At 35.8% G+C, this 114,126-nt stretch overlaps 3 protein-coding genes across 5 annotated transcripts in view; 1 reads left to right on the forward strand and 2 right to left on the reverse strand.

The window, feature by feature from the left end:
- The window catches only part of LOC113510404 (longitudinals lacking protein), a 19,959-nt gene extending 14,872 nt beyond the window's left edge, over positions 1–5,087 (reverse strand). Inside the window, exons 1-3 of one of the 2 annotated variants that reach the window (XM_031912753.2) lie at positions 4,854–5,087; positions 4,134–4,340; positions 3,237–3,494 (exon numbers count right to left, since the gene is read on the reverse strand). In XM_031912753.2, coding sequence (XP_031768613.1) covers positions 3,237–3,494; positions 4,134–4,307 — 432 coding nt within the window. In that variant the 5' untranslated portion in view covers positions 4,308–4,340; positions 4,854–5,087. Of the gene's footprint in view, positions 1–3,236; positions 3,495–4,133; positions 4,341–4,482; positions 4,758–4,853 lie in introns of those variants that run through there. The other variant, XM_031912752.2, reaches the window with a different exon arrangement.
- Positions 5,088–13,288: 8,201 nt separating this feature from the next.
- LOC113520197 (uncharacterized) lies at positions 13,289–31,949 on the forward strand. Of its 2 annotated transcripts, none has more exons than XM_052894066.1 (11): positions 13,289–13,442; positions 14,197–14,295; positions 17,990–18,076; positions 18,914–19,063; positions 20,494–20,605; positions 21,027–21,175; positions 21,604–21,781; positions 22,361–22,537; positions 23,415–23,517; positions 29,007–29,103; positions 29,868–31,949. In XM_052894066.1, the coding sequence occupies exons 2-11, from the start codon at positions 14,200–14,202 to the stop codon at positions 30,129–30,131; spliced, it is 1,413 nt and encodes a 470-aa protein (XP_052750026.1). In that variant the 5' UTR covers positions 13,289–13,442; positions 14,197–14,199; the 3' UTR covers positions 30,132–31,949. The 2 variants fall into 2 exon arrangements, with proteins under 2 accessions (XP_052750026.1, XP_052750027.1); XM_052894067.1 differs by lacking the exon at positions 13,289–13,442 and adding an exon at positions 13,481–14,088.
- Positions 31,950–32,160: 211 nt separating this feature from the next.
- LOC116413446 (frizzled-2) lies at positions 32,161–81,109 on the reverse strand. Its single transcript, XM_031912696.2, has 3 exons — positions 80,714–81,109; positions 35,407–35,618; positions 32,161–35,123 (listed from the first exon to the last, which is right to left on the reverse strand). The coding sequence occupies exons 2-3, from the start codon at positions 35,596–35,598 to the stop codon at positions 33,666–33,668; spliced, it is 1,650 nt and encodes a 549-aa protein (XP_031768556.2). The 5' UTR covers positions 35,599–35,618; positions 80,714–81,109; the 3' UTR covers positions 32,161–33,665.
- Positions 81,110–114,126: the final 33,017 nt, after the last annotated feature.

The following is a 114,126-nucleotide window of genomic DNA, read 5'->3' on the forward strand; positions in this document are numbered from 1 at the left end:
ATCACTATGACTGATTTCCTCTTATTAATTGTTTAACCAGTTGGTTATGTATTCAATTTTTTTTTTCTTTTTGAGTATTTAATTGAATTAGTGCTAATTGGTGGTTTGTATTCACACAATTAAACTTAAAAATGTAAAATAATAATAAAATTATTTAAAAGAGCATCACGCAAGTTTCTTGCTCGTTCTTCTTGTGATGAGACAGCTTTCCGAACGAGCGGTAAATTAAAAAAAAATGTAATGACTTTTCAAAAGTGCTTCAATGTAAGTTTATTTGAATAAATGATTTCTATTCTTATTCTATTCTATTCATTTTAAATTTTAGATTTGCTATCAGTTCCTTGTAAGTCACTGTAGTAGTGCAAAGCTTTTTATCTATGTTTATCAATCTTTAAAATAAATTGTGTAACACTGTACTCTGAATATAACAATGAAAAACTACAGTACTAGGAATTTTATCAAATGACAATTTAAAGAGACAACTAGTGTAGCAGAACATGCGCATATTGTCAGCCATTACAACTTTAATTTTTTTTAGTATTTCTAAATGATTATAAATAAAAAATATTAATGATTTGTACATAAATCAATAAACTTTAGTCATTATATTTTGTCTATCTTTAAGTAAGTAAGCTTTATGGTCTTAAGGCAGAGAGAACTGAGTGCCAAAGAGTTTCTACTCATCTTATACATAATCTCTCATAAAGTTCTTATACAAAAGTTTGAAAGTGGTTTTAGTTTAGGTCTTCTCCCAGTACCTATATCCAAGCACTTTCACTTTGCATTACTATCATATTTCAAAATATCAAGGACAGTTTTATAAAAATATGACTGTAATTTGAATGTTATCATTGAGAAATAAAATTGTTTATGTTTGAATATTAACAGACAAAGGAATTATATGTTTCGGGATATAAATCTTCTTAAGCAGAAAGCAATCTAGTTTTTTGTTTTCAATGGCTGGTAATAAAATGGTAACCAAGCGCTAATGGTATATGCTTGGCGGGGCAACAGTGAGGGGTGATAGGCGATAATGAAAAAGTAGGTCAGTTAGCTCATCGTGATGAATACACCTGGAAGTCGGCATGGTAGTTTTTACCACGTGGTCGGGGGACCACGTGGACAATTTGACAGGGTATATTACTAGCAATAGACTTAATAGTTCACATTACTAACACCTCCCTTCTCTTTAAGGCAACCTAGTTAGTTAAGCCATCAATATTATACCACAACTATAATTCAGATATATATATATATATATATATACTAGTATATTTATATATATTGTAGGCATGATCGTACTATTATAAACGCGACTGAATGGCTTTGAATAGAATTTGGTACATGGGTAGGTTACATTGTATCTTTATACGAAGTTAAAATATAGGATAGGTAATACACTAATCGGACGCGGGTAAAGCCGTGGGAAATAACTAGTACATAGTATAAATGTGAAAGAAAGAGGGAGTATGTGGGTGCTTTAACTACACAATTAATAATCGTGAATTATATATGGTGGGATGGAAGACTGTTTTTAATTCCAGTTAATCAGCATATCCCGACCACGTGGACGAAGGCGCGGGAAAAACTTAGATCGACATGACAATATAGAGGATTTATTATTACTGAAGTTATATAGTTTACAAGCAATAAATTACAATATAAATTCATGCCAAGTGGGGCTCTCATCTCTTTTACACCCGAATCAGAGAACAGCTGGTAGAATAGGATGCCAAACTACAGTTAACTATCCTCCAATCCGCTTACACACGGAGGTGACGTCGCCATAGAGAAATGTGACGTATTCAAGGTCAAATTTATTGGCATCAATTTAGTGTGTCAAGTTGCAATCTTAATTATGTTTTAAGCTTTGTTTATTAAAGTATTAGGTACATAGTTAAAGTTAGTGATAGTACCATGATATTAACTTTTTGCTTGCCTATGAATTGTGTATTTTTTTTATATTTGTAAATAACTACTAGACAGTTCATAGCACAAAAGGCAGATTTAATGCCAAATAGCATATCCTTCAAATCAACCTCAAGAAAAAACAGAATTTTGTATAAGATATCAAGTTTATCTGAATTCATCTTAGTAATTTTTTTTACAGGGTACAGAGGAATAACACCTGAGTCCTTAAGAATGGTAACGCATGGGGGGTATCAAGGGCGAAACAGTATACTCTGTTATGTCCATGGTACTGCTCATGTCTATAGGTAACGGTTACCACTTTCCATCAGGTGGGCCGTCAGCTTGTTTGCCATTCTAAGTAGCATAAAAAAACTCTTAGTAAATTATTAGTTAAGAGGGTTTAATATTGCAGAATTGATGTATATTAAATAATTTCAGATATTTGTCAGTGATACTTAATTTAAAAGGGCCTTTTAGGGAACTAAATCAATAAACTATACAATATGATTCCTAATAAATAATTAATAAAATTTTGAGATTTCATAGTAAAACATGTTGAAAATTTTAAAAGCAAAATATAAAATGACTGGCAAATTATGTAAATGTCATAAAAATTATGTACTACATATACTATGTTTAGTATTTCAGAGCAATAGAAAGCATTCATAATTTTATATTAGTATTCTAGGATATTATTTATAATTTTTTTTAATAATTTTTGTAAATTTACAAATATATTGTACATAATTCAGTATGAAAACTCTTTAAAGACAAAAACATCATGTATCATCCTCTCTGGATTATAAAATAGGATTTACTACTCTGTTTCAGTTATAGATATGAAAAAGATGATATGATGTATAAAATATCACAAGACTTAAAAAGTTAAAATAGTGATGCACTCTCTAGCTCTCACAGCTAAATTATGCATTACTTATTAACTTTGAAAACAAATGTCAATGATATATAATGTTTTTAAATATGGTAAAATTTCTTTACAAATTCTGTAAAAAGATAATGTATAAATAAAGGTGAAGTTAAAATTTGCTTTATTTTTTTTCTGTTTACTGTAAAATCCTTTTGATTTCTTCTTATAACTAAGATATTCAACACGATTTAATATTGTTATGAATAAATTGAATTGAATATTTTTCTCTTAAATCTGGACAATATTTCAATAAAGTTACTGTTGCATGAGAGTATGAATGTTGAAATGTTTTGGATATTTACAATATAGTATAATTTTATTTAAATCTGTTTAGTTTTTTAAGCATGACTGAGTAAAAAATATATATTAACATCAGTAGGATACAGTAATATCTTACTTGTGGAGGTGGTGATGGAACGCGAGGCGGGTGTGCAACCACGGCCTGGGCCGGACGCGACGGTGGCCTCGACGGCTTATTGTCTGACAGTCCCTTGATCTGCAGTGACTCGGCGGCCTTAAGCAACGCTGCCAACTGGTCTTGGGATATGTTCACTTCTCCTCTATACATATAGTCCATCATAGCTCTTAGTTCTGCATATTTTACGTCTTTTAATATGATTATTGGATGTTTATCATACTGCTGTGATAATACACTCTGAAACAATAACATTGTCTCCTTTCAAGTCATTTTGTTCACTTTTATTACTTGTTTATACATTATTATGGTGTGTACAATGTATACATTTCTTTATTAGTCAATGTTTACATAATAACAAGGCTATAGAAACAAGAATGTTTTGATCATTAGTATTTTTATTTTTGTATATTGGAATGTGTGGCAAATTTATAATATTATAATAATTATAGTGAAATAAAATGTGTTGTAATATGTAAAAACTATTTTAGCTATGGAACATTATTATACATTATATTACTACTCCATAAATATACAGTTGAATACCTATTTAAGAAACAATTTATTTTATCTAATTATAGGTCATCAATAACCTATAACATTGTTCTAAATGAAAAATAATGAGTTATTATTAAAATATTAACAGTAATTTAAGTTATTTATAATGTGTAAATAAGTATTATATGAAAGCAGCACAGACAACTTTCAGTTGCCAACTCATCTATGCATCAGTTTATACTAATTGCTAACGCATGAAAGCTAAAATGAAACAAATGGAATGTTTATTAGAGCAAAACTGTGCTGCCTTGCAACTAACTTAAACACGATAGCAATTGACCTACATATTTCGAACTGTGCGCGTACACACAAAGTACCAACCTCAAAGTAAGGACTGCACGCGGACAGGACCACTTTGTGGGCCTTGAGTGTCTGTCCCTCGGCTGCCAGGGTGCAGTCTACATGTATACCCTTCTCGAGTAGTGTGTCGAACACCGACACGAGTGTCGACTGGTGGTTGTTCCACCTCAGGCAGAACTGTTGATCATCATCCATGATGCCGACTTGCCACTCGCCGCGCCCTCGGCCCTACGGCACCAAAGCACGAGATTAACACTAAGTCGAACAAGGCTTCAACATCACGCAGTAACTAGGCCATAATGACAACTTTACAACAGTCACACAAATAACACACAGCACGATTGTCACCGGAGCGAGCAAATTATCTCACCGAATCACTTCATATGATGAGATCACGGCCCAACTTAACTAATTTAACTTCAGAGACCACATACGAGTCGTCGTAAGCGACGCGGCACAAAGAAAATGGCCGCTTTTCCAGCGCGACAAAAAATAAAATGGCGACGAAAATTCTAAGTTTTACTATTTTCTGAACAAACTTTTCATGACACTTGTGGCTCATTCAAGTTCATCGGGCGTTTTCGATGCGCTGAAGTACGGAAAAGTTTAAAGTCAACAATGAACTTGTTAGAAACTTTACTTCGAAAGTTCACGAGTGGAAATTTTCAAGATGAAAACTCGTAGCAATAAGTGCTTAGTTCCTATCACGTTCACAATGCTACACACATCCCAAACACTTACCTTGACTATTTCATCAACTATTCAAACAAATTATAACACTATTATACGCAGATTGGAAATAATGTAATAGGGCCACATTAATTTAACACATTTGCACACCCGCCAGCTTTCTTGATTGAAAACACTAAACTACTTTGCTCGTTCTATGCTGCAAGTTTAGAGAAAGGCACCTCTACACAAAAATCCAAACGAAGTACAAGTTGGAAGCGACGCGAGTGACCCAAAATAAGCTCTATTAATGTTGCCATTAATAAATATTATAGAGCTTAAAAAAACTATTTACGGTTATTGTTTATGCAAATAGGTAGGCTAATATTGTATTTGTTGATATATATACTATATGCTCGAGTTTATATATTCAATATTAACTTTGTTAACGAAGTAATATCATTAAAATAGTCGATTCTATGAAACAAACGTGACTATTTTCAGTGCCATCTGTTGTCATGGTAGTGAGTTACTAGACATATTTAGACCTGTTTAGCCTTAGCTCGCTGCGTAAGATCGCGCGCTTTATTTAACATGAAATAAATCAACAATGGAAGCAAACTGAGAAAATGCTTATTTTTCCCTCTTTGAAATACCCATTTTTAAATTTTACAGTACTTAAATTATTATTTATAATATTTGTAGTAGGTATATATCAAGAACAAATTACGAATAGAACAATCATACCATAGTATAATTGTTCTATTCATAATTTGTTGAATGCAACAATTTTTTAAAAACTAAAGAATAATATATACTTATCAAAGTAATTTAATAAAGAATTTATATCAAATTAAGAATAGTGTCTATTTCTTTCTTTCTATGAGAAACTGAAAATTTTACTTCAATGTAAAGTAGACAAATCGACTTACCTACTCGGTTTCAAATCTAGTGAAAGTTAAGTTTCGGTTTTGACATTCGTGTCAATATTAAGTTTGCCTTTCACTATTTCAGAATTTGGCTGAACTTTTAAAATAATCAAGAATAATCTAAAAATGAAATAGTAAATATTTTTGGAAATGCAATGAAGTCGTGCTTTTTTATATTCATAATCCTCGTACAATTCGTTAATGTCTCACTTCCGTAATTCGCACTTTGAATGTGTCTTTATACGAGTAGGTAACTTCTTTAGAGACTTCTATACTTACTTTATAATGCAGATGTAGTATGTATATTTTTTTTATACAAAATACGTTTTCAATTTTAATAATAAATTATGAAATAATTTAACAAGGTTATGGTGTTATGGGAAATAACCTAATTTATTCTTGCTAATTTTTCATGGGGTTGCTAGCTCCTAGCTATCGTTTCAATAATTTATTTATTTATTTATTAAATACAAGAAATTTACAACAGCGAGTACATTGGACCCCGCTTATAACAAAGATGTTTTCATGAAATGCTTGTAAGTAATGCAAAACATTTAATTTAACGCTTTTATATATAAAAGCCTTAAATTAAATGTGTCGTGTGATCCCGGTTTAGAAGTAGCCACCCCTTTCTTTCACGTGGGTGTCGTAAAAGACGATTAAGGGAATTTGATGTCGAGTGATGGGCAGCAGCGTTTCTTTTAAAACATCTCCAAGGCCTAACTGCGTTTGCCAACCCGCCTGCCAATCGTGCCAACTACTGGCAAAACTCCCTTTACGGGAAGGTTTATGTGCACCAGTGGACAGTTAATAGGTTAAGAATGACAGTTATAATGCTTTTACAGATATACAGATCATAATTTATACTATTTCAAAATTATAATTTAACTAACTTTTATGCGTGACATCGTTCGCGTGACCGGGATATGTTTACTCATCGGGATAAAAAGTAACCTATAATATCCTTGTCCATCCCAAATAGTATGTGTATCATAAGTTTCATAGTGATTGACACTATAAAGGCCGACAGCATATCAGCAATTTCTCTATTTCGGTTACTCATAGATGGCAGTAGTCTATTTACTATGAAATGAGCCACATGTTCGTAGCCCGTGTGTTATAAAAAAAAAAAAAGTAATAAACTAACAAATTAGCTTTTAAATATATAATATAAAATTGTTTTTTAAAATTATTGGTACTTTGATGAAATATATCAAACTTTTCGCTTGTTTTATTGAACGATTGACACATATGTGAATAGGAATTGTTATTATGTATTTTTTTTTAATGAGTCCTTTCCCCCCTGTTATTATGTAGTTGTTGTATTGATTAATATAGTTTTGATTAAGTAAGAAGGTAAAGGAAGTGATTGTAAGAAATAACGGAAAAGAGTTGCACAGCATAGAACGGAAATTAGGTAGTTACTTATTACTACACTATTTTAAGAGCTTTTTAAATTTGCATAACCTTTTTTCTTTCTCTTCTACCCAAACGTTGTCTGGAACAAATTGCTTTAGCGATAAGACCGTCTTTTGTACTTAAGTGTAATATATATTTATCTTTGTATTATTCTTTAAGTGATGCAATAAAGAGTAAATAATTAAATAAATAATCTGAAATTGATATTTTATTAACCGACAATCTGAAGAATATATGAGTACCGAATAAAACGTACGTTTTTTTTTTTTACGAAATTGTTAACCAAACTTGTTGAGTGATTTTCATCAGCAGGGGGCCATTGTACATAAATAAATATGTATGTAGATGGCTATAAGGGCGGATGAAGACTTAAAAGACATGGATGGACTGTGTGGCAGATGATATGGCTATAATAGGAGTTAATGCGGAAATCACTGCGAATAGAAAAGGATGGAAGAGAAAAAAGAGCGCGCACTAGCATACAAATTTACCTGAAGTAAATTTACGGTACGTAACAGTGCGAAATGGTCTTTCCCGTGACGTGTTTGCTACGTATTATAACCTCGATTTCTTAAAAAAAAAAGGTGACAAGGCATTTAGTGCGCCGAGATAGTGCAGCTAATCGTTGAGAGTAAACCATTCTTGTTTCGATTGACGGTATTATACGACTATGTTGTCTCTGGTTTCGTTTAAGGATGGTGCGATCACATGTGGTACAATAAAAAAAAATTACGTCGACTCCAAATAAATATTTGGGATAAGGGTTGGAAGGTGATGGAGACTTTGTACATGAGTCATTGTTCTATTTCACTTGTGTTTCTGCCGTGAAGTAGTTGTATTTTTTTTAACGGATGAAAACGGAACGGTAACCCTGCCTACGCTAACGGTATACGCTGGAGGGGCACCAGTTAGAGATGATAGGTGAGGATAAAAGCAGATCAGTTAGCCCATTGTGGCCAATTTCAGAAGAATTAACTACGATAGTTTTCAGGGAGAACCGCGTGGAAATCGACCTGAAACTATTATTAACAATTCCATTCCCTCACTACTTCCATACATACCTCACTTGTACTTTCGTGGCTGTTTTGGTTTGAAGGATTGGACAGGGCAGTGAATTACAAGACACGGAGATATAACATTATAGTCGTTAGGGATTACAACGCCTGCATACCGTGGGTATCACAGTTTATTCTGTAATATCCAAGTTGCTTTCATATCTGTAGGCTACGGATATCTTGGATATCTTTTTATCCATCAGTCGGGCCGTGAGCTGTCTTGCCGTTTCATATTGCATAAAAGTCTTTTTCAATCGGAAAGCTTTCCTTTTGTATTGACATATTTGATGTTTTCAAATTGAAGAGAAATTTTTTGTTAAATCATACACTAGAGGAAAAAATTAAGGGATCAATAAAAATGCTAAATTTTTTGAGGTTTTTCAAGTAGCTGTATTTTCCTTAAAAATGGTCGTATTGGAATTTAAAAAAAAGGATTTTAAAGCTCAAAGTACATATTTAAATACATACAAATAAATACATATTTAAGTAAAGATACAAAATTTTTTTCAAATTTTTTTCGGTTCTTTTTTGGTTCGTAGACCAAAAAAATGTTTCCAACTTAATCACTATATGTATCGGAAAGCTTGTTTATTAAGCTTTAATTTGCTTTTTTGCAAAGTTCGATACGACCACTTCTTGCTGAGATATCGAACTTTGAATAGAAAAAGATCTTTTTGTTTTTAACTATTAATATCTCAGCAATTGCTGATGACACAAGGAAATTAAGGCGAGTTTTGAAATCTTGAATAAATTTCCGACAAACAAATATCAGCTATGGTTATTGAATTTTTTTTTAATTATTTACATTAATTTGAAAAATCAAGAAGGGCTTTTGGTAGCTTTTGGGATAATCAGGCGCTAAGATGGAAATATCGAGAAAATCAGTAATGTTGAGGTTGCCTTTTACAGTTCAATATGCCCAGAAAAACTCCACAAAGTTTCGATTTAATCCATCGAGACGTTTTTTTGTTTTATTCGATCGAATTTTTGAAAAGAATTAAGGATCACGATTTTGACTTTAAATGATCATAATCTTTAACAAAATGCAAACAAATGTTTATTAATTTTTAAAACCTTATTCCTCATTACTAGCAATCGCTTTTCCCCCTTTAATTGTTATGTCCATGGTACTGCTCATGTATATAGGCGACGGTTACCACTTTCCATCAGGTGGGCCGTCAGCTTGTTTGCCATTCTAAGTTGTATAAAAAAAAGCTAGTTTTTACTCGCGACTTCGTCTGCGTCCATGTCACGCATATGTTTATTGACCGAGTTAAAAAGTAGCCTATATTCTTCTCGGTCTCATAAAAGTATGTGTTAACCAAATTTCATAGTGATTGGTTAAGTCATTAAGGCGATTAGACAAACAAACAAATTCACTTTCACATTTATAATATTAGTAAGGATAGCAGATGTGTGGCGAGTGTGTTATAACCTCAAAATACAGTGAAAGTATTCGTATAAGAAAAATATACATAATTTTAGAACAATTCACTCAGACACCGCGCCGGTCGTATTGTGATTGATTCAGTAGATATGAAACTCGATTTTTTTTACTGTGTGTGTATCTAAGGCGAAGTTATTTTATAGTTATAGAAATTTTAGATCTTAGATATAGCATCGAGTCTCAAAGACGGGTCAACTTCTTGTCAGCTAATTGTCAAATTAGCTGACTTTTTGTAAATGAGCTTGACGTTTTTTTATCAGTGTTCTATATACTTACGCACGTAATGTATCTTAACGTATCTATATTTAACTATTTAATACACAAAATTAGTATGTACGCATTAAAAAGATACAAAAATTATAAAACAAAATAAATGTAGAAGTTATAAACACTTGTAACTATTTATCACGCAAAATTGTTTAAAAAAATTGACCCGTTTTTCTCGAAGCATTTGTATGGAGACACTCTATCTATGTAACCTAAGTTTTAGACATTAGTGAGCTGTGTGTTCGTAGGAAGCGGTCGTGGGCGTTAAAATAATTTCTCAAAAACACACAAATGGCACACAGACCAACTGTTTGGAGTTATCGTTTTTTTGACGGCCCACCTGATGAAAAATGGTAACCGTCGCCTATAGACATGAACAGTGCCAATTTCGCCCATGATACCTCCAATGCGTTGCCATTCCTGAGGACTCAGGTGTTATTCCTCTGTATCCAGTAAATTCACGCCATATCTCACCCTTCAAATCGAAACACAGCCATGCAAACACAACTGCTTCACGGTTGAAACACGAATGGGACAGAGGTACCCAAGCAATAGACTTTTGTACAAAGTCTCCCTTTGGTAAATATGTTATTGATGACAATTCTCATAGCTCATCCAAGTCTAAAGGTTCCAGTTGGTACGTGGTTCCTCCTACAGAGCAAGTGCGGGAGAAAGGAATTTTTTTAGTTTATTTTTTATTACTTTACAAAATTACTTATTATTAAATTAAATTATAATATGTGAATTATAATTTATGAATAGTTGGGGGTAAAGGGATTGTTAGCAATGGAGTTTGCCAGCTCCATTGCTAGCAATATGCCCTATTAGGTTGACCTCCACGTGGTTCCCCCTGGAAACCATCGTGAACAATTCTTGTTGAATTCGTCACGAGGGGCTTACTGACCTGCTTCATCCTCACCTATCATTCTTCACTGGTGCCTCGCCGGTTTATACCGATAGCGCGGGTGGGGTTACCATTCCATTATCCATTAAAAAAAATAGTCATCTTTTATGAATCTACCGCCTAATTCGGAATGCAATTTTAGCCCAGAAGAACGGGTAAGAAACATAGCTGTTACTTTTTTTAAAATAAAAGTTAAGTTTACAACAGATGAAAAAAATATGAATAGATAAAATGACTATCACAATCTATGTATTTACAAAAAAAAAAAATAGAAAATAAAAAGCTACAAAATTACAATCAGTAATAGTATTCTTGAACAGACCAGTCTCTTTTTTGTTATTAATGGGATCGGGGGAAAGGGATTGTTAGCGATGGGGTCTAACAGCCCCATTGCTAGCAATGTTATTTATCAGGTCGACCTCCACGTGGTTCCCCGTGGAAACTATTGTGTTTACTTCTCGTGTAATTCTTCACGATAGGCTAATTGTGACGTAAACCAATGAGAGTTTTTTTTTTTTGCTGGGTGAAAATGGTATTGTAACCCCGCCTGCGCTAACGGGATACGCTGGCGGAGCACCAGTGAAGGGTGATAGATGAGAATGAAAACGGGCCAGTTAGCCCATCACGATGAATTCATCAGGAATTAACCATGATAGTTTCCAGGGAGAACCGCGAGGAGGTGGACCTGGTTGGGTATATTGCTAGCAATGGGATTCTCAGTCTCTATTACTGACAATCCCTTTCCCCCGAGAGAATTTTATTATTGCAACTTATATAATCACCTCTTTATGGTTAGGGGAGAAATATTGTTTCGCTCTTTTTTTGTACTTCGACCTATTTCTTATTCTTATTTATATAATATAAATGTTTACAGTCTTTGGTATGACAGAATGATAACGTTGCTTTGGTCTCTTTTGAGTATTGACTTCGCCTTTAAGGTAACTGCGGAATTCGCTTATAGGTACTGGTAATGTCGAAACAAATGACCGAATGTCTTTGGTATGGCTTCTGTTTTGGAAATGTTAAAAAACACTAAACGTTTTTAATGGTTAATATATGATAGTTTTCAAATCTGTCGCCAATGTACCTTTATTTTCGATTTCAGATACGTTCTGGTCGAGGCTTTATTCCAAAACTAACGAGCGATATTAGCTCGAGCTGGAATATATGAACAATTTACTGACATAGTTTTGTATGTCAGAGCATTGCAGAACACTGGTGTTAATTTCCATATTCTTGCAGTAACTAGAGAGTGGACCTTTTATATTTAAAGCTAGCGATCCAATTACATATTCCGCTAGAATTCCGTTTGATACATGTTCGATAAAAAAACTTTAATGACAGACCCAAATTCTGGTGAGGAATATAAATATAATTATTGGTATGTTCATCGGTTTCGAAATACATGTGATTCCATGTGCTAGAAGTTACCAATTTTGTGGCAGAGGAAGATATGTATGACTTCACCTGAGTAGTTTGGTCGATGGCCTAAACTTATAGGGATGCAAAGTATACTTAATCCTAAAGAGTTTCAAACAATTTAAGAAGTTTTGAAAAAAATAAAATGGTACATTAGTTCGAGCATGTGGAAAGAAGGTCGGATAAAATAAGAAGAAATAGATATAGGTATTGTGGATAAGTGGGAGAATGCAGGTACCGGTGCCGACGTAGACTGACCTATCACGATTAGGTACTTTGTGTAGTAGCGAAAGTGGAAGAATCAGAAACTTTGGTAGCCAATTCTTTCTGTCTATCTAGTTAGGGAACTGGCGTAAAGATTGATATATAATTATACAACGTGATGCAACTGCTTGGTTTGAGGATTAAATTTAAAATAGTTAATTAATCCGCTAATTTGATTTGATCCATTGGGTGTGATTTCGAAATTAAAAGAAAGACAAGTAACAATTACTCTTGTGATAAAAAACAACAAAGCGGATGCCTGTTCTCCAACAAGAACGTCGCTTCGTTATAAAAATCAATAGCATTAGTAAGTCCGTACAAACGAATTATACGAATCTCGTTGTGTGCGTCGCCAGCCTCTCGGTGTGCGGGAAACAAAAAAAAACCACCAGCGAAATTCTTGTAATAAAAATCAATCGGAGCGGAGAGAGAAGGCGCCGCGCGGGGCGCCGACTGGTCGGGCGCCGGGGGAGGCCACCCCCTGGCCCTCTGCCTCCACGCTCTGCATATCTACACGCGCTATATTGCATCTACCCTCCCTATAGTGCTTACGGTTCAGTTTTTTAAGCATACCTTTCCTAAACATTCGAACTTCTTAAAGTTAGATGGTTCTATGTCCGTAATTGTAGTTCACGCTTCGAATTTGTTTCGAGTCGTGATGAAACTGCAGCCTGGCAGCGGGCGGTACGAGCGAGCGGCGCGCGGCCGGTTCCCGGCAAAAAGGCGTTTGTTTTTATTTCTTCGGCGCGGAAAAAAATCAGCACGCGCCCGCCCTGCACCTCCTAAACATGCGCCACGCAGCGACGCAGACTCGGCCGGGTGTGTGCCGAATTCACTTTCATTTGCGACATCTCATCGTTTCCCGAAGGTCACGGTGCAGTGGCGGGCGTCGTGCCGGGTCCGCGGTGCATGTGTGGCGGGCGCGAGTGCTTGCGGCGGCCTCCGCTGACCGACTAGGTGAGTGAGTGAATTTCGCGCCCTCGTCTTCGTCGATTTCGTTTCCCTCGCGTTTATCGGCTCCCGTTTTACACCGTCCTTCGCCGTGTTCGGGAAGACGTTGAAAGTGAATGTGTTCGTAAGTGGCGATGCACGTCGGGTCACGCGGACCTGCGCCCGCTGCATGGACACCGCGCTCGGTTATCCGCGCAACTTTACATTCACCGATATCCGCAGGTGATAGCGCACCGTTATACACTCTACTGACCTTTTCTTAAAGTCGTTTATACTAGACGCACACGTCCGCTAGCGATAAAGTTTTGAATAGACACGCGGGAAGTTTAGAGCCGTGCGAACTTTCGATGCGAACTTTACAGACGAGTTGTAGTGTTGTGGTGGGTGTGCGCGAAAATAAAAAGAACTAAAAGGCCCCGGGGACGGTCTGGTGTGCCCACTGCCCAGCGAACGGCTGAGGGAAAGAGAGGGCATCAGTTTTGCACTCCTCGTTTGTGCACCATTCGAGAAAAAATTCAATAAAGCCCGCTTCCTTTTGTCTAATTGCCTATGTAAACCTACTTATAAGTACGATTGTTCGATTTCGCAACATTCAACGGAAACATGGAGCATTACGTTTTCGTTTCGCTTCGTAGAGAGCTTCGCATTTTAAGTATATAAATATACATTTTTGTTATTCACAAAATGTTGTGGACTTATTCAAAATGTAACCGTTGGTAGTGAAGTTATTGTATATAACTAAGTTAGTAGAAGTTTCCAGGAGATGCCTGGCAACGGATTGGCGCAAGTGAAATGCGAACCACTTTCGGATGAGGACGATAGCAATCCGAACTTCGCCAACAACTATTTCACTAATCAGGTGGGTAGATAATTATTCATTTTTAATCAAGACCTCGTTTTGAACAGCTAATGTTACTTCCTATCATTAGCCGATTTACCTACTTTATAAAGTTATGGTTTGAATTTGAACTTAATTTCCGAAAATTTAATACTTATTTATTTGTTAGTTAATAAATCACTCGAATTTATGTATATTTTTCTTTATTTATTTTATTCACACATACACACAACAAACTTTACACTTAAATAATATTATTAATTAAATACAATCTCCCTTTATGAAAATAATATAAATTACACTTCGATTTATATTTCGATTGAGTATTTCTTTTTTTTTTTTTGTAAAAAATACATGAAAATAAATTTTGAAAACTAATATTGAAATGAATACTTTGTTTAAATACTTTGTACTTTGTAAATTAATATCTGAAATACTAGATAGGATATTTTCAACTTGCCAGCTAATAGGTACTCATGTTTTCCGTGATATAAGGTGAGCTCGGGTGAGACGCGGCGCGGGTACGAATCCTGCCGGACGGTGCGGTGCTATCATGAGTCTGTGTGCTATATTATTTAGTCTCGATGACGTCATTTTTTGCAATTGAGATCCAAGTTACGTTTCTCGATTGAAGCAATTAGGGTTCCGTACTAAAAAGATATAAAGAAACTCTTATGGTGCGACTTTGTCCGTCTGTCTATCCGTCTGACGCAGCGTTTTATTAATAAATAATGCTGTCCAAATTTTGAATAGTTTTACGTATTGGGAAATGGTTGAAAAAATATTTTATTTTCTTTTGCTAGGGATTATAAAACGGTAATTTTCATACAAAATTTCAAAATTGACCTACTAGTCCAAACTTAGTTATGCGGTCTAGTTTTTAACCACAATTTTAGGCCAAAATAAGAAATTGCGAATTGTAGTATCAATAATAATAATGATTAAGTATCTAATTTGTATGAGAAACGTAATACAGGCCATTTTACGTCATATTATATACATATATTTATATGCGAAAACTTCGGCGAGTGATTCACAGCTGACCGGTTTTTTTTAATGGGCAATGATGGAATGGTAACCCCGCCTGCGCTAACGGTATACGCTGGCGAGGCACCAGTGGGAGATGATAGGTGAGGATAAAAAGATAAATCAGTTAGCCATAGTGATGAATTTCTTTGGAATTAACTAAGATGGTTTCCAGCGGTGAGCGCGAGGAGGTCGTCCTGACAGGGTATATTGCTAGCAATGGGTTTAGTAGTTACTAGTAATTATTAGTTAATTAGTAGTTTTTTTTATTTAAGAGTTTCCTCTTGTCGGTGCAACTAATTCATGCATCTTCTTTCAGCCAGCTCTATCCCAGGCCATATCCTTGATCTCCCTATACGACATGACACCTAGTGTTTCTTTTATCTGTCCCATGTAGTTATTCCTCGGTCTTCCTCTTCCTCTTTTGCCCTCTATCTTTCCTTCTACAATGCTCTTAAAAAAATCGTCAAGTCGTATACGACTCGTTTGACGAGAGGCAAAATGCTGGGCCACCTTATAAGGTGGCCCAGCATTTTGCCTCTTCTATTCTCTATTATTTTAATCAATGTTCTCTTCTCGTTTACTTTTTTCAGGACTTCCTCGTTCGTTAGTTTTTCTGTCCAGCTTATCCTTTTCATTCTCCTCCATGTCCACATTTCGAATGCCTCAAGCATCTTTCTTTCCTTCTGCGTCATTGTCCATGTTTCACACCCATATAATGCTATGCTCCAAATATAAGTTTTTATAAATTTCTTACGGATTATTTTGGATATTTTTGATGTTTGTAAATATATGTTTTTTCTTGTCATAGGCCGGTTTTGCGACCGTTATTCTAGTTTTAATATCCAATGTGCACCTAGCGTCTTCTGTGATTATACTTCCTAAGTACTTAAAGTTCCTAACCTAGAAAAGAGTATATTCCTTTTTAAAAGGCCGGCAGCACACCTGCAATGCCGCTGGTGTTGTGGGTGATCATGGGCGGCGGTAGTCCCTTACCATCAGGTGAGCCGCATGCTCGTTTGCCCCCTGTGTTGTAAAAAAAAAAAAAACATATTTGGATATTTACGCATTACTAATAATCCCTTCCCCCTCAGAAAGGGATTGTTAGCAGGGATAGATAACTAGCAATATACCCTGTCAAGTCAACTTTCACATAGTCCTTTCTGGAAACCATCTTGGCTAATTCCAAACAGATACATAAGAAACCATTGAATTCCAGGTATATTTATCACTATGGGCTAACTGCCTTGCCTTTTCATTCTCACCTATCATCCCTTACTGGTGCCCTGTCAGCGTTTACCGTTAGCGTAGACGGGGTTATAATTCCGTTATCGTCCATAAAAAAAAACAATCGCTTCCTCAGTTATGTCCATGGTACTGCTCATATCTATAGGCGACGGTTACCACTTTCCATCAGGTGGGCAGTCAGCTTGTTTGCCATTCTAAGTTGTATAAAAAAAAAGATATAATTTAGAAAGGGAATTTATGATGTGTGTTTTGAGCCATACATGTGCCTTTGAAAGTTGGTTGTGTAGTTATGTAGTATACATATAGGCGTATATATGAGCTATAGCCAATTATGTCATCGTGTCCTCCTTACTAATGCCATAAATGTGAAAGTCAGTTTGTTTGTTTGTTACCTTATAGCGCCTTAACGACTTAATCAATCTTTATAAAATTTGATATAGATAGATAATCACTTTGAGCCATTTATGACACACGTAAATTAACATTTGAATTCATACAATTAAATTAATTATTTTTTTTTTAAATATAAAACGAAAGATACAATACAAAAATATGTTTCCGCCGTGTGTGTCGCAGTGACCCAACTCCACCAGAGGGAGACTTTGTACAAAAGTCGATTGCTTGGGTACCTCTGTCCCATTCGTGTTTCAACCGTGAAGCAGTTGTGTTTGCATGGCTGTGTTTCGGTTTGACGGGTAGGATATGGCGTGAATTTACTGGGTACAGAGTTAGTTTACCTGAGTCCTCAGGAATAGCAACGCATGGGAGGTATCATGGGCGAAACAGTATACTCTGTTATGTCCATGGTACTGCTCATGTCTATAGGCGACGGTTACCACTTTCCATCAGGTGGGCCATCAGCTTGTTTGCCATTCTAAGTTGTATAATAAAAAACATATCCTGTTTACCTGAGTGGAGTCGCGGGTAAATACTAGTATTAGTATAATAAAGCGTAAGAGTAAACGCACTAAACTCTGGGATTACAATTTTTTTACATTTTGTAGCTCACTAGCGACCCGCCCCGGCTTCGTACAGGTGTATTATATATGTGATGATAGGTGAGGATGAAAGCAGATCAGTCAGTTCCTCATGACGAATTCCACTAGAATTAACCACAATGGTTTCCAGGGGGATCCGCGTGGAGGTCGACCTGATAGGGTGTATTGCTAGCAATGGGGTAGTTAGACCCCATTACTAACAGTCACTTACCCCCCAAACCGCTCGGTAAGGATAAGTGGATATCAATTTCCATTCACATCTACCAGTGGAGATAGATGGAATAGAATTCCACACTTACCATCCAGTGGCGAAACATTGGTAGGAACAAGTGAAACTGGCCAATTTAGCACATATTTGTTTACTATTCTTATGTTGGTATTCACTAGATATCATTTCCTGTCTGTAATCATTGACTTATAGATATTTAATATTTTATTTCTAGCTCCCCTCCTTAGGACATCACATAAAATCGGAGCATGACAGTCACAGCGAAGAAAACGTACCGTCACAAATTTTACAACATTTACAGGTAACATTTGTTGTCGTTGTTTCCAAATCGATTTGAAGGCAGGCAAAGGTAATTAGAACATACAGCCAATTATCCGATGTTATTATTCAGAATTTTTATGTAAACTTTAGTCCCTTTTTGTATGTACTTACAACATTACTTATTTCCCAGTGATATTTTTAAACAATTATTGTCGTATTACGATAAGTACACAGTGGTGTTACGAATAGTGATTTTGTTTAATAATATTATTAATAAAGTTAAATTTTTTTCCATCTATAATCAAATTTTTTTTTTTTTATTATTATTATTTTAAGGGCTTTTACCTTCTTCAGGTATATCAGCCTTATCGTACCCTGAACTGATTTCTCAAACAAAACTTTATCTATTTTCCCTAGACAGAAAATGTATTCTGTCTCAGATAAGTTAGAATATGATCCGTCTTTGTATACAATTTCTTTCAAATCTGCCGGTCTAACTTGAAATGAAATTCCGAATTTTCGGACTCAATATTGTGTTTTTTTTTCATACTGAAATCAGCTCAGTAAATGCAGCTTAACATTTCATTTGTTACAAAACCTACCATAAAAGTGCAAATGTATGATATTTTAACATTTTTAATATTTTCAAACATTCGGCTTCGAAATTTCGGAAAGCAGTTCATGGTAGATCCTCTGTTCAGTAGTTTTTGCGTAAAAAATTAACAAACATCTTCAATTTTCGCATTTATATAAGTAACATAGTATAGTAAGTATATAGCATATATATATATATAAGTAACATAGTATAGTATTAGTAAGAATTGTTTTGTGGAACACATTACCCATGCGTGTATGAGGTGCGTCGTGCTGTGCGTAGAGGCAGCCGGCACTGGAGGAGCTGGTGCCGCCGGCGCCGGCGGGCCCGGCCGCCACGCCCGTGTGCGTCAAGCAGGAGCCCGCCGAGCCGCCGCCCGCCCTCGCGCTCACCCTCGAGACGCTCGAGCCGGCCCCGCACGCCGCCGCCACCGTAAGCCGCCCGCCCACGCACGTATCCTCATAGTCCTACAATACTGACGGATCTGACAAATATTACATATAAAGGTCCGTCGGTATTCTACCACTATGACGATATCATCATCATTTCAGCCATTATCCGTCCACTGCTGGACATAAGCCTCCCCCATAGACTGCCATAAGGAACAGCCCTGAGCCACCTGCATCCACTGACTTCCTGCAATGTATTTGAGGTCGTAAGGTACAATATCTCTGGTTGGGGGGAAAGTAAAGTAAATGTAATGGGGTCGAATTTCCCCATTACTAACAATACACCCTATCAGGTCGACCTCCACGCGGTTTTCCATCTAACTATCGTGGTTAATTCTAGTGGAATTCGTCGCGATGGGCTAACGGACCTGCTTTCATCGTCACCTATCACCTCTCACTGGTGGGACATGTGTATACCGATAGCGCAGGCGGGGTTACTATTCCACTATCATCCATTCAAAAATATATCTCTGGTTTAAGTATTGGTAAGGTAAAATATTATACCAGTAACGCACTTACTGACACAACATAATCTTATGGTGTTTATTTGCTGTAAGCAATGAATTCTACTTTTTATCACTCAAATCTTTAACTGCACCCTCTGACGAGTTCAAAAAAAATACTAGTAACATTTATTTCACAACGCTGTTTAGATTCCTTCTTGTTCAATTGCTACCAATCTTCTTATTTAGTGTTTTTTTTTATGGGTGAAAATGGTATGGTAACCCCGCCTGCGCTAATGGGATACGCTGGCGGAGCACCAGTGAAGGGTGATAGCTGAGAATGAAAACAGGCCCATCTGATGGAAAGTGGTAACCGTCGCCTATAGACATGAGCAGTATCATGGACATAACAGAGTACACTATTTCGCCCATGATACCCCCCATGCGTTGCCATTTTTGAGGACTCAGGTGTTATTCCTCTGTACTGTGTAAATTCACGCCATATCCCACCCTTCAAACCGAAACATAGCCATGCAAACACAACTGCTTCACGGTTGAAACACGAATGAATAATGGGTACGGAATGTTTCACAGTAAAGATCATTTGAGACGAAGAATATTTATATAATATAAGCAGATGATTTTTTTTAATAATATTCGATAATCTATCATGTGATCTAAATACCGTAACAATCACTATATAGTACAAAACAAAGTCGCTGTCTCTGTCTGTCCGTCCCTATGTATGTTTAAATCTTTAATACTACGCAACGGATTTTGAAGCGGTTTTTTTAATAGATAGAGTGATTCAAGAGGAATGTTTATATGTATAATACATGCATAATATAGTAAAGGAACACTGATAATTTTAAAGGTTTCTAATGTGATGTGATGTAATATGCACCCGTGCGAAGCCGGGGCGGATCGCTAGTATGTATAAAAAAAATACAGGGTCAGTGTCTGTTGGTAGGGCTCGACACTGCTGGACCGGCATATGACGATCCTCAGTTCAAACGAAGTGCCTGACTCAGCAGACTTCATGCCGTTGATGTCTGTCAAAGACGAACCACTCTCGGAAGGAGGTGAGAACCGATAAAAGCTTGATAGTAATCTTCTAATTAAAATGAAGCGTATTTAAAAATATTTTTAAAGACAAATTTTTCTTATACCACTGAGGTGGCAAACAAGCATACGGCCCACCTGATGGTAAGTGGTTACCGTAGCCCATGAACGCCTGCAATATCAGAGGCATTACGCGCGGGTTCCGGCCCTATTTCCAATGTGAGTTATCTTGACTATAACAATGTTACCATATAAATTGAAATTATATGCAAAATTTGGTCAAAATATGTTAAGAGGACCTTATTCAGCTTTTAAGAATTGACTTAAATGAGCTAACAAAGATTGAAATTAAATAAAAGCTTATAAAATAATGTCCTTAGTGAACACACAGAAATTTAGAAAAAAAAAAAAAACAACTACATACTTCATATTCAATGGCAGAGCAACAACATTTAAGTGGCGAGGATACCAGTGACTCGTGCAGCACCCAGCCCGAGCCGTCGACCCGGAGCAGCCCCAAGAGTTGGACCCAACGGGACATGGACAACGCGCTCGAAGCGCTTCGGAAACACAACATGAGTCTCACCAAGGTACGTAGTACTTATATAAAACTGATGACCCGTCTTTGTCCGTAACATTAATTGAATTAATTTTTAGGTCCATCACAGTATAAGTAATAGCACTAAGTGTCCTCAAATAAGGTCTCAAGAATGGCATCGTATTTTTTTTACAACACATGGTGCAAACGAACATGCGATTCATCTGATGGTAAGTGACTATCACCGCCTCACAACACCACCGGCATTGCAGGTGTGCTGCTAGCCTTTTAAAAAGGAGCTTGCTCTTTCCTTGAAGGTTATGATGTTGTATCGGTTCGGAAATACTGCTGCTGGGAGTTAATGCCAAAGAGTGGTTGTGCGTGGAAGAAAGTGCCTTGAAAAAGCACAGTGGAAGAGCGCCACTTGTCCAGATTTATTTGTTGTTTCATTCATTCATAAGGTTGTCGTCCGATTCGCAGGCGTCAGCGACGTACGGTATACCGTCGACCACACTGTGGCAGCGCGCGCACCGCCTCGGCATTGACACGCCGAAGAAAGAGGGAGCTTCCAAGTCGTGGAGCGAGGCCGACCTGCGCGGCGCACTGCACGCACTCAGGGCCGGCGCTATATCTGCCAATAAAGCGAGCAAGGCTTACGGTACGTCCGTGATCTTCCAACCTCTGTGGAACCCGAGTAGTTTCAGTCCATTCGAGGACGTGGACGGTCAGTGGCTGGTCGATTTCCGTGTGTCCTCCATCGTGGTTATTTCATGGTGATAGGCTAATTGGCTTGACTTCATCCTCATTTATCATCATTTACTAGTAACCTGTCATCATCTAATAAAAAAAAACCTTTCCACCTGAGTGGGTTTTTCAATAAAAATATTTTGATTTAGTACTGATGAGGGGGTATGTCGGTGTTTCCTAACGCGAGGCCCACGCCCCACAGGGGGGCAACTTTATAGTTAAGGGGGGGAGGGCAATTAAAAAATGGACTCGAAGCGATTTTAACGTTCTTGCTCCGGTTTATTTAAATGCAATGCTACGAGTAGATATCCGTGCCAAATTTAACAAAAAAAGTAATATAAAAAAATGTTATAAATATTTATTAGGTATAATTTTGTTCAAGTAAACTTTGTTGGGAAAAATTATGTATGGGGGCATATAAATTTTAGAAATATTCAAGTGGGGCATGGCACAAAAAAGGTTGGGATACACTGGTGTATGCGGTCGACAGGTATTCCAAGCAGCACACTGTACAAGATAGCGCGGCGCGAGGGCATCCGGTTGGCGGCGCCGTTCAACGCGGCGCCGACGGCGTGGCGCCGCGCCGACCTGGAACGCGCGCTCGCCTCCATCCGCTGCGGCGCCAGCTCCGTGCAGCGCGCCGCCTCGCAATTCGGCATCCCAACCGGTAACTACCTCACCACCTCGTTAGGGAGGGTGGAAGGGGGGGGGTCATGTCATCATCATCATCAACATATAAGCCTTTAACTGTGCACTGTTGACATAAGCCTCCCGTTTGGGGGGTTTTGACAGTAGTTGCCATGCTTGGCAGGCGGATTGGAAACCGCAGTTAGGCGTTAAAGGTGTTTTAAGAGGGACGCTGCTTCCCATCCTTCGCCTTCTCTTAGATGCTTCTTACGACACTCACTATCTAACGGTAGTCTTCATACTGTACTCGATAATTTTACTGCTAAACCAAAACAGTCTTTCCCCAATAATTCTCAAGTTCTTCAATGAAATAAAACATATTTTTCAGTACAGTTCAGTGAAATTAATATTAGCCATTCCTTTCAAATTGAGACGAGTTGGCTGCCTCCTCTCCCTCCTGGAAAGCGTAGTGGTTGATTCCTAGTAAATCTACAATGTTTTTTTATACAACTTAGAATGGCAAACAAACTGACGGCCCACCTGATGGAAAATGGTAATCGTCACCTATAGACATGAGCAGTACTATGGACATAACAGAGTATACTGTTTCGCCCATGATACCCCCCATACGTTGCCATTCCTGAGGACTGAGGTGTTATTCCTCCGTACCCAGTAAATTCACGCCCTTCAAACCAAAACACAGCCATGCAAACACAACTGCTTCACGGTTGAAACACGAATGGAACAAAGGTACCCAAGCAATCGACTTTTGTACAAAGTCTCCCTCTGATGTGCTAACTTATGGATGACTTCCTGACCTATCATCTGGCGCCCTACCATTCTACCGTTCGCCATTTTAGATTGCAACACAGATGCACGTGTTTCATCACTAAACACTCCTGAATTATTAATTTCAGGCACGTTGTACGGCAGGTGTAAGCGAGAAGGCATCGAGTTGTCCCGCTCTAACCCCACGCCGTGGTCCGAAGATGCCATGGGCGAAGCACTCGAAGCTGTTAGGTATGTAATTGTTTTTTTTTTTTTTTTTGTCAAAATTTCGACAGCATTAGTAATTACTCTTTAACTCATGTCAAACATTTATACTTATACAAATTTATTTACTAAATGTATTATTTTTTTAAATCTTATGTATAGTAACAAGAGAAAAAATTACGATTTTTGACAACGTTATCTCACCACATTCCCACACATATAATTTTCTTATATTTGTAATATGCCAAAGATGCTTTTTTTAATTATACAATACTATCACACCTACTTGTACAACAATTAGTCCATTACCTTAAGGTTGTCTTGAGAAAGACAAGAAAAGATCGCTCTCAGCAATAAGACCGCCTCACTGTACTTATACAATTGTATCGTTGTATTTGTAAATCGCCTTGCTCATTCCCTATATTGTATAATGCAAATAAAGTATACACATTCATTCATTTATTCACATTCCTCACATAAATCTGTTTTAAAAAAAAGAGTTTCGTTAGCAGAGATGTATCGTCGAGTATTTTAATAGAAACGGTGATTTGGTGGTGTAGGTATTAGTAGACTTGGAATATTAGCTTCCCATTTACATTTTGTCCACCCAACCCCACAAGGGATCTGATGTTAACATAAAAAGGTAGCTAGAAAGTTTGATTACATTGTAAAAGATCGAGCTATTGAGCAGATGACAGTGACAGTAACAGTGAAATTTTTTATAAGGCTATTATGAATAAATATAATTTATTATTCGTTTTTAAATAGCGCTGTTAGGGGGGAAGGGATTGTTAGTAATGGAGACTGAGAATCCCATTGCTAGCAATATACCCAACCAGGTCGTCCTCCTCACGGTTCCCCCTGGAAACTATCATGGTTATTTCCTGATGAATTCATCATGATGGGCTAACTGGCCTGTTTTCATTCTCATCTATCACCCTTCACTGGTGCTCCGCCAGCGTATCCCGTTAGCGCAGGCGGGGTTACCACACCATTTTCACCCATCTCAAAAAAAAAAAAAAAAATAGCGCTGTTACAGACGGACAGACAAAGCCGCCCCATAAGTGTTCCTTTGTACCGTTTTGTTACGGAACCCCAATTACTTCAATCGGGGATGAAGGAATTGTCATTATTAAAAAAAAAATAAGTTAATAAAGAGTATATTCTATAATAAGATGTAAATCAGCAATCAAATGTAAATGGAAATGGTGCTTCTAAAACCTAAGTTGAAATGTTAAGCTCGCTAGAGCCAGTAAATAGTTAAATTAGTGTTTGTGTGTACTAACAAGTTTGAAGATAACTCGAACTTTCTATTCAAATTGATCTAATTTAAGTTGGATGACTCAAAGTGTTGCGCCGCTTACCGTGGTAACATTTTAGCCGGTTTTAATACAGATAGATAGACGTACGATTTGGATCATTTGTTTTATATAGAAGATCATTATACCATTGTATTATACCAGAGGGAGACTTTGTACAAAAGTCGATTGCTTGGGTACTTCTGTCCCATTTGTATTTCTACCGTGAAGCAGTTGTGTTTGCATGGCTGTGTTTCGGTTTGAAGGGTGGGATATGGCATGAATTTACAGAGTATAGAGGAATAACACCTGAGTCCTCAGGAATGGCAACGCATGGGGGGTATCGTGGGCGTAACAGTATACTCTGTTATGTCCATGGTACTGCTCATGTCTATAGGCAACGGTTACTACTTTCTATCTGATGGGCCGTCAGCTTGTTTGCCATTCTAAGTTGTATAAAAAAAAAAACCCTTCGTCACTTCTTACAATACTCATGTAACAGAAAGAAGTGATCCATTCTATGGCGGGACCATAGAGTAGCAATTATATAAAAAAATAAATATAGTATTAACTACATTCATTATAGACATAGACAATAAATCAGATAGGAGGAAATACAATTTTCAATTCATACGGGTGGGGGGGAGAAAGGGATTGTTAGTAATGGAGACAGAGAATCCCATTGCTAGCAATATACCCAACCAGGTCGTCCTCCTCGCGGTTCCCCCTGGAAACTATCATGGTTAATTCCTGATGAATTCATCATGATGGGCCAACTGGCCTGTTTTCATTCTCATCTATCAGCCTTCACTGGTGCTCCGTCAGCGTATCCCGTTACCGCAGGCGGGGTTACCATTTACATTTTCTCCTATCAAAAAAAAAAAAATCATACGAGTACAATTGAAAATTTTCTGTTAGTGTTATAAAATATAATATCCGTCTATTGATAGACTTATTAATTTAATAATTGCTGATTTGTCACATTGCTGACGGATATTGATCAAGTCCAAAGAGCACGAAGTCTCAAGTAACTACATAAAGTAATCTCTTAAAATAAATAAAGTATTTGCAATGTAATTATATATTATAAGTGCTTTATATTATTCTCAATTTCGTGTATAATATAGTATATGTCATATATGTGTAAGTATATTTGTTATTCATATATATTTAGAGTCATGTGGGGTAAACGTACGCATTTTTTAGTTAATTGCTTCCAGAATAAAAGATTTTGATAATTGAAAAGAAAAAAACTTTTATTTTAACGTTAAAAACATTTGAGAAGAAAAACAAAATGTAAAATTTCAATTCTAACAATAACTATTAGTTTTATTTAATAATTTAATGAACAAGGGAAACGCGGGTTTTTACCCGCATCGGCGGGAAAGTATCCGCACACCTTCGGTTAAGTGTACGCACGTAAACTTAATTTACTATTGCACAAAAATCACATGTGAATGTACCCTCTTCGTAACTTGTACAGGCGTCGTGCCATCAAGGTAACAGATATAACTTTATGGCTTTGTATCTCCTTAACGTCTACTGTGCTTATAGAGTTCAAAGAAGGTATATTTTGAGCTATAGCATCAGCAGATAGATTACACATATCAGTAACTGCAGATGGTGCAAATTCTGCTTCTGTAAATAAATCGTCTTCCACGCACAACCATTCTTTGGAATCAACTTCCAGCAGTAGTATTTCCGAACCGAAACGACAACATAATCTTCAAGAAAAGAGTATATTCCTTTTTAAAAGGCCGGCAGCATACCTGCAATGCCGCTGGTGTTGTGGATGATCATGGGCGACGGTACTCACTTACCACAGGGGGCAAACGAGCATGCGACTCGCATGCTCGTTTGCCCCCTGTGTTGTAAAAAAAAAAGGATATATTCCAGTCATCCTGAATGCACAAACTGCGTTACCTACAGTAGCAATTTTTTTAAACGCTCTGTCGAAAATAGAAGTTACTTGGTATTGATTAATAGATCTATCAGGATGCTGTGCCATCCATTTATCAGCTTCAAGTGCGTACTGATTTTTTAGAGGACTGTAAATGGTTCTATCCAAGGGTTGTATATTGTGACTACTGTGAGGTGGCAATGTAAGTACAACGATGTTATTCTATCTGCAATACAGAGTAGCTTGCAAGCTGATATGACTTGAATGATTGTCAATAATCAGTATTGGTGAAGTGCATTCCTTGAAGTGTACCAGCCACTGAAAATATAAGTCCGCGTTGGTGAATCCGGAATCAGATGTCATGCCAATGCTACCAGCCGGAGCTCCGTCCATAAGTTCACCCTTCATTCTTTTTCGAGGCAAAATAAATGCAGGCGGCACATAATTTTCAGTTGCATTAACACAACAAACTTCGGTTATAGTTTGACCACGTTCTCCGGAAACAATTTTGTCAACTAGAAGGCAAACAAATATGACTGGGTAAGTACGAGTATATGCATTTTAATTAATGCGGACACTTACCCCATCCCATTAAAGCAAATGAAAATAATAAAATTTCGAAGTATGACTTACCTTAGACAAAATAAATAGATTCACACAAAATATTGAATAACTTCTGTTCTCAGTCACTTTATTATACAATCAGACTAATAACATTGCTTCAGTAACTATGCAAATTAATTTTAAAGAAAAAAATAACAAATCCGTGCAAAAGCAATACTGCTGTGTAAGTTTCTACAGCATTGTGCAGCAAACCTGTAACGTAGTACTCTCGCTTGGTGGTCAAGTGCTAACTAAACGCGATAGGTCTCGACCTGGTGTCATCCATGGGGTTCGCAGAATGTTCACTGCGGACACTTTTTCGCCGCGTACGTTTACCCCACATGACTCTATTCGTTTCTATATGTGAATTTAGTATGTATGTATATCAATAATTACTAGTGCCGCATTCGAGTATTCTGACACTTGCCTATGGTTGACTGGGAGAGAATGCTTCTAGCATTAAGTCCGCCATGTACACATATTTGTACTAATGAATAAATAAATAAATATATATATATATATATAAAACTGTCAATTTATTAATTTATATCTATAGTCGCTATTCTCCTAATGTCTAATAGTGAACGCTATGCAGAGTATTAATTGGAGTACAAATTTGAATGCTGTGTTTTTTAATATTTATCTCATTATTGATTTATTTATTTATTTAGCTTCACCTACAATTGTTTCCACAAAATAATGTAAATATATACACAATAATGGAGCTTAGAACTAAGTGTAACAATGTTTTATAGGCAAACACAGCATATATTGATACGTGTATAACAATAAGTACAGAGAAATATATATATATATATATATATATATATATATATATATATATATATATATATATATATATATACATATAGCTTACAACTATTATTAAATACTTAACAACTAACAGCTAAAGCCACCATATCCATAAGCAGATCCAGCAGCACGACTCTTTATTATTGTATTACTTTGTATTCTGATCATCATATCGGCCTTCAACTGTGCATCGCTGAACATAAGCCTGGCCCTTGAGGGGGTTTTGCCAGTAGACGCCATGTTTAGCAGGCGGATTAGCAACAGCCGTTAGGCTTTGGAGATGTTTTACAAGTGACGCAGCTGCCCATCCCTCGCCCTCCTTTAGTCGGCTCTTACGACACCCACGAGAAAGGAAGGGGTGGCCCATTCTTACTTACTTATAGCTAATTATGTGTTAACTGGGGGGGGGGGGGGGGAAAGGGATTAGTTAGCAATGGAGTTTGACAGCCCCATTGCTAGCAATATGCCCTATTAGGTCGACCTACACGTGGTTCCCCCTGGAAACCATCGTGAACAATTCTTGTTGAATTCATCACGATGGGCTAACTGACCTGTTTCATCCTCACCTATCATTCTTCACTGGTGCTCCGTCGGTGTATACCGATAGCGCGGGTGGGGTTACCATTCCATAATCACCCATTAAAAAAAAATATGTTAACTACAGTATATTTTTCTTAATGGATGATAATGAAATGATAACCCGGCCTGCTGTAACGGTATGCGCTGGCGGAGCACCAGTGAAAGATTGCATTGTGATGAATTCATCTAGAATTCAGTACGATGGTTTCCAGAGGAGACTACGTAGAGGTCGACCTGGTTTAGCATATTGCTAGCAACGGGACTGGTAGCTCGCATTACTAATAATCCCTTCCCCCCTTACTACAGTATATTTGCGTGTGCAGGATAGGCCAGATGTCGATAAACCAGGCAGCCATACATTACAACCTGCCGTACTCATCGCTCTACGGACGCTTCAAGCGGTGCAAATACCAAACGCAGGTAATTGTCTTGATTTTTCATATCGCTTGATTTCACACTATTACACTTATTAAGACGCTTGTTAAGACATAGGTCGAGTATTCTAAGTTCATTATAACGGCAGTCGACAAAATTCTCTGTCTATTTCATCAGGGATTTTAGTCGTGAGCATATTTTTTACTGTAAATATATCAATAGGTTATCTTATAGTTTATATGTACGCTGTACAGTAATCGTGGCAAAGACCTATTTGAAATGATCAAAGTTTTAAATTTATAATATTAATATAAGTACAATACTTTTTACCGACATCAAAAAGGAGGTTCTCAGTTATTTGTGTTTTTTTATGTAAAAAAAACAGTTATAAACGATTTAGGAAATCCTTTTTTATCTAAAATGATTTGTCAGAGGGAGACTGTACAAAAGTCTTTTGCTTGGGCACCTCTGTCCGATTCGTGTATTTACTGTGAAGCAGTTGTGTTTGCATGGCTGTGTTTCAGTTTGAAGGGTGGGATATGGCAGTGAATTTACAGGGAACAGAGGAATAACACTTGGGTCCTCAGGAATGGCAACGCATGGGGGGTATCATGGGCGGAACAGTATACTCCGTTATGTCCATGGTACTGCTCATGTCTATAGGCGACGGTTACCACTTTCCATCAGGTGGGCCGTCAGCTTGTTTGTCATTCTAAGTTGCATATAAAAAAAATTAAACATTTTATATTATAGTATTTACTTTGTCTATGCTACTGTCTTATTAAGTTCCATATCCATCCATATTACAGGGTCTGCAGCCACTGCAGCAGCAGGAGATGCAGAAGAACATAGAGATGGAGCATTCTTTACCTCAAGAGTTATCATACTACCATCAGTTACCACATGGACATCAGCAACCATCTGAGGACCACACGCACATACCATACATACACAATATAAACATGAGCATGCACGAGCATCAAGATACGTCCGTTCATAATGCTCTGCTACCAGACCAGTACAGTCAAGCGATGTATTACGCGCACAGTTGCAACAGCATGGTCTCCAGTTGAGAGTACAACGCCTCGACCACAGAGGCTCCTTGACATTTCGCTTTTTAAATTATGGCTGTGCGGGTTATGTTCTTGGACACATTTTTTTTTGTATCTTAAAATGTAAGTTGGTTGTCAAAGACGAGGCTGTGTGGCTCTGTTTCTTTGCCTTTGTTGTAGTAAGTAAATGAAAAGCTAGTTTACAATATTTGAATCGGACAACTCAGGTGGATTATATATTTCAGGGTGGAGGTAGATCGAAAGAGCGAGTTTCCATGTAGGCTGTGTATCTATATTTAATAATTTATGTTACGTCGAAATTGATTTTAATGATTCTTTTTTTTAATTTAAAGGGTTTTCTCCAGAGCGTCGACCTTCATATAAATTTCTTATGACTGTAATCAGTCTTTTTTTGGAACAAAGTCTTATGTTTTAAATACGACGATGCCCGACTAGTTTCGTACTCAATAGGAGTCTTTATTCATGAGCGCGGTTCATTTTCGCATCGTCCAATTTAAAACGCGAGTAAAGCTAACGATTATTATTATTATTTGACAAAATCTTATGTTTAAGTGAGATGTGCTACGCTTTGTGTTATTTCTCGTTCTTTTCATTCAATTCCACTTTCAAAGTAATTTTAACAGCGTATTTGTAGAATATCTAACAAAATAATGATTGAAGCATTTAAGAAGTGATATACGGGTTTTTTTTTATGGGTGAAAATGGTATGGTAACCCCGCCCGTGCTAACGGAATACACTGGCGGAGCACCAGTGAAGGGTGATAGATGAGAATGAAAACAGGCCAGTTAGCCCATCATGATGAATTCATCAGGTATTAACCATGATAGTTTCCAGGGTTCTCCCTGAGAGAAGGTCGACCTGGTTGGGTATATTGCTAGCAACGGGATTCTCAGTCTCCATTACTAACAATCCCTTTCCCCCCTGATATACGGGTTATATTTTTCACGGGTTTTGTGTGTGCTAAAAATGCCTTGTACAATTATGGACATTGAACAAATACCTATGACTATTAATAGGTTAAATGTTTTACTTTTAAATAGGTAACTATCGTAATGTAACACAATAATAATAACATAGAATGTTTACTAGTATTTTCATTTTGTAGTATTCTCTCTATTCAATGTTCGAAAGCAATAAATGCATAGACAATCAAGATGAGTGATAGAGTTTGGTGGTTGTTATATTCCATTTTAATGGTTGGTGATTCATTTAGAATCTTGTGTCTATTAATTTGTCTGTTGAACCTCTTGAGTTACTGTAGTGAACTGCTAGAATTATTATATATAGGAGAAACTGCCATTACTGACGAAAATACGTAATTAAAGTAAGGTAGATAGTAGGTATTAAGTGTAAGATAATAGAAATAGAAAGTTATTCCTTCCGTGCCATAATTTATTGGGGCAATCGATGCGGCGCGCAGTTGACGCGGCGCCTCAACGAAGTTGCCACTCTTCGTGATTTTTTATTAGGTAGTAATAAATATTTTTATTATAGTAACATTCTGTCCAAACGACATACGTAATTGTAATGTGATAGTTTTTAGACACGTAAGGTAAATGTGTCGTAGAATTGATTTTAATTTTTCAAACATGAGTATTGTCAGTTGTTTAGCGCCATCTAACGGCAAATAGCTGAACTGTATTTTAAGTTTGGCAGCATCCGAGAGGTGGCGCTAATATAGCAATTTGAAAAAATATAAAGATGGCGCTGAATATACCAATATTTTTATATTTTCGAGTTACGTTGTATTCTTTTTTTATGTACATTACCAAGAGATAATGTTCAAATTAGCAATAACTAGTTTTTATAATACTATTAGCGCTTTTAGTCTTCTAAATAAACTTTATAGACTGAAACTGTTGTAATCACTGAAAACCCTTGCATAAACTGTACTCGGTAATTTGACACCCTACACTATTATTTCTTATCTTTTCGTTTCTCTTATAATTTCAAATGAGTCTGAATTGTGACTACATATTTATAATTTGTTTTTATCTATGTACGGCTAGGGGACATTTAAAAAAAATCTTAAAGTTTGTACATAAAAAAGTCGCTTTATTATTATATTTCTTATCTACAGCTAGATATAAAATAAATTACAGTTTCATGCTATTGGATGCGGTGTCCGCGGACACATTTACAATATCTTCTCGTTCATAAATTAAATATATGGTACAAAATTACATCATTACACATGGCGGTCTAGCTTTGACATTAAACTTTCTATTTGAGCGATTTTTGTTTTCAGTTCGAATCAGCATTTTTATTATCTTATTTAATGAGATTATTAAACCTCAATTGGTTGCTTACATTACGTTATATATTGTACGTTGAGATCCCTATATTATAATTATAGAAATAGTGTGTTCACATCTAAATGCAAACAAACACTGGTAGCGGACTTTTTACAAGTTGATAGATATTATAAGTTGTCTTCATAAGTGTGAAAATGAACACGTTACAATTAATATTTTTATATTTATGGTAACAGTACATACCAGTAAATCGTTAAGTTGAACCGCTTGTCTCTATAATGTGCGTAGAATGTGTTTAACAATAAATAATCAATTTAACATTTCACTGATATGCAAGTGCTTTGGTTCGAGTCATAAATTCATCTAGATTTATTCATTTCAAATGAACTTATGTGAAATGTAACGTTTTCCTACTTGGCAGTAGATGGCGGTTTATAATTCCATGCCACTATCACATGGTTTCATACTAGTCTACACGTCATGTAATAGGATGTCTGCCTATTGACATTTGGTACTAAATATAGATATTTACATTTTCTTTCACTTATAATATAATTTGTAAAGTGATGAGTCGCGATTATGTATAATTATATTACAAACTGTTCAAACTTTTCTATGGTAGAAAATATTTTCATCGAGATTTGTAAAAAGTTCAACAAATAAACCATCACGTTTTTACGACGGATAATGTACATAATGTTGAGTAAATGAAAATCGATGTACACAGAAATAGTTTTATAACGTTCACCGTTAGTAACGATGCATATCAGGAAATTACTTTATTTTTAATAATGAAAGATGTGATTATATTATGTGTATTCAAGCAACAATAAAAATAAAGTATTTTACTGGATATGCACGCTGTATAATCGGATATACACGAGAGCTACGTCTATACAATGTTAGAGTGTACGAGTATTGCCACGCTACACTAGTATACGGGGGCTCGGAACGAGCGGTCACGTCGGAGTCGCACGCGGGAACTCCTCACTTACAGACTATTACGTATATATTATGTGCACGTCGCGCTCGTGACACGCTAGGACTAGACAACGCGCGACCTCGCTACGTCACGACACGTCACGACTGTCCGACGGAGCGGTACACACATGGCACACACACGGGTTCGGACTACACCGGGCCGTAGTCCGACAACGGCTGGCCCGAGCGCGCCGACGGCGCCGAGGGCACGACGGGCGGCAGCGGCGGCGGCGCGGGCGGCGCGGGCGGCGCGAGCGGCGCGGCAGGCGCGGCGCCGGGCCCGCCCGCGCCGGGCCGTCACACGCCGCCCTTCACGAGCGCGCGGTGCCGGTGGCCGCGGCCGCCGCGCCACACGCGCCGCCACGAGTCGAGCGTCTTGCCGGACCAGATCCACACGCCGGACGTGATGCCGACGGCCAGCGCCATGAAGTATTTGAGCATGAGCGCCGAGTACAGCGGGCGAGCGGCCGAGCAGCCCGCGCCGCACGCCACGCGCCGTAGCCAGCGCTCGTGGCCGCCCGCCTCGTACGCCAGGCAGCCGATCACTACGCCCGCCGGCACCGCGTACAGCACGCTGAACACGCCGATACGAATCATCAGCTTTTCGAGTTTGTCGGCCTTCGAGCCGGCGCCGATGCCGCCCTGCCGCTTGATCACGGAGCGGATGCGGAAGAGCGACACGAAGCCGGCGAGTAGGAACGTCGCGCCGAGCGCGAAGTACACGATGAGCGGCGCGAGCACGTACCGCCGTAGGTTCTCCGGCGACGAGTTTCCGACGTAGCAGATGCCGGCTACCGGGTCGCCGTCGACCGCGCCCGCGAGCAGCACCGCCACCGTCTTCGCGGCCGGAATTAGCCACGCGGCGAGGTGGTAGTACTGCGCATGACCCGCGATCGCCTCGTTGCCCCACTTGAGACCGGCGGCGAGGAACCACGCGAACGAGAGCACCACCCACCATATAGAGGACGCCATGCCGAAGAAGTAGACGAGGATGAACACGAGCGTACATGCGCCGGGGCCGTTCGCGGAGACCTTGAGTGCGGGCCCGTCACAGGCGATCTCCTCGTGGCCGAGTGCGAGCCGCGCCAGGTAGCCGAGCGCGACCATGAAGTAGCACGCCGAGAGGTAGACTATCGGCCGCTCCGGGTACTTGAATCGCTGCGAGTCGATCAGAAACGTGGTGAGCGTCATGAGCGTGGAGGCGGCGCAGAGGCCGCTCCAGAGCGCGACCCACACGGCGGCGAAGTCCTTCTCCTCGCGCGTGAAGAAGGCGCCGCGGCACGGCAGTGCGCAGGCGGGCAGGCCGGCCGCGCTGCCGTTGGCCGGCGGCGCGCGCGCCACCAGCGGCGGCCGGCACGCGCACGTGCATGCGCCGCCGCCCGCCTCGCCCGTGCCGTCCGGCCCGGCAGCCGGGCCGCTTTCGCAGTTTTTTGGATCTTTGCACGCATTCTTGTGCGTCTTCCGGGGCGGCGGGCGTGGCGGCTCCGGCTCGGGCTCGCGGTCGTTGTCGTCCATGCACAGGTGGTCGGGGTCCCCAAAACGCGGCAGCCGCTCGCAGGCCATGCGCTCGGGCCACGGAAAGCCGTACTTCTGCATCAGCGGCGCGCAGCCGGCGCGGGCGCGCTCGCACACACTGCGGCACGCCGGCAGCGGCTTCGCGTAGTCCTCGATGCATATGGGTGTGTACACGGAGCACAGGAAAAATTTGAGGTCAGCGGAGCATTTTATTTCGACGAGGGGCCAGTATTGGTGCACCTGAAATACAAAAAAAATATGTTTTAAATATTAATTTATATTTTTACAATTTTTTTTATGTAACAAATAATCTAACAGGTAATTGGATATTCATTACCATGACAAAGAGGAACAAAATAACCATTTGAAACGAGATAATTAATTCTAAAACATTATGATGTCAGTTTTCTATTAATTTTTTAATCAATTAGAAAGGCAATTTCAGCTAAAAACAGGAATAGCTAAGAAATCTTGCGGCTATAAAATTTTCTTAAGCATAAAAAATGTACGACTGATATCTAACCTCAAGTCCGGCCTCCTCCTGCGTGTCATGGTCGAGGGCGTTAGGGAAAGAGGTGAGGTTGTAACCGATACCCCGGCACATGGGGATGACGATTTCCTCGCAGCGCGGCTGGTGCAGCGCGAGCGACGCGTGCGCCTGCGCCAGCATCAGCGTCGCCAGTGCGATCACGCCGCGCCATCTGCTCGTACTCATGTCGGCTACACTACAGGCATCTGCAAATAAACATGTAGAGTATATAAATAACATACTTACTTAAATTATATAATCTAGATTTAAATTCGATTCAGATATTTGGCTATTTTTGTGAGAGATTGCAGTAAAACTGCATAAGAATTTTCATAATATTTGACAAAAATATAGCCACATTTTTGTTACTTATTTTAATTTAATTACTATTGTAATTATAAATGAACTTCGTTTTAGTTAGAATTTTATATATCAAATTATAATAGCGTTTAAGGAATTTTATTTTGACATGTGGTGACATCTAGTGTGTAGTAGCCGTAATTTTTTTTTTCTAGTAGCAAATAGAAAACCTATAATAACAAGATGTAATAGTTATAATAGACACAGTATCTACTTGACGCTAGATTACCATCTATTGAACAGAAATGTAGTACGATAGAAGTAAGAAAAGCAAAGTATACTTTATTTAGTTATAGGTGCCATTTTATACTTTATTTAGTTATAGGTGACCATTTTATACTTTATTTTTCATGTACATATCGGTTTATTAAAAAAAAAAGTTATATTGAGAAATGTTATCTTAAGCAAAAAATAATCGAATTCAATTGTAGTAAAACCAGTTATTCTCATTTAAAAACTACCGATTTTGATAAAATACCTATGGGACCAATCTGTAAGTATATCCTTTCAGATTAAAAATGAATTTTAAAAATCGGTTTAAAACTGACGGAGTTATAAGTTAACAAAATCGTTCAGTTTTTGTGTAACACAGTAGGTAATCAAACAAAAAAAATGTTCTCGGAAAATCTTACTAATGATAATAAGAAAATTGATATAAAATGTTATATATATATATATATATATATATATATATATATATACATACACACACAAGGTGATCCCACATAGAAGCACCACTTATAAAATCAACAGAAGGGAACCTTAAAACTAAGGCAGTCTTGCGGTCAAATTGTACTTAAATTTGAATTTCCGCGTTGTTGACACAAATTTTAAATACACTACCGGGGGCTTATCGCGACGCGATTGCAGGTAAATAGTACCTACACATGCCTGATTTTTATTACTATTTATACAATATTTTTATTTTATAGAAAGAAAGAAATATTTTTAATCAAGTAAAATTAGATTTAAACATTTTTGGACAGTCATTTTTTCATTACCGCCCATTCGGAACGCAATTTCAGCCAAGAAAGTTAGGTTTTAGTTTTTTTTATTTTATATACAACTTACAATGGCAAACAAGCTGACGGTCCACTTGATGGAAAGTGGTAACCGGCGCCTATAGACATGAGCAGTACAACGGACATAACAGAGTATATTGTTTCGCCCATGATATCTCCCATGCGTTGCCATTCCTGAGGACTCGGATGTTATTCCTCTGTACCCAGTAAATTCACGCCATATCCCACCCTTCAAACCGAAACACAGCCATGCAAACACAACTGCTTCACGGTAGAAACACGAATGGGACAGAGGTACCCAAGCAATCGACGTTTGTACAAAGTCTCCCTCTGGTTGTTTTAAGAGGAACGCTGCTGCCCATCCCTCGCCCTTGCAGCATTGCAACTTTTTAGCATGTTCCCGACATGAAATCCCTACCGAAGATTTTGCAAGACTGTATCTAGTTAAAAAAAAAAAGGAATGAAAACTTTAAGTCTATAGTTAATTAAAAAAAAATATGAGGATAAAATTATGAATATTGCAAATGGTAGCAAAACACGGGTCCGCTAACAAAACACCTATAAGATTACGTATCTTTGGTTGCAATCTGAAATGCGATAATATTTATCGACGTCGTGCAATTTATCGCACAATTATTGTTAACAATTACATACACATATGCGAGGCTCGCTGCTGTTCGTGTTTTATTGCTACCGGCATGTCGATAAACAGACTGATATGCCGTGCGTAATATAGGGATACCCTATTTATTGTACTTTCTTTTATGAATCAATACGGCTGTTAAAATAAGATCAGTCTTATCGGTTACCCAATAGTGACTCCGCCCGAGCTATCGGTATACACTGGCAAGAAAGGGATTGTTAGGAATGTGGACCTCCAGTCCCATTACTAGTAATATACATCATCAGATCGACCTCCACGTGGTCCCCCTTTTTTTTAACGTCTGGAAAATGCTTTATACAGACCCATACCTTACCTCGTGGGAGGTGAATGGGTACTGTGGGAATGCCCCCGTTAGGCGGGGGTGTACCCACCAAAAACCAGACGATATACCCTCGGCGTGCCATATGTCGGAGACATGGGTTCGCTTTCGCACTACCACATTCACGTGGTCCACCTGGAAACCATCGTGCTGAATTTCAGGCGTGTTCATATCACAGGGGGCTAACTGACCTGTCTTTTCATCCTCACCTATCATCCCTCACTGGTGCCCCGCCAGCGTATACCGATAGCGCAGGCAGGGTTACCATTCCATTATCATCTATTAAAAAAAGTATTCGTCGATAGATCTGTCTGTCACCTCTCCAGGGGCGATGAGGTAAGAAATATTTGTGAAGAAATGCCAGTATTTTACAAGTGCCAAACAAAAAAAAAATACATCAAATTAATATGAAATTGTCAAGGGACTAAAGGTCCAAAAAATATAATAGGGACCAAAAAATATTTGATTCACAATTGACAGATCAATTGTTGGTTTCGGACCATTGTGACAGTGTAAATAAACGGTGATTTTTATATATTTAAAATTGAAACGGCGGTTAAAAACAAATGTGCCTAATTAAAAGCCAATAATAGTAGAAATAAAAACAAAGTTTTCGACTTTTCCGGCTCCGGTGCGGACAGAGCCGTCGGACACCGAGATAGATTTAGTTTCAGTTAAATGGTTTTATTTATTTTCAGCTGAACATGTGCCCGGTGAATATAGCACGGTGATTCTATAGTTTATATGTAATACAGACGCGACGCAGTTCACGAAATGCCCAACATGCTCTCGCTTCTGAGAATGTACCTTGATTTTTATGACTCATTCGGCCATTCTCTTGTGTTACTAACGAGTTTTCGATAGTTATTCGTAATTAAGTTTTTATTGTGAGTATAAAATGTTTCAGGAATTGTTTTGGGCGGCGACGTATTGATAAACACTTGTAGTTTAATATTTATTTTACAAGAAATAAATTTTAAGTATAATTTAATGGAAGTAAACGGAATGAAATGGAACTCCACTTTGTGCGATATTAATGACGAAGATAAGCGACAAAGAAGTCAGGTCATTTGGCCTATCGTGACAAATTCACTAGTAATTAAGTACAACAGCTTACAGGGGACAACGTAGAGGTTGACCTCATTGTAATAGGATTTTTTTTTTATATTTTTAATATATTTCTAGAAACGTCGACTAGCGTGCTAGAAATCCCCTTTCCAAAACAATCTATTTAGCCACATAAAATAACATTTATCTAATTTGGATGGTCCAATCCATCGTCATTATTATCATTATGCCATATATAATATAACAGAAACAATGAAACAAAGCCTCTGATCTTTTCGAGGTCGTTGCTTCATTCACCAGTGTTTTATGTGCCTATTTTCTTCATTACAAACCCTCTATGCGTCATCTAATCTGTGACCACCGCCACCCGCCGCCGTGCGTCGTGCGCCGTGCGCCGACGTCGCAGACTCCCTGTACGCTCGAACGATAGTTAATGCGCTTTTAACGACACGAGATATCGACACGTGTCTCTAACAGACATCCTACGGATTCGGTAACAGTTAAATTTAACGTTAGCCGCGATAGTTATGTGGTTAACTGCGTGCTCACACGCTTGATTACAGTGTAACCTGAAATGGTGTTTGGTGAATTAATTGGGCTTAGTACCATGCACCAATACACTAGAGATAAACATTGCGGTTTAAAAATAATGCGGCCGATTTTTATTGGCGCTATAAAACGTTTATTGTACTGTACACTATGTTAATATATTAAAATTATTGCTATAATTTTGACTTTCATGAGCTATAAATTAATGGGTATGAATCAAACAAGAATGTATGGTAGACTCGACTTCTGGTGCTGCTCGTGAACAGCGTGGTGTATGTAATATGCATGAATGGTTCAGGCGGGGCCAGTTCGCCTTATTTGTCCACTTTATTTTAATCGCCTCGTCGATGTAATCAATCCGCTTATTTATTCATAGTAAGTAGGTATTACTTGATTCATAAATAATATGGAAATCAGAATACATTGTAACAAGTTTTTATTTATTCGTGTATTGTATATCAGTGTTTTCCCCTTCTCGATTCTTTTTCTCTCTCTATCTTCGTGAGTGTCGTAAGAGGCGATTAAGGAACCTTAATTGTAGAAAGATAGGAAGCAGCGTCTATCTTAAAAATAGCCACTGTGTTTCGGTTTGAAGGGTGGGATATGGCAGTGAATTTACAGGGTACGGAGGAATAACATCTGAGTCCTCAGGAATGGCAACGCATGGGGGGTATCATGGGCGAAACAGTATACTCTGTTATGTTCATGGTACTGCTCATGTCTATAGGCGACGGTTATCACTTTCCATCAGGTGGGCCGTCAGCTTGTTTGCCATTCTAAGTTGTATAAAAAAAAATGTGTAAGCGCATTATGTTTAAACACAACAACATGTCAATCAATTAAATCTGTTTGTTTGTTCACAATATAAACATTTACAATGTACACTGTATGTGAACTAATAACGACCAATATAATGCGAATATATTTAAAACATAAAATAAACGCGCTACCGCCATCAAAATAAACACATGTATGTTTTTCTGTCAGTAAAATATATTTGCGTGAGATTTCTATTTGATTACTTTAATATTTACCATATGTAATTTTTTATTATGCGTGAAAATGGCATGGTTGCCCCGCCTGCGCTATCGGTATACACTAGCGGGGTACCAGTGAGCGGTGATAGGTGAGGATGAAAAGGCAGGTCAGTTAGCCCATTGTGACGAATTCAATGATAAATTGGTCACGATAGTTTCCAGGAGGAACCGCGTGGAGGTCGACCTGATAGGGTATATTGATAGCAATGGGGACTAAACTCCCCATTACTAAAAATCCCTTCCCCCATATGTAATATTGTTAAGTGTAATAAAATTGCCGTGTGGTCCCAGCATAGAATAGGCCACCCTTTCTTTTCTCGTGAGTGTCGTAAGAGGCGACTAAGAGAGGGCGCCGAACGGACTGCAGCGTCCCTCTTAAAACAGCTTTAAAGCCTAACTGCGGTTGCCAACCTGCCTGCCAAGCGTGTTATGCCAAGCCTGGCTTATGTTCAGCAGTGAACAGCTAAGGGCTGATGTGATGATGATATAAAGCAATAAAATTGGCTCCCAAGTTTCTGTTTGAGTCTTTAGTTCTGTTTGAATCGAAAGTTTTTAAGACGTTTGTATGTTTCATGCATAACCGCGTTGAAATAGTTGAAAAGTTTTGATGACTCAGACTTATCTGTCTTAATAGATTAATATTTTTATAATGATTCACGTAGACAAAATACTGTATTAACACTTAGTGTAATGATAAGCTTGGCTTTAAGGAGTCTTTAATATAACTAACAACGGTAAACAACTGGGAAATTGTTAGTAATGGACTACCAGTCCCATTGCTAGCAATACACCCTGTCAGGTCGATATCCACGTGGTCCCTCCTGGAAACCATCGTGCTGAATTCACCGGGAATTCATCACGACGGGCTAATTGACTTGTCGTTTCATCCTCACTTATCATGCCTCACTGGTGCCCCGCCAGCGTATGCCGTTAGCGCAGGCGGCATTATCATTCATAAAAAAAAAAACCGTTGCCTATTTACATGAAGAGCACCGTGGATATAACAGACTACATTGTGACGCTCACTGTACTTCGCATGTGTTGCCATTCTGAGGATTAGAGTGTCATGGCCTTTGTACCTTATAATTTCACTAATTTATTAAAATCCGTACCTAAGTACATTCTTCGAAATATAAGTCATAAAATGACAGTTGTAAAAGAGGTATCCGAAGCTGACGATTTTGAAGTCTCTCCTCTCATTTCGAAGTATTCAGTATCATTACGCGGATTTTCATTAAATATAATATGCATGCCATATATAGTATATTTTGATAATATTTTATCTTCTGTTTGATCTTAGATATCATTGTTATTGATCGTTGTTTTATACGCGAGATATATTCGAGTCGTTAAAATTGTTATTTTATGTTACACCCTAGTGTCCGGGACTCGACACCCATTGCCATTAGCATTGGCCGTATGAGATCGCATAACACATGCACAGTCGTGGGTTTTCTTGGTATTTCGTGAGGTGGGTACAATTAGGGTTGCCATCACAATGCGAGAAATATTAAATATGGAAGAATTTTGAGAAGAGAATTTCAATGTGTTTTATGCACATATATCTAATATATAAAATTCTCGTGTCGCGGTGTTTGTTACCAAACTCCTCCGAAACGGCTTTACCGATTTTTATGAAATTTTGTGTGCATATTGGGTAGCTCTGAGAATCGGCCAACATCTATTTTTTATACCCCTCTATGATAAGGGTGACCCACCCCTAAATATTTTTTTTATTTTCATTTTATTATGATTGAGCATTGAAAAATTCATACAAATTCAAATTTTCACGCTTTTACGATCAACTGCTGTTTTTTAATCGCGATTTTTATATGCCGCAATAGATATAGAGAATGTAATAATTGTAGTAGGATAATTTTTCATGTATAGTTCTCGAAGAAATGTATATGGTAAAACAACGTGTGCCGAGTCAGCTAGTAATAGTATATTAAAAAGTATGTTTAAATAAAAAAAAAATACTAATTTTAGTATGTAGATATGTAGTCAATTTAAATATTTGTATAAGTAGTTAATTGATTAAATTTGTATATAAATTTTTGTGTCAAATTACCAAAACTAAGATATACGGAAGTAGGCACTCTATATTTTTTTTTATAAATTTTCCTAGACATATAGACAGGTAGTCAGACGAATAATTAAGTGATATTTATTTTTTTTTAAACAAAAGGCAACAGAAGCTTCTGAACCTACACTAACTAATATGGGATCTGCAATGAGAACAAATATATTTTGAGAAATTAAGGGAAGACTACGGTGACAGCCCTAGGTACAGGCGCGGCCGCGTGGGCTCGACATGCACACAGCACACACAGCAATATTAGCAGGGGCTAGACTTTGTCACAGTTCTAAATAGCTTGATAGATTTATGAACCGTGAAAAAATATATTAAAAATAACTAGTTTGCATCTGAATTTACTGAAAACATACTTTATCTCGCGACTTAGTATTGAAAATAAATCAAGAAAAATGTTCCGTCTGTATACCAAACATACCAATGTGGAATGCATATATATATATATATATATATATATATATATATATATATATATATATATATATATATACTTATAATAAATCTGTAGAGAGGTCAATTCTGTACATGAAATATATTTCCAAAATAACTATCAAGGAGGTGATTAGTGATCGATACTGATGCCAAAAATGCAATCAGTAACATTTTTGTCTGTCTGTCTGTATGTTTGTTATAGAAACAAAAACTACTCGACGTATTTTAACGAAATTTGGTACAATTATTCTTCATACTCCTGGGCAGGTTATAGTATACTTTTCATCACGCTACGATCAATAGGAGCAGAGCAGTGAAGGGAAATGTTGGGGAAAACGGTAGAAGTTACTCCATTTTTAAGCTTCCGTCGCGTGTGCAGCCTTAATGGCCACTGTTTAAAATGTAAAAATGTCCACCCGTGCGAAGTCGGGACGGGCCGCTAGTTAAAAATAAAGTTTATTTCGTTCAGTGTTCCCTATTACTAATTAAATGGCCGCAATAAGGTTTGGCACCTGGTAACCCTAGAGTATGGCTAACTGAGAGCAAGCAATCCGAATGCATTATTGTATTATATTTTAACTCTAATTTAAGTTATTACTGCAGTGGCCAGCTACTTATAGGACGCGCCATAATGTTCCTTTGTTTTTTTTTTCAATAAACAGCTTTCTATTTGCAAGCCAGTTCGAAATTTAAATAAAACCTTTTATTAGTTACCTCCTTGGTAGCCATGTTTCGAAGTAAAACGTCATTCCATTTTTAAATTACAGGACAGATATGAGTTTACATAGTAATTTATTTGGCCGCAAAACACGACAGATATGGATTTTCATACAACTTTTGCCGGCCGCTGCCCGCATGTATCTGGCCAGTACGGCAATTTTGATTTATCTCTATATTTTCAAACTGTCAAAATAATGCTCACATTTCCAAGCATGTTTGAGAAAAAAAAATTATATACGCAGAAGTCAGTGGCGGGATTTTAGACTACAATTTGTTTTTAAATACCAAGTTACGAGTACGTTTGAATATGGGATTGTTTGAACGCAATAAAGACATTCATGGTTGTGCAACATTAGTAACTGGTCGAACGGCGCGACCTCCCATTAGACTTTATTATACGCGCATTTATTACGGTTCACTTGCAACAGTTGAGGTCGGGCTGCATTGGCCGCAAGCTGCAGGGCACACGTGGTATAGAAGTGTGCCTGCCCTATGACTTATCTTATTTGACAATGATATACCCTTTATTGCACTTGTAAATTACATTGTTAATGCATTTATAAATATTGTGAGAAAGGGTGGACTTATCTCTGACAGAGATCTCTTCCAATCAATGTTGATACGGCTGTGACATACGAAGTCTTATAATAAATGTAGACCAGATACTTGTGACCAGATGTAGTATACTTTAGCATTGTTGGCCGTGTGGTCCCGGCATAGAATAGGCCACCTGTGTGCAGCAGCGTAGGGACGCTGCTGTCGTAAAAGTCGTCTAAGGGAGGGCGAGGGATGTGCAGCAGCGTCCCTCTTAAAACATCTCGAAAGTCCTGACTGTGGTTGCCAATCCGTCTGCCAGGCGTGGCAACCCCTGGCAAAGCCCCCAAGTTAGAGTCTTATGTCCATCAGTGGATAGTTAAAGGCTGGTGTGATGATACTCTAATACAATTAAACGAAGAGAAACAACTTTTTGTACGAAATTTCTAGAACATTCGTCTACTAGGTCGTAATATATCACTGTTCGTTATAAAGGAGCCTAATTATAGTCGCAGATTAATATTTGTGACAGTAACTTAACCTGCAAGCGATAATGGTAGGATATTTATCTTTTACGTATCATAAAGCATTAGTTAGGAGGTTGACGGCCGATCGGCCGGAGGCTGGCGACTCGCCAACTGCTTAGGAAGCGTAATACACTGCCACAGTACAGCTCTGGCACGGAACTAACCGAGGCGGCCAATACAGCCGTCGAACATTGAATATTTGGTTTGTACAATAATAATAAAATCTTTTACTGAAAGAACATGATTAATCGATCAGTGGGAGAAAACAACGCGCCCCTCTACCATGGAGATCGTTACAGTAGGTACTAGTATGTCTTTGATTTTTTTTTATTACATTAGTTCCATTGTGGAACAGGCTAAGGTCGGAGACCATGCTGCCTAGTCTTCAATATGATACATTGTCTGGAATGTATGTCTTTGATTTTTTTTATTAATCGACGTTAGGTTTGTTGTTATAGTTTTAAAATTCGCCCAAAATTGACAGGCAAAGGGCTTGACCCATACAGCCTAATCATAAGGTATTAGTTTAGTTCTTCATAAATGGGGAGAAAATTATTGCATACGTATTTTATATTGATCTTCATAGGAGTTGAACTAGCACGCGTCAGAGTTCTTCATCGATACAACTCTTCTCATATGAAATAGACTCTATTTTAACTTACTCTTCATGTATAGGTTAATATATTTCTTTCATAAAATTTTATACACAGTATACAAAAGTTTTGTTATAAATAAATTGTAAATTCTAAATGACCATTTCTATATGTTCTTCATAGATAGATACGTTCAGTTTGAAATAAAGACTAATTTTAAAAATTGAACAGATCTAAGTTTTTTTTTATGTATTTAGACTAATGCATGCACTACTAATATAGATTCTTATGGTAAAATAAAGGTTTACAAGCGAAACTGTCGATAAAATTAATGTCTTGATACTAGTTTCCTGTGATTAAAGTCACAATGTAAATCAGACCTTATATTGCCTTTGGCCAGCCAATTTGGCATGACTACTTCTGGACACGGTCTCTCCCATCAGAGTCAGTTATTAGTCCGCTATTATTACGCTGACCTGACAGATGGTTATGCTTTTTATTGGAATCTTCTCTTGTACATTACTACTTTGTGTTTTGTTCTCCTAGTTTCTCCTAGTTTCCTTTATATCTCTTTTTATCTTAAACAAATAAAGATGTATTCCGTCATCGCAGGGAATAAATAGTTTATGTTATGAGATTTTTCCTTAGGCGTGACAGATATGTATGTATATATTTTTCCTTAATAAATTTATGGTTATGTAAAAGTCTATAAAAGTAGGTAACATGAATTTTTATAATTGTCGTAGATGTAGTACGTTTTACTGTCAATTTGAAAAGTACTTATCTACTTAGTGAGACTACATAATGTTAACGCCTCCTTCATAGTTCTATTCTCCCAGTACTTTATCCGGCGTTTTGCATTTCTCGGCTACATTGGTAGTGCGATTTTTAAAATGTTAATTTCTTTTTCTTTTATTTTTCTCAATCCATAATATTTATGGGATGAAAGAGGATGAAACAGTTGCTCCTAGAGGGACGAAGAATAGAAATCGGTCGAGATAGAAAAATTTTAACATGGAATGACTTAAATGATTCTTTTCCTTTGGCAGTATAGTCTCTGATCTTTGCCTGTTCATATGAGGAACAAATGTAAAGGTCGCTTTCCCGCCAAAAATTCGACAACATCAAATACTTTTTAAATGTGTCGCTGTCCACTAGGCGGAGACCATGCGGGCGTGTTACATTTGTACATGAGGTCAACGCAATTGGCGCCATTATTTTGACCTCTAACCTTATTAGTTGAACAGTTTCGGAGATTAGTGGTGTATAGGGTAGCAAGCTTGAATATAAATTACTAGACTTATCGCCTTGTCCTTGGTGGGGCGATCGACCCTTTAAACGTTAATGCTTACTCGTATTTTTTGAATTTGCATTAGTAAATCTTTTTCTTCAAGATTACAATCTACTTTTAACCACATGCTGATGTGCGATTGTGCTGACATTTGGCACACTTATGTAAGTATGTTATTTTTATTTAATTTTAGTAGTCTCGTTGTTATCTAGTACAGAGATCGAGTGTCATAAAGCCTCTAATCATTACATACATCTCTTACTTCCTTCTACCTACATCTGAATTTACTCATAAATCCTTACTGTAATGTTATAAATGTGAAAGTTTGTTTGTTTGTTACCTTTTAATGTCTTAACGGTTTGACCAATCACTACAGAACTGGGTACATATTTACTATATATATTGCATGAAGAAGGATATAAGCTACTTTTTATCCCGGTCACACGTATAGTCTTAAAGGCTCTTTTATATTTTTGGGTACAAGATCATAAAGAGAAGAAATACTAGTTATACTATGAATCATGATAAATTTGAGAATATTCGAATGCATGGAGGCACTAGCGGTGTGTTATATGATACAATTCTGTAATTGATGATTGCGCAAAACAGAAATAAGGTCAAACGTCACGGCGCACATTCGTTTGTTTTTAGGCGTTGGTAGTGTGACACAGCGAGCAGCCCAACGGCCCAGCATCCATATTGATTAAACAGAAAAATTTTATAGACTCATTAACCGATACAGTTCGAAGGATAAGCAAGCTGAAGTGGCAATGACCTGGTCATTTAGCTCGAAGAACCGACAATCGATGGGGAAGAAAGGTTATTGAGTGGTGACCCCGTACGGGCAAATGCAGTGTAGGACGACCCCCCTCCCCCATTGGAGTGGAGGGTTAGTAATCTAAATAGGCAAACATGTTGGTAATGTCAACTTACTTAAATATGGTATATACATACAACTGAAGTACAATTTAAATTTATAAAGACACGTCACCTGGTACTATTTGCCAATTGTGAACATATGTTGAGGAATATTTTTTAATCAAACTATAGTAGAGTAATTTTAACAAGATTGAAATTGATCCATTAATCCATTAATTAGAATCTTATTAAAATTAATAATCCATTAATTTTACTAATATTAAAATTTTATATTAATGATAAAAACTGTATTTCAAACATTTAATAGATAGACAGATACTCTTTATTGTTTCCTCCACAAGATTACAGTAGTAAACTTATTACAGATACAAACAATTACAAGAAAATATTACACTGAGAACAAAGGGCGGTCTTATCGCTAACAGCGATCTCTTCCAGGCAACCTTTGGATGGAGAAAAGTAATTATAAACCGTTTGAATGAAGGCACGAAACTCTGTTATTACAAAGAGAAATGAAAAAAGACGAAAAAAAAAAAATTAAATGACTAGAGAATCCTAAAAATAGTTTCCTTACCATAGCTGGATTTACGTACAAATATGTTATATCGCCTGGGTCGTTCTACCCTAACAGTTGCCAGCGACACCGCAGCAGGTCGCGGTGGCGGGGTCGCCCGGTCGGCGCGACCGTCGTAAAAGCACGTCGCACAAGACGCGGGCGTGCTTTACGAGTGATCGCTTCCTGTGACATTATCGCAGTGCAATCGTAATGCGATTATTTTACGATCTACCAGTACGCATATTAGCGTTTAGTTGGCTGTGGTTTTGTCTGGTCTTCACTATTTCCTTTATTGTTGAAATTTTTCATACTTGACATTTGGGTAGCGTCGTGTTAATATGGAAGTTTAAAATTTAATGAATGAGTATACTGTATTTGCATTATACAATATAGGAAATAGACAAGACAATTAATAAATGTAACGATACAGTTGTATAAGTACAGTGAGGCGGTCTTATTGCTGAGAGCGATCTTTTTGTTTTTTGACCTGTTATTTTTTTTTTATACAACTTAGAATGGCAAACACGCTGACGGCCCACCTGATTGAAAGTGGTAACCGTCGCCTATAGACATGAGCAGTACCATGAACATAAAAGAGTATATTGTTTCGCCCATGATACCCCCCATGCGTTGCCATTCCTGAGGACTGAGGAATATCCCACCCTTCAAACCGAAACACAACACAGCCATGCAAACACAACTTCTTCATGGTAGAAACACGAATGAAACTGAGGTACCCAAGCAAACGACTTTTGTACAAAGTCTCCCTCTGGATGTTGTTATGTCTCATTCTCAATAAGTAAATAAGTTAGTTTTTTTAAGTAAAGTAGTTAGTAGTTAGATTGGAAATATAGCATCATTTAGTCCCAAATTAAGCACAGGTTTGTACTATGAGCACTTTTTTATGGATGATATTGGAATGGTAACTCCGCCTGCGCTAATGGTATACGCTGGCGGGGCACCAGTGAGGGAAGATTGGTGAGGATGAAAGAAGGTCAATTAGCCCATCGTAATGAATACACCTGGAATTTAGAACGACGGTTTCCAGGGGAGACCACGTAGAGGTCGACCTGGCTAGCAATATAGGGTAGCAATGGGACTGGTAGTCTGTATTACTAACAATCCCTTCCGCTCTATTATGGTTTTTTAATAGGTGATAATTAAAAATGTTGACCTTGCCTGCGCTATAGGAGGCATCAGTGAAAGATGATAGTTGAGGATGAGCAGGCCAGTTGGCCCACCATGATGAACTCGACAAGAATTAACCATGATGGTTTCAGGGGGAACCACGTGGAGGTCGCCTGACAGAGTATATTGCTAGCAATGGGGATTAACGTCCCCATTAGTGTTAGTAATGGGGACAGTTGTGTTTCAAAAGCAATTCCCTATTTCTAAAATACACGGGTACGAAGTACAATAGCAGTTAAAAAGCTAGCAGTTAGATACAGTCAACCGACTTCAATTAAAGTAGATTTATTTATTTTTATTTATTTAACACTCTATTGCACCAACATAACAGGATTTGTTGAACAATTTTCAATACGTATAGTGTAGTACAAATGGCGGTGTTATTGCTAAGCAATCTCTTCCAGACAACCTTTGGGTAGAAAGAATTAAAGAATAAATAAGTAGGTTATTTTGTAGAACAAAATATTAATTTAAATATCTGTAGTGTAGTTATTACAAAATATCTGTAGATTTACAAGTATGTATACATAAAAAAAACACCTGTTTAAATGAGTGTAAAGTTTAGTAGAAATAATGATTGACAAGTGCGTTATTGAATATTGTTTGCTTGGCGCACGATAACGGTATGCAGGACAAACAACATTAGCCAGATTGCGGTTTGTATTGTTGAATATATAATATTAATTATCAAGTACGTAGGTGTGGTGCACACATACACACAGACTCCTGAGCATCCACACCCACCTTACACTACTATTTAAGCATGTTTGCAAATCATTTGTAGTTGAATAATTCATTATTTTAATGTGTAGGTATAAGTTGAATTAATTAAATGTGAATTTATCGTTCAATATTACATCAGTGTTGCCATGTTATTGTAATTAATTTGTTCTATATAGTTGCCTATTATTTGTGAGGTTGGCTTGAATATTACTATTATACAATTGACTTCAAAAACGAAAAACGTTTTCGACTGTGTTTTTATATACGTCATGCAATTTTTTATTTACATACGAGTATACTAGAGTTTTTACCAGAGGGAGACATTGTACAAAAGTCGTTTGCTTGGGCGCCTCTGTCTTATTCGTGTTTCTACCGTAAAGTAGTTGTGTTTGCATGGCTGTGTTTTGGTTTGAAGGATGGGATATGGTAGTGAATTTACAGGGTACAGAGGAATAACACCTGAGTCCTCAGGAATGGCAACGCATGGGGAGTATCATGGGCGAAACAGTATACTCTATGTCCATGGTAATGCTCATTTCTTTAGGCGACGGTTACCACTTTCCATCAGGTGGGCCGTCAGCTTGTTTGCCATTCTAAGTTGTATAAAAAAAAATTAACATTTCTTTTCTTTAGTAGGTTAAAACTTGAGGAAGACAATCAGAATTCATGACAAAAAATCACTTTGAACATCAACTAAATAAATACCTACCGTTATTTGCAATAGAGAGTTCAAAACTCACGAACGAAATAACCGTTTCTAGTCTGGTTCCATTCTAGACTGTCACACAATAGAGTCGAAAAGTTTCAGATTTGTATAGACGTAGTATGCTTACTGTACCGGAAAAATTTACCGGTTCAGCGCCACTTTAGAATGTCATCGTGTATTTATTTATTTACTGGATCTCCAACATGAAATGTAGCTTACGAACAATTTTTTTAACGGGTGAAAAAGAAATGGTAACCCCGCCTGCGCTAACGGTATACACTGGCGGAGCACTAGTGACGGATGGTAGGTGTGGACGAAGCAGGTCGATTGGCCCATCGTGATGAATTCAACAATAATAATCAATCACGATGGTATCCAGGGGGAACCTCATGGAAGTTTGATAAAGTATATTGTTAGCAATGGGGCTGTTGGATCCCATTATTAATAAACCTTTTCACTTCGACTTCACTTTCTGCTGATATCTTCATTTCGGATTCTATCACACAAAGAATACTTTTTTTATACAATATAGAATGACAAACAAGCTGACGGCCCACCTGATGGAAAGTGGTAACCGTCGCCTATAGACATGAGCAGTACCATGGACATAACAGAGTATACTGTTTCGCTCATGATACCTCCCCATGCGTTGCCATTCCTGAGGACTCAGGTGTTATTCCTCTGTACCCAGTAAATTCACGCCATATCCCACCTTCCAAACATAAACACAGCCATGTACGGATAATGTTGATATTTGATACAATTAAAAAAATAATTATCAAAATCAGCGAAGCATTGATGAAGATTGATTACGTGACAAAAAAAAATATAGACATATTGGGAATTCCTATTTTGGAAGTCGCTAAAGAAGTCGTATGGGATCCTTAATTTCATTTATTATTGATCCTTCCGTAATTAATGCTCCTCTCCACTCAGGGTTTGCTGGAAGACAACTCTCTTACAGAGTTAAGCTCGCCTGTTGTACATCTTTATTTTATATATATTATATGTTGTAATTTTTTGTGTACAATAAAGAATAAATAAATAAATAATTATAAATTGACGTATCATAAGAATCTGTAACAGATGTATATGAATAAAGATGATTGGTTGGTTGATTCTCGGATATAGGCTACTTTATATCCTGGTCACGCGGGACAAGTCGCGGGCAAAAGCTAATAAATACTTATATAACAGCTCATAGTTAACCTATAACTTTATCAGAGCACTAGACAGATGGTACATTGTGTAGTTTTTGTAATCCAACGAGAGCAGTTATTGTGGTCGTTATCTAACACTAGTGAGTCAGCCGGTTATTCTCGTAGCTAATTGCGTTCCCGATACGAGTACGTGATTAGTATCGCGTACGGGTCCGTTCGATCTCCGGGGGCCACCGTGTGTAGATGTACTAGCGAATAACACTGTGTGTATTTTTTTTTTGATAGGTGAAAATGGTATGGTAACCCCGCCTGCGCTAACGGGATACGCTGGCGGAGCATCAGTGAAGGGTATTGGCAGGGACAGTTGGAACATAGATCTTTCTATAATGCTTTCTAGAGTGCCAGGTAGTGCTAGCATTTTACTGATGGGTGAAAATGGAATGGTAACCTCGCCTGCGCTAACGGGATACGCTGGCGGAGTACCGAGTGGCGGAGTGAAGGGTGATAGATGAGAATGAGAACAGGCCAGTTAGCACATCATGATGAATTCATCAGAAATTAACCATGATAGTTTCCAGGGGGAACCGCGAGGAGGTCGACCTGGTTGGGTACATTGCTAGCAATGGGATTCTTAGTCTCCATCACTAACAATCCCTTTCCCCCCTCACTGTGTGTATTGATAATGCTTTGTATTTCCAATATTTTAACGAGAGATATGCTCTTGAAGAAGGACCGTATATTTTTACGAAATAATAAGATTAATTCATGTGGAATTCGTCACGATGGACCGTTTTGGTTATTAATTTGTGTTTGAAATTTTTACATTTATAATATTTGATAGTGCAAATTGCTAAGCTGTTTACTGTTTGATTCTAGATAAATCAATTCATTTATGAAACGACACTTCTTAAGTGGCTTTTAAAATAGTAATTCCCAATTCGTCCGTATATTTTTTTGTGTTACGCCATATCTTCATCAATGCTTTGCTGATTTTGATAATAATTTTTCTAATCGTATTCCACTGAATAACAACAATTTCCTTTAATGTGATTAAATTGTATCTTTGTATAAAAATCGTTTGCTTCGGCATCTTTGTGTTTCTATCGTGAAGCAGTTATGTTTGCATGGCTGTGTTTCGGTTTGAAGGGTGGGATATGGCAGTGAATTTACAGGGTCCAGAGGAATAACTTCCGATAACCTTCTACCCAAAGGTTGTCTGGAAGAGATTGCTTAGCAATAACACCGCCTTTTGTACTACACTATACGTATTGAAAATTGTTCAACAAATCCTGTTATGTTGGTGCAATAAAGTGTTAAATAAATAAATAAATAACACCTGAATCCTCAGGAATGGCAAATGGGGGGTATTATGGGCGAAATAGTATGCTCTGTTATGTCCATGGTAATGCTCATGTCTATAGGCGGTTACCACTTTCCATCAGATGGGCCGTCAGATTGTTTGTCATTTTAAGTTGCGACAAAAAAATCTTATCGCTGTGATTGCGATTTTTTGTCAAGAGTTCTAAACCTGAAATTTACGTGTACGAAGTTGCGGGCCAAGGCTAGTAATTTAAAATGAACCCAATGTATTTACAACTTTGTTACGCTCCTGCGATTATAGTAGTAAGGCAAACAAGCGCACCTTCAGGGAAAGTGTTGATATAATTTATAATGAAGGTGATCAAACATTCCGCGAAACTGCCTGGGCTGCCGGAATGGGCAAGGTGGGCAAAACATCGATTAATTTGCGCGAGTGCCTCTAACGCAATCAGCCCCGGCTTGTCGGATCAACATTTTCTTGTTCCCGACAATTTTCCGCTTGACAAATCAAACTTGTCGCGCCGCACGCCACGCTCTGCGGCGGATCGAAACATATTGGAGTTTAGTACTTTCAAAATTTTTATTTTCAGTCTATGTTTACAAATGTCCCGTAGTGTCATATCTCAGTATTTATTTATTTATTGACCACATTGCAAAAAATATGTCTGGTACAAAAGGTGGACTTAATACTATATAGCGTTCTCTTCTTGTCAACCTTTGGCAAAACAGAAATGTAATTATGGAATGAAAATAATATATCTCTTTCTTTTCATTTAAGAGTTTCCTCTTGTCGGTGCAACTAATTCATGCATTCTCTTCCAGCCAGCTCTATCTTATGTCATATCATTGACCTCCCTTTAATACCAAGTGTTTCCTTTATCTGTCCCATGTAGTTATTTTTAGTGTTCCCCTTCTTGTTTTGCCCTCTATTTTTCCTTTTACTATGATTTTTAAAAAATCGTCATGTCGTATAAGGTGGCCCAGCATTTTGGCTCTCCTATTCTGTATTAAAATAAATAAATATATGTACTTAATAGATAAGGGGATCTGAGATTGCATTATTCTAGAATAGAATGGCTTAGTATTGCCTCGACAGTCAATCTTTGATGATAAAATCAATTACAGATTTTTTCTTTTTTTATATAACAGTAGAAGGGCGGCCAACGGGGCTCATCTTGAATGGTCTCACGACCACGTTTAAACCTGAGTTTTTAAAAGTGCATACGAAGGAGCGGACTCACCAAAGTAACAGACATGTCTTCATGTATAGCTTTTGGAGTTAAACCTTTCAAATTCAGGTATTTTATCACTGCACGATGTTCAAATTTATCCATTTTCAAAAATAACTCTGACTTGACTTACGGTATCACGTGTAAACAAACAATGAGTTACTGTGAATAAACTAAACTGTGCATACTTGTTGCTAAATAATGGTACTACAAAATGAGGGTAGTTATAAAAAAAAACCAATAACTTTAACCATGTTAGGCTAAGAACTTTTCAAATGACCCTCGTATAAGAGGTAAGTGGTTATTTTTCTCCAATCATCATAATTTTAGGCGTTATCTGTCCACTGTTAAACATAGGCCTCCCACATAGACTGCCATAAGGAACGGTCTCGAGCCATTTGCGTCCATTGACTCTCTGCAATGCATTTGAGAACGTCGCTACATCTAGTGGGGTGTCGTCCTACACTGTGTTTGCCTGTACGGGGTCGCAAATTAAGAACTTTACTTCCCCATCGATTATCGGTTCTTCGAGTTATGGTGACTAGCTCATTGCCATTTCAGCTTAATTATCCTTCTTTTCAATATACATATTATGTTTCTTAATTTTTGAATTTTTTAATTATACAATATTATCATACGTACTTGTATAACAATTAGTTCATTACCCTAAGGTTACCTTAAAAAGATCGCTCTCAGCAATAAGACCGCCTCACTGTACTTATACAATTGTATCGTTGTGTTTGTAAATCGTCTTGCTTATTCCCTATATTGTATGATGCAAATAAAGTATACTCATTCATTCATTCATAAATATCAATTTATTGCTATAAGGTAATCTTTTTGTATTGATTTTTTCTTGTAATAAGTGGTTTTTTTTTCTAGTGACAAAGTTACAAAAAAGCGAATACCAACATGAGATTTTATTTTTAATTTAAAAAGTAAACCAAGAGCGTATATTATTTATTCATATAAGAACAATATAGCAGTTAATGCAAGTTTTCGACATATTATGGCTGCCATACAAAATATTCTCACAATTAAGATGAATCTAACAACATAACACCTTTTATAAAAAAATATGTAACCGATTAAGGTATACAGTTAACTTTAAACTAGAACATAGACTTTTATATGGACACAGATAAGTGAAAACAAAAACAATAAACAGTGAATTTACAGGGTGCAGAGGAATAACACCTGAGCCCTCAGGAATGGCAACGCGTGGAGGGTATCATGGGCGAAACAGTTATGTTCATGGTACTGCTCATGTCTAACTTATTTGCCATTCTAAGTTGTATATAAAAAAAAAAAAGACATGAAAGATTTGCTTTGACTTCCACGTGATAGATTTTGTCTAGTTTGAATTATATATATATATATATATATATATATATATATAAAATTTGCATCACTTACTACACAAAAATAACATTAGCTATTGATACATGTAATAAAAGAGTTCATAGCTAAATATATATATATATATATGTATAATAATACAACAGGCTAATTTTGTTTAAGGAAATAAAGTTATTTTTATTCTTAAATTTACATACATGCATCTAAAACACATTATTCTCCTTTTTCGGCATTCGATTAAAAGTTTTTTAGACTAAAGACATTTTTGCGTAACCTTCTAATAAGCTGAGATGATAAGAGACGTTACGCGTAAGCCGTTATCTTGCACCACACGGGTACTAGAATTTAGAATTAACAATTCACCCGGTTAGAGATGACCGGGCCGATAACCGGGTTAACTGGAGCGACGCGCCCCGCGCCCCTCACATACCCGGTTTGGAATCTCGTTAAATACTCATTATCATTTACCTAATATTCCTTATGTCTGTCTGTTTAACGATGATACTGATATTTAAGGCATGGATTATAATTTTTTTAATCATTTTTTAACTATTATTTTATCTACAATAATATTATAAAGAGGAATGATTTATATTTTTGTGTGTATGTATGTTTGTAATGAATAAACTCAAAAACTACTTTGCCGATTTCAAAAAATCTTTCACCATTAGAAAGCTACATTCACCCTGAGTAACAAAGGCTATATTTATTGCTACAAAAGATTAGGGATCCTTACTAAAACTTTAGTAACGTAACTCAAGGTGTAAAAAAAATGCTATAAAATATCTTTGGTCGCGTGCGCTGCGGAAATTATTGATGATATAACAAAAGTATGTTCTACAATATTGAAGAACATATCAATAACTACAAAAAACTTCTCGACACTATATGCCCAACTATTATCGTTATGTCACAATAATCACTTTTTAAAATGTTGTAAAAATGTTCATCCGTGCGAAGCCGGGACGGGCCGCTAGTTATCTAATATTAAAATAGATTTACTATAATCATACCTGAGCCGACATGTCAATCAATCAATCAATCAGTCATTTATTTACATAAACATAGGCACAGTTATAATTTTGATATTGTAAATTATGTATGTTGCTATGTTTTACAGTTGTTTTATATAATAAGATAATTACCCTATTTTACGCGGGAAAAGTAATGGGTTACTGCCACTGATATTAAAGTAATTAAATTGTGTTAAAAAAAACTACTTTAATTGTGGCTAAAGCAGTTATTTTGATTTAAAAACTAAATTGTTAAGTTGATTTTGATAAAATATCTATGGGCACAATCTGTATACACATCAATTCAGAAAAAAAAAGAATATTCCAAGTCGATTTAAAAATGACTGAATTATATAATCAATCACATTATTTATAATATTGGAGAATTATTGCTAAGCATTGTGTTTTGAAATTAGACTAGAAAAAAATGGGATATTAAATTACTCGATTACGAAGGTGCTTCTTCGACCGACGCAGTAGGTAGTTTTTTTTTAAGGGTGGCGTAGCACCACTGAGTGGTGACAGGCGAGGATGAAAAGGCAGGTCAGTTGACCCATCGTGACGAATTCAATGATAAATTAGTCACGATGGTTTCCAGGGCGAACCGGGTGGAGATCGACTTGATAGGGTATATTGGTAGTAATGGAGGCAAACCTACCCATTACTAGCAATCCCTTTCCCCCCCTGCAGTAGGTAGTTGCAGATATATATTATGATATATAGGCAGACAACAACGAAGACAAGATGCTCTTAGGTGCAGTCAGATGGAAAATTCATCGATTGGAAACTGAGAGTGTCAGTTTACGAGGCGAGGTGGCAAGCTTTCTTCATGAGGAAACGTAAACGCGATGGAAGGCGTTTCGCGTATTCATCAATTTTACATTACACTTGCGACCCGGCCTGGAATTGTACAGTTTTTTTTTTAAAAAGCTCATATTTCTCGGTGACAACGTAGCTTTCTATAGATGAAAGGTTTTTTTATTTACTTTTAAACGATTTAAAAAAAAAAAAAAGGACGTTCTATTTTCCATTCGTATATCTTTTTTTTAGTTTATTTGTTGCAAGCAAGAAATTAAATCTTTCCTTATTATAATACGAGTCTGATATTATGGAATGATGATGAAAGCAGTTGAAAGTGATGATGAGTCAGTTAACTCATAATGCCAAATTTCACACGAATTAACCATGATGGTTTAGGGGGAACCGTTTGGAGGTCGACCTGACAGGGTATATTGCTAGCAATGGGGCTGTAAGCTCCCCATTACTAACAATCCCTTTCCCCCTCAAAGAAAAGAAGGTTATAATAATTTCAAATGTAGCATTAATCTTTCTCTAAGATCGTAAAAAAAAACGTAGTTTATTTGAACGAACCGGGCGGACATGTGTTTAGAATGACAAATACAAATTGCTTTATATTGACAATTTTTTTAGGTTTTACGAAATAAATTTATCGTTCAATAAAGGGGTGCTCATAAACAAACGTGGACATATTGTGCTTTGTTTAAGTGGCGTGCGTTTGTCACCTGAAGGTAACCTTCCAAAAAATACTGAAGGTTTAATTTTTTTCTCTGCAAATTGTTACAATTCTCAGTCCCTTCCACAAAATAGGTAACGCTTGAAAACAATTCAAATAAAAATGTGCAAACTTCGTTAAATGTTATGACACGAATGTTTTGAATAACAATTTCTTTTGTCTCGGACGCTCATTATAAAAACAAACTCGGGAACGGCGGCAATTCGTCATATTATTATTAAGAGTGGAGATAATAAAAGTAAATTTTGAAAGGCACTCATAAATTTGGCCATAAAACTATTTGCAAAGCATTTGCGAATGTCAACCTTAACAAAATATGGACTATTTACAGTTTTATTTACTTGTTTTAATGGACAATGACAAGTTTACCTGACGTAGGTTCGAGGTTTGTTTTGTTTTATACTCGGTAAAGTTTTCATTGTAAAGTTTTTATAATTTATTGGACGTGCCATATATTTTTTTTAATGGGTGATAATGGAATAGTAACTCACGTCATCGGTATAAAACCAGCACCAGTGAAGGATGATAGGTGAAGATGAAGCAGGTCAGTTAGCCCACCGTGACGAACTCAACAAGAACTGTTCACGATGGTTTCCAGGGGGAACCACGCGGAGGTTGACCTACCAGGGCATATTGCTAACAATGGGGCTGTTAGACTCCATTACTAACAATCCCTTTCCCCGTGGACGTGTCATATTTCATAATTCTCTGTGAATTATGATGTTTTTTAATTAATTAAAACAACGTCGTGATCATCGATCGCTCGTAGAACAGGTTGGAGTCTAAGATTTTGAGCATGTATTTGTATCGTGGTAAAAACAATTTTATTTGTATGTAGTTAGGTACAGTTTCATTTGAAACGTGAACTACTTGTTTTATCTCTTCATTGTTTTATTTAAATGTATAACATTGTTATTCTCTTAACCTATTTTAAAAATAAGTACCGTGTTTATGACACAGTTTATGTCAAAGGTCGACTGATATCTATCAGCACTACGTCTGCCTTTTTCAACATATCAAGTCAATAAATTTAAATTAAAGTTAACCATTTCCACTCCAAGCCTTTTTTTTTATTCCACGAGCTCCACGCTAAAATTGCGTTTTTTAAGTTTGTAGGGGTTTTTTCGTATTTTGTAAATAAAGTAATTTTTTTTCTTATATGACAAATTTTATTTTAAGAGTAATTACAGAATACTATATTATAATTCTTAATTCTAATCTTTATAATCCCTTTTGGTATGGCACAAAATCAATGTCGAGTGACACTCGACATTGGAGTGGAAAGGGTTAAACATCAAAATTAGTTTAAAATTGTGTAATATACATGCAAAAATACAGGGCAGATTTACAATGCACTCCTTTCAGAAGTTGCTTAATAATATAATCAACTAGTCGCTTTAACAGCTTGCTGTTACTGAAAGTATAGGTACTGTTAATAAATAATTAACTATTTTTTTTTTTCATTTTTTCCTCTTGTCGGTGCAACTAATTCATCTTCTTGCATCTTCCTCCATCCTTGCCAGACATGACACCTATCTTTTATTGTTAATATATAATTAACTTTTTTTTTTTTTTCAGTGCCATATCTTCTTCCTATGATCTCCCTATACGACATGACACCTAGTGTTTCTTTTATCTATCCCATGTAGTTATTCTTATTATATTATATACTTCATTCTCAGCTAATTTGCCGGTTTTCTCAGACAACCCGTTCCAAAACCTTTGGAAAAAAGAAACCTGAGACAACCCCTTTTATTGCGTATGTGTATGCAAATATGCATACACACATATATATATATATATATATATATATATATATATATATATATATATATATATATATATATATATATATATATTACTAAAAGTTTATTATATTATATAATTTATTAACTATTTATTGTATACCTAGTACTGTAGTTTTTATCATTTTTCATCCTTACAGTTATACATAACAAGAATACGCATGTCGTGGCGACCTTTAATCGAGGCAGCATTTAAAACGTAACCATATTATTTTAAGTTGATACAAATGTACGATGTTTTATTGGTTGTAATTAAAGAAATAAATAATTGAGTTATCAAATAGGAAAATTGCACAACATTATTTGAACGCACCAGCCGCAAACTGACGTATCTGAATTAGTGAATCAGCAAACAGGGTTAACTTTTCTACAGCAGGAAGGCAATTAAGATAATATCCCAGTTAACAAGTTAACTGTAATAGTGGCTGTGTTAACATATTCTATGATACTAGGACGTGTCTAGGTGGACTGGTAGCGGCTATTAAGTAATATTATGTATTCATTATGCGTGGGATAAGTACCATACCATATATGAATACTTGTTCTAATAAGTTTTTTTTTTATACTGTTACAGTGTCGATTAGTTACTGCTCCGTGCAATGGTTCCAACTCCTTCCCCTCTCGACCTAATCTCACCCCTCCTCACCTCACAGTGAATTCAATATTAAAAATAATGCACTTTTTAAATAAATATATCGTGTTATTATTTACAATAGCGGATAAATTAGGGGGGGGTGGGGGAAAGATATTGTTAGTAATGGAGACTGAGAATCCTATTGCTTGCTATTATTATAATATACCCAACCAGGTCGATCTCCTCGCGGTTCTCCCTGGAAACTATCATGGTTAATTCCTGATGAATTCATCATGATGAGCTAACTGGCCTGTTTTCATTTTCATCTATCACCCTTCACTGGTGCTCCGCCAGCGTATCCCGTTAGCGCAGGCGGGGTTACCATACCATTTTCACCCCTCAAAAAAATAGCGGGTAAATAAAAACTTAACCGATTTAAAAAAAGAGGTTTTTAATTTGATTGTCTTTTTTATGTTTATTTACCTTATAACTTTTTCAGTTGTGGAACTATTTGGATTTTTTATCTGATAGGATATATTTACAGGTTGGTGCCATAGAAATTTTATCAAAATTGATTCAGTATTTTTTTTGTAAATAAATGGCTATTTTAAATAAATAAATAATATATACTTTTCTTCTTATTTTTTAATAAAAATAATTTAAGTAATTTATCTTGAAAGATATTAGGTATAGATTTGGAACGCGGACTATAAAATGCATTGCATAATCTTATAAATATTTATTTTAATAAATCAGTATTTATTTAATATATATTAACGGAGACAATACAGTGTGGTTACCATTTGTTTCCATTCTCTATTCGTAAGGGAGCGACTAGGGTGACACAGTACAATACATCAATGTAAAAGGAGGAAACTCGGACGCCTACCCTATACTTAGCAAGCCGATTGGGCTGTGTAGTAATAATAGGCTCATGTCGTCTATCCACGAACAGACCCGTGCCCAGTAGCGGATAATGATGACGAAAGCTCATCAAAATAAATGTTTAATATTCCAATTACTTATACAAACCATTGATTATAATAGTTTGGTTTAAAAATAACATTTTTGTTCTTCATTTGTGTTTGTGTTGGACTTCAAACGTGAACATACTGATGAATGAAAAGGTGATTGGTAGATTTAAAAATTTGTATTTAGAATTAACGACAGTGGAATCGTGTGTCTTTTGCAGTAAGATAGATGCAAAGGTGATTGGTAGATTTAAAAATTTGTATTTAGAATTAACGACAGTGGAATCGTGTGTCTTTTGCAGTAAGATAGATGCAAAGGTGATTGGTAGATTTAAAAATTTGTATTTAGAATTAACGACAGTGGAATCGTGTGTCTTTTGCAGTAAGATAGATGCAAAGGTGATTGGTAGATTTAAAAATTTGTATTTAGAATTAACGACAGTGGAATCGTGTGTCTTTTGCAGTAAGATAGATGCAAAGGTGATTGGTAGATTTAAAAATTTGTATTTAGAATTAACGACAGTGGAATCGTGTGTCTTTTGCAGTAAGATAGATGCAAAGGTGATTGGTAGATTTAAAAATTTGTATTTAGAATTAACGACAGTGGAATCGTGTGTCTTTTGCAGTAAGATAGATGCAAAGGTGATTGGTAGATTTAAAAATTTGTATTTAGAATTAACGACAGTGGAATCGTGTGTCTTTTGCAGTAAGATAGATAGATGAAAATATGATTGGTAGATTTAAAAATTTGTATTTAGAATTTACGATAGTGGATTCGTGGAACAACAATTAATGGCATCGTGGTGGCCCGGCTCGTTGGGCTCCCTACAATATGGTTGAGCATAAAGTCATATTCGTGAATGGGTGCTTCTAGTAGGAATTGCTCTGTTCAAGAACACTGAATGATTGTAGTCTATTTTTTTATCAATATGAAATTTGCGATTATTTTATCTATTTACTACTATTATTATTGTAAACTTAACTTTTATTTTAAAACGGCAACAGCTGAGTTTCTAGCCCGTTCTTCTCTGCTGACATTGTATTCTGAACTGAACGATAGATCGTAAAAAAAATGACTTTTTAAAAATTCTTACAATCTCATAGTTTACATAAATCAAAAATTATTATTGTTTTATTTATTTTATTATTTTAAAACGTAAGTAAACCCTGTCCATTACAAAAATAGCCAAAATTGGTTCACAATTGGCAACGTAAATAGACAACAATACACAAGAAAGAATCCAAACGAATCCCATAGCTATTATAAATGTGAAAGTTTGTGAGTATGGGTTGATGTTACTTTACTCTTTCACGCAAAAACTTCTAAATGGATTTGAGTGTAATTCGGTATACGAGTAGGTTATACCTTAGCATATAGGATATTTTCTTACATAGACAGAGCATCGAGTCCCGAAAACGGGCCAACTTTTTGTCAGCTAATTGTCAAATTAGCTGACTCGTTTTTTTATCAGTGTTCTATATACTTACGCACATATACATATGTATCTTGACGTATCTAATCATTTAATTATTTAATAAATAAAATTAATTGTATGCATTAAAAAGATCTAAAAATAATGAAACAAAATAAATATAGAAGTCATAAAGGACTCGTAACTATTAATCACGCAAAATTGTATGGAGACACTCCATCTATATAATCTAAGGACATTTTATGTACTGATTCACGCGGGCAATGCCACGGGATACAGCTAATTAATAATACAGCAACTAGTGCAACTGTTTAACGGCCAATTGGTTGCCACGGAGGCGTCAAAATTCGACCAAAAATAATTCGAATGACTCGGAATTCCGACGCGAGGCGACATCGTTAGAAATGTCACTCCCTCTTGTTTCAAAGCACGGGGTCTTTTTTATCGATCGCCAGCAGGTAAACGGGAGTGGATGATTTATTGTCGGCCCTGTTTGTTCGTATAATCGATCCCTAACCAAATATTGTGGCTACCCAAAAAGCGGCCTTGTAACGATGGCCTATGTGCCTTTTTCGATAATCGCCGACGACGCATCTCGGATTAATAGCTCGAAGCCGTGTGCAACGTAGAAATATTTGGACAATACAAGTGCTTTCGCTAAATTTCGATGCGAATTTATGGCTGCAAATAAAATTCCGTATTCATATTTATCGTTTGGTTCACGATGGTTTGATGTATTCGCTAGTAAGTTCGCAATATTGCGCTGTTTTCTTCACAAGTAATGATATTGATTAATTATTGTTGAGGATAATATTATGGACGAATTGGAATCGATATGAAATATATATGTAAACACTTTTATACTTTATCCGAGCAGTAAGTACTATATATTATTCTTATTTTCGTGTATATTTTAGTATGTATGTATATCAATAATTACTAGTGCCGCATTCGAGTATTCTGACACTTGCCTATGGTTGACTGGGAGAGAATGCTTCTAGCACTAAGTCCGCCATGTACACATATATGTACTGATGAATAAATTAATAAATAAATAAAATAAAGATATCAATAAATTGTGTATTGTCATATATATATTGTCAGTATCAGAATTAATGAATTGTGATAGTTTGTATATATATATATATACACATATATGTTTTACGAACCATGTAAATTATTCATGTTGATTATGTACTTTATTGCTTTTTTGGAAAAAAAAACCAGATGCAATCTTATTCAAATGCGATACTCAAGCAATGGTGTGCAGCTTTTTGCTGTCTGATAAAAAGTTACATATAAAACACTGATTTGGATAAAATTTTCCAAAAAAAAAAAAATACAATAGTATAATGAGAAAAACTTATAGTTATTATACAGTAAGACTGTAGATTGCCACAGTATGGATTCACCATAACAAATTATTATGAGATGACCGATACAAGACCGAGGCTGATAAAGGCTATATAATAATCAATAGGAATTTACCAAATACCAGTAGGCGAAAGAGCACTAAACGACCAGCTATTACACGTCTTATCACACTGATAACCGAGCACGGCGATAGTGATTTCTGCAGATTATACGAGGTTTTGTCAAAAACATATCTTGAAGTTGTAATAGGGCATCGTTACAAGGCATACCGTGTTACCATCAGATTTCGTGATAAACATATTTCGATAAGAAATCATTAAAAATATAAGAACACTCGAGGAGTTACATGTTTATCGTGTTTAGGTAAACGATGTTGTCAGGCGTAAAATGGCGTATCATATATTTGTATGTATTCTTTATGCAAAAATCTTACTAGAGGAAAGCTTGGAAGAAAGAAACGGCTTCATCTATGGCTTCTGGATAAGGTCTTTTACAGTATAGGAGAATATTATGCCTACACATCCCAAAAATAGTTCACATAATTATTGATAATATAAATCCTTAAGACTTGACATAAATTTGCTATTGTAATTTGTATTCAATTAATAATAATAATGTAATTGTTAATTTTATTTGACGATATTGAATATGTACTTACATTTATTGATTTGACTTGATAATTGTTTGAGCATTGTTTTTTTTCTTTTTTTTTTTATTATTTTATGATCATAATAATGTATTAGTATAAATTAAATTTGTATCCTTATTTAAGGAATAAATTAGATTTGCATGCCTACAATTTTAAGGCAATTAAACAGATGCCAAAAAGTTTTGTCACATGGCCCTTATAATGTCAAATGTCTGTTTAAAGCAAATAAATATTTCATTTTATTGGAATTTCGTTTTTTACAACTATAATTCTGGTTGATAACATGGTAATGTTTTATATGTACATTATAAGTACAAGTATGTATGATGAGTGTGGAAGAGAGTGTGGCATGACAATAATGTAAACATAAAACCGATGGCATTCAGTTCTCTTTGCTTATCTCACAAATTACCTGACGTGAAGTAGTAAAAAATAGATTTTGTATAAAAATACATTTGATTTATAATAACACGAATAGCATGCGTTGCCATTTCTGAGGACTGAAGTGTAATGTCTCTATACAGTTTATTTCAATAATATTTTACCTAGCAAATCTGGTTTTATATCAAACTCTTTCACCATCCAAGCTTCACGACTCTGGAATGTATTGCTTGGAGGTATCCGAGAATTTCCAAATAGATTCATGTTTAAAAGAAAGTCCATGCTCATTTTATGAATTCATTACAACAAATCTATTATATATATATATATATATATATATATATATATATATATATATATATATATATATATATATATATATATGAAGTATACATTATTAGTCGTGATTCACTGTTCATCCCACCTCGTCGAAGGTTTGACTGCTAGAGAATGCTACTACCATTAAGTCCGCCTTTCGTACCATATTTTAAGTGATTTAAATGAATAAATAAATATTTAATAAACATTATCTGATTCAACAAGTTATGGCCCTTGCTGTGATTTAATACCTCGAGTTCAATGTTCGTTTTTTTTTACTTAATTAGCATTTATACTTGTGGCGATTTACATTTTCTATCGCATATGTTTTGACATTTTAAATTTAAACATTTCATTTTTTATTGCACTCCAAATATGTAAATTATAAAAATGCAAATAGGTATGAAATAATTAATTATATAAATAAAACACATTATTTAGTTCTTGTATTAGTTGCCTATTAGCATTTAATATTTATAACTCTTATTTACATACACGATATAAAAAAAAATGTATCTGTATATAGGAGAGTAAACAAGTTATTTGCAAACGATAAAACCAGGCTGGCCTGTGTAAGTTGGATGTCGAGTATCCTTGTGTACTTACATGTTTAACTTATGTTACACTTAGTTTACGTAACTGGCCACGGCTCAGGCGACACATGATCGATCACAGCCTGTTTAATTACGAGGAGCCGTTATCGTGCCGATGATTTATTGATATTGCCCGATATCGTGCGATAAGGCTTGTCAACCGAACGGACAACGCACCACTTATGAAATTATTCGACAATACTGTGCTACGTATCAAAGGTCCAGCCAGCGAGGGCAGGGGTAAAGCAAAATATACATTGGCCTGACTAAACTAAAAAAGCTAGATGGGAGAATACGGGCTATTGGCAGGGACAGTTGGAACATAGATTTTTCTATAATGCTTTCCAGAGTGACAGGTAGTGCTAGCATTTTATTGATGGGTGAAAATGGTATGGTAACCCCGCCTGCGCTAACGATACAAATATATTCGCGTATACACGGTTATGCCGTGTAGGTCCCACCATAGAATGGACCACCCCTTCCCTTCCCGTGGGTATCGAAATAATCGACTAAGGAAGCTTATGGTGATGGGCAGCAGCGTCTCTTTTAAAACATCACCAAAAGCCTAACTGCGGTTGCCAACCCGCCTGCCAAGCGTGGCAACTACTGGCAAAACTCCCCTTATGGGGAAGGTTTATGTTCAGCAGTGGGCAGTTAAGGGCTGAAATAATAATAAATAATAAAATCAACTACAAAAACCGTCCCTAAGGGTATCTACTGACCTAAATTTCGCACTTTCAAACAACTCGGATCATCCAAAATGATGCCGAGAATTGAACCCGAGACATTAATACGCAAAGCAGCGTGTCTAGCCTACTGCTATATCAAATATTGATGTTTAAAATAATTTTTGTTATTATCACATGGATTAATTAGGATTAATTTATAATTACACACCGACGTACATCAATAACTGTCTAGATAATTCGGATTAAGAATACCTAAAGTCGTCATTGCATGCGCGAACGAGCGAATCTAAAACATAAAGCTATAGTCCATTCCAGTAAATCTTAATGAAAATGTTTTTTTTTTTTTATACAACTTAGAATGGCAAACAAGCTGACGGCCCACCTGATGGAAAGTGGTAACGGTCGCCTATAGACATGAGCAGTACCATGGACATAACAGAGTATACTGTTTCGCCCATGATACCCCCTATTCGTTGCCTTATAAGTTACTACAGTTTTTTAACTATCCCACGGAAACTCTTCAATTTTCCGTGATTAAAAGTATCTAAAATGTTGACCGGGGATATAAGGTACCAGCATGCAAAATTTTATTTAAATCGATCCAACAGGTTCGGAGATTAGCTCGTAAAAACAGACAGAGAAACAAATTTGAAAAAAATCTAGACGTGTACTATTTCACTTCTAACATTTCCCTCAGTTTTATACCATTTTTTTCCATGTACAGACATTCGACCTATATACGACGATACAGTTTTATTATATGTATAGATTAACAAGTTAAATATTAAACAATCATTGTTCTTGCATGAGTTGTGATCGCTTGGTGGAGTACTTGTATCTATTAATAAATGTTATCCTGTCTATATGTTTGTATCGTTGTTATGAATAGACCACTGTTCTTTACCATTTCCGTTCGAATTATATATCTACGCTTAAGAGATGCCTTATTACGTTTTCCTATTTTATTACATGCGAAACCTGCAATTTCTTTTACATTGACATCAATGGGAATTCAGAAATTCTTGTTAAATATGGTGTTTAGACTCTGTGGGAGTGATCGACAGAATCTTTGTCCTGCTCATATTCAAATTCAAATGTATTTATTTTCGGATAACAGAATCCGTTTTGCATGTAGATTTAAAATTATGTTCATATATACTTAATCTTATATATAAAATTCTCGTGTCGCGGTGTTTGTTACCAAACTCCTCCGAAACGGCTTCACCGATTTTTATGAAATTTTGTGTGCATATTGGGTAGGTTTGAGAATCGGCCAATATATATTTTTCATACCCCTCAATGATAAGGGTAACCCACCCCAAAATATTTTTTTTTTTATTTTTTTAACATTTTTTTTTAATTTTTATTTATTATAATTTAGCATTGATAAATACATACAACTTTAAATTTTCATCGTTTTACAATCAACCCCTGTATTTTAATCGCGATTTTTATATTTCGCAATAAGTGGTAAAACAACGTTTACGGGGTCAGCTAGTCTAATATATAAAATTCTCGAGTCACGGTGTTTGTTACCAAACTCCTCCGAAACGGCTTCACCGATTTTTATGAAATTTTGTGTGCATATTGGGTAGGTTTGAGAATCGGCCAACATCTATTTTTCATACCCCTCAAAGATAAGGGTGACCCTCCCCAATTTTTTTTTAATGGACTAAAAGAATAATTTCCAAATAATGTATATGGCAAAACAACGTTTGCTGGGTCAGCTAGTTATAACTATATATTATTATATATAAATGAGAAAGTGAGTTTGTTTATTTGTTATTTTATAGATAATAATAATAATAATAATAATCTTTATTTCAAACAGTAGATTACATAATTGATTAACAACGGTCCCCATATGGGTCGAGCCTGTATCTGGGGAACCTATTAACTAATATGGATAAATATAATTTTAATATAAATATACTCGTATATAATAATTTGTAATAGTTTGAGTGTGTAGTTGTGTGTGTGCGTGCGTGCGTGCGTGTGTGTGTGTGTTCGTGCGTGCGTGCGTGCGCGCGTGCGTGTGCGTGTGCGTGTACGTGTGCGTGTGTGTTGTGCGCTTGCATTTCAATAAATATTTTAGGAAACAGGTCTTATCAGATCCTCTGTATGCATATAAGTTAGAGATTGCAGCCAATTACGTATTTTTAATTTTGCTTCTTTCACTGAACATCGGATAATTTTACATTTTTTTAATATTATATTATAAACATAGGGAAACATGAATAGTGGTAAACGGGAAGCGAAGTAGGACTTCACACAGGTTTGGTGTACAGTAGGGTTTCTTTTTTCCATCAGCCTGGGATAATGCGGACTGTTAATTGTGGAGCGATGCATTACTAAGGACACCCTAAGGATGTAAAGTTGTCGCACACTCAGAACGTTGGATTCCTTATATAGAGCAGTCGTAGAGTATCTGAAGGATTTCTTTAACATCACCTTTAGCACTGATCGTTGGGCTCTCTCGAGTTCTATTAATGCTGTTACTCCCATGCCACCCCATATCAAAATACAGTAACATATTATTGATTCGCATAGCGTAAGATACACTAATCGGAGAGTGCGTTTATCAGCCGAGTCACGTAGGAGTCTCATTACATAAGTAGTTTTTCTAACTCGCTTTGCAGTGTTGATGATGTGAGATTATAAATTTTCATATTTTATTGTTCTTTGTCTTGTAATACTTTCACAAGTACAAAGATGACCAATGCATGTTACCTTGTGGATTTTTAAAAATTTTAACTGTTTTGGTTCCGAGGTACGAGATTTGTGAAAGCATAAAATTTTGGTTTTTTCAATATTTAACGTTAGAAGATTATTATTGAGCCAGCTACGTATGTTACTAACACCTATTTCAGCATTTTTTACTGTGGATTCCCAATTGTGATCACTAAAAATTACTGCTGTATCATCGGCATAACAAATGATATCTGCAGAAGGTAAGATTACATTGTGTATGTCATTCATATACAGAATAAAAAGCGTCGGACCAAGTACACTTCCCTGTGGAATGCCGAAATTGATGGATAGTTCTTCGCTCACAGATTCCCCAACTCTCAAATACTGACATCTATCGCTTAGGTAGCTATGAAACCATTCCAGAGCCATACCTCTAACACCGCAGCTTTCAAGTTTCTTCAAGAGAATAGGCACTGACACAGTATCAAAAGCCTTGGCGAGATCCAAAAATACCCCAACACATTTTTTTCCGTTATCAAGTTGCTTAGAAATAAGATCTGTAAGCAATTTAACTGCATCTTCTGTTGACTTACTACGTCTAAATCCAAATTGTCTTTCACTGATTATTTTATTAATTTCAAAAAAGTCCATTAACCTTTTATTTACAATTTTTTCAAGTATTTTAGAGTACATAGTCAACAACGATATAGGTCTGTAGTTTTCTGGACAATCTTTGGGACCGTTTTTGTGTATCGGAATTACCAGAGCTTTTTTCCATTGTCTTGGAAAAATTCCATTTGATAGACTGAGATTGATGATATGAGTCAGTGGAACCACTATTTCTTTTCTAATTGCCTTAAGTAAGGTGGGCCTTAACCCATCTGGACCAGGAGCACTGTCATTCTTAAGCTGACATATGTATTTATCTACTTCATGAACGTCTGTTGGTTGCATATAAAAAGAGTGATTAGCGAAATTATTTATTTTAATATTTTTCACCAACGTGTCTTGATTTGTATTGTTTTTCATAAGTGAGTCTTTTGCCAATTTCTTCCCAATATTCGAAAAATATTCATTGCAAAAATTTAAAGACTCTTCTACGGTGGTTTTAATTTTTGTTAATTCAGTTGGAATAGTTTTGTTTGGAAATTCGGCTATTGTTTTAATTGATTTCCAGAGTCTCTTAGCATCATTTTTATTATTTTCTAACAGTTTTCTATTGTAATCTTTTTTTAATTTGTGTAAAATTTCAGAAAGGTAGTTCCTATATCGCTTATAAATGTGTTGACGTACTAAATCCTGTGGGTGTCTTTTTAGGTCATTGTGAAGTTGATCACGATGCCTCATACATCTAATGAGTCCTTGTGTAATCCAAGGCTTTAGTATAAACTTCGATCTACCAATTTGTTTACGTTTAGTGTGTTTGTCTATCACTTTGGAAATATTTTTTAAGAATGTGGCAACGGCTTTATCTACATCTGTTTCATTGTTAACTGAAGACCAGTCAACATCACGCAATTCTTTTGAGATACCAGTGTAGTCAGTACTAAGCAAAAATCTATTAGGGTCCTTTGTACGATTAATAGTTGAGCAGAGACCTAACATTGCAAAATCATGGTCTGTAACATCAGTTCTGCAAACCAAACCGATAGCGATCAAGTTTCTAGACTTAATAAATATGTGGTCTAAACATGCATCGTTACGTGTTGATTTGGTAATAACTGGTATAAAATTTTGTTCAGTTAGTAAAGAAATGTAATCAGAATTACACTGATCAGACAGAATATTTATATTTATGTCTCCAGCCATTATTATTGTCGAAGTTTTCTTATAATTTTCAATTATATCACTCAGTGATGTAATAAAATTATCAATTATTCTGAAAGATGGAGAACGGTACAAACCAAGAACAACAATGGAGTTAGGCAATTCGATTGCAAGACACTCTGCTTCTGTAAACGATGGCTCTCGCACTGTGATACTCCAAGTGGTAAGTACGTAAGCTACAACGCCCCCATTCTTATTTAAATTATTTTTAGTTTTGTACGCAGTATAACCCTGAATTTGCCCCACTGGTTGATCTTCAGCAAGCCAACATTCGGTAAGTATAATAATGTCAAAAGTTATGTTTAGTCTAGCCAAAGCCACCAAGAATGAATCAAAATTATGATAAATACTACGAATATTAAAAGTTAACAATTTGAAGTTGTAAGCATTAGTCAATATATTACTACTATTTTCCAGTATTTCGCATTCGTGACATTTTATGCTAAATGTATCACAGATATCTGTTACTGTTTGTAATTTTGTTTCAGTCATTGTGAATGAGATAAGGGATAATTACATTTATTGAGTTTATTAAAATATTTATATATATGATATTATGCATTGCAAAGGAAAAAGATAAACTGTATTTTACAACTAAAATATAACGCCAAGTATATTTCTGTATATATTTAGTATTCATGAAGTGATTATGTAGGTGGATGTGTAAGTGTGAGATTGATGAAAAATTAATGATCTGTATTGTATACATAATAAGAATTAATGAATATTGTATAAAAACAAAAGACTCAATCAACAATGTAGGAGTCAATATAAATCGATATACAAGTTTTCCAAAAAATATTACCCTTACAAAATGGTAGCGAACACAACAACACACCATACCATTATTTTTGTTTCGATTCAGTGTATTGCACCTGCATTCCCGATGTTTCCATTCGCAGGTCGAGGTCTTCAAAACATCTGATATGGATAGCCGGCGCTCCGTTTGCTTTACGAATGAATATCGATCCATCACGTATCCAACAATATTGAAAGCCGCAGCACTGCGCGCGTGATCTGGCTTGGCGAAATAACTGACGATTACTATAAGTTAGGCGTTCATTGATATAAATTGTTTTCGGTGGTCCATCTACAATATTTTCAGTCGTAGTGTTTCGTCTAGCTTTTGCTGCTTTTAAAAGTTCCATACGTTTCCGTCGTCTCAACAGCTTTACAACAATAGGACGCGAAATTTTGTTTTTTGCTGCCGTTGAAGAAGCATCCAGGCGACGGTAACCAGCGCGGAATACGTGATCGAGGTCGGTGTCTGATATCTCAACACCAAACTTACGCATTGTGGTTATGGTGATATGCTGTAAATTTTCATTATCGTTTTCAGGAATTCCAACAATTTCAATATCGTTAATGATATTGTTTTGCTCTTGAACTGCAAGCTTTTGTTGCACTTCTGTAAGGGATGCTTTCAGGTGAGACATTTCTAAATCATTAGCTTCCAATTTTTTATTATATTCCGTTAGTTTTGATGTAATGTTCATAGACATTGCTGACAGTTCAGCCTTCAAATCTTTGACATCCTGATGAAGCTGCATAATGCTTAGATTTTGATCCTTTAAGTCAAGGACTTCTTTCCTTAGACAGCGTATTTCTTTTAAAAGAGTTGATATATTGCAGTCGCCTGCTGGACTAATATCGTTTTTAGTTTTTAAACGATTACCACGCGAAAAGGTAATATTTTCAGTAGTTGCACAAGCATTGTACGAGTTAGTAGTACTACAACGAACAGGAGTACTAGTATTATCTCCTTTAGGTATTGAGCAGACGCATGAAGGGCAGACCCATTTATTTTTAAACTCTTGGCTGAATCCAAGAAAATTTTCAGGTGTTAGATTTAAACATTGAAGATCATATAATTCTTTGCATGTGCAGCATTCCATATAATCTATTGTAAGTATATTTGAACCACAAGCGCCACATTTGATTGACATATTTGGTGTAAAAAATTACTTACGATGTATGCAGCTCGAATTTAAGTAATTCAATTACGTTATTTAGCAATTCAGGAACTGAGCATAGTTTGTTCATCCACAAAAAAGATAGATGGATGTCTGGATAATAATTTCTCCTGGAGGTGCAGAATGAGTTCCCTGCCTTTATGTGTAAATTTTCTCAGGTGATGACAAATGCCAATTTCTTTATAAAAAACTTAACAACAAGATCCGAATTCCGATCACAATGCAGTTGTACATTATAAGTTCGCGGGAAAAGGGTCTTAAGTGCCGTGCACAACGCGTCGCTTATGCGTTTCTATAAAACACTCCACAATTGTTTTAATGACGGTATTTTTACTTTATAGGTTCCAATTTTTCGTAGAAATATCTGTTTAAATGCACTTGTAAGTCAAAATAGATATCACATAACACAGTTTATAGAATACACTTATAATTTATCGAAAGCTTGAGGTGAATGTAGTTATTAGTTAATAATAAATGAATATTAAGACGCCGTAACTCGAACGTGATGTTTAATCGACCAACTTTCAACTTTCAAGTATCAATAGATAAGATAAATATAGATAAGGTAAGATAGATATAGATAGATAGATACTCTTTATTGATTCCTCCAAAAGATTACAATAGTAAACTTATTATAAATATAAACAATTATAAATTTACAGCGCTTTAACGATTCAATCCTTGTAAGGATTGTTAGTTATCAGATCCTGATTATTAACAATCCCTCTCCCCCCACTGTTACGTCTTTGTTCATCTCCGTGTGGTCCCGGTATAGAATAGGCCACCCCTTCCTTTCCCGTGGGTGTCGTAAGAGGCGACTAAGGGAGGGCGAGGGACGGGCAGCAGGATTCCTCTTAAAACATCTTTAAAAGTCTAACTGCGGTTGGCAACCCGCCTGCCAAGCGTGGCAACTACTGGCAAAACTTTCTTTATGGGGTAGGCTTATGTGTAGCAGTGGCCAGTCAACGACTGAAATAATAATTACCACAGAGGTTTGTCTGGGATGCCATACTAGGTATAACTATAAGGGATGGCCTAGTCCTAAAAATAGGCCAGACCACCGACCTTCAACGGCACGGTAAGGCCTTAGGAAAAACCATAGGATAATTATAATGTCAACAGATGGAAAAGTGAGTGTGAAAGTGTCCATTCTGAAATTTAGCATATATGTAGTATTGGCAACCACTGACAAAACTACCCTTATTGGGAAGGCCTCTGTCCAGCAGTGGACAGTTCACGGCTGGTATGGTGATAATGATGTAGTATTGAGACGGAGAAGGACATATAACCGTGTACTTCGTCTCACTGATTTCAGGATATTCAAATGTTTAGATCAATTTGAAAAACAAAAACAAAGTCGACGCTACGCGAGTCCATTGTTTTTAAAAAAATGCACCCATTGTTTTACTAGTTTATAGCAATAAAAATAATATTACATTACCTATATTTGGACCTTTTTATAAAAAAAAAAAGTATAAAGTAGATAATTAAATTTAAAGTCGATATGAAACATTTGTTATGGATGGCTTACATTCGATCGCCAGGAATGATACCTACCGGAATATTTCAAAACTATTTATATAATATTTGTTTTTGGTACATTTCGAAGTTCAAAAAAAACAGTTTAAGGGCCGGCTGAGGCAATGGGTGGGCTTTTTACTTTATAAGTATGTTTATAATTTGATAAATGATGGTGGGACGGTACGGTAGCGCAGCGGGCGTGCGCGACGCCGCTCGTTAATATTGTTAATGGGTTGGACGTCCCCTAGCTAGCTCAGCTACGGCTACGAGTAGCTAGCTGGCTGTCCAACACGTGGATGAGTACCTACATCTCGACTACGTGCGTGTATTGTTTGAAACAGTACGTCTGCTTATTTCATACTAGCTTTTATCTGATACTTTATATTTTTTTTTAATGGGTGCTAATGGTATGGTAACCCCGCGTGCGCTATCGGTATACGTTGGCGGGGCACCAGTGATAGATGACAGATGACGATGAAAGCGGGTCAGTTAGCCCATCCTGACGAATTCAACTAGAATTAAACACGATGGTTTCCAGGGGGAACCACGTGGAGGTCGACCTGATAGGGTATATTGCTAGTAACAGGGCTATTTGAGCCTATTACTAACAATCCCTTTCCCCTATCCCATATATGTTAGGACGTGTATATCAAATTTTATGAAGATTAGTTGAGCCGTTGAGGCACTAAGAGGTAAAACACAAACTTATTTTGAAATGTATAATATATATATGTATATAAGGAAGCAAATAGATATGTTTTATAGGTTGAAATTCAAGTCATTGTTAGCTGGTAGGAAAACTGAGAATCTATACATGCTATAGATAAAACAGTGCAGAATTTAAGAGAAATGATCACAGCCTGATATACGATCAATAAATTTTGAACTTAACAGCTGGATGATAGTATGGGAGGTTTAAAAAATTTTGGCGTTTCTGAAGCCATGTTCTTATGGTAAAATATTAAAATTCACTGGCAGAACACTTTTTTGAAAAGATGCTCATACTTTTTTATTTCACCCTGATTATCTGTGCGGCTACGTCGTAAAACTAGAAGCCAAAATCTTGGAAATATTGATAAAAACATTTAACGTCGACCCCAAAATTTAAATAATTAGGATAAGGGTAGCAAGATGATTATTAGTCTATGGTTTGTGGTCAAGGAAATAGGCGTTTCGGTTTACGTTCGAAAAACAAAATTACCGTAACACTACTGTGATTTGATTTGACTAGTCGAGTATTATGTTGGTACCTATGTTCAACAGGTACAAATAATGAGCACTTATGCAGCGACGTGTGTTAATGAAATAAACCGGTACGCGTATGTATGTCTGTACATCATACGTACAAGTAATCCGACAGTAATTAATGCCAGCTCAAATTTGTAAGCCCTCGCGTTTCCAGCACGGAAACAAACAACGCATTGTCGGACCGAGTGAATCGTACGTGTGATCCAACAGTGTTTGCTCGTCAGGGCGTCGAACCCGCACCACTGTGCCTTTATATCCGTTCAAATAAGCACTAATTATATTTAATGCGTTTTACCTGTAATTAGAAGGTGTTAGAAAATGTGAAACAGTGTTTAACGGTTTCGACAGAGTTTTTTAGGATTGTTTACAGTGTTACGTTAACGATTAGACTGCTTTATGAGGTGTTTCCACCATATCGCCCACGCTACATCGCGAATACAAACACTCAGATGGGCGATGTAATGATTATTGTAAACATACTCAGATTTTAGACAGACGCTATCGCACCGTAAAACATAATAGCAACAAGTTGATGATGACACCGTCGCTGTATTTAACGATAATTTAATGCCAACAATGAAATACGTCTTGTAAATTGTGCGTAAAGCTTTACACGCGAGACGAAAGATTGGAGAAACAAGTGATTTAATTTAATAAATGGAACACAACACAAAAATTGTATGATGTAACTGGCCGTAAATATTTTTAGTGGTCGTAAAACGGAACGCTCCGGCTCGTTCATCTACGGGAACGATGCCTATAAAACTAGAACACGTGTTTGTTGAGTATTGTAGACTGTTGCAATAGATTCGCGGACACTTAGCGAGCCGTCAATGCTCCCTACGCAGGAAGATGGGCAAGGAAAGTGTAGGTGATCGTAAATAAAGGCGTGACTCAGGCGGCCGCGGCCGGTGGCGCTCGTCCGAGCTATTTTCGACTTGCAAATGAGAAAGTGCATCGGCAGCGGAATAACCTATAGGCTGTAGCTCGATTTTAGTGGTGTCTACCTGTGTCGAGTCGATATATTTAGTAGGTACGACCTGTGTATTGTACTGCATGTGTACATAGTGGTGTGGAGCGCAGTGCGGGTGCAATGCACTGTCGTTGCCTTACTGGTTTTACTATAAACTTGGTTTGTTCTGGTTTGCATTATGTAGGTATTCTTGTTTATATGTTTATGTTAACAGAGATACGTATCGTGTCCATTGTTTGACGTTGTTATCAAGTAAAAGCTGTAAATTTATTGGTGTAGGTAGGCAGGTACTAGGAGACCAGAAAGCGCAAGGAAGTTTGAAGGGTCGATCCTCTTGTAAGTTGTGGGACGTGGAAAGTCTAGCATGGAAGGAAATAAAGTCCATTGTGGATATTTTAGTCATATATTTTAATGATATAATAGATATAATTTTAAAATTTAGCGCATTTGCGATTCATACGAACATGAGGTCACGGGTCAAATGTGGCGAAAACGTAATTGCTTTTCAGTTGATTTAATAAACGTTATTGGAGTTATGATTTTACTAGCTATTTCCCATGGTTTTGTTCGTGTGCAAGCACATTTTGTGCGTGTGTTTAAGCGTGATTTGAGTTTTAAACATAAAAATATCTTTGATAATTTTTTATATAGATAATATAACTTGTTTTAGAATTACGATTTTCGTTTATAAAATTAACATCCGTTATTGACTGTATTTATAAGAGACCCAGCATGAAAGTAATTTTGCAAGAGAACCATGGATTTTTGTAATAAAAAAAATAAAAATATATAAAATATTTTATTTTTATTTTTAAAGAAACCTATGACATTTGAGTTTCACTGGTAAGCTGCTATAAAATGGTCATTTATTCGATACCAATAAATGGTCATATGTTTTAAAACGGCCGAGAACCACTGCATAACACATGTTCTGTCTACAGTCGTAAGAAATGCCTGTAGACACTTTAAAAAGTGGTAAATATAACTGGAGCTACTCGTAGTTTGTGCATGAAATGGCCATCTCATATGGATATTCTAGGTTCGTTCGTTTCTGCATAACTAGTTACAACTATAGACAAATATTATATTTATTTTTTTTTTTATTGATTTTAGAACGGCAAATAAGCTGACGTATTTAATATTGACTAATAATAGTAAAAAAAATATTTCTATTATGTACCTAAAAGGCAATATTCACACATTTCATAAATAATGGAAATCGACTGCGTATTTTTTTTAAGAATACAAATTAATTTGAAACTCTTATTCTAAGTTAACTTCTGTTTTATCTGTATATTTTTTTACTGAGGTGTCTGAAAATCTGAATAGTGTTCTGAATCTGAACAAAAAAAAAAAAGAAAAGAAATTAAAAAAAATCCCAAGTACATAAAGCTTTTTACAATTTAAATATTTTATTTTGGACTAGATATTAATGAAAAAAATAGGTATACTAATAAAATAATGACGTACTTATGTAGGTACGTATATTTTAAAATAACTTTCACAATAGGTTCCCAAATCGCTCGTATTTTTGTGTATAGGTACTAATATATGTAACATAATATTTTTTAATTGATAATTAACATGACTTAGTCTCCGTATTAATTCTGTATTAATTTTGCAATGAATAATTTAGTTATTTTTATATAAAGATTTTTTTTTCTATAAATATCAAATTATCGAATTCTTAACTAATTTTTAGGTTTTTTATTAAGGAGGAAAGACTTGATTTTGTGTTAGTAGAAAATGTATAAACACAAAAACTACTCAATTCATGATAGATATTCTTTCATTGGCCGTGTGGTCCCGGCATAGAATAGGCCACTTCTTCCTATCCCGTGGGTGTCGTAAGTCGATTAAGGGAGGATAAAGGAGGGCAAGGGATGGGTAGCAGCATCCCTCTTAAAACATCTCTAAAGCCTAACTGCGGTTGTCAATCCGCCTACCCAAGCGTGACAACTACTGGCAAAACGCCCCAAGGGGGAGGCTGTTCAACAGTGGACAGTTAAAGGCTAACATGATATGATGATGATTCATTCATCTCTATTAAGTTACATTATCACCAAACATAGTGCATAGGCTATATTTTATTTTAAAAATATCGTGAGTTGAATAGTGTTTAAATAAAAAAGTTACCTAGTTATTCTGTATAATTCACATAGAATATGGGTCTATTTGAGGGTCAAATTTTTACATAAAACCGTTTAGCTTCTCGCATTGTATTACTAGTGACTTAAAACGTAAATACGTTTGCAATTATATTAAATAATAAAATAAAAGTAATGGTCAAATTTAACAACTTCTCGACACCGTGGTAATTTTTTACATATCGTAAATATAGATTTGCGGTTGGAAACTACATAAAAAATGTTATATTTATCTATCTACCTAATTAGGTATATTTTTCCACATGTTAATGAAAGAAACTTCTTAGGAACTTCTTATTATAATCTAATATTTTGTTTCCCAAAAAAAAAAAAAAAACTCGATCGCGCCAAAACGAACTGATTTCAAAATATTTCGATTTAAAAGTTAAACTATGGTATCAATTTTGATAAAATTTCTATGGGATCGATTTGCATGTTTTTTTAGATAAAAAATAATTTTTTAAATCGGTTTACAAACGACCGAGTTCTGAGGTAACAAACATAAAAAACGCAAACAAATTAAGAACCCCTCTTTTTAAATCAGTTGAAAATTTAAAGATTTATAAATAAATCCATATAGGTATTATATGTTATTGTAAACGTAGGTAACTACCCGCCTGTTTTAAGGCAGCTTTTTAGTAGGCAATTATTTTTTACAAATTTAATAGTTAAATACGTCAGTGGGTGTATAATTATTAAGTTTTAGAATAATGTAAAATTATTCATAGATTTTTTTTTATATAACTTAGAATGGCAAACTAGCTGATGGCCCACCTAATGGGAAATGATAACTGTTGCCTATAGACATGATAAGCACCGTGGACATAAGAGAATACATTATAATGCCCATGGCACGCCTCATGCTGCTATTTTTGATATACTCAAGTAGGCTGTAATTTATAGATACGCAAGAAAATTGCTGTCATTAGATATTCTATGTATGCCTAAGTAATGATGCCAAATTAAATCATACAATACGATTGTATTTGTTTTGAAATTACTACTCCAGTGCAATATGTTGTACGTTGATGTCCCGATTTTACCGCTATGTATCGAATACTGGAATCCGATCGGGTCAAGTCAGACGGTCAAGTTTTATCGATACCTACCTACCTATTGTACTTAATAAAATGCAAGTTTGTCGCGATATCTCCTCTACCGGCACTTATCGGCTCAAAACAAATCCTAAACCCTTATCTCGATACCTATGTACGTATATAAATACATTAACATTGAATCAATATTAGGTTACTTACCGCTTTCTACCGCGCGACGTCCCGACCCCGTCGCACACAACACAAACGCAACTAGTCACTATATCTCACCGTCTTCTAAAACAACACCTAATTGAATCCATGTTATCATTTAAATAAAATATCGATCAGTCACACGCGGTGAATGCTCCACGGCGACGCGTATATTTTTACATTCGACTCGAGATATTTTCGATAGTCATCTGCTTTTGGTATCTCACTCGCGAATTCACAACACTAGCTAATTATGTGGCTTCTTTTTAGTGATGGCGTAAGATACTTTTTGTCACTGATCAGCTGAGCGAATGTTTGAAACAATAATCTCGGCGTTTACGTATTTATTTTATCGCGAACACGTACAAGCGATACGACGTGTGAAGACTGACTGAGTGAATGAACGACGAATCGAGAATGCTCGTTTCGTAGGGCGAATCGGGGAAGGGTACGAACGCGGGGCACGAGACGTCATCCGGTCTCGTACGCTTCCCCGATAGATGGCAGCACTCGTCCAATCCAACCGCGTCAGTTCAGTTCTTCCGAACTTTTTCGGAAATCTGAAATTCTGAATGCGCGTTAAAATAATTACACGAGCGCGTTTGCCTCGCTTCTTTCTAAATTAGAAAACGTTTTCGAATTATTCCTATCGAACGTTTTGCTCTCCGATTTATGTTGGCGCCACATCCGTAGGTAGGTACTTTCTGTATCCGGACCGGAATCAATTTACGTGAATCCACTTTCGCATTTCAAATTTCCACCTTGTCGTTAAACGTGACGGAAATTAATGTGTACATTGCAATTCTTAACAATTTAGAATTGGGAAAAAAAAAAGTACTTAGCGTGGCGTGAGACTTGGATAAATGTAAAATTCTATTACATCTCAGATTGGGTTTGTAATCGCGAATGGAAATCGATTAAAGTTGCGGAGGATTCAGCCGGATTCTATCGAACACTAGGTAAAACTCATTTTCGCCTCCGCGATTTGATCCCGGATGAAAATAAAAGGAACAGTTTGATTTCATTAAGCTTTTACAGTGGGATTTTGATTTCCTCCTTACTTTTAGATGCCTATACTGATTATTTTTCTATTTCAGCAATTGGTAAAGAAAGGAGATACTTATCTACTTACGTAAATAGAGCCAAAACTCTAAAGAAGTTACATGAAGTATTTACCTAAATACATTTCAAAAATAAGTTACAAAGGTAGTTATGAAGTTTAAGTCCTTATTTAGACATCGTCCTATTTGAAAAATTAATAATAATTTGGAACCCAGTAATAAAAAGTATATATAAAACTGTACTAAAATCAGCTTTTTCTTTTTTTTAATTAATGGATGATATAGACTTAGATAATATAGATAGAGCATCGAGTATCGTCATCTAATTTGACATTTATCATTAATAACATATCAGCCTTTAACTGCCTACAGCTGAACGTAAGTCTTCGCCATTTCTTAGTCGCCTCTTACGTACTGACGGGAAAAGAAGAGGTGGCCTATTCTATGCGGGGTCCACACGGCTATCGACGTTTAATAAAATTTATTTTTAAATCAAAACAATGTGCCTTTTATTTAAAGGATTTCCAAATTGTCAAACTTCCTAGATTAGATCGAATTTTCAAATTTGAATTCGGAACTATTTTTTCTTTAATATAAATAGAGATATGTACATTTGCTTATAAATTAATATACATGTGATAATTAATATGGCGATCAGAACATATTTTCCCCCTACATTTAGATATAAGTAAAACATTTCACTATAAATAAGCATTATTACGAATCATTAGAACTGTTTATGTTGTTTTTTTTTATTTCAAATATATCTGGAAGAATTTATGTGTCGTTTTTATTTTTTAATTTAATCCTTTAAAATAAATTTCTCCCACATGCTAATAATCGGGTTACCAATAAATATTAACTATATTTATTGGTAACCCGATTTACGCTCACATAGATAAAAAAAATTGAAGTATTTTTTAATAAATAGATTTGTATGGAGATACTCTATTTGTATAATATATTCCAGTTATGTGGACAAAGTCAGATAGCTTACAAGTACAATTAAACATGTATCTACTATTATTTTAATGGAATAAATTCCTATTACCACATAGATGAGGTCGTGGGCGAAATTATTATTGATTAATAAAATGATCTAACACCCATATTAAATAACTAGTATTATTGGCGCATAACATAAACAACAAACCTTGTCTATGGAATATGACATATGACAGATGATAGCCGCGACCATAAACAATGGAGCGCCCGCGATACTGGTTGATAACAGCTGATTTATTGTCTATGCTGCGCGCCTTAAATCAATTATATTGTGACTACCGATATATCGGCATGAAAGATTTATTTCTTATATTTTTTTGTTAATGTTTAAGAAGCTATCTATTTTTTTTTTACGCAACATGGAATGGTAAACAAGCTGTCGACCCACCTGATGGAAAGTGGTAACCGTTGCCTATGGACACGGATAGCACCATAGATATTATAAAAGATATAGAATAAGTATAACGTATTGTATAAAATATAATGTCACGTCTATGGTACTTCAGTTTTATCTCTATTCTGGACTTATTTTGATTTTAAAACGTGGAATTGTGTCTATACTATAGATTTTGCTTCTCAACAACCAATTTTTGTGTATCGTAAAGAACGTTTCGTCGACTTTGTATGACTTTAATCGACGGTAGTAATCTCTGTCAACTGTAAAAAGAATTATCAAAATCGATTCAAAGAGTAACTCCTCCTTTTGGAAATCTATTAAAAAGCTATTTATTGGTAATACCATAAGAATAAAGACTAGGTTATGGTAATACGTGGTAAAAATGGTAATATTTATAGTACCTATAGTATAAGAGCTCTTTAGTTATTTACTAAAGAACATTATTTAGCTACGCATCGTTTCGCGCGGCGTTACCTGCTTTTAACTATGTAGTTCCCATATATAATTCCCATTGGAACTCTTCATAAATCCGGTCTTATATTTAAATATATACTTAAATGATTACGTACCTAATACCTTCATAAACTTTCAGCCAATTTAACTGATCGGTTATTTTATAGCATTTAATATGTGATTCTTTAGATTTATATAACTTTTTTTTATTAATGAACCGATTGAAATAAAACACTGAATGTTAAATGGAGCAAACCGCAACGCATCAGTGAAAACTGCATTCGAATCGGTTAAGCCGTTTCTGAGTTTAGCGTGCACAGTCAAACAGACAAAAATTCTAAAAATCATTGTTTTGGGTTCTATTGCGTTCATAAAGCCCCCCCCCCCCATAATAGTTTTTTCTTATATATGTTCCATGTACAGACAGTGATCAGTTACTATTTTATTATATGTATTGATTGATTGGTGTAGTTCAGTACTAAAGTATTACTTACGTACTTAATTAAGACTTTAGTACTTAAGTATGTACTACAACAATATTGATTGTAATTATAAATACTGTGCGATACTGTACCCGTAGAGTTATGACCTCGTTTCGGATTTATCATGCCAATAAATAACAGTCGTTTAATTATTTTGCACAAACATTATTATAATTAATTAAGTTTCATATCTGTTTAAATGGTAAATATAATTTTGTTTAAATGAGTTCATTAGTTGTTAGCGTGTATCGGAATTTATCAACATTTTTTATTGTCTATTGCCACAATTGACATTTATTGCTTCTATTTTAATTAACATGATAAGGTTATGTGTCTAAGATTTAATTGTAGCTTGTTAAAACGAGATAACTAGGCGTGTAGGTGACAATGATGTATATTATGATACTAATATAATTTAAAGTAATTATTTCACAAAAAAAAGGATTCAAATGTAATAAAATTTACGATCAAGTTTACAGTTAATCCCACAGATTATAACAAGAATTATCAAAATAAGATTTGCGTAATACAATATACGTACATATTATTACGTTTTTTTTTAAACAAGCAGATTATATCTATTTTAGTTTTTAATTACTTTTGCGCGGGAACAAATTCGCACATTGAAAAAAAAAAAACAATGGCTGGTTAAAAATTGAAATATTATAACTTTATATTAGTGAAAGAACTACCTATCCTTCATTTTTATGTTTTTTTTTTTTAATAAAACTTGGTACACGATATGTGAGGCCTCTACATATGACGTGAATTAGGCAATGTATAAATATTATACTGTGGTCTGAGTTAACCGATTCACTGTTTCATGAGAAAAGAAATCGATTCTAGCATACCCATAGTATAAATTTTATAAAGTACATACTCGTGGCGCATATCGATCTTGTTAAATAGATAAAAACGCTATAATAATAATACTATAATTTATATAAGATAAAGGACATAGATTATAAATGATACAACTGTATTTTTTCTTAATTTTTTTTATGAAGTTTATATCTAAATTGTACAAAAGAAATCTAATTTTAAAAATGCATCACTCATAAGTGGCGTAGAAAAATAGAAACGTACTTTATCTACGTTATAAATTTTTTTTGATAACCTAACCTATAGATATATTTTACCCTCTCTCATTTTATGAGTTCTTCGGCACATACAGCGCAGTTTTATATCTCGTATTTACGAACAAAACGACCAACATACAGGCAACAAAAGCTAGGCGACTCCTAGACGCAACTACCAGGAGAGCATATCTCGCGTGTAGGTTGTAGTGCGATAGCTGATAAACGACACTCGTGGTTAAATCTACCTGTGTGTGCATGTGTATACATTATGTATGCAGTGAAACACAATGGACCGGTGGGCGCTCGTGGGCGCACCGCTGCCTCTTATGCATTACTTGTACTGTCGCTGCCAAATGGATTATATTTTTAATCTGTTTTTTTATTATTATTTTATTATCTATTTTAAGAGAATACCAAATTTTAAAATTTTCGCGATGTTGATACACATTGGAGTAATTATCGTATTAAGTCCCTACAGTGTATTTAAAACAAGTTTATCCCAGAAACATGTTTTAAATACTGTCATTTTCATGGCAAGATATTTTTAAATTTAGTAAATAAAGTATAGAAAAGTTTGCAGTCAATTTTAAAACAAATCCAAATTCCAATACAAAGAATATTGATCGAAAAGAAGAATGTTTAATACATTCTTCTTTCTTCTGGCTTATTATCTCTGTTTATTTGGGGTCTGCTCTCCTAGTAGTCCTGCGCCACATCGTACGGTTATGGGTTGTCTTTTCGCTCACGTTTGCATATTAAATATCGTCTTTTATGGTTTGCAACCAGGTCATTGACCACGGCATCTCTTTCCTTCTTAAATATTAAACATTATAAGAATAATATAATATTAATATATTTTTTTTTATTGTATAATTACTTGTTCTTGATATTTATAGCGCGTAGATGTCGATTTTTAGTATTATTCTATAATAATTTTAAAAGTTAGCTTATTTTAATATCAGTTAAATATACTATTTGATGTCAAATACCAATAAGGTAGTGAAATGAAAAAAAAAACATGATATATTTTTAGAGAGTTAGCTGGAACAAAACATTATTGTACTGTATAAATTAATATAACATTGTTAATTCTCTGTAATCTGTACTATTTGAAATAAAATATAGTACCGGGTGGACCCCGGTACCATTTTACCGAATTTATCATGGGGAGTATTCTGAGGAATTGTTCGGATCGATACCTGCCGCTGATTTACACAACCATACAACCCGCCATAAACTAAAGTTTCATTCCAACCATCTGGACGAGTGGCGGTTTTCCGCCTTGCGTTTGTCAAGACACTTTGTTCCAGGCACAACCACTCTTTGAAATCAACTGCCAGCAGCAGTATTTCCGAATCGATACTACATCGTAACCTTCAAGAAAAGAACATATTCCTTTTTAAAAGGCCGGCAGCACACCTGCAATGTTGCTGGTGTTGTGAGTGATCATGGGCGGCGGTAGTCACTTACCATCAGGTGAGCTGCATACTCCTTTGCCCCCAGTGTTATAAAAAAAAAGTTTTGACTGGCGTGCACGATAGTACACGTAGACTACAAGCAGTACGAGTCTAATAATATTTTCTATTAATACTCGAATGACTCGAAACGCGATGCCCTCACTAAATACGATGTTATATGGATTTATTTCAATAACAGAGTGTCCGTGACTCGCGTTAGACTTGGAAAATCTTACGAAACTGAAAGTGCATTGCTAATTTCGCCAACGCTATCTGTATGCTGATAGAGTACTAGTGAATAATGGTAGAAGAAGATCAAGTCAGTTGGCTCATTATGATGACTTCACAGGGATCACGTGGAGGTCGAGCTGATAGGTTTTTTAAATGGATGAAGGTGAAATGGTACCTTGTACCATATAGAAATGGTTTACTTAATTGGTTTTCCTTCTTATGAATTTTTTTTGATACAACTTAGAATGGCAAACAAGCTGACGGCCCACCTGATGGAAAGTGGTAACCGTCGCCTATAGACATGAGCAGTACCATGGACATAACAGACTATACTGTTTCGCACATGTAACACATGTACTTCATCTAGTTTTCTCATACAGATCTTTATGAAGTCTTATAACAAACAATAGAGAGGTGCATTATTATTTGGAACATCTATTATTAAAAGATCCTTTGAAAGCAAAGCAACAGATGTGAAATCCAGTTAAGCTGAACCTACGCTAACTCCCGGCCGTTATTCACGAGCAATATGGTTCCAATAACCCATTAAGCCATGTTGTTTGTATGAGTTACTGTAGTGGCACAGCTGATTTGTGCGTTTATTAATTACCAATAATTGGCTCCCCATATTTTGGTTTCTGATGGAGTGTAAAGAACTATTTTTGTCGTCAGCGACGCGGTAGATAATTGTGCTTGTGTGTGCGACGACCGATCTGATGGAAAGTGGTAACCGTCGCCAATAGATATGGTCAACATGTGTGTTAGTCAATCCTGAATCCTAGTCCTGAATGAAAAACATGTTTATAGTACTTAGAAAAGTACTATAAAAATGTTTTTCATTCAACAGGATGATTGTTTAAATATTATTTACATGAAGGAGGTTCTATAACATAAAATCGCCTATTTCTCTTTCGCATGCTTGTTTGCCACCTCAGTGGTATAAAACAAAATACTGGATAACAGAAATTTGCCATATTCGTATGTCGTATAAAATAGGGGTTAATCGAAAAAGGGTGAAAATTTGATGTTGTAGGTATTTTTCTATGCTAAATCGTAATAAAATAAAATTAAAAAATTTTGTTAAAAAAATAAATAAAAATATATTCAGGGGCGGGTCACCCTTATCATTGAGAGGAATGAAAAATTTATGTTGGCCGATTCTCAGACCTACCCAATATGCACACAAAATTTCATAAAAATCAGTAAAGCCGTTTCGGAGGAGTTTGGTAACAAACACCGTTACACGAGAATTATATATATATTATATATATATATATATATATATATATATATATATATATATATATATATATATATATATATATATATATATAGGGAGACTTTGTACTGTATATTACCAGCCCCTAGTTTGTTTGTGTGAGGTTACACTTATATTTTGAATTCCGAACATGTGTTCGATTTCTGAACGTCACTAAGAAAAAGTGTCAAGGAAGAAAAATGATCGATTCACATTGCGTTTTGTATTCTAGTCAATTTTTTGTCAATAGGTACCAACATTATAACAAATTTAAATCTAAAGGATTTACCACATACGGGTAATGTAACTTGAGATCTTTCTATCACAAACATTGTATGACTAATTTTACATGAAAATTTTGTATTACAACCCAGAGTCAACAACCTCGAGTCAATATGAAAAGTTCTTTTCTTAAATTGGCTTGATCGAAGTAAATCGCTCGCCATCGGCTGGGTATCCATTTTCACATCTTACAACCAGAATGGTCATGCACAGTGCGGTTTCAGAGAAGCTTCCTTCCATAAACATTCTGGATATGGAATCTTCCTTTCGCGGCTTTCCCTAGAGACTGCAGCATGGGGTTCTTCAAAAACGGTGTATTAAGATTTCTTAAGGGTCGGTAACATGCCCGAGACATCCCTGGTGTTACAGGCGTCCATAGGCTAAGCTAACCCCATTTACCATCAGACGGGTCGTGAATATTTGTTACCATAGTAGTATAAAAAATAATAATATAAACTCTGTACAATATGAAATTTTAAACAAAACATGCAAGTTCGCAGTCTAGACAATGGGGCAGGACATAAAAGGAAAGAAATAATTGGTCAGACATGCGGGCAGAGCAGGTAGATAGTGGACTCATAAATCTTAACATACGGGATTCGGTTTCGGTGGCGTTGACTGCGACCGTTATAATTGTGGTTTTTGTTTTATTGCTCTGTGACTTGTGGCATGGGACTTTACTATAGGACTGGTGGTTAAAGAAACAATTGAGTAAGATTATATACAATTATAAAATAGATACAATACAATTAATAAAAAAAAAAGTACCTACATGCCTGCTTCAATATTACAACGATTGCTTTTTTATTTATGTTTAAACAACGCGATATTTTAAAATTAACTAAAATAGTTTTGTTAGACATCTAACGTCTCCGTCTTTATTATACCTTGTTCTATCGAATATGTTATACAATAAATAATATATTATTTTATTCATATATAATAATGACATCATCTATAAGGTCCAGTTAATAGTATATAATAGATTTAATCCTGTTTTTCGAGTGCTACCTATCGAGTGGTGGCCCCACTGGAAATCATTGCTGCAGCACCACGTTGCAGCTCAAGCTGAGTGGGGACCATTTCAGCTGTTACCACAGAATTATTGTTGATAATGTTATGGTAAGCTCGTCTGCGCTATCGTTATACGCTGGCGAGACACCAGTGAGGGATGATAGGAGATGATGAAGGGAGGTCGGTTTGCCCATCGTGATGAATTCCACTAGGACTGATCACCACGGTTTCCAGAGGGAATCGCGTGGAAGTCGACCTGATAGGATGTACTCGTATCATTAGTAATGGGTCAGACCCCATTACTAACAACCCCTTTCCCCGTATGTAGGTACTATTTACTTGCAAATTTTTTCATCCCCTTAAGTCACGATAGTGTATTTAAAATAAAAATATTTTAACTATTAAAGTATTTTGTCTTTACAAACGACTTCAAAAAGATGGGGAGATACTCAAATCGATTGTATTTTTTATGTTTCTTACCTTATAACTACGTCATTTTGAAACCGATTTGGGAAATTATTTTTTTTATCTGAAAGGATATGCTTACAGATTGGTATTGTAGAAATTTTATCTAAATCCGTCCAGTAGTTTAGTTTAGAAATTAAAATAACAGCTTTTGGCACAACTAAAGTTGGTTTTTTGTTATTTATGAATAAAGGGATTAGTGTTTTGTACCGTACGTAGAGTTTGGACTGGACGTTACTTTAACTTTTTCTTCGTACGCCAAATAAAGGTGGCATTATCGTTTTTAACGGTATGTAAGACAATACTTTTAGGTGAGTACCCCTAAGTGAGTAAGTCCGGACCTTCGTAGTAACAAAGCATTGGTTATCAACGAAAAATTACGAATTCAAATGAATAGGTTGATTAACCATTCATTAGAATCGCATTTCGGACTTCACAAATACAGTTACAAGGGGGGAAAGGGAATTGGAAACTTCACACGGTTTCTGTATTCACAGAATTGTATTTATAACAAGTTTTTTATTGTAATCTTATGGAGGAAACAATAAAGATATATCTATTTATCTATCTCAAAATGGGATACTTTTAAAATTTACTAATTTATTTATATACCGTGGAATTCTTACTGATATTATGTAAAAGTGGGATTTGTAATGGAAGAGAATGGAATGCTAACCTCGCTTGTGCTAACGCTCCACGGGGCACCAGTGAGGGATGAGGGATGGAAGATTAAAGCAGGTCAGTTAGCAAATTAGTCACGATGGTTTTCAAGGTATATTGCTAGCAATAGGGCTGTTAGATCCTATTCCTCTAACTAACAATTTCTCTCTCCACGATTAGGTTTAAATAAATCCTTATCGATATTATAAATGCGAGAAATTTGGTATGCATTAATTGTGATGAAAAAAGACATAGGCTACTTTTAAATTAGGGTTACTTTGTTTTAATAAATTACTATTTATTTTAACATATTTTCAAATGTCAAATTTATTTAATATCAGGTAATCTATTTCGTTAGTACCCGATTTAAAATTATGTTAGTATAATATATCATCATACCAGCCTTTAATTGTCCAATGCTGAACATAAATTTCCCTCTTGGGGGGATTTGCCAGTAGTTGCCACGCTTGGCAGGCGGATTGACAACCGTAGTTAGACTTTGGAGATGTTTCAAGAAGGACGCTGCTGTCCATCTCTCGCCCTCCCATAGTTGTCTCTTACGACATCCACGGGAAAGGAAAGGGTGGCCTCCGGGATCACATAGCGATATTATATGTTTATATTAAAACAAGTAGTAATAAAAGACGGTAACTGCTTACCATCAGGTGGGCAGTATTCTTGTTTGCCACTTCAGTGGTTTAAAAAAAAATGTTTTAAATTTAATATAATCCCGGTCAAGCAAACGAAGTCGAGTTTGAAAGATAGTATGCAAATAAAGTATTAAACATCATTCGATAGATCTTTCAGCTGTGATATCTTAAATATTCTTGGATTTTCAATGATAATATTTCTTAGAGCTATTTCATAAGTCACAAAAGAGGCATTAACGGAGAGCTTGCCCCCAAAATGAAGATTATCAGTGTCAGGACTAAGCCAGCGTCAGTTGTCAAGAGGGCTCGTGGGATTAGCGCCGCAAACAGTGCGTCAGCCCACTCACTGTCTTCACTCGTCAGTACCTACAATACTTCTATTGCTACTTAAGACGTATTTTTCGTTAAGAACTAAAACATTATGTTTGCAATTCGTGCTTAAGGAACGACGCAACTATCAAAGCTTTATATAAGTTGTATATTAAAAATGTATAGAGAAGTATTGTATGTATTTACATATATAAAATAAAATTAAAAAAAAAAATTGTAATAATTTATGATTAGGGGGGTATCATGGGCGAAACAGTATACTCTGTTATGTCCATGGTACTGCTCATGTCTATAGGCGACGGTTACCATCTTCCATCAGGTGGGCCGTCAGATTGTTTGTCATTGTAAGTAGTATAAAAAAAAACATAGATTTGTATTCTAACCTGTCAATCAATAAATATGGTCTCGCGGACGAAGCCGCAACGACAAACTAGTTACATTTATTTTGAATTTGTTCCTATTAAGCGGATAGTGTAAACAACTTGAAATAATTTGAAAGTTATTGAGACTGTATCCGTTCACTAAATTGGAATCGCTTAACGAGTTTTAGTAAACATGGCTAGAGTGAATCGTGTCTCGTGTCACAAAATGTTCGATTTACGTAATTCGATCAACATTAGAAGGCTGTAAACTTAGATTCAATGAGTCGTCAATTCGTTGTATAGACAAGAACAGTATAGATGACTATTTAGATGCGATTAATTGTGTTTATACTATAAATCTATGTATTAATACGTGAAGCAAAAACTTTGTACCTATTTTTACGTACATTTCGCAAAAGGAGTAGTATAAAATTTGGCACACTTATCTGTATATATAAAAATTAATGCCACTTTTCGTTGTAATTTTATAACTCAAGAACGGGCTCATCTATCCAAACCAAATGTTTAGGCTTTGTTCGGACTATTTAGTAGATGGTTTATGTGAAGTTTGCATAAAATCGCTCGAGCGGTTCTTCATTTATCACATTTTTTTTGTAACAAATGAATTCAATCAATAAATGGCGGATCATTTTGTTAATGGGGATTTTTGTGCCAAATTCAAACTTTTTTTAAGATGGAGATTGTGTTGTCAAATTGACACTTTTTTCAGTGTTGGCAGTACAAGCATGTTGTTACGTCATTCATGCGGTTATTTAAAATTAAATTGTTTTATTATTTCGCTTTATACGTAGCGCTACGCTACGCTACTACGTACCGGGTAGTAGCTTATATAGAGAAGGAGTGAAGAATTTAATTCAATTCAAACATTTATTGCTATTATATGTTGTAACAATATAGGTTTTAAACTACTAAAGGTAAAGAATCAACATGAACCCTGGAAGGGCACAGCAATCACATTAGTAAATATTACATAACCTATATATAACTACACTTTTATATTATATATGCCTTTTTGATTAACAAAAAATAAATAAAACATTATTACATTAAAATAAAACAAATAAGTACAAATACAATGCTAATATATTTCTAAGGTTATGCATGAAAAATAAATTAAATAAAAATAAAAAAAAAAACATTACACACACTTTTTTTAATTTGGACGAGAAAGCTCGATTAGTTCCGAGACCATTCCGGACCTTTAACCTTGCTCAGTGGGCTAAGGCGCATAATCAGGATTGCGCTCGTGTTACAACCGCTCAAGACAAATCATACGTAAGTTAACCTTTCTCTGCATAATTTTTTTTTATTGGTGAAATAAATCAAGATGATATAATTCACGTTCGAAATTAAAGGAAAAAATGGTTAAAAAAATAAATTTGACACCTATGTTTTTTTTTTATGCAATGGACAATAAAAAGGTATCCAGACACAATCAACTTAAAGTGAACTTGTTCTTTTATATAATTTTGGGCGTTCAATGTTATGATGGAAATTTCCACCAAGAAAGATTCCGCAAAGAAGGGTTTAACCGATATTAAAATAGTTGTAATACGTATTTAGTCATCATTTAGGCCCCACACGTGGCGATAGACAATAAAAATAATGTCATGTATTGGTGTAACTATATACGCGTGAGTGTTGGCGGCCAATCGAAACAAAATGGTTTCTTGATATTGGATAACCGCGGTATTTCACTGCAGTACTTTTTTTTTGATGGGTGAAAATGGTATGGTACCCCCGCCTGCGGTAACGGGATACGCTGGCGGAGCACCAGTGAAGGGTGATAGATGAGAATGAAAACAGGCCAGTTAGCCTATTATGATTAATTCATCAGGAATTAACCTTGATAGTTGACCCAACTGAACCGCGGGGAGGTCGACCTGGTTGGGTATATTGCTAGCAATGGGATTCTCAGTCTCCATTACTAACAATCCCTTTCTCCCCTCACTGCAGTACTAGTGACTGAGTACAGTTAATTAATTAAATCTACACTTATAAAATGGTCTGTAAAGTCGTTTGTCAATGCACATCCATCACTACTAACGGTAAAATGCTGACATTTGAAACATAGGTTTATTTTATAATGATCTGATAAGAAAGGATTTTTGAAAACTAACCTAAAACACGACATGTCACGCAATGTCACGGGCAAGAGCTAGTACAAAATATTAATTAATTTAATTTATCTACTGTATGGTCCTAGCATAGAATAGGCCACCTTCTTCCTATCCCGTGGGTGTCGTAAGAAGCGACTAAGGGACCGCGAGGGATGGGCAGCAGCGTCCCTCCTAAAATATCTCCAAAGCCTAACTGCGGTTGCCAATCCGCCTGCCAAGCGTGGCAAAACCCCCCTAGGGATAGGCCAATGCCCAGCAGTGGACAGTTAAAGGCTAACATGATGATAATGATGATGTTTCGCCATATCCAATAACAAAATCAATAAATCATTAGAGGTAGTATTTATCAGATGTCAAAATACATAGTTTTTATAAACATTAATGGAACGATTACGTTACAATCTTAATATAATTAATATGTAAATATTCTTTATTGCACTAAAACATACAGTAACAACAATAAGTTAATAACAATGTTAGCAAAGGCGAACTTATCTCTAAAAGAGATCTCTTCCAGTCAATCTAACACAGTGGCATAGGAAGTAGTGAGTGGGCAGTAGTAGTGCTAAACTGAAATTAAAATAAAAATTTACATAAATTACATACCTTTACATAATATGTCATACTTTTAACATTTTTTTTTTAATTATCTATATTTATTTTACATTTTGCAACAGTCCATTGAAAAACTAATGAGCATTAGCGACTTCTGTTTACTCAACTGGCGCCACATTCATATGGCTAACAATTTCAGCATAAATGCCTCTACGCCGGCATACAATGTATGTTAACATCGCCTTTCGCAATATCCAGCCGCCAATAATTTCCTTATTGTTTAAGCAATCAGTGTCCCGTGTAGTTTATACCCGTTTATAAAGCTTGTTGTCCCATATGCGTTGGAGTCAAATTGGTCGCTAAATATTGTGTACCTTGGGCCAGTTTAGATTGTATGAGCATGTACGCAACTACCTTAGGGTTACCAACCACATAAAACAATATGTTCTTTAATGTATTTATAAAAAAATACATTGGAATGAATACAGATTCAGAGCAAGATGAAATAGTATAATAAAAAAATTGGTCGCGTCAACTGGGAAGGGAATAATAGAACACGTCGATTGCTTGGGTACCTCTGTCCCATTCGTGTATATATATATATATATATATATATATATATATATATATATATATATATATATATATATATATATATATAATTTACTGGGTACAGAGGAATAACACATATAATGGCAACACATGGGGGTATCATGGGCGAAACAGTATACTCTGTTATGTCCATGGTACTGCTCATGTCTATAGGCGACGGTTACCATTTTGCGTCAAATGGCCGTCAGCTTGTTTGCCATTCTAAGTAGTATAAAAAAAAATTAGGTTTTTATCTTTGGTGATTGTAAATTGTGCTTTGATTTCCTATTATATTTTCTTATAAAATCTTGACGAGGGAAAGAAGGTATATCAACGTTATTATATAGAAATTAAATTATTTAAATGGTAACCCTATTAGGAGAGCTAATTGTGTTGTAGCGAGTACTGAATTTGCGGTGATTTGCGGCGAGCGTGCGTTGACAAACGACAGATAGCGATTCAGTGCAAATCAGTGCGGATCGGCGCGTTTCGATGCTGACGGCGGAGTTCCAATGCAGTAATCACGTGTTGCTTTAGAGAAAGGATAAAATGTACAATTTCATAGAGGGGTGGTGTCTTGTTTTACACAATTGCTTGGCGGAGGACCAGTGAGTGATGATAGGTGAGAATGAAAAGGCAGGTCAAATAGTCCGCCTACGCTAACGGGATACGCTGGCGGAGCACCAGTGAAGGGTGATAGATGAGAATGAAAACAGGCCAGTTAGCCCATCATGATGAATTCAACAGGAATTAACCATGATAGTTTCCAGGGAGAACCGCGAGGAGATCGACCTGGTTGGGTATATTGCTAGCAATGGGATTCTCAGTCTCCATTACTAACAATCCCTTTCCCCCCTATTACATGGCAGGTTGAGTTGGCCTTTCTAACACTCTAATTCAATGGTATGCTAAATTCGAGTGGTGTCTTTCGTAAGCGTAGTCCGATACAGGCATGCCTCAACTACAATGGCGGTATTTACATACGAACATTGCTGAGTAGATGTTGGCCAACTATATTTGTCTTTGTGAATCCAATTACTGCCGAGTACAGCATTGATTACTGCCAGTCACGTGGAGTACATTTTAATTTATTCCGACTAGTTGAATGTATGGAATTGCTTTTTTTTTATTTTGTTTATCATATACCAGTTTACTTTCCAATGCTGGACATATTTAATTTAACCTACCCTCCAAAAACATAATATTGCCTGGTATACAAATTGGAAATCTGTAATTGGCTAAAGTATGGTATACATATATATATATATATATATATATATATATATATATATATATATATATATATATATATATATATATATATATATATATATATATATATATATATATATATATATATATATATATATATATATTAATTAATTCCATGTCGTTTACACCGTGTCTTATGTTCAATAAATTAATTAAGAAATACGAGCGACAGCCACGTCCGTGGTGTTCAGATGAAATGTCCAGTCCAGCGAACTGTTACATATATTAAGACAGCCTTTCCCAAAGTGGGCGATAACACCCCCTTGTGGGCACTGCAGGCCTAAAGGGGGGCGGTAAGAGACCCAGAAAAAAATGGGGGCGTTGTGTAGAGGCTTGGGGGGTGATTTGTTGATCTTGAAACAATATTGGTTTTTAAATAGGTGAAAAAATGGGGGCGCTAAAAAATAGTTTATTCTCAAAGTGGGCAGTAGACAAAATAAGTTTGGGAACCCCTGATCTAGTCAATAAATTAAAATGACATTAAATTCAGTTGACGTACTGGCGTCACTCGCGTAGTGTACGAGCAATAAATGTCAGTATTAATTTGATATATATCAGTTCGCACGACATGTTGACTTAGTGATTTCATTTAGAATTATATGAAGGTTTTTTTTGCAAATTTTTTGAATGATTATCAAACCGAGATTTGTGGCGAATGTCTAATTTATAGCGTAATTTCGTTTTTATAATTTCTTTCATATCTACATCAAATGTTAACAGAAGAAGACAAAGATTAAACCTATTTATTCATTAATCATTCATATCAGACGTTAACTGTCCACTGCTAAACATAGGCGAATTTTTATAAATGTTTTTTCTTTTTTTTTTTTATACAACTTAGAATGGCAAACAAGCTGACGGCCCACCTGATGGAAAGTGGTAACCGTCGCCTATAGGTATGAGCAAAAAACTCAAAAACTAAGTTTGCCGATTTCAAAATTTTAATTAAATAACTCGGTATAATTAACATTATGGTATAATTGCCGAATGGTCCCGGCATAGAATGGGTCACTCAATTTTTTTCTCGTGTGTGTCATAAGAGGCGAATAAGGGAATTTAATAGTGGAGAGATGGGTAGCATCGTCCCTTTTAAAACGTAACTAAAGTCTAACTGCGGTTGTTAACCTGCCTGTCAAGAGTGCCAACCACTGACAAAACTCACCAATTCTCTGTTCAACAATGGCCAGGTAACGGCTGATATGATGAGCATGGTATAATTAATTGTAAAGTTTAAATTATACAGGTAGAAATTAAAGTTACAGAATATATAACGTTATATATATATATATATATAACGTAACGTTCACGCTCACTTTTTTACTTTATCCGAACAGTAAGTGCTTTATATTATTCTCAATTTCATGTATAATATGGCAAACAAGCTGACGGCCCACCTGACGGAAAGTGGTAACCGTCGCCTATAGACATGAGCAGTACCATGGACATAACAGAGTATACTGTTTCACCCATAATACCTCCCATGCGTTGCCATTCCTGAGGACTCAGGTGTTATTCCTCTGTACCCAGTAAATTCATCATCCTCACCCATCATTTGTCCCTGGTACCCCGCTAGCGTATACCGATCTACCTATCCAGGAAACCTTGCCCCTCGCTATGCATATATCAATGTATAGCAATAAAAAGGTGTAATTTTTATTGCTAAAAAAAGATTTCACCCTGTATGCACCTTTTATAGACTGTTAGCAGACAATCGGACGGAATGCGCCTGCGTCGTGACTCTGGCGACCTGTGTAAACAACTTGGTAGATGTTGCGTCTGCGCATTGAACTCAGACTTCGCTCTGTCTACAAAAAAATATGCTGATAAAAAATGACACTTGTGACATACTTGGAATAAATCATATTTGATAAAAATAACGCATTCGTTTACGTAGCAAACGTTTAAGGAAAACAACATCCCTGTGGACTTTAGACGTTTTGAATGTCCGTTCCTTTCTCTCATTAATTTAATCTTTTATTTTTTATTTCATGGGTGCGGAGGCATAACAATTCAGTTTTCAGGCAAGTGATACTGGGTATGACAGTGTATTTTGTGATTTTTATGGTGCTATTCATGTCTGTGTGCAACGGTTACTATTTGCATGTCCGTAATTTAAATTAGAATAAAAATTCTTTGTAAAGATGTCGCGTGATCAAAAAATGTAGATAAATTGAGAATTTAATCCTTTTGGAATCCTCTTTATATTTTTATTTAAACACATCTAAAGTAATACTAAAAGAAGAAAGATTTAATAAAAACAATAAACACTTAGCCGACATAAAAAAATCTTTAACTTATATTAATCTACATTATTAGCGAGTATAGAGAATAAATTAAAAAATAATGCTCATTTTATTAAAAAATGCTGTGCGAAGCCGCGGCGGGTCGCTTGTAAATACATATTATAGAGGTCACCACGTGTGCCCATGCCCATTAAAGGTAAAATATACCTTCATAATTATTTACAGTTACAAATATAATTCGACCGAAGTTTCTGTTTGTATCATATATATGTACAATAGTAAAACATTTCTAGTAGTTTATAGTTAAGCATAATTTCAGTATTTAATGGTCTGCAGGGCGTCGTTACGAGAATGTGTGTATAAAACATAATTTTAATACCACACTATTATTTTCCCCGCCAGTGTATACCGATAGCGTAGGCGGGGTTACCATTTCATTATCATCTATCTATCCTATTTAAGAGCTGCGCTCTTGTCGGTGGAGCTCTTGCCACTCACTACGATTTTCAGCGAGTCTCTTCACCTCTTGATACGACACGACACCGACTCTTTCCCTGATTTGCCTGATGTAACTATGTCTCGGTCTCCCTCTCCCCCTCCTTCCTTCTATTATAATGTTCGTAAGTTCGTCGTGTCGTATTAAGTGTCCCAACATGTTTTCCCCTTCTGTCCTCAATAGTTCATTACCATCTATTTAAAGAAAAATACCACACTATTAGAGTTGTTCAAATGGCGTATCTTTAACGAATCACTGTACATTAACAAAATACAAATGCGAATAGCTTTATTTTGTTTGAAAAGTGGTATAAAGGATGGTATATAATATTTAAATATTGTTTCACACTTTTCACTAGAATCTGGCATGCTAAATTTATTTAATTGAGCTGCTGAGCTATGCTACGAACACAAAGCAAAACCGAATGTCACATTGTTTAACTTTTTTTTTTTATTTTTTTTTATACAACTTAGAATGGCAAACAAGCTGACGGCCCACCTGATGGAAAGTGGTAACCGTCGCCTATAGACATGAGCAGTACCGTGGACATAACAGAGTATACTGTTTCGCCCATGATACCCCTCATGCGCTGCTATTCCTGAGGACTCAGGTGTTATTCCTCTGTACCCAGTAAATTCACGCCATATCCCACCTTTCAAACCGAAACACAGCCATGCAAACACAACTGCTTCACGGTTGAAACACGAATGGGACAGAGGTACCCAAGCAATCGAATTTTAAATTAAATCGGAACTTGATGCGATGTAAAAGCTTTTACAGGTAAATAGTACCTACATATCTGCTTCTTTGCTGACGTTTCTTTCACAATGCGTTAAGTCCCAATTGTGTATTTACAATAAGTTGTGATTTTTTTTTACAAATTAACGATAAAACTAATTTGCATTATAATTGGTAGAGATAGTTTTCTCAAACATGATCATGTCATGCGACGTTATCAAAGATTTGTTGAATCGAAGCGTACTATCGTATGCTTAATTTATATTTTACAACTAAATGGCCGGCGGGTCGACCATTTTAGCGCCTTCGTGTCATATAAATTTCGAATTATAATTTTAAATAGATTATTATTTAACGACCGCGAGGCAAGACGATGTGTACGCGGCAAATAATTTTAATTTATTTGTTTAAGCAATATTCACATAAATAACAATTGGTATTTACACCCGACGATCTTCTTTATTTATACATATTTAAACCTACTAATAGATATTATAAATTTGTTAATTTTTTTTTTTATATTTTTTTACACAACTTTTTTTTATAACACAAGGGATAAACATGCTGCTCACCTGTTGTTAAGTGACCACCGTCGCTCATGATCATCCACAACACAAGAGGCATTGCAGATATGCTGTCAGCCTTTTAAAAAGGTATATGCTCTTTTGAAGGTTACGATGTTGTATCGGCTCGGAAATACTGCTGCTTGAAGTTGATTCCAAAGAGTGATTGTGCGTGGAAGAAAGTGCCTTGAAAAATGCACGGTGGAGGACCGTTCTAACTATCGTAACTTACTGCATAAGTTGACGATTCATGTGATGGGTAGTGGTAACCGTTATTTTGCATCAGAGATATAGAATATACTGCAAACTTCGTGGTATTTCTCATGCGTTGCTTTTTCCACGAATAAGGTATTAAGTAATTAAGGTAAGTAAGGATTTCTGTGCTCTATAACTTCAGTAGTATATTTTACTATTCTAACCAAAACACAGCCTTTCAAGTACAGTTACATGAAACACTAGTGAAGCAGACGAGTCATGTAGACAATTTTTACATAGACTTTCGTTCGCAAAATATTTGGTTTTATTAGCGACTGCAGTAATTATTTATTTATTTTACACTTTATTGCACCAAGTAAATATTAATGAGAAGTAATACTAAAGGCGGTCTTATCGCTAAGCAATCTCTTTCAGACAACCTTCGGGTAGAGATAATTGAGACAAAGACAGTATGTGTTTCTACAAGATTATATTAATGTCATTTCAGGAACGGTAAAGCACACGTGACATTTTTAGTAATGCAGGCTTTAATAAGCTACAGTAATCCTTTACCATCATACGAATTATAAGTTTGTATAAATGTTTTTGTTTTGAGATTTTTTAAATCAAATCCTAGTCATTTTAATTTTAAACGTAACGTGTAAACGCAACCGAAGCTCTGCGTCGTCGGCCGCCCAGCAGGAGGCAGAGTGAGGCGTCCGAACATGCAGATGGTAATCGATACTCGTTTGAACGTATTCGCTTTCACGAATATTTACGACTCGATGTCCGATTCGATATGTTAATCTTTTATTTTTATTTGCGCTTCCTACGCAGCGTAGGCGCGCGTGGTGCCACGATGCATTCTGTGCTGTGAATGTAATTATTAACTTAAAACGCTACTAGATTGGTATTGGTTATTGTATAGTATTTGTATGGATTCCAATGCAAATATAAGATTTATGGGAGACAGAGATAAATTGGATATGAATAAGGTTGAAACTGCATGTCTATGGATATTGTAATTCGAGTTACCTACCTGTATATCTTTACAATCCATTAATCTCTTACTGTTCCCAGCAAGTCTCTCCCTATGAGTTTTTTCCTGTACCGCATATGTTGGTATTGTGTTTTGTGGCTTTAGACGTCGTTTACGACATCCTGGGCATGAAAAGGAGCGATTGTACACTTACTCAGTTACCACACAGAAAACCTACTCAAATATGCAGTATAGGTATACTTATATGTTTTTTAAGAATTGTTACAAAGAGCAAAGAGTCAGGAAATGAGTTATACAGCCGACTTGGAAAAAAAATCTGACTCGCTCAGAGATTGAGCAATAAGAAATATGATTATGTAAATAGGTCACAATAGATTGACTTTTGTATACATCTTTTAGAATAGAGCTGCTGTTGATTAACGTCAGAATAAGAAGACGAAATATCTACATAATTGAATTACATAAAACAAACAAAATCGACCGTTACAATAAAATAAAAATGTTTTTTTTTTCAAGTAAACTTATTTATTATTTATTGTATACAAAAATTATATATATATATATATATATATATATATATATATATATATATATATATATATATATATATATATATATATAAAATAAAGATGTACAACAGGCGAGCTTAACTCTGTAAGAGAGTTCTCTTCCAGCAAACCCTGAGTGGAAAGGAGCATTAATTACTAGCGGGCAGTATGCGTACAATAATAGGAGGAAACATTATAGATGTTTCTATTAAAAAATATACTTAATTATAAGTATTTTTGAATAGTATCTTTTTCTGAATCCACCGACCAGTTTGGAATGCAATTACAGCCGAGAAGAACAGACAGGAAACTTAGCTGTTGCTATTTTTAAATAAAAGTTGAGTCTACCAGAGGGAGACTTTGTACAAAAGTCGATTGCTTGGGTACCTCTGTCGCATTCGTGTTTCTACCGTGAAGCAGTTATGTTTGCATGGCTGTGTTTCGGTTTGAAGAGTGGGATATGGCGTGAATTTACTGGGTACAGAGGAATAACACCTGAGTCCTCAGGAATGGCAACTCATGGGGGGTATCATGGGCGAAACAGTATACTCTGTTATGTCCATGGTACTGCTCATGTCTATAAGCGACGATTACCACTTTCCACCAGGTGGGCTGTCAGCTTGTTTGCCTTTCTAAGTTGTATAAAAAAAAGAGTTTACAATAAAATTGTGAAAGGATAAAATGATTATCAGAAACTTAATAAAACAATTATTTACAAAACAATAAATTACAAAAAAAAAAAATCAATCACAGTGTTCTTTGAGACAGTCCTTAGCACCTGTTCACAATCTATTTTTTACTAAAATGTAATATATGCTTAATTATTACGAGGACAGGCAGTACTGGATGTTTCTTTGCTACCACATAATAGAGAATTTACATATTTAACTCTCTCTGTTTGAATATTATTGAACATGACTGCAACTCGCTTTTGCAAAAGATTTCTCCATTTTTTATCTAGTTTTATTTATGTACATTGTAGTTTATTTTTTTATTTTTTTTATACAACTTAGAATGGCAAACAAGCTGACGGCCCACCTGATGGAAAGTGGTAACCATCGCCTATAGACATGAGCAGTACCATGGACATAACAGAGTATACTGTTTTGTCCATGATACCTCCTATACGTTGCCATTCCTGAGGACTCAGGTGTTATACCTCTGTACCCAGTAAATTCACGCCATATCCCACCCTTCAAACCGAAACACAGCCATAAACTTATATTCATGGGCAGCAGCGTCCTTCTTAAAACATCTTTCAAAGCCTAACTGCAGCTGCCAATCCGCTTGCCGAGCGAGGTAATTATTGGCAAAACCCTCTAAGAGGGAGACTTATAGATAGCAGTGGACAGTTAAAGACTGGTATGTTGAACATGGGATGGGCAAAAGCGTCCTTTTTAAAACATCTCTAAAAGCCTAACTGCGGTTGCCAACCCGTCTGTTTGCCAAGCGTGGCAACTACTGGCAAAACCCCCCAAGGCAGAGACTTTTGTTCAGCGGTAGACAGTTAAGGGCTGAAACAATGATAATAGCTTATAACTACACAGCAAAGGAAATCAGTTATTAATAATTTTAACTTGTCAAACACCACCAATTCCCACATCTCGTATTGATTAAATAACTCATTAAATTATCGTAAATTGGAAATAGTTAAAGTCGAACAGCGTGTCGCGTTTAGAAGCAGCAATAGAACCGTCCGGTTGTTTGTTTAATCAATACCAATTTAAATACACAAAGCAATAAACATATTATCTATTAGTTAAAGATCTCGATACATTTCGGGGTGAACGCTCTCACATGTATTAAAATGCAAATACGAACTGTAAACATTCACACCTCTGCCTGTTTATGGCGCGATCGGTTCTATATCGTGAATCTATAGAATTTTAACACGCCGTGTATTCGGCTGTGGTTTTACGACGGCGGTCAACTAGTTTATGGGATATTAATCGTCTATACTGCGCCCGTAGGCGACGATTAGCACTTTCTGACAGGTGACAGGTGGGCTGTTAACTTGTTTGTTATTATATGTGTTGCATAAAATATATTTCTGTATTTTATTAAGTGAATAAATAGTAAATAAACATATGTTAGTTAGTTAAAATATATAATAAGTTACTGACAGAATACAGAGATTTGACAGACGAAAAATTTAATAAGAAACTTTGAAATTGAACCCAATTGTAATTGAGAAATATTTTTATTTACTTCCCATTTCCCATTCGTGTTTCAAACGTGAAGCAGTTGTGTTTGTATGGCTGTGTTTCGGTTTGAAGGGTGCGATATGGCAATTAATTTACAGGGTACAGAGGAATAACACGTGAATCCTCAGGAATGGCAACGCATGGGGGGTATCATGGGCGAAACAGTATACTCTGTTATGTCCATGGTACTGCTCATGTCTATAGGTGACGGTTACCACTTTCCATCAGGTGGGCCGTCAGCTTGTTTGCCATTCTAAGTTGTATAAAAAAAAGACTATTTTAATGTAAAATTAAATATTTGCATTCTATACGGTTAAATGGAGAAAGGCTTTTTTAACATTAAATACTCCTAATGTAACTTCTAATATACAAATAAATAGATAAAAAAGGAATGATAGATAACCTATTCAAGCAAATAAAGTTATCATTCATTCATTCATACAGCTCGCCTGATGGTAAGCGATTATCGTAACCTATGAATGCTTGCAGTGTTAGGAGAATGAAGAAATGTGCAGAGTCGGTAACGAACTCTGAAATAACTTCTTTTTTATAAAACTAAATAATGGACATTATAACTTGTTATATTTATAATTATACATGCTTTTACACGCGTCTTTGTTCGCGTAACCGGGATATGTTTATCGACCGGGATAAAAGTAGCCTATATCCATCTCCAAACCATGCAGTTTTTTTTTAAATGGATGATAATGGAATGGTAACCCCGCTTGCGTTATCGGTATACATTGGCGGAGCACCAGGGAGGGATGATAAGTGAGGATGAAAGCTGGTCAGTTAGCCCATCGTGAAGAATTCCATGAGAATTAACCACGATGGTTTGCAAGGAGAATCGCGAGGAGGTCGACCTGATAGGGTTCTAACGATCCCTTTCCCCCCAACCCATGCAGTAAGTGTATACTAAATTTCATAGTTCATAAAAATTTCTAAAGTGAAAAAAAAAGATTGATAAATAGGGTTGTCCTCCTCTATCTATCTATACTTATAATAAATCTGTAGAGAGGTCAATTCTGTACATGAAATATATTTACAAAATAACTATCAGCGGGTGATTGGTGATCGATACTGATGCCAAAAATGCAATCAGTAACATTTTTGTCTGTCTGCCTGTTTGTATGTTCGTTATAGAAACAAAAACTACTCGACGGATTTTAACGAAATTATCAATTATAAATAAATTTATTTTTAAATTATTTAGTTTACAAATATTTATAAATAGGTGTATTATAATTGTATATTATGGAAAATCCAACACAAATTAGGTATCGTTTTCACAAAGCAAACGCTTACTTCAAAGGAGACGGTTTACGTCATTTAATTAATTTTCCAGCAGGCACCTACTCAAGAGTTTTGATAGCAACACGACGAGCGTGAATCGTGATTGATTTAAATGTATATGTAAATAAATTTTAATTTCACTTATCACTATCATTATTAACAGTATTTATTTTTATTTATTTATTTATTTATTTCTTATTGTATTCCATATTGTGATTAGTACATAACATGTATTCTAAATATTAATAGCTGTAGCACTTCAGCCGCCCGCCGCTAACGACATGCTTTCTAACTGCATTAATGTAATTTACAAGTACAATAAAGTATATATATATATATATACTTTACTAGCGGCCCGTCCCGGCGTCGCACGGGTGAACATTTTTACATTTTATAAAGTGGCCATTAAGGCTGCACACGCGACGGAAGCTTAAAAATGGAGTAACGTCTCCCGTTTTCCCAACATTTCCCTTCACTGCTCTGCTCCTATTGATCGTAGCGTGATGAAAAGTATACTATAACCTGCCCAGGAGTATGAAGAATAATTGTACCAAGTTTCGTTAAAATCCGTCGAGTAGTTTTTGTTTCTATAACGAACATACAGACAGACAGACAAAAATTGATTTTTGATTGACAAAGATTGCATTTTTGGCATCAGTATCGATCACTAATCACCCGCTGACAGTTATTTTGGAAATATATTTCATGTCTGTACATTTCTTTTCAATTCTGTAATTGACCTCTCTACAGATTTATTATATATATATATATATATATATATATATATATATATATATATATATATATATATATATATATATATATATATATATATATATATATATATATACATAGCAGATTATTGGTGGAACAGATAACATTTCAAATCTGATAGAAATAAAAAAGCGACAATTTAAAAGAAATTGTAAATATATATACCTATTTACATAAAAAATATTTCTATTCGAATTAATTCTACATTTACTTTTACTAGCAAAAATTTTCAACGAAATCGTTATGGCCAGTTTGAGCACTAACGAATTTATAAGTTTTAAATCATATTGTTTGGTACTATTATTATTAGCTAATATTATTCTAATTAAAAAAAATCTTGATACGAAGAATAAAAAAAAAAAACACTTTTAATTCAATGAAGAGTACGAAAAAATGTATTTAGAATACGAAACCAATCAATGTTAAGAATCATAAATTTTATTTTAACTTACTTCCAATGCCGCGCATGCATTTTATATTTTTTTATTCCAATCATGCAACTCGGGGCCTTCTATTAGAACAGTTTAGTCTCCAGATATAGAATAATTCAGCTATAAAACTAATACTTTAATATGACGAACACACTTGACATTCTAGAGTCGTTCACGCATCGTTATGGCGTCCGCTATACATATTATTTGCAAATTGGATAATTTGAAACAGGATTGTCTTTTATCGAACGGCATAGGAATGTTAATAATTATTTATGCGATTGGATAATATGGCTGCATATGTGTATACCTTAGCCTTAGATCACATACCTAAGTCTAGACAGGTCTTAGTCACTTTGTATAATAAAACGTTTGTATGAATCTATGTAATCAATTCATTGAATTAAAAAAAAACACATTACGCTTATATAAAGTAACTAGTTCTTTTATGATACCAACGATATGAATATGATTAATTTATTTTGGATAGATGCATGTTATAAATAATTGTAAAACAGTATGTATATTTATTTATTTAATTATATTGATACTTGTAAATGGCTGCATAAATACATTTTCCAGTTCTGTTAATATAAGGGTAGTGCCGACTCTTTAATAACGTAGTGATTACTTGTTATGGGAATCTCTGAAACGATCTAAATAAAGTGTCTCTTTTGCAAATAATTCGATTAAAGTCTGTTTTCTTTTTCTAGAGCAAAATTTGCTTGTTTATAGTATATTGAAGTTATAAGTTTATTAATAATAATAAAAGAAATATGTTCTCTGTTCATATTTATTTCGAAATTAGCTCTTGCACTTAGTCTGAGTACCACAATTAAGAGAATTGGCAATTATCAGGCGTGGCAACATTATAGTCTTATTTATTTCGGCTATTTATAGAACATTATGGCCTAGCTATAAAGGCCTAACCTAAGAACATTTGGGCCTAGATTTATATGATAACTAAGTATGTAAGTACTAAATTATTTGACTTGATATTATTAAAGCTATATAAGTTAATTTTAAATTATTTCGTTAATAAAACTGGTAGTCCACCAGTTCTATTGCTAGGAATATACCTTCTCATATCGTACTCTATGTGTTCCCTCTTAGAAACCTTTGTGCTGAAATCCTAGTGTATTCATCATGATGGGTTAACTGACCTGTCTTTTCATTATCACCTGGTGCCCCCCAGCGTATACTGTTACCTCAGGCGAGGTTACAATTCCATTATTATCCATTAAAAAATAAGGCATATTGCTAACAATGGGACTGTCCTTTACCCCAATGAAATCAGGTTAGTTGGCTTCTCAAAGTGAATTAACTCGCAAATAATTACGTTGCTTTCCACTGAGGAGATGTACCTGACGCAGTATATTGACACCTAGCAGTGGGTTACTAGTCTTCATTATTGAAAATCTCTTCCTGTTTGCGTAATTTGAGGGAAAGGATTTGTAGACATGCACATATAGTTATTCATTCCAGTTATGGCACATATTTTTTTTTTTTATGGGTGAAAATGGTATGGTAACCCCGCCTGCGCTAACGGGATATGCTGGCGGAGCACCAGTCAAGGGTGATAGGTAAGATTGAAAACAGGCCAGTTAGCCCATCATGATGCATTCATCAGGAATTAACCATGATAGTTTCCAGGGAGAACTGCGAGGAGGTCGACCTGGTTTGGTATATTGCTAGCAATAGGATTCTCAGTCTCCATTACTAACAATCCCTTTCCCCCCGGTTCGGAGATATTAGCATAATTTACCTACTTACTGACTACAATGCATGTCACATAAAGTAAATTACATTCAAGTCGATCAATGGAAGAAGGAACAATTTAAAAAAAGAATAATTTGCTTGGATACAGTCATTCACATTTGAATTCAGAAAAGTTTTTTTTTTTTCAATTGATACCTATACCGTCTTGATGGCCAGTTTCACATAGCATCTTATTAAGAGCTGTTAAATTCGAAATCGATTAATTCGATTGCCTGCCTCACTGCGTACCGTCACGTTGCTTGTCACATCTATAAATACGTAACGATTGAAGCAAAAAACTAACAATAATGTCCAATGATCGGGTTAATGAATTATTCATCGGTCGTGTATGGTGTATTGAATGGTACGACGGCGTCCAGGGACGCTTATCCGTGTACTGTATTTATCGATGGAGACATATTCAGAATAGAGATTCGATATTTTTGCCGATTATCGTGTTAGTGATATATAGGGTTGACAAGCATTCTTTTTTTTATATGTATTGTCAACATCACAAATGTAGATTACATTACGTTAAAAGAAACAAATCGACACTGTTTATTGCAGAATTTATTTATTATAATTTATTGTTATTATTATAGTTTGGATGGTTGTAATATTCAGGTTAATGTAATGATTTTTGTATGTTTATCCCTTATTTCAGACACAATGTACATTGTTTTTTGAATAAATGACTAATGACAGATTTTTATTTTGTTTTTATTTAAGAAAAATTGTTTTAAAAAGTGTAGGCAAGTATTTTTTTTATACGATTTAGAATGGCAAACAAGCTGACGGCCCACCTGATGGAAAGTGGTAACCGTCGCCTATAGGCATGAGCAGTACCATGAATACAACAGAGTATACTGTTTCACCCATGATACCCCCCATGCGTTGCCATTCCTGAGCACTCAGGTGTTATTCCTCTGTACCCTGTAAATTCACTGCCATATCCCACCCTTCAAACCGAAACACAGCCATGCAAACACAACTGCTTCACGGTAGAAACACAAATGGGACAGAGGTGCCCAAGCAAAATTTTGTGTATAGACAGATATAGATTAGGCAAAAATATTAATTACATTACATTAGTAAACTAATACGAAAACATGGAATATAAAATGGTAGAATTTTAAAACAATTTTTATATGCCTGAGTGTATAAGCGAAGAAACACTTATAATATTTCTATATGTTTTTAACTATATATAAAATATTTAAATACCGGGCAAAAGAGGAAGACTGTAAATTAACTACATGGAATAGATAAAGGTAATTTTAGGTGTCATGTCGTATAGGGAGGTCAAAGATATGGCCTGGGATAAAGCTGGCTGGAAGAGAATGCATGAATTATTTGTCTCGAGAGGATACTTTAAAATTAAAAATATAATATTTTATATGATCTGGTATTGTCGTATCAACGCATTATAAAATATTTAAAAATAACATAAATACATAAGGATAGAAAACAAAAAAAAAAAGAAAAGATTCGTTTTATGAATTAAAAAATTCCATTTTCACCAAATGTCAACAGTATCAACAGTTCTTAATTAATGTTTTTTTTTTATAAACTTATTTTCAGTGCTATCAAGTCGTATGTAATGCAACCTTATTGGGGGGAAAGGGATTGTTAGTAATGGAGACTGAGAATCCCATTGCTAGCAATATACCCAACCAGGTCGACCTCCTCGCGGTTCCCCCTGGAAACTATCATGGTTAATTCCTGATGAATTCATCATGATGGGCTAACTGGCCTGTTTTCATTCTCATCTATCACCCTTCACTGGTGCTCCGCCAGCGTATCTCGTTAGCGCAGGCGGGGTTACCATACCATTTTCACTCATCAAAAAAATGCAACCTTATTTAGTAATTTTATAAGAGAAAAAATAAAGAGTGGCAACCCTGGGCCTAGGGGCATGGGATCAGGAAATTGAATCATCTTTGTATGTGTCACGATATTGTGGAATTTTACAAGTAACGTAACACTTTTACACGGGGGGGGGGGGAGGGATTGTTACTAATGGGGTCTAATGAACACATTGCTAGCAATATACCTTATCAGGTCGACCTCCACGTAGTCCCCCTGGAAACTATCGTGCTGAATTCCAAGTGTATTTATCATGATGGGCTAACTGGCTTTCTCTTTCATCCTCACCAATCATCGCTCACTGGTGTCCCGCCAGCGTATACCAATAGCGCAGGCGGGGTTACCATTTCATTATCATCCATTAAAAAAAATAAGAACAACAATTAATTGTAATATTTTCAAAAATAAAAAATATTAAAGAAAGAAAAGCCTCTTTATATTATCATGGGGTAGGTAGCAGTCGCCTGCGAGAACAGGTTTAATTACAGCATAAATTATTGCTGAAGCATTACCCGGGTGTTACCGGGTGGGTACCCGGTCTGCGCCGGGCGTCGAGCGCCGGGTGCCGGGTGCCGGGTGACAGTACAATTTGTTACGACACAGCGTCGTCGCCAAATGAAAATATGCAATAATTAATACTAGTTCTAAAAAGCAAAATAAATGTCTTAAAATAAATAAATGACCACGTGGAGGTCGACATGATAGGGTATATTGCTAGCAATGGGACTGATACTCCGCATTACTAACAGTTCCTTCCCTAGCCCTGCTTGTTCAAATTGTCGGACTGTCGACGAGTAATATAAATTTTTTTACAACACAGGGGACAAACGAGCATACGGCTCACCTGATGGTAAGTGACTACCGCTGCCCATGATCACCCACAACACCAGCGGCATTGCAAGTGTGCTGTCAACCTTTTAAAAAGGAATATGCTCTTTTCTTGAAGGTTATGTTGTCGTATCGGTTCGGAAATACTGCTGCTGGAAGTGGATTCCAAAGAGTGGTTGTGCGTGGAAGAAAGTGTCTTGAAAAACGCACGGTGGAAGACCGCCACTCGTCCAGATGGTTGCGATTAAACTTTATCGCAACGATCTGGACCTATATCTATATAAAAACTATATAATATGAACGAAGTATTCGAGAATCTTCTAATAGCATACTGTCCAGAGCATAAGACGCATACGGTACAAAAATAAAGTTAAAAATATCAACAATTATTACACCATATCAATTAACAGGCAATTATATGATATTTAACACGTGTATATGTGTATTCGCGAATGTACATTGGAGCTCGTGTCGACAATTAACCGGATCCTAATCGGACACGGTTCATTAGCCGGTAATTATCGCCGTAACAAATTGCGAATGCTCCATTATCACATTTGTATATATATATATATATTAGTTCGTTATTATAAATTAAGCTAGAAGGTGTCTCATCAAAATTTATAACTTATAAAATACAATTTTATAATTTATAAAAGACAAAAAGTTGACCCATTTTTTTGGTTCTAGATACTATCTATATAATCTAAGCAAGTATTTTGATCAGTTTTTTTTTTTTCATTTATATTGATCTATTTGAACGTGTATGGAGTTTGCTTGTTTTAATGCAATTTGATCGAGAACGCGCATTCAAACTTGCATCACAGCCTCTCAAGACTTAGGGTCCGGAATGGTCTCGAAACTAGTAGAGCTTTCTCGGCCTAATTACACGTAAGTTAAACCGGTAGTTATTATATTAAAACGTATGCTTTCGAAACTTTCAACAATAAAGTTTGTGTGTGTTTAAGATTGAATGAACGGAGAGCGGGAAGTAAACCTTTCCGTTCTTTGTTCGATCGGTCTTTCAATTTTGGAATACTTATGCGATTGATTTTTTGTATTGCAGGGAGTCAGTGGATGCAGGTGGCTCAGGACCGTTCCTTATGGCAGTCTATAGGGGAGGCTTATGTCCAGCAGTGGACGGGTAGTAGCTGCAATGACGATGATGATATTGAATTCTTTGTACAAGATTTCATCTTATTATAACAGACTTTTTTTTATACAACTTAGAATGGCAAACAAGCTGACGGCCCACCTGATGGAAAGTGGTAACCGTCGCCTATAAACATGAGCAGTACCATGGAAATAACAGAGTATACTGCTTCGCCCATGATACCCCCCATGCGTTGCCATTCCTGAGGACTCAGATGTTATTCCTCTGTACCATGTAAATTCACTGTCATATCTCACCCTTCAAACCGAAACACAGCCATGCAAACATAACTGCTTCACGGTTGAAACACGAATGAAACAGAGGTACCCAAGCAAACGACTTTTGCATAAAGTCTTCTGCTAAATTTCTGCAAAATAAGGCGTAAAAAAGAGCGACTGCATTCGTAAAAAAAATTAATATGGATTATTGAATTTATGATTACAGACTGGTACACACCCAGATAATAAAATGTATACCAATCGCCTTTACATTTGTAGCCAATCCAAACAAATGTGACATCGACTACCGTGTATGTTTAATCAGTTGATACGCCGCGCCGCTTGCGCAGTGCTCACTGCGCAAACACGTCACGCGGGGCAAGCAAACAGACAGGCAAATAAGTAGTAACTGCCCGCGGCTGTGTTACGTTTGCACAGGGCATAGCTGTCGCCAGCACTATTCTGTGTATGTAGCGTAAGTATAGTAAGTTTTGTAGCTTACATTTTAACATATTCGTAATTTTGTACAAGATATTTGTGATGAAACCAATACAAGGTATTTTTACCAGAGGGAGATTGTACAAAAGTCGTTTGCTTGGTCACCTCTGTCCCATTCGTGTTTCTACCGTGAAGTAGTTGTTTTTGCATGGCTGTGTTTCAGTTTGAAGGGTGAGATATGGCAGTAAATTTACTGGGTACAGAGGAATAATATCTGACTCCTCAGGAATGGAAACGCATGGGAGGTATCATGAGTGAAACAGTATACTCTGTTATGCCCATGGTATTGCTCATGTCTATAGGCGACGGTTACCACTTTCCATCAGGTGGGTCGTCAGCTTGTTTGCCATTCTAAGTTGCGTAAAAGAAAAATAAAAATATTCGAGTCTGTAGATGTCGCTTTACACATTAGACTTTAATACTAACTTTATACGTTTTGTAATTGCTAAATTTTCAAAAGAAATCTATGAATTTTACTGTAAAAGTAGTCTATACATACTCTTTTAGCCCACCTTGGGACTTTTTGAAAGAAATTTATACTACTAGACTAGACACCCTGGATTTCTGAAGGTATATATATATATATATATATATATATATATATATATATATATATATATATATATATTAGATCGTGTTCTGCAATAAATTATTATTATGTTCTCACTCCGATTTGATGAAAATAATTTATTATGGCATTAGAAATAAATCATATATTAAAAATAACAAACTATTTAACATCTGCCAGTTTTATTAAGACCACAACTATTGTCCGTCTCGTATTTGCGAAAACTAATAATTATATGCTTTCGAAACGCGTTTCAATTCACACCCATATTCTAAAAATGTCCCCTACACCAGTATAAATAGA

Source organism: Galleria mellonella, unplaced genomic scaffold (genome assembly GCF_026898425.1).
Source record: "Galleria mellonella isolate WM207_F2 unplaced genomic scaffold, CSIRO_AGI_GalMel_v1 utg19, whole genome shotgun sequence".
Classification (NCBI taxonomy): Eukaryota; Metazoa; Arthropoda; class Insecta; order Lepidoptera; family Pyralidae; genus Galleria; species Galleria mellonella.

Bases quoted from the DNA above. Each gene is read 5' to 3' on its own strand.
- LOC116413446 (XM_031912696.2), bottom strand. From the start codon at position 35,598: ATGAGTACGAGCAGATGGCGCGGCGTGATCGCACTGGCGACGCTGATG. The intron at 35,124-35,406 runs GTTAGATATCAG...TTTGTATTTCAG, and splicing joins AGGAGGAGGCCGGACTTGAG to GTGCACCAATACTGGCCCCT.
- LOC113520197 (XM_052894066.1), top strand. From the start codon at position 14,200: ATGCCTGGCAACGGATTGGCGCAAGTGAAATGCGAACCACTTTCGGAT. The intron at 19,064-20,493 runs GTAAGCCGCCCG...GTCTGTTGGTAG, and splicing joins CCCCGCACGCCGCCGCCACC to GGCTCGACACTGCTGGACCG. The intron at 21,176-21,603 runs GTACGTAGTACT...TCCGATTCGCAG, and splicing joins ACAACATGAGTCTCACCAAG to GCGTCAGCGACGTACGGTAT.